This window comes from Nasonia vitripennis, chromosome 4 (assembly GCF_009193385.2).
Source record: "Nasonia vitripennis strain AsymCx chromosome 4, Nvit_psr_1.1, whole genome shotgun sequence".
NCBI classification, from domain to species: domain Eukaryota; kingdom Metazoa; phylum Arthropoda; class Insecta; order Hymenoptera; family Pteromalidae; genus Nasonia; species Nasonia vitripennis.
In genome coordinates, this window is record NC_045760.1 from 10,364,595 (window position 1) to 10,496,857 (window position 132,263).

Genomic DNA, 132,263 nt, shown 5'->3' on the forward strand with positions numbered 1-132,263 from the left:
AATAAATGCACGCGCCAAATTCAAAAATCGAAGTTTCTAAGGTGCTGGATTTTGATTTTAACTAATTGTATTATTTTTCATGGTTTAATTTTCAACTAATTTTAATTTTTAAATGAGCAAACCACAAGCATTGATTTGACGTTTTAAAAGTTTCTTAAAAATCATTATTTGCATAATGAGATAACGAATCAAAAATTTATTTTGAAACAAACAGTATATTTTTGTGATACTTGGAAAATAATATACGAACAAACTTAAGTCATTAATATTCGTAACAAGCATTGGATTCTCCATCGATAGGTAGGAAAAATTGTTGGCGAGTCTTCGCGCCGCTTGCCGTCTATAGTAAACTACAGGGCTAATCTAGCGCCACCATGCGGGCAGCACTAGGTATTCACGCGTGCTCTGCAAAGTACTCACTCTCCTGCCGACCGCTCTCGAAGCAACAGCTCCGTCGCCCGAGTTATATATATAAGAAGAAAATAAAGAGAGTTATAACAGAATATTAGAGTTGTAGAATATAGCCTTGTTTAATTACGAGTTCTCCTCACCAACCATCCAACTCGGATTACTCTAACAGGTTGTGGGCCAGCTCGCTGGAATAGAGGAAGAACCGAGAAGAAGACGACTCAGAAGTTTTTATTTTTATCTTTGTTCAGAGGAAAATAAATCAGACGTATCAGAGGTCTAGAGGACAAATTTCAGAAGAAAACGTAAGTACAAGCTTTTGTAAGGTGTAGTCAGAGTAGTAATCAGATATAGCAAAAGAAAGTTTAATTTTTGATCGGTTTCGGGAGTGTGTTGTGTTACCGCATCGACAAGAAAAATGAGAGTTGCGTAAAGAATAGTAGGAAAAGACAGTGCGGTGTCTTAATAATTACAGAATAGATCAGAAGGTTATAGAAAATCAAAAGTCTTAACACGAGACAAAAGCGCGCGACAACGAAACGCACGAGAGCTCGCCGGCAAAAGTCTGCACGAGCCGATTCCGGGAATCGGGGGGAGGTGAGCCGCGACTAGCGACGCTGTCAGAGTCGAGCGCACGGTTTGTTGTGCTCTCTTTCTCTCTCTCTCTCTCTCTCTCTCTCTCTCTCTCTCTCTCTCTCTCTCTCTCTCTCTCTCTCTCTCTCTCTCTCTCGGAATCAAAACAAATTTTTCACGCAAACAACACGCACGGATTTTTCTCGTAAATTTTTTTTTTTCTCCTTTTTGAGTTTCAAAATATATGGTCTAATCAGAATCAGACGTAACGGATTAGATTGGCTATCGGTGTATATATGTAATAAATAAAATCAGAGAAAAATAATTCCAGTTATATCGTTCTCACTCCTATTCAGAATGTCAGAGTTATTCGAGTAAATCAAAAAGCTTCAATTTTTTTGTTGGCTTATTAGTGTTCAGATGCACTCGAATAAATTTTAAAAACACGCCTTGATAGAAATTTCAATGAAACGGCGGTGCAGTGAATTTGAATTTCTATAAAATTTAAAATTATCAAAAGATAATTACACTTTCTTTCGTGATTTCTTGGACGACATACGCGTGTGCGATCGCCCCCTCGCAGATTATTAAGTGAATTGCGTTCGTTTACTTAGACTGGGAGGGAGCACGTGTGTGGCGTCCGGGAGGCACGGTGCTAGTGCTTGATTTTCAAGCTTGGTTTGACTTGCAGTGCGGTCTAACTTGGCAGAAATCAAAGAAAACTGTCAGAGTGAGCATTCTAACTTTATTTCAGAGGAAAAGAACATCAGAAGCGTTATGTCTGATTGGAGTCTTTCAGACCCATTACCATCAAATGAGAAAGAGGTGGCCAACGAAGGCAACGAAAATCAAGTGGACGATCATTTGAATATCCACCAAGGTACAAAGTGTTTTTAAATCAGAATATAAACAATTAATTCAGAATCAGAAGTTAGGCCTAAAATTCAGAGTTCAAATAATAAATAAAAATTGAATGCTAATCAGAGAAATTGTTTATAATACAGATTCAGATATAGAAGGGTATACACCCCCGGGTACACCCCCAAAAAGAGATATGGAGGGAAAGTCTCAACCTACTGACTCACAAATGGAGTGGAGAATGGATAATCTGGAGAATGCTCTCGAGAGACACTCCGATATACTCGACAATCATGCTGAAATAATCAGAGATCAAACAGTAGCCATACTCGATATGAAGGAAAATATTGACAACCTAAACACCGTCATACAGAAACTCACAGAACAAATAGGAAAATTAACTTCAGAGGTAATTATCCACCCTGCCAGTTCCACACTCAGAGACATAAGTGAGACAGAGTTTAGTAACAATATCAATTCAACAAACTTATCAGACGGAACAAGCGCATTAGGCGACCTCAGCAGAGCTTGTAATGAACTCAGACGATCTATTGCCCTAAACGCAACTAATTCAAAAATAAACATAAAGAGAAATTATAAATTAACAAAAAAAGTACCACTTAACATTTGGTTAGACAATATAAATGCTGAATTAAAAGCTAATAATCTTGCAGACATACTTGACGATTCTCAACAATCAGACGTTTCAGAGACAGTAATAGAAAGACAAAACAGAAAAGACCAAGTCAGAGACATTCTAATAAGTCGCGTAGATGATTATTACCATAATAAGATTTTACAAATAAAAGACCCATTAGAAATAGTGATTAAAATCAAAGAGTTCAGACGAGCAGAGGCCAATGTTACCGATTCTTCAGTCAGAGAAAAATTATATAGTCTCAAAATGAACAATAGAGAATCAGTAAACGAATTTTGCGATCGTTTTGACTCTATTATCAGAGATTTTGAAAATTGTATTACCAAAACACCTCTGACGGAGGAAGAGATAAGATCGGCCTTCTTTCAAGCTGTTAGTATAAAATTTAAAGAAATCAGATCGGCCAATATTATCAGACTTCAAGCAACCAAATCAGAGATGAGCCTTGATGACATAAAAACTTTGATACTACAGCTGGAATCAGACAGACGCAAATCAGACGGTCAGCCTTCAGACGACAGGCAAAAAAATTGCAGCTAAACAGGCGATAATCACAGACAAGTGTTATCGCTGCAATAAGGTGGGACACAGAGCAGCCTTTTGTCCTCTTAAAGAGTACAATCTATGGTACTGCTTTTATTGCCAGGCTGTAGCTCCACACAAAGGGGATAATTGTCCAAATAAGGACAATCCCAAAGATGGGTATGTAAAATCTTATACATATAACAACACAAACACACAACACAAACACAACAGTAATAACTTCAGAGGTAGAGGTAAGAGGAAGGGGTGGTTATAATAATGTCAGAGGTAGTGGAAATAATGTAAGAAGGGGATCTTTCAAACGCAAGGTCGATATACAAACACCAGGCCGAAATCAGAAGAAGGGATACAAGGTCAAAGCGATGCTAACAGGTAACAACACACATATAATTAATAAAACACCTACAAAACTAGTACTTATTGCGGACTCTGGCGCAACAGAGCATATAGTAAATAAGAGCATAATTTTAAGTAACTTCAGAAAAAGTTCAGGCGAATATATCAGAAGTGCAAATAAAAAATAAATCTGCAAACATCTCTATAGACGGCAAAGGAGATTTAATTTTAAAATCAGAATCAAATGAAAATAACAAAATAATTTTGACAAATGTAATTTCTGCCAAAAATATTTCAGACAATCTGATCTCTCTCAGACGTTTTGCAGACGTAGGTTTGAGTATTTATTTGGATAATAAAATACTTAAAATCTACGATAAAAATTCAGACGAAGAGTATTTAGCTGAGACGTATGAAAAGCCAAACTGGATAATTTCTTTAAACGTAGCAAAACATGAACAATCAGATGAGCAACAAGAAGTCTACGATAAGTATTCATGCACGGCTAACATAGTCTCGGTAGACGAGTTCTTGCAGCAATCTCAGTCAGATATCAAGGATCTTGAGGATCAAAACGAATCAGATGAAACTAACGCATCAGAGGGAACTCAGATGAATCCGACTGAGATTGGGAGGGAGAAGCAGCAAGAACGAACTGTACAAGAATCAAATTCATCTAGTCAGAGAGAAGTTTGTGATACAAACTTAGATGAACAAATTCTGAACAGGAAAATCCTAAACATAGACGACTCGTCAGACGAAATGCTGAAATATCTACAAAACAATGTGAACAACAAATCAGATAGACAAGAAAAGAAGCTGAACGAAGAAATGCTGTGGCATATCAAATTAGGTCACGCTTCTCTGCAATATTTACTATTGCTACAAAAGTCAGAAGATAAACTCAGAAAGGTAAAATTCGACAAGTCCATTACAGACTGCGAAGTTTGCGTCCTAGCAAAAATGGAAAACCTGTCGTTCTCAGAAGTCAGAGTCAGAGCAACAAGGCCATTAGAAAGGATACACACAGACACAATGGGACCAATTAAACCAGTCTCGTATCCTGGGGAAAATAAATTCATAATAGGATTTATAGATGATTACACCAGATTTGCCAAAGCATACTCTACTAAACACAAAAGTGAAGCTGGAGATTGCTTAGAAAAATTCTTGGTAACTACAAGAAATTTACTGGGCAAAGAAGAAAAAGTGTGTTTCATCCGAACGGACAATGGCACTGAATTTACTGGAGGTAAATTTTCAGAAGTTATGGAAAAGGAGAAAATTGAAGGAGAGTTCGCACCTCCTTACACTCCACAACATAATGGAACCGCTGAAAGGTTTAACAAAACCATACAGTGGAAAATCAGAGCGCTCATGATAGACTCTGGTCTACCCAAGAGCATGTGGATACTAGCTTTGGAAGTGGCGGTCCATATCTATAATAGAACTCCACACAAAGGAATCGATTCAGAGATACCAATCAAGAAAATGGTTCCAAATGGAAACATGCATCTAGACAAAATCAGACGTTTCGGATGTTTGGCCTATGCCAAAATACCGAATGCGACGAACAAGTTTTCAGACAGAGCAATCCGTACAATCATGGTTGGATATTCTCAAACCGGTTATGTTTTGTGGCACTCTGAATCTCAGAGATTCATTACATCCAGACACGTGAGATTTAATGAAAAACTGGTGTATAGGGATGTGTATAAAACTGACCTAAGAGAAAAATCAGAGACACTAGAAATATCAACAGATGTTGTCAAAACACAACCAGATATACCAAAAGATTCAAAATCAGAGAAAGAGAAAAATCAGAAGAGAAAAGCAGAAGACAAAAATTCAGAAGATTCAAAGGCTAAGAAACCTGAACCAGAAAAGCGACCTTGTCTAGAAAGAAAAGCCAAGACAAACAGACGAACTTGGACACATCTCAGAGAAGCAGTAGTCGAAGTAGAAAATACCAATCACGATCTGCCACAAGTATCTACTCCAACTGGAGAAGCCAGAGATACACACTCAGAAGAAGATGAACTTGGACATATTTTTATAGCACGAACGAACAGAGATCCTGTCAGTTATAAAGAAGCTATTGAATCAGACGACAAACATAAATGGTCAGAAGCAATAAAACAAGAGTTAAAGTCTATGGAAGACAACAATGTGTGGACAATAGTAGACAGACCCTCTCTAGACAAAGATGGCAAAAAGGCACACATCATCATGATTCCAAATGGGTATTCAAAAGGAAAATCTCAGAAGACGGTCAGACGACTTACAAAGGAAGATTAGTTATCAGAGGATTCAAGGATAGAAAAGAATATGAACTCAGAGAAACTTACGCACCAGTCTCAAGATTGCCAATCGTTAGAGCGACTTTTGCAATCATTAATAAGTTAAATTTAACTGCTTATCAGATGGACGTCAAGACAGCATTTCTGAATGGAACGCTTGAAGACGACATATTCATGGAAATACCAGATGGTATACAAATATACCCATCCATTAAGAAAAATAAAGTATGTAAACTCCAAAAATCCTTGTATGGCCTCAGAATAAGTCCCAAGCGATGGAACAAACGCTTCTCAGAAGTTGCTTTGGAACTTGGACTAGAAAAGGACATAAATGAACCATGTCTGTTCACGTGGAGATTACAAAATCAGATGGTAGTATTACTGCTATATGTAGACGACATCATTCTAGCAGGCAACAATCAGACGAAACTAAAACAGATAAAAGAAAAATTATGTTCTATCTTTCAGATTAAAGACTTAGGAGAACCTAAATTATTTTTAGGCATGAAAATAACCAGAGACAGAGATCAGAAAATATTAAAACTGTCACAATCAGAGTACATAGAGAAATGTCTTGAACGTTTCAATATGAAAGATAGTAAGCCACAGAAAACACCTATGGTTACAAGACAGGTTCGAAAAAGAGAACTCATAAATTCAGAAGAAGCTCAGATAGCAACTCATGCACCTTATAGGGAAGCTATAGGAAGCTTACTATATCTGGCAGGTGCCACCAGACCTGATATTGCATTTGCAGTAAACTTTCTATCAAGAAAACAGCTGTCACCCACTAAAAGTGACTGGAAGGAAGTAAAAAGGATTTTCAGATACCTCAGAGGAACCTCATAAATAGGTTTGATTTTCAGAGCAGAAAATGAGTATATGGAAGCAATGACAGACGCTAGCTTTAGAGATTGTGAAGATTCATCTTCAACTGGAGGATATGTAATAAAATTGTATGGCGACTCAATTATGTGGAGAAGCTATAAACAAGTTTACGTATCACTCTCTACCTGCCAAGCTGAGTACTTGGTAATGAGCAATGCTTGCCAAGAAATTGTATCGTTAGATAAAGCTATTAGAGATATAACAGGGAAAACTATGTATCCTGTTACCCTGTGGTGCGATAACAAATCTGCAGGGGACTGCACTCAGATGGAAGGAAATCACAAGTTGAAAAACTTTGATGATGATCTGGAAACAATTCAGAGAAAACTACCAATCAGAGAAAAGACAGGTAGTAAAAGTCACATGGCAGAAACACACGGAGACTACATAAAACAGTGTGTCCTAAAGGGACAAATCAGAGTTAAATGGATATCTACTACCGACAATGTGGCAGACATTATGACTAAACCTCTGCCTAATGATACTCATAAATACCTCAGAGATAAAATATTGAACATAGAAATTCACACTTAATTATAATTTTCAGAGTTTTATTTATACATATATATATATATATATATATCAGACGAATAAGAATTTTTGTACATATTTTAGATACAGGAAACCAAGGAGAAACTAATTCAGAGTAAAGTTCAGAGAATAAAAAACGCAGACGTACAGGAGGACAAGCGCCCCGAAGGGAGGGAGTGTTGGCGAGTCTTCGCGCCGCTTGCCGTCTATAGTAAACTACAGGGCTAATCTAGCGCCACCATGCGGGCAGCACTAGGTATTCACGCGTGCTCTGCAAAGTACTCACTCTCCTGCCGACCGCTCTCGAAGCAACAGCTCCGTCGCCCGAGTTATATATATAAGAAGAAAATAAAGAGAGTTATAACAGAATATTAGAGCCTTGTTTAATTACGAGTTCTCCTCACCAACCATCCAACTCGGATTACTCTAACAAAAATATTAAAATCATCTATACACGATGCTCAGCCATCACAATAAAAATAAAAACTTGGTGCGTGGACTAACCTCACCCTACCTTCAGCACATAAATGTGTAAACAAAGAAAATAATACGACGCAGAGTGCACGAATATTAGTTCCTCGTGCAAAAATGAAAGAAGTGCTTCAAAACAATATTATTACATATCGCTCGAAAGACAATTGTCTTTCCGATTGTGCTCAAGTATAGTCAGTAGGTATTGCCAAGCATGTTGTTTTATGTTCAAAAGTGAAAGTCGGGATTTTTCGAGTGAAATTTATCTATATGCTTGCCAACACTATGATTGCGACTGCCATTTTTTGGTCAATATATAGGTTATAATATAAAGAACGAAAAGAGAATATATTAAAGAAATTATTACATTTATATATTTTGTAGTTTCTGTGCCTGTGACGCATGCTGATCATATGAACGATGAAGCTTGTACAAGGTTAATAAAAGAAATTTACGAATAATATTGCTTGATCAGGTAAAATATAATAGCTGTTTTATTGTGATATTGAAAGTCTGAATTCTGAAAATATTTACATTTGTTACAGCAGTTTCAAACAAATGAGAATGCCAGCATCATGGATTTAAATATGATGAATTCTGATAGAAATGCAGCCTTACTAGTAGCCATAAGAAAATCTGACTCATTCAGTGTAAAGTCCATACTGAAATCCCTAAAATCGAATAAATTAGGAACAGATCCTAACTGGACAGATTATACACTGTTGGTGATAGCACTGCATAAGGGTCGAATCACGATAGCCCACATACTTATTGACAATGGTTGCAGAACTCAATCGCCTAAGAAAACAAATTTTTTCTATACACCTTTGTTTTATGCTGTAAGACTTGGAAGGATTGATCTAGTGAAAAAGTTATTAGTGAAAGGTGCTTCAATTCTGGATAAAGATCAAAATAATGAAACAGCCCTTTCCTATGCTGTGAGGACAAAAAGATTTCAAATTGTTAATCTGATGTTTGCTATGTATGATTTTAAAACTGTAAATCCCAACAACAAAGACCATATTGCACATTTTCACATAGCTTGCGAAAGAAACATGATGAAAGTAGTTAAGAAGTTCATAGCACATGGCATGCCTGTCAATGGTCCTGCTACCCACGATATAAATAAATCACCTGGTTTTACACCACTGCATTTTGCTGCAGATAATTTGTCAGTAGATGCCGTAAAATTTTTACTTAGAAATGGTGCAGATGTTGCTGCTCAAGATGCCAGGGGACTGTCTCCACTCCACATAGCTTACTTCAAAGATGTAAATAAGAGCAGATGCACGAGAGATGGCAGCTGCTTCTACACTATGAAATTAGAATTTTTGGAGTCAAAGCTTATGAAACTTAAGAAAGAATCAATTGTTGGCAGAATTTTGATTGCACATGTCAATGATAGCCCTAATCCTGTAGATGAAAATGGAGTCTCTCATTTTCACATCGCCTGTGCAAATGAAACCTGCATTGTTGAGAGATTTTTGGAGCATGGAAAAATCAATGTTAACGCTTCTGTGTCCCTAGATTCCAAACAATTGAGTGGTTATACACCACTGCATGTTGCTGTTCAGTATCAACGTGCAAAAACAATACAAGTTCTCTTGGATGCAGGAGCTCACATAAATGCCAAAGCTCGTGAGGGTATGACACCATTACACTTGGCAGTGAAAAATAGTACAACAAAAATCATTGAGTTGCTCTTAAAAAACAATGCAGATGTCAGAATTAAGAATGATGATGGATTTACACCCCTTCATTTTGCATTCTATCACTTTGCTTCAGATGATGTCATAAATTTACTCTTACAGTATTGTTCCAAAACTGAAAATAGTATCGATGGTCGAGGTGTATCGCATTTTCACATTGCATGCACAAAAGATAACGTTGAACTGGTTGAATATTTCTTAAAAAATAACGTGTCGGTAGACTCTGTTGTTAATTCTAATGAGAGCAGATGGGCCAAATTCACTGGGTTACACTTTGCTGTATACTATAATAAAAGAGCCAATGTTGAGTTGCTACTCAAATACAAAGCCAACGCTAGTCTAACAGAAGAACAAGGCTTATCTGCTCTGCACTTGGCTTGCAATCAGAATCTAGAAAAATTTTCCAGCCTGGTTAAAAGATTCGAACAAGAGTGTGGTAAAAACAAGCCCTCTAAATCTATTGACTGGACCAAGAACCGTGAAGATCATATTGCCATAATAAAGTTACTATTGGAGCATGGGGCAGATATCAATGCCAAGGAAAAAGATGCTAGGACACCCATGTTCTATGCAATTGACTTTACTGAGGTGATTATAGGAACAGAATGGCACCTGGGGAGTGCAAGAAAGTCGCTTTTTGATTTCCAAGAGGATATAAAGAGAGAGCTTTGTGCAAGGAGACTTGAAATCATCCAAATTCTCTTATCTCACAAAGCAGATGTCAACGTACGCGCGAAATGTAGTAAAACGATCCTACATTCCATCTGCTCCAATGTTGATCTTGTGAACGAAGACACAGATAAGATGGTTTCACTCTTTTTAAGCGAAGGAGCTGAAGTTGATGCAGTGGATGAGTATGGTCTCACTCCCCTTCATATGGCCACCCAGAATAGGTGGGTAAATCCTGTATAACCAAATTTTTTTCTATAATTTATATTTTCATTTCTTTAATACTCAAAGTAACGCTTCTAATTTTCTACACAGGGACGTGAAGGTGATTAATCTTCTATTGCAACATAAAGCAGACGTCAATTATAAGCAGACAATCCGGCAGCTGACGGCTCTCCATATGGCGACCAACGGCGATTACGAAAGCTGTGACGTTGCGACCATTAAGGCTTTGATATCTCACGGAGCAGAGCTCAATGCCAGGGACACCGATGGCAGGACACCGTTGCACTATCTGGGGTTAATCGACCCGTCCAACGGTGATGATCCGAGCCTGTTCCGCTGCCTTCTGGAGGCTGAGTGCGACGTCGATGCCCGCGACAAAAACGGTCAGACTCCTTTGTATCTGGCCTGCAGCAGCAACAACTACGTGGCTGTGGAACAATTCCTCAAGTACGGAGCGAATCTGAATATTGAAGACAACAATGGTCACATTATACTCGATCCGATCATCAACAGACTGAAGGACCCCTTGGGTCTTGTCGGCATCGGCGACTGGCTGGCCAGAATCGAGATCATCCTGCATTATATGACCACGATGATTGCCGCTGGCCTATTCTTCAACAAAAAGCTCAGAAAAGCCAAAGCTGTTCTGTACACCTACTACAAGAAGCTGAACCTGCACATATTTTACAACACTGGCTGGGATCGCATCGACAAGCTGGACAACTTCTTTGTCAAATGCAGAGCTGAGCTCGCCAAGATGAAAGGCATCTTTGTGGACAGCTACTCGTCGCTTAACAGCATTATCTACAAGGACCAGCAGGGGATGTCAAAGCACGTGAAGAACACGCGCTTCACCAAAATCCTCAATTCAGAGAGCTTCGAGAAAGACTATCCTTTATATGGATTTATCCTCAAATTGCAATACAAGAAAGGTCTCAGAAGAGCATCACTTTTGAAGCCGGCACAAGAGGCCTGGAATACATTTTGTCCAGCCAACTGTCCAGTCGAGCATATATTTAGATACCTGAGCGATGGGGATCTAAAAAATTTAATAAAAGCTAAAGTAGAGAATTCCTTTTTGAAAAGGAAACTGATAGAAAGCAGAGACAGGGGAGAACCTTCCGAGAAGATGCAACGAACTCAATGAGCAGGAAAAGCTTTCGCGGCAAGACAAAAGTGCCTGTTACATAAAATTTAAGATAACGTTAAAGATTTAAATAAAATTTATTTATTTTTATTGTTGATAAACGCGCGTGCGCGCGATTTTATTCGTACGAATACGTTTGAGACGAAGTGTATTAGATACACTTTTTTAGAATCGTGTTGACGTAGATAAAGACATACGAGTTGCGAGGTAAATTTTGTGTAAATTATTAACAGAAGCTTCCTGTCTCGTTATCACGGCTAATTACCACTAATAATGAGCTTGTATATACTAATATATATATTTACAACAATGCTGTTGCTAAGACTTATAGAAAAGGATTGCATTTTTCACTAATACATGCAAAAATTATTGTAAAACCGATAAATCTATTAGGTATCTACAAAATGTATACGATGGTACACAGTCTGATACTTTCGTGAGAATTTAATAAAGATGTATTTTTTAATTAAATTACATAAATGATGTCACAGTATGCAAAGAAATAAGCTATTTATTTTAGTTTAAAAAACAATGCAAAAAAAGAGTACCTAATTAAGGACAAGCAAGCAAGAGACGCGTTTGCAGCTTACCAACCAAGTTGGAATATGTTGATGATACTGCATTTATTTCATCAAAATTTCTTATTAAAGTGGATGTAACATACCAAGTTGACAGGTATAAAAATCAAAACTCATAATTTTTTTTTAGCACTTAATTCTAATAATTATTTTTATTCTACATTGTATGTAATTATATAATGTATTGTACCGCGACGTAATCGTTTGAAATGTTCCCGCTTTAGGAATAATGACGTCGCCTAAAAAAATCGCGACGCGTATATAATATAGTTGACCGTTTATGACTGTTAATTTCTTAGCCCACGTGATCACTATCACACCGGTTGGCCGGTTGCGCTATTCTGCCTGTCAGTTTATCAAAAACGTAAACGATTGTACTTTTAGAAATTTGACATTTAAGAGGTTGTCAAATCTGTGTTGAATGAAGGGTTAACAGTAACTGAGATATGGAAACACCATCAGATTTTCCTTTTCCATTTCCACCCTATTCAATTCAAGCAGATTTTATGAAGAATTTATACATGTGCTTAGAAAATGGAAATTTAGGAATATTTGAAAGTCCCACAGGAACTGGAAAGACATTGTCCATCATCTGTGGAGCATTAAAGTGGCTGATAGATAACGAAGCAAGGCAAAAAAGTAGACTGCTTGAGAAACAGGCAGAGCTTGATGCCAAAATCAAAGAAATCGAAGCCAAAAACGTGAATGATTGGTTTTCAGTTCAAACAGAACAGATAGAGTTGAACCAAGACAAACAATTTCTTCAAAAAAAATTAGATGCTCTTGCAAAACAGGAAGAGAAAAAGATCAAGTACAAAGAGAGGGTCAAACAATATAATGAACAATGTAAGAAGAATAAACAGTATTCTTATGACAAGTGGAGGAACAGAAAGAATGATGAAAAAAAAGAATCTCAAAACGGAGAAATCGATGGTACAAAGTCCAGAGATAATTTAATAGATGAAGATCTCATTTTGAAAGATATTGACTGTCGATCCGACAGCTCAGAAGATGAAGAAACAGCAGAGGAATCTCCTGCTAATTGCAAAATATTCTTTTGCTCAAGAACTCATTCACAACTATCTCAATTTGTTGGAGAACTCAAAAAGAGCCCATATTTTGACAAAGTTTCTTTAGTATCACTAGCATCAAGGTAAGACTGCAAAATTATTATTAATACAGTTCACCTCTAATTTTAAACATTTTTAGGAACAATTATTGCATCAATTCTAAGGTGAAAGCTCTAAAAAGTATTAATCTAATAAATGATCAGTGTCAGCAATTGCAAAAGAAGAAAGCCACCTCTAAGCAAGAAAAAGATTTGAAACGTTCAAAAACTTCCACATCCTGTCCATTTATGCCTGGTGATCAATCCCTGCTTATGGCAGAAATATTAACCAGTATCCGTGACATTGAAGAGACGGTCAAATTAAGTGAAGAAATAAAAACCTGTCCTTATTACTCTACGAGAAAGTCTGTGGAAGATGGGCAAGTAATTTTGGTCCCCTACAACTCTATTTTACACAAGAACACCAGAGTCAGTTCAGGAATTAATCTAAAAAACAATATATTGATTGTTGACGAAGCTCACAACTTATTGGAGGCCATTGAAAGGATGCACTGTGTGACCTTGACTGGCAAACACATTTTGCATTGTCTTAATCAACTCACTCAGTATAAGAAAAGGTAATTTTTTCAAATTTTTACTCAGTTTTGGTTTTAGTTTTACTTATCAATCTCTCTATTCCAGATTTGAAAATGTACTAACAGCAAAAAACGTTCTGTTCCTGAGCCAGATAAGCTTTTGCATGAAAAAACTTCTCAAACTATTGGGTGGAACATTCAGGTCTCGGCCAGATGATAAACCAACTAACACAGCAGTTACAAAATTATACAGCCTTGAGGAATTTGAGATAACAGCTGAGATAGATACCGTGAACATGTTTGATCTCATTGGCTTTATTCAAAAGTCTAAATTAGTACATAAGCTGAGGGGCTATGTCGAGAAGTACGAGGATGATCTTGTTCCCAAGGAGGTGATTAAAGAGAAAAAAGGGGTTACTGCATTCCTTGAGTCCCTACAGAAGAAAGAAGTCGTAGAGATGAAAGAAAATGTCACGGTACCAAGGGAAACTGAAAAAGAGCCTATCACAAGTCCAATGATGGTTATAACAAGTTTTTTAGAGACTCTCAGAAGTAGCTGCAGTGATGGAAGAATATTTGTGCTGCCTGGTACAACAGTTGGCGAAGGTTGTTTGAAATTCCTCTTGTTGAACCCAGCAGCACATTTTGCAGACATTGGTAATAGACTTGTCTTTACTAATTGATAAGAATATTTTTATAGTTAAATGTAAAATTAAGTAAAGATATATTTTTTGATGACACAATGTATATTATAGTACAAGAAGCAAGAGCTGTAGTTTTGGCTGGTGGCACAATGGAACCGATGTCCGAGTTTAAAGAGCAGCTGTTCATTAGTGCTGGTGCAAAATCAGAAAGGATTGTCACCTTTTCCTGTGATCACGTTATTCCTAAAGAGAATATCCTAACATGCATTCTGAAGACGGGTCCTACTGGCATCGATTTTGAGTTCAATTTTCAAAATAGGCAGAATACGAAAATGGTATTTGTAATGATTTTCAATTATTCATTTATTTGGCAAAGTTGAATGATTAAACTTTGTTTTGCAGCTGGATGAATTGGGAAGGACGCTGGTGAATTTATGTAACATCGTGCCAGCTGGTTTAGTGGTTTTCCTGCCATCCTATAGTTACGAGGATCTGCTATTCAAGCACTTGGAATCGAACGGAGTTTTGACAAAGATTCGAACCAAAAAGACAGTTTTTCGAGAACCAAAGTCCACAACTCAAGTGCTTATACTATTTTATATTTTTACATTGTTATTTCAAATTAAATCTTTAATCAGATTCATTCTCTCTACTGCAGGTTAATCAAATTTTGGAAAAATACGCCAGCGCCGCAAAAACGCCGCAAAAACCACAAAACGGAGCAATCTTATTTAGTGTAGTAGGTATGTTTCTTATTATATATTTTTTCCCTAATAGAAATAAGTATTCGTTGCTAAGATGTATTAATTAATTTATTTGCACTAATTTATAAGGCGGAAAACTAAGCGAAGGCTTGAATTTCTCGGACGACTTGGGACGATGTGTTATTGTAGTTGGTATGCCATATCCAAACGTAAAATCCCCGGAGTTGCAAGAAAAAATGAAATATTTAAACGAGAATGTTGTAAGTTATACTTTTATTGAGTATGCGATCTTATTATGCAAATATTTTTAAATTCTTAAATTTTGGAATGACAGAATCCAAACGCAGGGAGCGTCTTTTATGAGAACTCTTGCATGAAAGCTGTTAACCAGTGCATTGGTAGGGCGGTTCGCCACATCGCTGACTATTCGACCGTAGTCTTACTAGATCGTCGGTACTCCAACAAGACCAAGTCGCTGCCCGGCTGGATCCAGCGCACGCTAACAATACAGCCAAATTTCGGAAGCTGCGTTCAGGCCCTTGCAAGATTCTTTGCTGCTAAAAGAAAGTCTGCTACTGCAGCGAGCTAGTTCTTTCGTGATACTAAACAAATTAATTCGATGATTGAGAAATCGTAGCATTTCTTTTAAAGTACGGTATGTAGTCTAATAGGCCGCAGTCGTCATATAATTTATTTGAGAAGCACAAGATACCAGATTAAACTATTTTCGACTGATTTCTTTTTATGAAATCTTGAAACCCGACAAAGACCAACATGAAATACGGAAAAAGTAATTTAGTTTTACAAATAAAATCGCTCTAAGAATATTTTTTAACAGTTATAATAGATATCAGTATTGCAATATATTTAACATAACTGAGCTTCATCATTCACAAAAAAAGTTCAGCGCACGGAAATCCCCGGACTCCGATTCACAGGCCATGCCAATTGCTTCTGTTGCTCATACTCTTAAATGGTTAAGTGCCTAGCACTGTACACCGATGCAATAAGTTATGTCGATACGGATAAGATTCTCTGAATTTCTATTTGTATAACTCGCCTTATGCAACATCGCACCGTGCGGTGCTTGGTTAGAATAAGACTGCGGTCAAGTGTGAGCTGGTATCACAAATTGAATTTGACGCGTCGCGCTTGCGTGTTCATAATCGATATATTGAGCACGTTTTTTATACTTTTTTATCCAGTTCAACTTTGTATACGAGAATAAAAAAAGTTTGAAAAATGTTTTGGAAGGTTCTGGTAGTTTTTCTTGGCGTCCTTACAGTTCATCTTTGGTATGTGAATTAGCGTTTTTTTTTGCTTTGCGCGAAAGTATTGTAATTGATAGGTCAACAAAATATTTAACAATATCATTTTCATAACTCAAGAACATGTAGTCAACTTAAGATAACAATTTCAAAGTATTAAACAAATAATTTCATAAAGTGAATCATCTTATCTGTAATATGCTGTAAGCAACTAAGTTCTCAAGTTCACTCAGATTGTACTAGGTACCGCAATCTCGATCTCTGTCTTTCTCTCAACGCAAAATTCTGTGCAAAACAAATCTTTTGTTACCCGAACTAATAATAACTCCACTCGGTGCTCAGCCGTTTCGTCAAACATTATGAATCAACACGAGCGCGTGTCAAGTCATAATATTTTAGCATAATTTACGTTGTCCTTAGTCAAGAAACGAGTACTAGAGCAGCACGTCCGATGAAGTTGATAATAGACACCGACGCGGGCGGAGACGATGCCGTCGCTATACTCCTGGCGTTGGCCTCCAAGGAGGTGCAAGTCATCGCTATCACATGCGTTTACGGGAACACAGACGAGGCGAACGTCGAGACTAACGTACTCAAGATTCTGACTGTGGCTGGTCGATCCGATGTGAGTTATTAAGATTTTTATTCTTGTGCTTTAGAAATAAACGCTCTTATAATTTTGCTCAAGCATCGACTCGATCATTTTGTTTTGTTATTTCAGATTCCTGTATATGGTGGAGCGAAGAAACCTTTGTTGCAGAATTACACAGCAGGCGATTACTTTGGCAAAGATGGACTTGGCGATTTCGAGTTTGGCAGAGATATCGTCGGCAGAGTTGACAGTTCTAAACACGCTGCATTGGCAATGGTTGAACTGGTTAGGCAATATTCAGGTATAATAATAATAATTCGATCTCATTGTTAGAAAAATTTTTTATAACCATTTTTACGTAAATCGAAACCTATCGTATTTTTTAGGTAACATAAGCATCTTAACTCTTGGTCCACTGACAAACGTGGCTCTGGCAGCGTCACTCGATCCCAGTTTCACTCACAGCGTCAACCGAATTTACGTTATGGGTTCAGCCGTCCAAGATCCGAAACCTGGAATCGAAAGCGAAAATCGAGAAATAGAATTCAATTTCAGCTTGGACTCGGAAAGTAATGCAATCGTTCTTAATTCATCCACGAAGGTCAAGAGTTTTATAGCCCCGTGGGATGTCGTTGTCAAAAATAGTATCAGTAAGGTAATATTAATTGTCAGAAGCTATAAAATATCACGATCATGATAGCTCGAACAAATTAACAAAATAAAAAATACTAAATTAATTCTTGTATACAGGAGTGGCGAATGAACGTTCTGGGGAGCTTGAGCTCCGAGGCCATGATCTTCTTGAACAAGGTGGAGCACATGATTTTAAAAAGACTGACGGAGTGGCTACCGGCCGATTCGATTGCCGTTGCGACCATGATTTGGCCGGACCTCATAACGAGCTCGATAGAAGCGCGAATGTCCTCGGTGACCTATGGCCCGCTCAAGGGCTCCGTTTTGGTAGAAACCGAGGGTGTAAGGAATGAGGATAAAAACGTGGAGATCGTCAGAGATTTTAACGTGGCAGCCTTCAAGGATAAGCTTCTAGAAAACTTGGCATGAGCGATGACAACGGTATTTTGCATAAATGCAAATAACGCTTGTTGCACGTGAAATAAATTGGCCACGAGAAGTGTACGTGTGAGCTGGCCTCACGCCAAGATTCAAGTAAATTATATATTTTTGTACGAAAGCATTTTATACTCGACTCAATAGTTAGAAACTCAATAAAAAAAATTGTTTATATCTTACAGACTGAATATTAATCATCAGAAACTTTCACGTTTGAAAAACATTTGCAGTAAAAGAAGAATCTCCCCATGCCAGTCACAGTAAAAAGCCAACAATGCACTCGTCAACCGTAAACCTAATCTTATCACTCGCACGAGATAATTCGTCACAAGTTAGCCTCCTCGCGTTACGATACACCAAAACCGCGCCTAATCAATCTACACACGGACGCATAATGTACATCAGCTATACTTGTATCAACGAATATAGACTTCCTATAGAAGAACGGTTCTGTGTTAAGATGGGGGGACGAAAGCTTGGGTAACAGGCCGTTAGTTCTGTTACCCAACCGCTCAGCGGCGCCACCTATGAGTTTCCTTCAGCTTGTCGCGCATATGAGCACGCACCAGCAGACGATTCATCATTCACGCAGTATATTATGTAAAATATACTTTTTAACAATAATGAAAATAAATAAATGATAAGAAAATGATTAATGAGTGTGTAAGGAGGCTCTACAAAAGTATTGCTTGTGACAACCATATTTTTCTGATTAGGAAAAAAGCCGCGTAAACAGCGCGAAGAGAGCTTTGCCGCAGTCTCTGTGTTTGTTAGTCATTCTTGTTCACAGTCTACAGAGTTCTTTTGCAACAAATAGCGTTAAATAATAGTAGTAAATAGGGAAGTACATCGTTCTAGTTTCGTGAGATTTTTCAGATAGGTTTATTGTGTTTAGCGAAGAAGATTTCGTGGTCAGCATGTCGTCTCCACGTGCACTTTGTGTCTACACCGATTGTGGAACATCAAAGGCAAAAAATCCTGATTTGACCTTTCACAGATTTCCGCGTGATGAGATACGATAAATCTGTTTGTCATGGGTGTTGTTAGAGTTAATAAATGTGAAAATTCAGTAATCGGAGGTTATAAAAACATCCCAAATTCATGAAAATCTTTATACACCCTGGTAAAAATAACTCATTAAATCCGATTTAGAAGAATATAATCAGTTCTAATTGTAAATCTTAATCGGAAATTTATCTATATAAAACGATTGATCCTATTAAATCCTATATATCCTATATACCAGGGCATCAGTAAAAGTTTCAGATGTAGCTAAATTAAAAGAAAATTGCGGAAATAAACAAATAATTTGAGTTCCTTCAAGGTAAAAAGTCGATAAAATCTTTGTAAACATTTATAACGACAAATTTTTTTTTACCAAAAATAGTGATGGTTTTGGATTTTTATTTTTAACTTATTAATTTTTGGTTTTGATGAGCAAGTGAGATTTTATTTAGATGTAATTTTTTTAAATTCATTATCACGTTTGATTAAGCAGGTAATTAAGATTGCATTGAATTGATTTTTACGTTTTGTATGATGCATGTGACGATGACTTTTGTAAGAATATTTTGTTTCTTCATCAATAGTTCATACTCGTTTGTCTTTTCACGTTTTACTGAATTATTTATTGTATTTTTATTATAATAATCATTTATAATTTCTAATCATTAAAAAATTGCACAGTCGGCTTATTTTAATTATTCATGATCTCTGCAAATATTGAGCAACATACTATATTTAAAATCTTATTCTACAACTGTTCATACACAAAGTTGTACGAGCAATTGTTTATTGATATATACATAAATATCTATATATTCATGTATTCTCTTTTTATATTAGTATTTTTTGGAAAATATTCAAGTACAAACAAAATTTATTTTGTATCCCATACAACCCTTTTGTAAATTTAAACTAAATAAATTACACAACTATTTTTCAACCCTGGCAGTAATTTCACAATTTTCGTTGGCGAATATGTTAATAAAATGGGGTTGTTTTACTGAACAGGAGCAATCTAATTTAATTTAATATTAACTTGTGATTATGCTAACTTATGCAAAATATAGATGCTTACATACTTAGTTTTTTTTTTTTTTTGTCAATAATTAAATAAGCAGTCTTACGTTTCAACTTTGAAAATTCCCCATGTATTGCTCAACTAATGCGGAGCATTTCTACCAAGGAATTGATTTTATCCAATATATAATATATAATTTGTTAATTTTTTGAAGAAAAAGTAATTAAATAAATGGTTAGTGAAACAACTTCTATTATTTTTTTCTACAGTCGCGATTATTTTATAATCTAACATAAAATAACGTAGAGATTATGTACCCAATGTGAATTGCCGTCTAGCATGGATTATTTTTAGCTTGTAGCTCTGTATATCTAGTTTTTAACCAGCCGAAATTTATAGACGTTCCGAATGGATTCTACGAAAAAGCAACGCAAGTTTGGTAGATTTGACTAAGCAGCAGTTAGACAACAAGCGTATCTGTTCATCACATTTCGCAGATGATAATGTGATGAATACTAATAAAGCAGGTACGAGAAAACTTAAGACTTCTGCAACCCCAAAAGCATTTGTGTTATGTACAGTTCCAGAAGGCTCTCAAAACATAAATGAACATGTTACTCATGAAATCGATGAACCAATTGATGATAGTTTACTTGATGATACTTTATTAAATTCAGATTTGTCACAATTAGTTAATGGAGAGCCAAGATTGATCGATTTAAATGTTCGTTCAACTATACGCGCTTCTTCTTCGACAAATGCACGCGAAGTATAATTCAAGTATAATTAATAACAGCAAACTGTTCCAAAATCAAACTTCAACTCATGCTTATATGAATTCAAAACAAAAGTTAGAAGAAGAAGTCACTAACTTAAAAAAAACAATTACTTCAAATAGACGAAAACTGCAAGAAATCTGTAAAATTAGTACAAATAGCCGCTAAAGCTCAACTAAAAAACATAAATATAAAATCGTAAATTACCAAAAAGTTTTGAAAAGTAAAAACAAAAAAATCGTTAATTTAAGTAAAACAATCGAAAAAAATAATGAAACTTTAGATTTTATTGAACAATTTGAAAAATTAAATGAAAAACAATTAAACCTTTTTAAAATGCAGACTAATCATATCAAAAAACGTAAATGGACAGACAAGGAAAAACAATTTGCTTTACAGTTGTTTTATACATCTCCTAAAGCTTATTGTTTTTTACGTAAATAATAGAATTTTGCTCTCCCTTGCGTAACAAATATTAGGAAATGGGTTAATGAAATAGATTTAGCTACGGGAAAATCTGAAAATTTATCTAAATTGTTAAAAGCTGACGCGATGTCTTCAAAAGAACGCGAATGTGATTTAATGTGGGATGAGATGAGCATCAAAAAACGCTTAGATTACAATTCTAAAAAAGTTTATGTTGAGGGATTTACATATTTAGCTGAACACGGCCGAAGCGTGCAGGCGGGTAATCATGTTTTAGTTTTCATGTTTTCATGCAGTATAATTGGAGACAACCTGTCGCTTACTATGTTTCACATAACGCCGTTTGTGGTACTCAACTCAGTAAAATTATTTTGGATATTTTAGATTATGTAGAAGAAACCGGTTTTAAAGTAAAATCCATGGTTTGCGATGGGGGTTCTCCAAATCGAACTGCAGATAATACTTTAAAAATTAAGAAAGATAAACCTTACATTGAGCGATATGAACGTAAAATTTTCTTTAACTACGATGCTCCTCACCTACTTAAATGCCTCCGTAATAATTTTAGGCTTCATCAAATGACCATTGCGAGTAACAAAGTATCTTGGGACGTTTTAAAAGAATTGTACGCTAAAGAAGAAAATTGAATTTCTAAATCGGCACCTAAATTAACTATGAAACATCTCGAACGTAGTGCTTTGAAGTAATGAATGTTAGCTTAGCGGCTCAAATTTTCACTAACATAGTTTCATCTGCTATATTAACTGCTTCTTTTGTAACTAGGGACAAATTAAATAATCCACACAGTATAGCCACGGGTGATTTTATTAAAAAAGTTAATGATCTTTTCAATTGCTTAAACAATAGAAGCCCTAAAGACAAAAATCCTTTGCGCCGACCTTTATCCGATCACAATCCACAGGTTGTAGATTATTTAAAAAATAGTTTAGAGTGGATCAAAAGTACTTTAATATTGATGGGACATGCAAATCGCATTGACAACGTATAGTAGCTTTTTTTGTGAGAGTGCACATTTTTTATGAATTAAAATGGATTAATTGGCGTGCACGTGATGCAAAATGTCAAAAACGTGCTGTTGCTGGTGAGAAACCGAATGCCAAATTACAGAAATTAAGCCATCGATAAGCACAGTTCGAGTATATAAAAATAAATTTTTCAATCAAATTCTACAGTCATTTTTAGCAACAAATTTTATGTCTCGAAGATAATCAAAGTGCTTATTTGCTTATTGTGTCGTCTCAGCCAATTATTACTTTATACTTTATATTTTATTTTATTCACCGAGGAATTCTTATAAATTGTCGATAAACGGTAGTAATTTTTTAAATAGAATAAGCACTGGTTTTTATTTAAAATTATTTTTGTTTACAACTTTTAATCACTCATCAATATAAAATCATTTGTATTTAATTGCATGCACATAATAAATATTTTAACTCATTAATTAAATAATAGTATGTTTTGATTTTTCATATTCTTTTCTTTTCTTTAATTAATTAAATATTTGTAAATACCTTCATTAACAGCAGTTGCATGAGTGTTGATCGATAGTTGCATGAAATGTAAATAATTTATGCGTATCATCATCGCTATTCTTACACCTATGCTTTCCTTTTATCCTAACCTGTTCCTAATGGAAGAAAACTTAGCCACCTTCCTGATTTGTTTCCATCGAATAATATTAGTTTGATTGTTTTTAATTACATAAACAAACTAATATTAACTAAGAACAAGTATCCCGATTTATTATTTTTACGCACATTGTAGCGAAAATTAAATTCTAAGTATTACGTAAAAATTAAAGTATCACGATTTTTATAGTGCGTCATATATAATATTTATTTATTATTTACATCTAAGCTGCTATTATTTAATTTTATAACATTCATATAGCAAGGACATTGATATTCGGCTGAGTTGACCGCAAGCTTAAAATTTGAATGGCGCCGTGAAAGTTAGAGAGACAGCACGATAGAAATTGATGGCTGTCGCCATCTCGCGGAGCGTACCGAACTACCGCTTTCTGCCCCCTCGCCGCTATACGAACCGTTCTTCTATAGGAAGTCTATATTCGTTGCTTGTATGTTCTATACGTAATTCAAACTCGCGCAAAAAGCGCGAAAGGCGCCACCTCGAGGCGCCGAGTATCAGCGCTGCATACTCATATATAGCTCTATATATATATATATATATATATATATATATATATATATATATACATATAATACACTTATCGCATACGTATAGGTATAAGTATACAACACTGCGATTCCGCGGAAATAATCGCTATGTATATATATATATACACATCAGTGCGTAGACACCCACACAGTCAGTTTTCACCGTAGTTTCTAACCACATCGACGTCGCCGAGTGGATTGGAGTGGAGACTGTACCGTTCGCTAGTAGCCGCTCACACAGACAGACGCACGTACCGCTACTGCTGGTACTCGTTCTCTTCTCCGGTTGATCGACCCGAGTACTTACGATACTTACACTTACACCGGAGAGACGCGCAGACGAGGCGGACAGACAGGACAAGGGCACCATCTTCTTCGCGGTGTATACGTCGTGTGCATAGAGAGACGGACTCTGATAGCGGCGCAGGACGACGCGCGTGGGCGAGTGTCTCTCTCTCTCTTTCTTTCTCTTCATCGCAGTAAAATTATTATTCCCGAGGACGGTCCGCGCAATCACACACATAGTGCAGTGCGAGTAGTATACAGAGATAATTGGTGCTGAGGTTATGTCAACTGGAGCACTGCGGTGCAGCAGCCGTAGTTCCCGGGTCGCAGCCTAGCACACAATAACTACGAAGACGACATACGTCTTCCACTGCGCCGCCGGCGTCCGTATCGTCGTTGTTTCTCTGTGCGAAGGAGGAGGAAGTGTTTCGCGCGGAGACTCGGGGAAGGACTTTGTATGATTTTCCATGCTACGGAATGCAGCGGATGAAAGGGCAATCCAACAGTCAAGGTGAGTAGTAGTCTTGCCCTTTGTTAGATAGTTTTCCCTTGATTGCTATATATGGAAGCAGCTACTTAGTACTCTGAAGATTCAGTGAGAATTTTTCTGACTTGGAGCTGGAGTTATAGTTACAAGCAAGATATCATGGGACTGAGAGATGTAGCAATGTTTATATTGCTTATGTAAACAATAGAGTGAACAGCTGTTCAGGAAAACAACTTGACATTTTAGATAAGAATTGTCAAAAATTCTCATTGAATGCTACATTGTCTACCATTACTTACAGAGTGTACTTTTCTGTGTGCAGTGAGCAATGGTCCAAAGGAACATCAGCAGCCTGGCGATCACTCGACTGGGGAAGACATTGGCTTTGAGTCTTGGCGAGGCGGCAACAGCACTCAGCACCACTCTAGCTATCCCATTGGCAGCAGTGGCAATGACCACTATAGCCCGTATTACGCAGGCACCTCATTCCAGTATCAGACCTTTGGTGCTGGAGATGGCACCTGGTCCAATGGTACTGATCCTGTAACTTTTCTACCTGGTTATGGAGGACAGATGAGCCATGATGCCTATGGCATGGAAGGGGTATTTTCCACCAATGCAGGAGGTAGCTTTGGAAACTTTGGTCAGCCCACTTTCCCCAACTATTTTCATGGAAACGGTGACTTCAGTGCCTGGGGCACTCCTAATAGAAAGGCCAGATACGAGGACTATTACCAGCATCGCAGTGGGGACAGCTATGGCGCCTCTAGCATCGGGGATAACAAGGCAATAGAGCAGGGAGTTCAGGGGCTATCTATTGGCAGTAAGGTGAGTATTGGTTGGAAAGACTGAATGTAATAGTCATTATCACAATTGGTTCTCTTGAAGAAAACATTTTTCTATTCAACATTTCAAGCCCACTGAAACGTTTATATAAATCTATCTGCTACTAAGCTTTTTATCTCCAGAGAAAATAACTCATCCATTTTTTAAATACAGAGATACATCAATATTTCAGTCGAAAAAGTCGGAATGAAAATAGCACTGAAACAATGGGCTACAAAGTGCATGAAAATCAATACTTCCAGAATACCTAATACATTCCCAATAATGAGCGCCATGTTCTTTCAGGTTCAGAGGCAAGATCAGCCACCACCGCAGCAACAGCAACCGCAGCTACCACCTCCTCCACAGCAGCAGCAGCAGCAGGTTGCACCGGTGTCGAGCCAAACCGTCCCGGCCAAGCTCGAACCCAAGGAGCCGCGCAAGATAACATGGGCGAGCGTAGCGAGCCAACCGGCCAAGCCGGTGCCACCGCTCTCATCGACCCAGGGCACCAAGAAAAAGACGGGCATCGCTCCACCACCCATCATCCCGGGCAAGCACAACATGGACATCGGTACCTGGGGCGAAGGTAAGGCCTCGATGCCGCCGCCCAAGGCGCCACCGCCACCTTCGCCGCCGACAGTTCAGCCGGGCCTACCGTCACCCCAGCCAACCCCAGCTGCAGCAGCAGCTATGCAGAGGCAACAGCAGCAGCAGAGAGGACCACCGGCCACGGTTGGAGGAACACCGGTCGGCACCTGCTGGAACAGGCAACCCCAGAGCCCGCCCTCACCCTCGGCACAGTTGCAGATGCACCATCAGCAGTTCCCGCCGCAGCAGCCGCCTAATCAGAATGTACGCCACCAGTTGTACTGTAGAAATAATCAATCTTCAGTTCATTAGGCTTAGAAATTAATGTAACTTTGATCCTTACAACCTTAAATACTTCAGGAGTAATTTGCTTGTATAGTTACAAAAGCCATTGGTAGATGAAAAAGAAAATAATACTGGATTTACCCGTAACAATAAACGTTTCTTGCAGAATCAGCATCCACTGCAAAGCCAGCCTCAGCATCAGCATCAACAGCAGCAGCAACAGCAGCAGCAACAGCAGATGCAGCTCCAGACTTCTCAAAACATGTCACACCCGGTTCTAGACGAACTAAAGGTGAAGAACGACTACAATCCGGTGGAGTTTGACCAGACGGCGCCAGGTGCTCGGTTCTTCGTGATCAAGTCCTACTCAGAAGATGACATCCACAGATCGATAAAGTACGAGATCTGGTGCAGTACAGAGCATGGCAACAAGCGACTGGATCAAGCATACCGCGAGGCCTCACGTGACTCTGCGCCTCTTTATCTTTTCTTCTCGGTCAACGGCTCAGGACACTTTTGTGGTATGGCTCAGATGGTCTCCTCGGTCGACTACAAGAGCAATAGCTCGGTCTGGTCGCAGGACAAGTGGAAGGGCCAATTTCGCGTACGCTGGATCTATGTCAAAGACGTACCTAATGTCCAGTTACGCCACATCAAGCTTGAAAACAACGAGAACAAGCCAGTGACGAACTCGCGCGATGCCCAGGAGGTGCCGCACGCCAAGGGAGTGCAGGTTCTGCGCATTCTCCATAGCTATCGACACTCGACGAGTATTTTCGATGATTTTGGTCATTATGAAAGACGCCAAGCGGAGGAGGATCAGCGTAAGGGACCACCGCCAAACATGCAGCACATACCGCCATCTAACAACAGAGTCGGTGCCGGCAGGGGACCCCATCCAGGCGACATGCCGCCCAGGGACCATAATCATGGACCGCCCAGTCACCATCATCCGCATTATCAACGCAGAGTAAGTTCATCCTTTTTCTATCTTAAATATTCATGAAAAGATAAGTGTTAATGTTTTGGTTTTATTTACTCAAGGATCGAGATCACCGTGGTAGAGGAAGAGGAGGCTCACGTCAGTAGCAGCGACTGGTTGAGAAACTCGTTACTACATACGCTAGTATTCGACGAAAGGGAATGAGCTATACTATCTCTTCGCTTTTTCCGAGTAATGGACTACTTCAACTTGACGCCACAATCAGAAAAAGACCGGTCCTGACAAAGTCGCTACTGACGATGATGACAATGATAATAATTAGCGTCGCGCTGAGCCTTGCAAGTAATCCTGTATTTTATTTAAAAATAATTGCTAGATGGACCAGAAGCAGCAGCCGGAGGGTACCATTGAAAGATGATAAGAGTTTAATAGTGCGGTGGTGTCGTCATTATGTGCTTTGACTCTATTGCTAAATGGTGTTTATTAAAATGCAAACGATTTGAACTTGATTATAGATAAAAGAACAAAAAAAAATCGCAAAAAAAGATATATGTATATGAATAAATATAAATAAGTTAAAATGCATAACACAAGGCAAACAGGACACCGATTGATTAATTTACGAAGATAAGCGGAATGAAGAAAATCGCATAAGGGCGAACTGTAATACTACGACACGATGTGGACACTAACTCTTGTATGATGCTTGATGAACGTACTTTTGTTGAAAATGTTTGAAGAAATTATATATATAAGCGCAGCGAGCGATTATTGTAAAAGAGTGTCGTTTGACTTTATTATCAATTTATACTTTGAAACTTCTACGGACACGAGATTTGAAATAAACGAAGAAGAAAAATTAACGAATACAGAAATGTACACATATACACAAACGTAAACATAAATGACGGTGCCGGCGTATGAATAGAATGCAAGTATAGGTATATATTTAACGAGTATACCTAAATGGAAATGATTATTGTACTGAGAGTAATGTAAAACACAGAGAAACACATATTACTGAAGTATAAAATAAATTTATAAAAAAAGATAGAACACAGCAAAGCAAAGAAAACTACCAAGTCGTGTTATCTGTACTTCTGCGAGGCGATCGATGATGATGATAATAACAATGATGGTGATTGATTATAATCATTGTAACTTTTTGTGAACAAACCTCACGCGACACAATTCTTATTGTTAACGATATCTGTTATTATTTTTCTCTTAAAACTGTGTAGAAAAATGTAACTTCTTAAGCAAGTTTACGTTTTTAAAAAAGGGATTAAAAAAAGATGAAGTAAAAAGTAGTGAAGCTTTCCAGCGACGAATGATATCTTTTTATACTAAACTTGTGCGTCTCTGTCTCTCAGTCTCTTCCTCATGCTTCGCACGTTCGGAGCAGACTTTTACATGTTTTGATAATAAGTTTAAGAATTTCTTCAATTCTGCGCAAGCGATCAAGGTAACTTTTTGTGATTGTTCTTTTTTCTTTAATCTCCATACATCTCTAACAAAAAGGAAAGAAAGAAAAAATTCAAGCTAATGAAGATGAGAAAAAAAACGAAAATAAATGAGTGAATTATATCGTCGTTCCTAGCAGTTGTAAAGTTTTTTCGCGTTTGATAAATGACGAAAAACTAAAAAAAAACAATTACGTGAGTGACACGCTAGATACTATGTTGTTTAAAATTAAAAAGCTATTGTTTCTGAGGAAAAAATCTTCTGTATTTCGCCTTTATCTTACAATGTTTAGAGTAGAAAAATCGATGATAAATGTTAATTTTATTCGATTACTTGTAGCGGTTTCCCAGCATGTAGCAGTTTGATTGTTGATTGTAAAAAAAGTTGAAAAGAAAAGACGAGTGTGTGCACGAGAGGAGAGACTAACTCCGATGGCGAACAGCGGTGTGAAATTCCGTTGTGCCGTTTCTGATTTGCGTGAAATAAAGGAAAAATTCTTACGTTGACAGATTTATCTTATACAGTATATTCAAATTAACGTCATACTTTTGTCATTTCTTATTTGTTATGTTAAAGGTTATCCATACTGATTTTTTAATTATTTTTATAATTTCTACGAGCCTCTTGCTTGGCTGAAGTCTTTATAAGCGACACGTATTTAAGTAAAATTTTTAGCTTTTTTTCTAAAGGAGTCAAATTGAAAAGCCAAATTTCATATCGCACTCACGAGTTATTATGAAAGAAAAATAATACATTTTTCTGATAATATTATTTATTTTGTTTTTTTTTCTTCACTTTTACTTCAAATTTTGTTCAATCATTGTGAAATCGTGACTATAAAATTATTTGTATGTTTTCTTTACTTATTTAAAACAAGAAATTTTGTTAGAATTTCTGCACAAAACGAAACAATAGTATATTGTGTACCAAGGGCGTAAAGTGGGCTTTTTTAGGCCGAGTGTGGATTTTGCAGTACGAGTCAAGGCGAGGGCGTTTACGAGCCGCAGACGAGTACTGCAAAATCCACGAGGCCAAAAAGCCCACTTAGCCCTTGGTGCACACCATATTTTATGTAACGCGCGGACGTATTTTCGCGTTTTTTCGTACGTGTTAAGAGGGACTGATGTGACTATTTTTTGACACGGCAACCGTGCTCTTGTCTTGTTCAAACATTATATAAAATAAATAAATAATGCAAATTTATCAAAATCAACTTTTTTTTTAAAATTACAAAAAAAAATTTTGCGGGCAATAAAGACTTTTTAGCAGGCAATAAAGGCCATTATTGCCCGCTGTTTGAATATGCGGGCAATAAAGGTTTTTATTACCCGCTAAAATAACTTTTTTGCCCGCCGGTCAAAAAAGAGTCACTTTAGTCCCTATTAATAGGTACGAAAAACGCAAAAATCGTTCGCGTGTTACATAAAATCTTTTAGATTTATTCTGCGCGCACTAATCAATCATTTTATCAAACTAAACTTAAGTTATACTTATTAAGAAATATCAAAAATTTGTTTGACAATACCTGCCGATCGAAATTACATTGGGCATTAGTATACTTAATTGTTAATACACAAAAAGCTACTCAGGGTTGTATGCAAATTAAAAAACCGTTGTTTTACAATGTATAGTGGGTATGCAAACTGTAAATTTTATCATTCAAAGCAGGCAAATCTCTTTCAATGTATACTCGAGCATTACGAGAATCTCGTAACAAATCATAAACAATCCTTGGCCCCTGTAATCTCCTTAGCCTTTTCGACCCCGCAAACATGTTCCTCCTCTTTCTTCTGCTCTACGTCGACTTTTTCGCACGTTACCTGTCCCTCTTCAGCGTCGATCCAGCCCTTCTCCTTCAGATACTCCCTCACACCCCTTCTTAGCTCTTCGTTGAACTTCTGCGGATTTGCTCTCATGTACTTGTACACGAACGGCTCCGTTCCCGTGACTATGAACCAGTGTCCAAATACATTCAATCTACTCCCGATAGCAAAGTCCTCCGGGGTGTAGTACTCCTCAGTCCCAGGCTTGGGGACTCTAATCCAGCCCAGGAAGCATCCACCTTTTCTCCCGGAGTTTCTCAGCGCGAATTCGCATATGCGAATGGTACCGTCGGCCAGACTGTACTCCAGGACGAACTGGCGTCCTTCGTCCTCGCGACGAACTGCGTCCAAACACAGGCTGTAACGAAGTTTCTTCGGAAAGTTGTAGAGACGACGGATCAGGTCCTTCTTCGGTTCTTCGTCCGGATCCAATTTCGCTGTTGAAGGTTTTGGAGCATAATCGGACGGAGTCGACTCGTTGGGCAGAGGAATACGAGGTGGCTGATTAAACCGAAGCATCGAGGAGTAATAACGACGAGTGAAAGGGTCGCAGCCGTGCAGCAGAAATTTACGGCCGAAGATGAAGACGGTCTCGCCCACCTGTTGAGTCGTTGGCGATAAGCCATTAATTTGTTTGCTTCGATTTTGGTGAGCGTGTGTAAGTAATAAATATATGTAGGGGAATCGATATGATTCTGACTTGTGGCTAGGCGTGGCTGACCACACTGGGAATATATCTACTGATGTTTACAAGTTTTCCCTTCGGATATAGAGTTTGATACTCGGAGATGTATTTATTACATTTAAGACTATAATCTGAATATATCGTCAGATCAAGTCCGTTTATCATCAAATTTTAAAATAAAAAAAACGCCTACACACCTTCAAATCGCACGGCGAGTAAAACTCTCTGATCTCCTCATCGCTCTTTTCCAGATACGCACTCGGATAGTTGGTCGGAAGGACTTTCCAGTTCTTCGGCACCTTCGTCCTCTTCAACAGCAGACAGCCTCTCTCACTGTCTTTTCCATCATTCGGTCTTCTGACCTCGCAAACGGCAATGGTATCATCAGCCAGGAAGTACCTCAGTTTGAAGATGTCGTCGTTCCAGCTGGCGTCGAACGAAAGAATCATGCCGTCGTACTCGAGGAATCGGTAACGTCTGCCATCGGCTAGAGATCGGCTGATATCTTTGGTGCTGTTGAGGGCAGATTGTTGCTCTTGAAGAAAACGGTTTTGAAGGTAGGGATCCGGGGGAACGTCTTCCGGATCGGAAACGTCGATGCCCTGGCTCATCAGGAACTCGCGGGTGAAGGCATCGCAGTCGTAGATGCGGTAAACCACGCCGTAAATTGCTGGAATGTTTATTTGTATGAAAACTATACCATGAGATTTCTTTGATTTGTCACCGCGAAAATCAACAATCAAATTCCTGTAAAATTTACTGATATTCATTCCAACATTAAAGTCCTTCCAATGGTAGCATCTGCCCTCGGGGTCCTGCCACTTAGGAACCTTATCTCTTCTAATGAGTTTCCCTTGTTTGAAACCAGCGTTTTCCAGCTTTGGCTCCGTCACGGTCATCGTGTCATCCTCCAGATAATAAACGATTTTGACTCGTCTGACTCTCCACTGTTCAGCCGGGGAGCCGAAGATACCCTGGCGGGAGTAGGCATCGAAGCTCAGACACTTGCGAGAGAACAGGGCGTAATGAGGGACGAAACGCTGGTGCTCGTAATGGTTGAATGGCTTGCGACGACCGTAGGTCAGCGATGGATCGAACCTTTTTATGAGAAATTCAAAATTTTTTTTTATGTAATGGAGTTTAAAAGTTTGCCTTACTAACTTATTTTATAATACTTTATTAATGTTATAAAATAACGAAAAGCACATAAGATAGTATATGCCAGCAAAATAAAAGAAAAGAAACAATTTTTATACAGCTTTATTGCTAAAAGAAGATAAGAAGTCTAAGAATAATACCTCACAAGCTATTTTAAGGTAGACTACACTGGACAAATAAATATTCAACGATAAGATAAAACCCCTATTTTGCTATCGTTTACACAACGCGCGACAAAAGAAAATCCAATCGATCCTGCACACATCTAATTAACACACTCCGTTAGGTACACACACACAGTGTGTAATAATACACGTGCTTGCATTCGGAAGGGCACGTGTAGCGCGACCTTGACCCTCCAGTAATCACACGCGGTGTAACCCTTGCGCGATATTCCATTAGAGCTCGGCTCAACGCAGCATCCGGCGTATAGAATAAACGTAGGCAGACACAGCACGGTTTTCGAAAAAGTTGAAATTGGCACGATTTTATTATTCAAAATGTGGTTTTACAAAAATTATGCGATACAATTTGTATTGTTTCCTTTTATTCCACTCTTCTCGTTCTTCCTTTTTCAACAAAATATATACTTATATACTCGTATGAGCTTCATCTCGTGTATATTGATCTATTATGTTATTATATCAAAATAAACGACATATTATGCACTTCTGCTCTCGTGTATGTACTTATAGCTGCTGTGTATGTAATAAAAATATCGATGTGTGTTCATTAAAATGTTATACATCATCGTGGCTCCGTATGGCGTGTGTGTATTTAAAAAAATATATGTGTGGTACATATTTTGATTCGAAAGTCTGAGACTAATTTTTAGACACTGACACTGGTTGTTTGTTTTATTCTATCTTTGAGCGTTTGTCTTCGTCTAGAGAGCGAATAGTAGATAGAATTACAATATTTATCAATGCACTGACGCAGTGTATTACTTCTGTGTTATTTTAAGTTCCACATAAATGTCTCACACGTAGGTAGGACTGCACACACATTTACATCGCTATTTTTTGTATTTTATAAGTAATTCATCATATTATTCTTTTCAACTGCTTATAATTTCGAAACTAGTTATTCGTACGCTTGAGATTTTATCTAATACTGCTGTGTAATTATATAATAACTGTGTACCTCTGTAACATTTTTTTTTTTAAGATAATGTAGAGAACATTTCAGTGTAGTCTACCGTTTCTGTTCTTCGCGTAACTTCATCGTTTACTTACTCGACGTCATGCTTAGTGCTGCTTGAAAAATCGTTCGGGTCGTGGCCATCGTGTATCACACGAAATCCATTCATGAATTTCAGTTTCTGCTTCAGCTTGTTATCTTTGGACTGACCGTAATATGTAACCATTACAAATAACACCTCGATTTTTATTACATCTTTACGCGGTATGCGTTGTAATTCAAAGTTCCAAATTACCCTACTAATTAAACAAGTATTAGGTATATCTGTCTGACCTAAGCATTACTCGAGTCACTTAATCACGCACTGACTCGGCTCACTCGATCTCACGGGGTTATGTCGTTATCTTATAGAAAAAGTATAAGTACTGCAGCCTCTGGTACTTTGAATTACAACTAAATCTCTACATACCATAGACTCAGAGCCGGAGAAACTGAATCCGGGCAACAGTGGCAGACTCTCCATGACTGTCCTTTCCTCTCAAATCCAAAATCAGATACTTGTATCAGAAATAACACATCACGACTTCAAATGAAAGCACTTTATTTTAAAAAATAATATATCTCATCGTTGAATCGCTCTTAGGTTTAGAGTCGTTAGTATATCAATCAAGCAACGCTTGTTTCAATTCACGTCGGCTCATTATCACTCGCACCATATCATCTCTATAGCAACGGGCGTTTCTCTCTCTCTCTCTCTCTCTCTCTCTCTCTCTCTCTCTCTCTCTCTCTCTCTCTCTCTCTCTCTCTCTCTCTCTCTCTCTCTTTCTCACTCACTCATACTCACAATCGATTCCCGAAAAACCAATCTCCCTTATCCCCTCCCATCTTGTACTTACGCGCAAGAGAGAAGCTACGGACACGCGCGCGCGTTGTTATGACAGCGCGACATAACAGCAACAACAGTTAATTTTACAGTAAACGTTATATAATAATTAGTTAATAATATAACGGTGTACAGCCGGGTAGATGCATCGTTTATTGACACTGACTTTGTTTAGTTTTCTCATTTTAGAGCGTAATTTGTATAGGTGTATATGAGTATGCATACTTTCATACGGTGCTTGTGTAGAAAAAATATCGGGAAATCAGCATTGTATTTCATCTATTTACACACGTCTATGCTATATAAATAGAAATGATAAAACTTAAACTAAGAGGAAATTTTATATATATATATATATATATATATATATATATATATATATATATATATATATATATATATAAGTATATAAAGTCGTATATCGCATCGTAACTTTAAGTTTGACTAAATCGTCTATCCTCCTCTGTCAATGTAAATTATAAACTATTGATTATAAGCTCGTCTTCAACACACACACACACACACACACACACACACACACACACACGCGCGCGCGCGCGCCCACGCACACACACACTTAAGTCACGTTTGATTTATTAATTTTAAGTTTTTTTTGTTCACACTTATATAACTATTGTAATACTTTTTCCCTCGTAAATTATTAATCTGGTATCTCAATAACTAATAATTTATACTTCGACAGAGACAGATCTGGTACTCAGCACCAGCTCAATGAATCAAACTATGCATTACGTAGTATTCACGTCGAAAAATTCAGTTGTCTAACTATGAAGCATATTCTTCGATCAACTACTTGCTTCTGGTAATCGCTATATTAACAGCTCTTTGCTAATTTTATTTTTCTTGACGACCATATTAACATAAGACATTATCTTGCATAAGCAGAGAGACGGCAAGATCGTATACCACTTAGAACGAGCTCGCACTGCCAAGTAGAAAAAGAAGAATAATAAATTGGATTGATGATCGTAGTAGGTATAGCTTAGATTTTATGCAAATTAGGCAGGTAACCTTAGACATATCAATTAAACGTACTTTATATGTATATCGTTACAAGTTTTGCGTGTCGTATAAAAAAGTGTAAAAATAAACCTTATAGAAATTCATCACACTTCAACACCGCGCGCATCATCCTATTGTAATCTCGCATTCTTTCCATCACAGAAGAATTTACAGATGAACCAAAGTACGTATGTGTAAAAAATACCTTACATGGAATAATGCAGAAAACGTACATATACATATATGTTGTATGTTTCGCAAATTGTACTCTAATTTCGTGTCTGAAGCAGTGCCTCTGTAGTAACTTCTCTGACAACCAGTGCAGTATAGGAAAGAAAACTTAAAATCACTAAACCTATTTTGCCAACCAGCTGTGCTAATAAAAAGTGTAATATATTACGAGTAAATAAATAGATGAAATAGAACGAAAAAATTCGGAGTTATAAGAAAAGCAAACAAGATACTAAACTAAAAAAAGGTCGTTCGTACGGCCTGATCGTCAATAAGCGGATGCACCTAGCCCGCCCTTCGCTTTTGCTATCGCGATAACGCATACGAAAACTGCATGTCAACGTCATCGTTAGTTTTTTTCTCTCGTTTTCTTCTTTATTGTAGTCGTAGTTATCTCCTACTGCTTCTGTGTAGTATGTGCTCCTTTTTTCAATAATCAATTATTATTCTTATCCTTCGGATATTGACAACAGTAGTGTATATTTGTATTTTGTGTGTGTGTGTGTGTGTGTGTGTGTGTTTGCGCGCATACCAATTTCAACGATAAGTATGTCTTCCTTCAAAGTCAAAATCGGCAAGCCTCGACGGTTCTCCTTCAAACAATCAAACGAAAAATTCAACCGCCAAGTGCACAGCCACAAGTAGTTGCGAAGCGCATACGTGTAACAAGTGTGTGCTGCTGTGTAAACGATACATAATATAGTGTGTGTGTGTGTGTGTGTGTGTGTGTGTGTGTGTGTGTAATACAATCGAGCGAATGTGTTTTTGGCTCAGACGTCGATGAAGTGTCGGAAGACGAACATGCAGCCGGCGGAAAGAGCCCCGGCGATCGGCACAGTTATGAGCCAGGCGAAGGCGATGTTCCGGAAGAGGCTCCAGCTGACGCCTTTGCCACCTTGGGAGGCCCAGCCAACGCAGACGACCGAGCCGACCTTGCAGTGGGTCGTCGAGACCGGCAGCCCTGCTTTGCTGGCCAGCAGCACCGTCACTGCCGCTCCAACCTGCTCTCACAAGATTCAAACATGAAGAATTATTTTCTGGCGAGGAATCTGAGTTTACTAGTCTGACTATAATCGCTCATCTCCACTCGTTCGTGATCTTTCATCTCAATACAACCCACCTCTATCGTGAATCCCGTGGTGGGCGTGATCTTGGCGAGATCCTGTCCCAGCGTCTCGATGACCCTGCGTCCCCAGATCCACAACCCCGTCGATATGCCCAGACCACCATACAAGAGAATCAACAACGGTGTCTCGGCCTCCTGCTTGGCCGAGCCTTCGGCGTAGATGGCCCAGAGGGCAATGAGCGGCCCGATGGCGTTGCTGACGTCGTTGCCGCCGTGAGCGAAGCTGCCGAAGGCCGCCGTCAGGACTTGAAGGAAGGCGAACAGCTTCGATACGTCGGGGTGCTCCGAATCCAGCACCGCGTCCTCGTCCAGGGCGTGCCCTCCAGACGCCTCCGCGTCACCGCCTGCGGCTGATAGGAGCAGCGGACTCGCGCTGTTGTTGCCGCGGAGCTGACCCTTCGATGGCTCTTCAAGGCCTCTGGAAAAGGAATTTTTTCCGATTTGAGATCTGTTTTTTTTAAAGGCGAATTTTACTGTTTGCGGAGACTATACATGGATATGCTACTGTGGCAATAGATATAAACTTCGAAACGAGAGCTATTGCAAATCTGGAGAAATTCATCTTTGGTACACTGCTCGTGTCTCGAGTTTTGCTGACCTAGAATCTAGAATGATCGATTCGGCCAGTAAAAAAATATCACCATTGTGCGAGATTACGTCAGTGTTTTATCAGTTTTTACTGCAGAGGACGCGTGCGCCAGCCAAGAAAAAAATACACTCTTACATTCAACAGAGAAAACTAATAATCTAGATCTATTTATGGACTGGAGTAGTTCTCTATTCAGGAATAGGCATACAGAGGAAGGTAAGGAGCAAACAAAATTGTTCTACATTTCACTGGTAATTTAAAGTGGCCCCGGATAAGATCAGTACTTCGCGAACACACAGTCAATAAGTGAAGCGACAATTTTCTCGAAAGACACGTGGATAATTTTTTTTTATTTCTCAGACTGTTGAAAAATTCTCAATGAGCTTATTTCAACCTTGGCCTTGATCATAAAGATATACACTCGCTTACGAAAGTATGCCGAGTAGATTCCACTTTACAGCAGCACTAAACTAGCAAAGTAAGGAACGTAAAACATCTAGTATATTCAAATTTTATGCGCGGAAACGCGATGGAAAGCTGCATTATACAAGATAATATGCTACTGTCTACTAAAAGTTTACTGGGAATTGGGGGGAACGAAAGTCTAATTAAATGGGTGCACAGAAAAGAAAAGGAGCATAATAAGTACTCTACAACGTCAATAAATAAATCTCAAGTTACAATGACGTGGTCCAGTGGTTTTCCTAAAAAGAGAAAACCGTCGATTCTCACCTGGGCGGCTCGCCACCGGGTTGAGCCCGTTGCGATATGACCGAGAGAGCAGTGGTCTCCTTATTGTCGGCTGCTGCATCGATGTCGGCCAGACGTCCGTTGTTCGCCTGGCTGTGCGACAGGATAATGCGTTTGCGCTGCCAGGGCACCACGATCAGGTAGACCACGCCCGCGGAGACGATGCCGACAACCAGGGCCGCCGTTACGCTGCCCCACCATGGGACTTTGTCCAGCATCAGCACTATTGGATGTTTTTATTCGTTCAGTGTTAAAACGATTTAATTGGACGTTCAAGCGCTATTCTATTTGTCTACCGTGTAACACGAAGATTTACAAAGACAATTATGGTTACACTAAATTCTAATGGACGTCAGACCGCCGGAGAAGCGCAATTATTCGATATTTGTGTCTACAATACTTCTAGGCATTCCGGCTACGGATCTCTATGAAAAAACTGGATACAACTGGATTGCACAACACAAAAGCTTCTCGGAACAATAAATACTCCTGCATCTAATCACAGGATACGGTGAAATGTTGGTCACTACATCGGAATAACTATATAAAATATCTAAGAACTTTAGAAAGGTAAACTCACGCTTCGGCCCATCGTGCGCTATGGACAACACGTTGACGGCGATGGTGAGACTGTAAGCCAAAGGCAGCATTTTGAGGCCCTGCTCGAGGGGTTTGGTAGAGCGCAGTATGGACTTTCTTATCAGCCAGAAAATCGACGAGGACACAAGGCCGCTTAGTATCGGACTGGCGAACCACGAGGCCGCTATGTTCAGGAGGGCCATCCATCTCACCTGGTTTCCGGAGGACAGATGCAAAAGTGCGTTAAGGACAAGTTGTCGTCGTCGTCAAAGAGACTCGAATCGCTCGAAAAGAAATGGAATAAGAAACTCACTCCCGCGGTGCCCCTGCAGACGAGAGAGAAGCCGACGGTCGCCCCGACGATGGAGTGGGTACCGGAGATGGGCAACTTGAGAGCAGTGGCCAGCATCAGCCAGATGGCCGAGCCAGTGAGGCTCGCCAACGCGCCGAACATCAGCTCCTTCTCGTGGCCTTCGTACAGCGAGACGTCCAGGATTCCTTTCCTCATCGTGTCGGAGACCTGCGAAGATTTCGAAATACGCGTGTCAAAACGAGAGGCACTCAAAGGAGCCGCATCGACGGGAAAATCGTACCTTGTATCCGATGAGGACGGCGCCGGCGACCTCGAAGAAAGTGGCGAGGATGCAAGCCTGGACGATTGTGAGGACACCGGCCCCGACACTGGTGCCGAAGCTGTTGGCCACATCGTTCGCGCCTATGCCGAAGGCCAGGACGAACGCCACGATGAAGCCCACGACCACCAGCCAGACGAGATTGGTGTCGTACGGCACCGCAGTCATGATGCCGACACTCTTTCCGTCTCAATGGAAGATCGCTTATTCTCTCCTCGCACAGCAGCAGCAGCAGCAGCGGTATAGCACCTCCTCCTCCTCCTCTTGTATCTCAGGCTATAATGTACAGGAAAAACGATGCCTCGTCGACGAGCGCGCTAAGTACACGTATACACATGGATCTAGCACTCGAGCCCTCGCGGTTTGTCTCACTCTTGCATCAGGTCGGACTCGAGCCTTTGTACATGTAGGGGTAGAGGTAGTAGCTTTGTGTGTGTGTGTATGTGTGTGTGTGTGTGTGTGTGTGTGTGTGTATGTATGTGTGAGAGACGTCGAAAAATAGAGCTGAGAGGGGGAGAGAGGTAGAAGGTGTATGCGTGTGTGTATTATTGACAGCCGGCCGGACTGGCCGCCGGGAGGACGAGACGAGGCTCCAGCCGGCGGACTACAAGGTGCTGCTCACGCGGCTGATGACTGCTGCTGCTGCTGCTACTCGTCCTCAGGAGACGAGACGACGATTTTAGAGGCTCCGATAGAGCCGATATTCGTGGTTTCCGCATCTGTGGGAGAATTGACGGAATTAATGCGCTAATTGCCGTGGCACAATTGAGCCGGCCAGTTACGTCTGCCGCGCATTCGCGGATTGACGAGAGGTGAGCTCATCTACAGCGATGAATTATTTAGATGTTTGTGGAGCGCGACGACGCGTGGGCTTAATTGGGAGACGCGCCTCTTTGTGCGGAAAATTGAGTCTATCCGTGCCGTGACATTGGCGCGGCTGCGGGATGCGGAGAAATCGTTAATTACGGCCGGTCGATCGTGAAACCATTTTTCCCTCGGTACGCTCGGAAAATTGAAATTTCGAACTTCCGCCGCGTCACGATCGGACCATTCGTCATCGCGAGCAGTTTACTCTGTTATATATACCTATAGCATAGAAGGAAGGAATGAGGCTCCCGCGCCGATACCTGCGAAATTGGCTATCGATTCTGTATACGTTCTACTCCGCACTGCTCGATTTATGCCACCGCGGAGAGAGGCGCGACTAGCGCGATGACTCAAAAGTGTAAGGTATACGCACTGAAAAAAAACACAGTCGTATCTGCTGTAAAGTCCGGTAGTTTTAACCGTTCTGCCACCGTAACGACTGTTCAGTAAGAAGAACGGTGTGCCACTGGTAGTTTTGGCGAGTCGCGACTCGTAAAATTGGTCGCTTACGCGGGACACCAGCAAAAACGACCAAACTGATTCTTTAAAACTGCTGAACTCTTCGTACAATGACGGATTACTGGTGCGAGTTCAGTTAACATGGCTGTGTTTTTCTTTTCAGTGTGATTCTAGACCTTGACACTCGCACCAGCAGTTCAGCAAGCATATGACTCAACCTTCACTTGCTTGTAATTTCGTCGCATTGCATATATTCGCACGTCGCCTCCCCTAAAAGATCGACCCCTTTGACAGGGAGTACACAAGAGTCTGCCCCCGGCAATTCGAAAGCTGATCGAGTTAGACTAGGGCGTTGTGCGTATGTGTAACTATTTATCAAATCTCTTTCGGGTTTTCGGATTGTTCAGTCGATCGGGCGTGTGATCGACTGCACAGCACGCGATACGATGAGCCTTTTCTTTTGCACAAGTACACGTACACGAATGGGTGTCATGCTCCAGATTGAGCTCCTCCAGCTCTCTCGGAGGAATTTAAAAATCAATCGTCTACACTCGACGCGGCTCTGTTTATGTATAGACGTACGCGCAGCGAAAGGGTTAATTAGCTGCTTGTCACCTCCGTGCGCGGGGCTATTTAATTGAAAGTTGCGCCCCGCCGAAGCTGCGATTGCGTAAACGCGTCAGCTCGCTGCGATTGCGAAATGCCTCACTCGCGATTATTCGCGTTATATTGGACGAAAGTTTAATCGATGCGTTAATCCGACGTATACGTACGGTGAAATACGAATAAATCGTCTCGGGCATAAGCCTTGGCCAAACGCTTCGAAATCCCGATCGATTCGCCGCACTTCGGCAGAAGCCAGCACCTGCGATCCGACTCACGGCGCACACGTGTTCGACCTCGCGATAAACACAATCATCCGCGAACTAACTTCGACCCCCCGCGATATAGAAGCTAATAACTCGTCCGCGGAAGCAATAAGAAGCTCGAGTGATCACCCACGGCATGTGTGTAAGTATATAAGCTCGTCGCCGCAGTGCAGCGAACAATCGTCGCGCACAACGTGTCCGCCACCTCCTTCTTCGTTCCTTCCCCGCGCCGCGTCGCCCTCCTCGATCGATCCGCGCGTGTTATACCCACACCTGTATATATATATATATATATATATATATATATATATATAGGAACAACGAGCCACGATCCGTATGCTCGAGGCGTGTGTACTTGTACCCGATCGTCGCCGAAAGCAAGAAACGAGCGTTAATCCGCCGAGCCGGTGATATAGTGTGCGCGCATGTACGTCTGGATTATCGCAGGGCAAATGGGGCGGAGAGAGAAAGAGGAAGTTTGCTGGCCGATCGATAGCTGCGCGCGGAGAGTTGCAGCTGATGTGCATGCACATGACATTTTTACATTTTCAGCCTATACTTGCGGCACTCTCGCTTCTGTCGATCGCTCAAATACACGAATGCACACGCACGCGTTGTGTCTATTTTTCGCGAAGAAGATGTATATATTGTAAAGCAGAGTAGAGAAGAGCCAGAGGCTGTCGTACCTTGACATCCGCCGAAAAATCCACGCGATTCTCTACGCTCCGATGCCGCAGCCCTCGCCGTCCATCAATATCGCAGGGCTTATCTTCTCGCGTCGCACTTTTTTCTACGAGAAAATCCTGTTCCAATGGATGCCTCGACTGTTCCCGGACACACTGCTCTCTCTCACACTCTCTCTCTCTCTCTCTCTCTCTCTCTCTCTCTCTCTCTCTCTAGTACACCGGCGCAGTCTCGAGTGGAAAACGTGGTTCAGTCAAAAGGTGCGGAGAGAGAGAGAGAGAGAGAGAGAGAGAGAGAGAGAGAGAGAGAGAGAGAGAGAAAACGCGAGCGAACGGAAGCCGGAGCCGCGCGCAGACGCAGCTGCGGGGCTGCACGGAGCGAACACGTGAACGCATGCCGCCGGTCAAGGGGGTGCGCGCGCGCGCAGAATTCCGAGGGGATATAGGGGCGAGAGGGAGAGATTCGCTGGATCGAAATGTGCCTGCGGTTGAGCTGGCTTTTTCGCTGGGATTTTTTCGGGACTTGTTGGTCCTGCTACTGTCTTTTTTTGTTCGTTTCGAGAGCGTGGACGGTTTTTTGATTGTAGAGGAAAGCTTTATAAATGTTGTAAGTATATTGCACTGCACACGCGCGTAAGAAACTTTTTCAGCGAGTTCAAGAGCCACTACATCAGAGAGGGTGCAGTAATTTTTACCCCCTCGAAGTTTAACGCGTTTTTAAAACGCTCCCGAGAAGTCGCTGCGACCCTTGAATTTGAGCTTCGCAGACGAAAGAAATGCAGAGTATTTATATTATACTTTGGAATCGTAAAATGCAAAATACCCGCTATAAATTTGTAATTGCGCGCACACTCTCTGGCGAATTGTTCATGCTTATTCTCATAGCACATGTATCCGGCGCGCGTATAAATAGAACATAAATTCGCAAAGTTTTCCCACGTATATTTTTGATTTCCCGGAATGATATACATTCGCGCCGAAACAACCGACGTCATTGCAGAAAGAAAAACTTTTTGGAAGCCTGCGTGTAATTAAACTTTTTCTCGCCCACGCATCGTATATAGATTCATGAAAAGAACTGGTGTCCGTGCGCGGAATAACGAGGAGTACAGCCGAAAATATTCTGTTTTTTTTTTAATTGGAGCTCACGACCAATCGCGTTCGGGTCTGTGAGAAATATTTTCGAGGCGGTCATATATTTTTATCTCCGTTCGCGGGATTCGATGTGAAGCCGTAGGCTTTCATTCGAAGAAGAGGCGATTCGTCGCTTCAAATTTACAGAATAGCTAAATTTAGACTTCTTGCATGCTTACGCGTTCGGATCTCTCTCGACAATTGGGAGTGTTACACACTGTGAAAAATAAATATACTCAGTGCGAATTCGCCGATTACTTCCAATCGTATTGTAAATCTATATACGGACTCATCTCAATCGATGCACGTGTAGTTTTATGCACACATGCGAGTTTGTTTCAGCCAGCAACTTTCGACAAGCGGAATAACTTGCAAATGAACAACGTTGCAGGGCGCAACGCATGGTGTATTATAATCACGCGCCGTGTTCCGTTAATCCTTGACCCCGATCCGATTATTAAACTTATACCATATGTATTATGATATTACCGAGATTATCCGAGCTCATTATTCTGCTCTTATTGTTAGTTGAAACTATGTAGCAGCAGATATTAATGTGCTCGAATTCGAAAAACAAAAAAATCGAATTCGTCAAAACTTGTACCTCTCGCATAGTTCGCATATGAAAAACGACATATTATATACAACATTTCCGTATAGGTACATTTTTATGTGACGGAGAGCAACGGGGAGCAGCCGCAAAGGCATTATTCCGTCATTGAATCCGCCGTGAGCGCGCGCGTGTGCAGCTGGACCGCTTTGATGTGTCACGGCTTTATGTGTGTGCGCGCACGTGTTATATATATTCGCATTGTTTAATCATCGCGGTCACGCTCCGTTTTGCAACTATAAAAGCTCTGCGCAATTGCGTAATTTTATTTTTCGAATCCACGCGCCAGTATATCCAGTATACTGTTTTCTCGTATTGTATAACATAAAGGATCGAGGTGCGGGCTTGTTTGCTACGTGGAATTTCGTTGATTACGCGTCGACGAGTCTTTTTGTTTTAAAATTTGAGATTGAGAGCGAAATGAAATGAATCTTTTGTGCAGCGTTTGGTGTTGCAAAAAATATCGCAACCCGGGAAGAATAGTCGATCTCCGCGTCAAATTATACCTATTATTCTCGTATCCTCGTTATTATTTGGCGAATAATGAGAAAGAAACGACGTTCGTGCGATCGAGCGTTTATAATTAGAATTTTTATTAAGGGTTGATTGCTCAACTCATCGCTGTATTGCCTTCTTAACGCAAATGATCGATTAAATATATAAACACGCGATAGAAAAATAATAAATTATGACCTGCGCATGACAACGTGATTTATATGGTTTAATAAATGGTCAAACGCACGTACGTAGAAAATCACGCGATGCGTCTAATTATCCATTCGAAATGTTTTATCCTTAGGACCTGAATTCGATATGCGACATTGCTCTTCGAATCGAATGTGCAAATCGTCGAGAATTCGGCTGATAATAGATTATTTACACGCGATGGAATTCAAGTATTAGGACTTTTTGTTGAACATTTCGCACACTTCATTTGAATAAAGATGTATGCGAATTCTTTTAGAGCCGTTCCTGCACGCACATGAGCGTCGAGTGAATTTAAAAACACAATATGCTATATATATACCATAAGTTCAATGGAATTAGTTTTAAGATTAAACATATTGACTAATGCAACGAACTGCGAGTTATGAGTAAATTTGAACTAGAGTCACAAAGTGTATGTTTTATTTGCTTAGGCGCAAAAAGCGGTCAACAAAAAAAAAACGCGTGACATAAACATAAAAATAATCAATACATAAAATAAAATAGTTAATATTTTGGGATAAATGTAGTCATAGTCTTCGAGTAATAATCTATAATGTTTAAAAATAGTATTGATACACAGAAAAACGTATAATTGATTAAGAATTGTTACTGCGAAATTATATACTCTTGCGAAAAAATAGCAAATTAATATACGTTTAAAAATTTTCAAGTCACCCTGTTACATCATACCCACCCTAAATTTCACCGGAAAACACACATGTATACGACCCAATCGGTAACCCCAAAACTATACTAGCTTTATCTTTTCTCAAGTGATACAGTGTGCTAAATTCCATAAGACATCTGATATACTGATTCAGTTCTATATCGGAATGCCCACAGTTGCTGGGACGTATCGATTTTTTAAACTTGTTTTTCCGCGAAAAATTGTCGGCGAAAAACTAACTGCAGGCTGCCGCATGCGCCGAGCTTTTCGCGCAAGCTCTCCGCCGACCAGTTATGTCACCCCTCGACTTTGGCTCATTTTTATCTGACGTTTTCTTCTATATTGGCCTCTAGCGTATCAGCTATTGCTTCGGATGAAAACAGGTTTTCATTTTCAAGCTCCAATTCAAGCTCTGTAGCTTGTGATTCTATAATCAGCTCGAAGCAATAACATACCTACGTATGCATGGTGCATAAACAATTTTGCGAAATTCCATAAAACAAACGCAAATGAGAAAATTGCAATTTCGCATCATAATAAAAAACTTCACCGGTAAATCCATCCGCCACATTTCACCCAACCAAAAAAAGCTCACCCCTCGCCAACATACCGCACATGACGAAAGGCTTGATAAAAATCGCGCAAGTATGTCTCAGCCAGACCGACTCGTATACAGAAAAATGAATTCCAACATACCCCTGATATCGACATCTTGTAAGTACGGCAGGTTGACGTTGGTTTCTTGGTCGATCCCAGACAGAATCTCTTCAACACGGTTTATACTCCTACTAAACTACTATGCTCACAGGCAAATCGTAACCCACGAGTCTCTCTGTTTCTGCTCGAAAGCTCGTCTCGCTAGGACGCCACTTCGCCAACTGAGCTTTACTGGACGATATGGAGTCGGCCGCAGTTGCGCGGCTGCAGATTTATTGATCGTCGATGCTCGAGAGGAGGTGGAGGTTCGAGAGTGCCCGCGAGTATTTGGATTCAAGAGAGCTTTGAGCTTTTGCAAAGGAAGCTTTTGGAGGATTGGGATTTAGAGGGGATTGATTCCTTTTTTCCCTCTTTTTTGGTGATTGATTAGTGAAAAGAGCGGGTGAATAGCGTCGAAAGGATGTTAAATTTGAAATAACGTAAATACGATCGACAAAAGATGATAACGTCAATTTTCAAGCGAAAATTGCCATAAAAGCGTTTTTTCACGACGTTATATTCTGAATAATTTTAACTGGCAACGATTTGAAGATTTATTACAATACTGAGATTACCACACTGTGACAGTTTTTGCCTATAGAAGATGATTTATCCCCTTTTTACGTTTAATTGTGCTAGTGCTAAAATCCAATTTTTCAATTAGAAAGGGGATTCGATTTTCTGCAGATAACGCATTGAGTCTGCAGCTGAATGAATCTTTTTTCATCATATTGAGAAATACAATGAAATATTTTGCAATATTGAGAAAATAAAAACGTTAATGAATTTCTAAGTGAAAATTAATAAATTCTTTCAGATAAAAAAATAATGAATCAACAATGAAAAAATTAAAAAAAAAACAACAATATTTAAGGATATAATTAATGACGTTTTCAAGGCTAATGCGAGAACAAGCAAAGTGATAAGAGCACAGACACAGGCTTGTGCAATATAGCAGAGCTACTAGTCACTCCTCAATTTGCTTCAATTATGTTTCATAAACATGGTGCAGACACTCTGAGCTGATTCAGTTTTAATGAGACATTTTATTCATTTTCTTCAACATTTCTATAATATTATTATATTTTATGTACAAGAATCGCCCTGAAAAGGAAGGTAATGCGATATTTAGATGAATAGAATAGATTGCAAATGACTCTTAGCTAGATGTTGCACTCATCAGATGAGGTGTACTAGAGCTGCTCATTCCTTCTCCCACTCCTTTTTCTCAGCGATCTCTGCTTCAACTTCTTTGATGTATGGCTGGAGGTACATGACATCCTGTCAAACAAAGAAAAGTTTTCATTATTGAGGGGAATACATTAAATGAAAAGCTTTGCTTAATGCTTCTTAATAACAATTAGATTGTTGAAGAGTAAAGATTAAACACAATCAATTCATGTACTAACAATAGCGCGAGATATGTAAAACCAAAATTTCTTATCAAATAAAAATTGCCAAAGAATTTAAATATAAGCAGTCTACTATTACACATTTATAAATCTTAGCATCAAAAATACAGCTTCACTCACTTCTTCCAACTTTGTCCACTGCTCCTTGGGAAGAACGTCCTTCCTCAAGCAGAGGTAACCAGCTCTGACAATCCGGAAGTTCCTTGCATCCAAGACATCTTCGGGCAAACGACGCAGAGCTTCCTTAACAACTGGTGTCTCATGGATCATGTCATCTCGCATCAGACCTGATATTCATCATTGAGGTTAAGTCACTCATGCAACATTTCTCACTAACTTCTGACACAAAGAAACTTGATAAAGTCCAACTTACCATATTGGTTGAATCCAGCTTTGTTGTACACCCATTGCTGCAGGGTTGGGCCTGAAAATCAAACAGATAGGAGTATGTTTGTGTTATATAAGGCTGGCAGAGGATCTTTCAGTTTTTTGTTCAGAGAAATGACGCAAAAGGAGTCGACGAATTTAAGTGACGTGTATGGACTCACCGATGATCTTAGTTTGATCTTCTGGTTTGGTGCCCACCCGACGGATGAACTGAAGCGATGCTCGCATCATTTTTAGGCGGATAAATTGATTATCAGCTCGCTGAATAATCTACCCTCTTCGTGCTGCTTCTGCTCAGCTGTGCGATTCGCTCTGCGACGACGACGGCGACACTCGGATGACCTTGGCGCACCTCTACAGACCTTTCGACGCGCGAAATTCGAACTCTGCTTTTTGGGTAATCTGATTTTTTCAACAGAAAAAATGATCTGTATAACCATAAATATGTATCTATGTTTTGTTTACTTTTTGTTTCAGATAAATTTATATTCTTTTGTTTGTTATGAAACCTTTATGTATCCAATAATAAATAGAATATTTTTGTAGGCTTATTGCGAGAATGAGTTTGTGCAAATCGATCTATAAATATTTCAAATAAGTTGTTTTTTTTAGTACTAAGGTATATTTTCATATAGGATAATCAAATAAAGCTTTTTCAGTTACAAGACTATCGAAAAAAAATACATTTACTGCAAATCACTAGAAATTTTTTTTCCAATTGTGCATTCATAGTTATAAAAGTAAATCCTAAAAAATAACAAGCAGTGGAAAAAACAAGAATGCGTTGTTAGGTTTACTCGTTGCTGTTTAAATTTTCGCGGGGTTCAACGGTAATGGCGTTACGCACGCGCATTATGGCAAGAACTACCAACGCTGTGGCAGCGCATTTCCGTTTCACGTGTGCGTGCCCCCGACGTTTCGAAATCCTGATAGAAATTTTTAAAAACCCATAACTCTAAAAAATTCTGTAGTTCTAGCACATTCGAAAGTTGTCGCTGCACAGATAAAAAATCGTCTAAAAACTGGTGAAAGTCTCGATAAACCAGGCGTCTTTTGGGACTATTTCGGCCTAGATGGCGATACCTGCCTACTCCGCGCGTAGGAATAAGCGTCGCGCGACCAGAGGCTATAAATACGAGGTGCGGCACTACTTCCATCGCCTCTTCCTCATTAAGAGTAGAGTTGTGTTCACGTGAGGTTGTGTCTCCTTTTTCCACAAAAATAGGTCACACAACCCACCTCCATTATCGTGAATTAACTCTCCTATAAAAACCACTAAAAAAACAAAAAAAAAATATAAAAACACATAAAAAAACTAACCAAAAAAATCGCAAAATCGTAGCCGAGAAAATCCGCGAGAGAAAGTGAGAGAAGAAGAACGAGTAAGTAACTTGGACGTGAGAAAAAAATCATCATTGCATATCTTCGCTCGAAGTGCAAGCGAGGATATTGAGGATACACACACAAGCAGCTCTCAACGACGACGACGACGACAACGACGACGCAGTCTACAGCAGCGGAAAGTATACAAGGCCCAGCATTCAATAACTCGTCTCGCATCGAGGGATTGTGTGAGCAGCTGTTGTTGAAGAGCGAAGAACGAGAGGCAACTCAAAAAAAAGTAACGCAGTAACGTTTCATTTTTTTCTCCCCCCCTTACCGACCCCCATCTACACACATACACACAACACGCACACAGAGAGAGAGACACACACACACGTTTAAAAAACAAAAAAAGGAAGGAAACGAGGCAAAAAAAACCATAAGAAAATCTTCAAAAGCATAAAAAAAAGGGAAAAAGCGAGAAAAAAGTACACCGGAGTCAACCCCATTGTTGGACTTCCTCTCCGAGAGTATAACCTATACAAGAAGACACGAGTAGAAGAGGATAAATCAAGATGAATCCCGGAGCTCCGAACTACCCGATGGCCTCGCTCTACGTGGGTGACCTGCACTCGGACATCACCGAGGCGATGCTGTTCGAGAAATTCTCGTCGGCCGGACCTGTACTGTCCATCCGCGTCTGTCGTGACGCCGTCACCCGCCGTTCCCTCGGCTATGCCTACGTCAACTTCCAGCAGCCCGCTGACGGTTAGTACAGCCTAAATATCATATTTTCATCATAATTCTCAACCATCACGCGTCTCATTTCCCACGAGAATCGCTAATTTCATCCGTCTACTTATTCGCGACACGTGCTCCGCGCACCATATTGGAGCTAGCAGGCCCTGCTCTCTTCCGTCTACTCTCTCGTCATGTGCGTGCGACTTTTCTCCTCTCCTCTCCTCGCTGCTTCTTTTTCCGCCGACGCACACTTTCGAGGTTAGGTCCTAGCCAAAAATGTGCTTCGCTTCTATGCCCCCCCCCTTTTCGGCTTTCGCGAGTACTCATCCATGTTAACGAGGGGATGTGCGCTTAATATGCATCACGTGTATATGCCTACAGCCTGCGGCATAGCTCTGTCTCGCCGATTCACGTTTCGCTAACGTCATCGAGACAGGAAATCGCTCTCTAGGCCCCGATTTTTCCGCTATGCGCGCCCGCAGGACTTTTTCTCTATATAGCTAACTATCATAATGCACAAACTGACGGTATTATCGATTTCTCAAACGGGGAAGGGGGGAGGGGATTTCGTATTAGAGCGAATCCGCGTTGCATCAGGCACAGATGGACAGGTTCCTTTGTTGCATTCTGCTGTGTGCTCGTGCGACTGTGCACGTCATGATGGAGGAAAATCCAGCGCGCGTGAATCACCGATTGGAAATCGATAACCCGCCGCGAATTTTCTGCTTATCGAACTTTCCATCGCACCATATTGAACTGTCCTTTCTCCTCTCTTAGCCTATCTCTGGAGCAGGGATTATTTCACTTTCCGAAAAATAAAATAATCTTATCGGTCGACGATTTCGCTCAGTGAAAAAACATTGTTCGACGATTTCTCCTCTGATGCTTGCAATGTACATAGATACAAGTAGTTCCGTCCCTCTCTCACATTAGGATGGCGCGTGCGAGGACGTATTGTATATATATAGGTATAGCTGTATATAGGTATAGCGGCGATGATAACGCGACCGCTGCGCAGCTGCTGGCTTTTTCCGCTGTTCCTTTCACTCGACGTGCAGCGGAGTGAGTCACGCGCACACACATGCATTGCACATGTACACACTTTGATCGTACTTCAAGTGCACGTCTTTTTGGAGCGAAAGACGTCTTTATGATCATGCTGACCTTGCTTTTGCTGCGGATTCGCGGATTCCCTTACTGTTATTGTTATTATTAGTTATGTTGTCGATGACGTTTGTTGAGTTGGGATGCGATTATTTGCTGGACGGGATTTCAAGGTTACGGCAAGTCCGTGACATATGGCAGGTTCTGGATTTCAGAATTTCTCGAATCTTTACACGAGAGAAAGAGAGGACTTTGTTATTTCGATTTATTGACGCTATGCGAGTTTTAGCGTTTTGCGAAATGGATAATTATGCTATAAATAACTTGTTCTTGCTTACTGCGATAAGGAGTGGCCTTTTCTTTTATTGTAGCATATGTTACTGTTTTATTTAAATTAATTAGAAAGTTCCATTTCATTCAAAGCACTCCTTTGATGTTTGTTCTTTTCATCATGATGCATATAGAAATACTTTAGGGAAAATGCAGTCTCGGTTATTAGTTGAACGGAACGTCATTCAAAATTAACATATATAATAAGTTCGTGTCATTTTTAAAGCATTTTTTCTGCCAGAACAAGATTTAAAAAGAAAAACTAAGACTGAATTTCTATCACCTTTTACAGCGGAAAGAGCTCTTGACACCATGAACTTCGACATAATTAAGGGACGTCCGATCCGTATTATGTGGTCTCAACGTGATCCATCTCTCAGGCGATCCGGCGTCGGAAATGTCTTTATTAAAAACTTGGATAAAAACATTGACAATAAGGCCATGTACGATACGTTCTCGGCTTTTGGAAACATCCTTAGCTGCAGGGTTGCCCAGGACGAGTCAGGCTCGTCCAAGGGTTACGGTTTCGTGCATTTCGAGACCGAGGAAGCCGCTAACAAGTCTATCGACAGGGTCAACGGAATGTTGCTGAACGGCAAGAAGGTACGTATCGCTTGTAAAAAAAGCAACAAATTCCCAAATTTCTCGACGTAAAGAACTCAATCGTCTAATCTAACTGTTTTTACGTAGGTCTACGTCGGCAAGTTCATCTCCCGCAAGGAGCGCGAAAAGGAGCTCGGCGAGAAGGCCAAGCTCTTCACCAACGTCTACGTCAAGAACTTCGGCGAGGACATGACCGACGACAAGCTCAAAGAAATGTTTGAGAAGTACGGTACGATCACCAGCCACAAGGTAATGAGCAAAGACGATGGCAAATCGCGCGGCTTTGGTTTCGTCGCGTTCGAAGATCCGAATGCAGCTGATCGAGCTGTCGCCGACTTGAACGGCAAAGAGATAGCCGAGGGCAAGATCATGTACGTCGGCAGAGCCCAGAAGAAGGCCGAGAGACAGCAGGAGCTCAAGCGCAAGTTTGAGCAACTTAAGATCGAGCGGCTCAACAGATACCAGGGCGTTAATCTGTACGTCAAGAATTTGGACGACACCATCGATGATGAGAGGCTCAGGAAAGAGTTTGCTCCATTCGGCACCATCACTTCCGTGAAGGTAAGAACCCCGTAGAAATTGCGACTTCGATGCAAATTCAGTTTTAATATTTTTCTTGTTGCAATATTCTTATACGTAGTAGTTTAATACTATCGTTTATTTGCTGAATATCCGGATTAAAAACTGTCGTTAGATAAAAAAGAAAATTTTGTTCATTAGAAAATTTAATGTTCTTCGTAATTCAAAGTAAAGTCATTAAGATTACTTAATACGCAATCTCATTAACGAAATTTCTATTTCAGGTAATGATGGAGGACGGTCGTAGCAAGGGCTTCGGTTTCGTGTGCTTCTCGCTCGCGGAGGAGGCCACCAAAGCCGTGACAGAGATGAACGGCCGCATCGTCGGCTCGAAGCCTTTGTACGTGGCTCTGGCCCAACGCAAGGAGGACCGCAAGGCCCATCTTGCTTCGCAATATCTGCAGCGCGTGGCTAACATCCGTATGCAGCACATGGGCCAGGTGTTCCAGGCCGGCGGTGCCGGCAGCTACTTCGTGCCGACGCTGCCGCAGCCTCAGCGCTTCTACGGACCGGCTCAGATGGCACAAATACGCACCACCCCGCGCTGGCCCGCTCAGCCGGTCAGGCCCAACGCCCAGGCCGCTGGTTCCAACTTCGCAACTATGCAGACACCCTTCAGGGCTGCCCCGAGGGCACCCACTGCCCAGTCCAGCATGGCGCGCAACGCGCTTTCTGCAAGACCCATCACAGGTACTTTTAAAAATTGCAGACAAACATATGTTTTTTAATTTTATTTGCAAAAAAAAAAGTTTAAGAATCGAAAACCAATAAGTTACCAATAACCATGTTTTAAATCGACAGGCCAACAAGCAGTCCCTGGAGCTGCCAACATGCAGAACCGCTCTATGGCTGGACCAGCGGTCGGCGTCTCACCACAGTCGCGAACCTCCAACTACAAGTACACCGCGAACATGCGCAACCCGCCGCAGACCATGGCAATGCCAGCCCAGACTCCAGCTCAGCAAGCTGTGCACATCCAAGGCCAGGAGCCGCTCACTGCTTCTATGCTTGCCGATGCCCCGCCGCAGGAACAGAAACAGATGCTTGGCGAGCGTCTCTTCCCGCTCATTCAGTGCATGTACCCCCACCTTACTGGCAAGATTACCGGTATGTTATTGGAGATCGACAACTCCGAGCTGCTTCACATGCTCGAGCACGGAGAGTCGCTCAAGGCCAAGGTCGAGGAGGCCGTTGCTGTACTGCAGGCTCACCAGGCCAAGCAAGCCGTCAAGAAGGAGTAAGCAGGATGAAGAACATTAACGCCAGCAGCCCTTCTACTTTATTATTTTTTAATTCTTTCTTCTGTACGCGGGCGGTCTCGCGCCGCTCCACTTTATTTGGTTATTTTCTCATTACTTTTTTTTCTATACTTTGGTGCATCGATTATGCTACTCGTGCGTTTTACCACCTTATATACGTATCGTTCTTTTGGTTTTCTTTTCTTTTTGTATGTACTACGTTATCACATTATGTGCGTGCCGTCACACGCACGGTTGGTTCGGGCGTCACGAAATTTCGTTGTACAGGGGCTTTTCTTTTTACACAAGTTGTTGCGAAGGCTCGAGAGTACTTATAACACGCTCGAGTCAGAGATAAAGAGAGACGCAGAGAGAAGAAAGACATGCCGAGAGATTTTTCGTACGATTATTGGATTTGTATAACTATACTTTTGACAAAAGACGGAAATGTAACGCTATCGACCACCCCTTGTTTACTTTCCTTAAATTCTTTTCCAAAAAATGATTAGCTCTATTCTGTGAATTGGAGAGAGAGAATAAAATTTTCTTTTCAAACTATAATGTGTTTTCTTTTTCTGCCTTTTCCCTTAGAAAGATTTTTTGCAATTAAAAAAGCATTTTTTTTATAAAAATACAAATCTTTATATTTGATAAATTAAGTACAAAAATAATTACGAAATTTATTAACTCGAAACAATTTAATTTTCTGCTTTGCGTTTGACACCTTTGTTTGTTCCGGTTTTTAGCCAATTTGACATTAAGCCTTTGGATGCCAAAACTTTCCTAAAAATATGAATTCAATGCATAAAATTACAATTGAAGTATTGATTAGAAATTTATTCTGTAAAATTATAAGGAGTATAGGTATACTTAGCAGTTGCTGGCTCCTTAGAACCAATCTTTGATGTTTTATGAAACTGAAGGTCAATCTGCTTATTAGCTTTTATCTTGGAAACTGCATCAGCAGAGGAGACACTTTGGAAGTTAAGCCAAGTCTAAAGTATAAGAAATGTACTAAATTAAGTGATACCGCTTATCGTACTTTATATTATTTGCACAATTCATTGACCTCTACATCTGCATCTTGGTGGAGTAACAAAGGACTTCTATGATGCACTTGTTTTACATTACTTTCTGATTCTGTGGTTATCACAGTGCAACTGTACAATGTTTCTCCCTGCAAACAAGAAACTGATAATTTTTTGTTATCATCACAAAGTATTATTAAATATATGAATTTAGATCTTACATTTTCTCTCTTTATTTTATTAAACAGTCCAGCAGCTTTTAATAAATGGTTTTCCAAGGATTGGAGATAATAAACTTCAGCTGGCTGAGAGCCAGGCTTTTTATATTCAAAAAAGCCTTCCATTACTACAACACAACGCTTTCCTTCGCTTAAAGATGCAGAATAAATTTTGCTTTCCTTTAAATTTTCAACTCTCGCATTATGTGTCAAAGCATTCCAATCTTTCAAATCACCCTACAAAGGTGAAAAGACAAGCATTACCATAGTGATTCAAAAATACTATAATAAATATTGTGTAAGTAATTAAAAAAAATCTTCTTAAACCTTGTACCAGGGTGGAATAAGGCTCCAATACATAGGACAAAAGATTCTACTGTCAGTACTTTGCAAATGTTTTCCATTGATAATAACTGGCAAACCAGTATTCTTTGGCTGTTGCATAGTAGAAGGATGATAATCGACAAAGTTGCTGTTCTTGCTCCAAGATACTTCATGATCCAAATTGTCTTTCTTGTAGGCACATTGTTTACTCAGTTCCTCCTTTGACAGTTCACTGTAAGTAAAAGTAAATTAATAGAAGCATTTCTTATATTTTTTTTTTATTTGTTTTGATATTGTTTAACTTACCAAGCACAAAATCTGCACATTATTGAAATAATTTGTTGTAAAATAAATTATTTCACTTGAAATGTAACCTCAGTTCTAAAAGAAGTTCTAAGGAACGCTTTATTTCGAAGCTATAAGTACTATAATTTAAAATATTTTAACTGAATTTAGTTAATTTTTTACCTTTTACATCTTTATTACTATTTCTCTATTAAATAATTATGACCATCAACAATTAAAGTCCGTTCTGTTTTATGTTTATAGAACCGGCACAATTTCTGGAATTTTTGTATGGCGGGAACATAGCTATCTATATATAGGTTACACGTACTATATATATATATATAGCATATAGACATAAGAGAGATCTTATGTCTATGATATATAGCACGTGTACTTGTCGGTTTTTCCCAGTGAAAAGTAGTTTAAACTTTATAAGTATAAATAAATATAAAGTTTAAATATTAATTGTTATTTTTTTCATTTTTAACTTTTCGAAATATTTTATGAAAAAAGAGTTACTTATTATGCATACCTATATAGACTTGTTGACAAAACAAGAGTGACACGCGTTGAAATATAATTCTTCTACTTGCAGGTGCGAGGGTGTTTAAAATTTCGTACTTTCTTTCTTAGTGATTTTTATTATTTTATAAAGACTACTATATATAAGTTATGCAGGAGTACGAAAAATTCATTTGCAAAATCTCGTTCGATATACCTCTTATGTTTCAAAGTATTCTGCAAAAATATGCCCATAATTATCGGTTATTTGAAAATCAACAATAAATATTTAAATGCATTAAAAAGGCTATTTACTTAAAGCAATTCATAAATAATGAATTTTATTACAGAAAATAATACGAAATTAAGATGAGATAAACTGGACGACGTAACCTCATACAATAATGCAATTTGCTCCAAAAAGGATTTTGGATCAAACAAGAAGAATTTGAATAATCGCTCTAATCATGGAGAAAAAAAATATTCCAATAAATTATGGACATAATATTTCTACTGCATTATCTACTATGATGGAATTTTCAGTTAAAATTTTGTCATATATAAGTGCATTGTTTCTGCTACTATTGCCATTATTATTTTTATATTTGAATTCTGTACAGTTCCATTTCTTCATCGATGAAAAATTTCACATTCCACAAACTATTAAATACTGTGAAGGAAAGTTCTTCGAGTGGGATCCAAAAATCACAACACTGCCAGGACTGTACTTATTGTCAGCATTACTACTTGGTCCACTGAAATTATGCTCTATTACATATTTGAGGCTTGTCAATCTAGGGCTCACTTATATGAATTTAATTTTAACTTTAAAATTACTTGCTACTTTGAGCAACAAGAATAGAACAAACAAGAATAATAAGAGTAAAAGGAAATTGAAAAGCTATCATTTGTACTTGACAGCTTGGAATATCGCTTTCTTTCCACCTCTCTTCTTCTACTTTTTTTTGTACTACACAGACACTCTATCAAACACTTTGATACTATCTATGTTCCTGCTGCATTTGAAAAATAACAATACAGCAGCAGCTCTGATGGGTACACTATCGATATGTGTGAGACAGACTAATGTAATATGGGTTTTCTTTCTGGGTATTGAAAAGGGTCTAACTGTAATTGAGAATATAACAAGAAAGCCTCATCTAACTGATACGTTAAATCTACTTCCATGTATAAAATCTTTGTATTGCATTTTTAAAGCAAAAGCTGGACAAGGATTCTTGACTTTTATGAAATATGTGATGTTAGTAACTGCACCAATTTTACCATACTTGGTGGTTCTGGTTTCATTTGTTGCTTTCGTCATTTACAATGGAGGAATAGTAGTAGGTGACAAAACTGCTCATATACCAACTATTCACTTTGCACAAATTTTGTACTATTCAACATTTATCCTTGCTTTTTCCTGGCCGTACCTTTTGCCATATTTTGTAAAATATCTACAATTTATTCGTAAGAATACAATGGCTTCAATTTTTGCTGTAGCTTTAATTACATTAGTAGTTCATTACAATACTTTAGTTCATCCTTACATTTTAGCAGATAATAGGCATTACTCATTTTATATTTGGAAAAATTTTATGAACCGCTATGTATTTTTTAGGTACTTACTAATTCCTGTCTATGCTTTTGCTATCTATGCTGCTTTAAAATCATTGAGTCACTTGAGATTATTATCAGTGGTAGCTTACGTCTTATGTGTCTTTATTGTAATGGTACCTCAATTATTACTAGAACCACGATATTTTATAATACCCTATATTTTATTTAGAATTTATCAAAAAGAGCCAAAAAACTGGCAGCTTGTTGCAGAAACTCTAACGACTTCTTTTGTAAGCATTGTACAGTTTTTGTTATTTGTAAATAAGACATTCTACTGGGAAGATGAAAAGTACCCTCAGAGAATTGGATGGTAAATAAAATGGGATAAATCTCTACATACAACTATGTGATAAGTGAAAGGGTTGTAAATATTTTTAAGAGAAAGTCTGTACAAATAATGAATGAATGCACATATGATTTACATGTCATGTATTATTTCTTATAAATGTTATAAGATGATACAAATTGTACATAATAATAAAAATGAGTTTTGTATAAAATTTTGGGAAGAAGTGTTTTTTATTAACATATAAATTTCTGAGCATTTACTTATTTCAAAATATACAAGTTACAAAAATGCATGTATTTGCTCTTAATAAAAATTCATCTCATTCAAGTCTTTTGAGTGTATAGCTTTACACTAAAGTGAAGATCTATCCGCTAACTCAGCTGCTTTAGTCAATACAATCTGTACATCGGTAGACGGAAAGTTCTGTAGCAATTTAACATTGGCTGCAAAGTCACCACTAAGTATTTGATCCTTACAGAGGAGAATCATTGCACAGCAAATGTGAATCAAGAAGTCAAAGCGATTTTCATCAGAAAACAGAGAGTCCCATATCCTCATAACATCGGGAAGAGGAAACTCCTGGGACAACAGCAGAGTCAACCATCGAAAACTGTAATATTGCGGACACAGCTCCTGCTGATTGAGTCGCATCCAAATCTCATAACAGCTTGACTTTACCTCCTGCATGAGTTTGCTCATCATGGCATTGATCCCAAACTCGGCTTCATCCAGGGACTTGATGAAAAAATCTCTGATCTCTGCCATGAGATTTGTGAAGCAAAAGAAAGTGTCAGCTTCTGCATGCTCCCGCCACTTCTGGTCAGGATCGCAAGCAAAGGCATAGTAAATAGGTCCAACAATCTCATTCATACCCTGAACATATCCCTGGCCGGGATTCAACTTAGCATAAAGAAACAAGATCCTTTCTAACACTTCCCAGTGGGCCTCGCCACCCTCGAGTGGTGCATAATCCTCTGCAGCCTTTCTTGCGGAAACAGCGATCTTAGTCACTCCCAGACCCTTCCTCTCCACACTGGCACTCTTTAACACAGTGTGGTGAACTCTCTGGTGCAGTCTCTTCTGACCATTGCTGTGCACAATGGCTTCGCAAGGATACTCACTGCCCTGCTGAAAGAAAGATATATCAGGGCACAGCCTTCTGACATCCTTATCGATTTGCAGCAGCACTTCGTTGTCTTTGAAAAACGTCTGCCACTTACTGTCCGGATCAAGATTCAATGGATGATCATCAGTGGTCACATCCACTCTGCCAGTCTCCAGATTTGACTCTCCAGGAATGACAATGAGATCATCGATGAAGGACTTGTAAAGCTCTCTCTTCCTGGCTAGAGTCTCATCCCACTTTTCCCTGGTGTAAGGTATATAGTTGAGCAGCAGCTTCCAGCATAGCGGCCTGAGGCTGCCCTCGTCCGGGATACCGTTGAAACATAGCCGGCGAAGTTGATACGCGTCCACTTCACTCGCCGACAACATGTCCTCGAACTCCTGAATCTTCCTCTTCAAAATACTCATTTCTAGGTTTTCTCTTTTTATTGCTTCGTAAGCTCGTTACATTACATTCGTCTCAATGACTGCATGGCGTGATTGCGGGTATAGACACTGGCTAAATTATCATCGCACAGCTGTGGTTACTCCCTCGAGCTGTGGCTTTATCAACATTTCATTTGACGAATGGACGATGAGCGAACGCCTCATGGACGAGATGCTCGTGGGTATATTGTAAACATCGGCGGATAGAAGAGTGAACAGCTGATGAGAAATTTTATTTTTTGGAGTAGTGACATTCCTTGCAGATATGGCACTGCGTGTGCCGAAGCGCGGGCTTTTCGAATATTCACCTTTCAAGCCTTTCAGCCCATACTCTGCCTTAATTTGTGGTACATAAATATTTAATTTTTTTTTTTTTCATTAAAATTGGCGAAAAATTTTCAAGAGATGTTTTATAAGTATTTGAATTTTAATATAAAATTTTATTGGAAAAATTATGTTTGGTATACAAATTTTAACACGGATATTATATTTTTTGAAGATGCTATCAAATATTTATATTCGTTGTTATAGTTATAAAAGTATGCATTACAATTTGTAAAAAAATAACGAAATGTTATCGCAGCATTATCTCAGATCAATACATTATTTATAAACATGCTGAAATTTTAGCATTCTTTATTACTATAAATATCATTGAATAGGGGGGCAAGATGATTGGTTCATTTTCATTTATTTCTTTTGGTTTAAATTTTGGTAATTTTCCATCATCTTGTAATTTTAAAATTTGATTGTTCAAATAAATGTTTCTTGATTGTAACTCATCTGATGTGAGAATATAAGATAAAATTTTTGCTCCCTGTGAGAGATGTGATAAGTAAATTTTTGTTTGCATTTTACTCAAGTTCACTCCATAAATAGTAGCAGTAGATAAGCTCTTTGCAGAGTTCGATTTTGCACCACAATGTGCATACAAACGTAAATCATCTCTACTGTTTGGCATTTTCAATTCCAGCACCTTTTCTGAAACAAATTTTTTATACAACACTGCTACCCACCAATCAGGATTAGGTTCAAGATCTGGTCCAATCATTGCATAATAGCCACCATAAAAGGATTGTCTTATTACAGTTTGAACACCCATTTTAGCACTGATGCCCAATTTGTCAAGCCATAAAAATCCTGCCACAAATCGATCAGATAACTCTGGAGCACCTCCACCAAATGCAGAACTTGTTTCTGAGATCCACATAGATAGATCTTGACTACTTGACTTTATTGATTCTGACACAGTCTTAATTTGAACAGGCAAGCGTTCAAATACTTTTGGATCTATAAAATCTTTTACTTTAGCTACGTGACCATTGAGATAATATTGATGCCAAGTGGCATAATCAATGCAATCTTTAACATTCTCCAAAAAGTTCTTGAGATAGACTTGTCCAGGATGCTGATCATCTCCCATGTGATTTGCTTCAGGGCCAACTAGAATGCTGTCTTTATAACCCAAATTATTGAGCATACTTCGTAGTTCACAGTAATCTTGAGCAAGTTGTTCTGCTGAAACCGTGATATTGAATACATGAAAAAATGAATTCGGTTCATTTCCCATTTGCCAATCAAGTTCCATTCCATGACCTTTGGCAAAAAGTATAATTTCTCTAGCATTGTCACTGTTCCAAGTACCATCTTCATTCCTCAATAAAGTATTCAAATCAAATACCATTCTTATCCGAGCTTTCTGTGTGAATTTGTACAGTGAAAGAAAGTCATCACTTGCTAATGTAAAATAAGTTATATCCTGTCCATCTACACATTTGTTTTTTGATAAATTTGATTTTTCAGTTGTTGTTTCTGTTATGGAACTGATTTTAACAAAATAGAGATAGTCTGCAGCGGTGCCTCCAACTCTAACATAAGCTGGACTAAGGTGACGAGCAAGATTTACAAATTTTTCTTGATTAATTGGCAACTTATTCATATTTCTCAAAAGAGAAGAATCCAATCCAAATGATAGAAACTTGTTAGATACTGTATGAAATAATGGTTGACTTTGCTCCAATGCAACAACATGATAATCAGAATAGAGATATTTTTGTGTTATTAACACTGTATTAATGCCAGTAAGCATCAAAACCACTAATATTAACAATTTTAGTATAACTTTATGATTACTTGTCCCAATAACATCAGAAACTTCCTGTTTATTTTTATTATGCGCACTTGTTTTCAATCTTGAATACATTGTTACTATCAACTTATTACTTGCAAAATTTATATTGCTTTATCATGAAAGAATCTATCTCAACTCACATAACATTAAAGCTATGGCCTATTGTAGAACAAAAGACTATAATATAAGTTCTATACAAAATAATACAATACGTTTTTGCAATTTAACTTTTTCTTTTCCCAACAGCTGATTTAAGCATCTATCGCAGCGATCCTATAGTTTATCCCAAAAAGCTGTCTGCCCGCTCTGCGCCCCCCGCCAGCCGTGCCGGTGAATGTGATGTATATATGTATACATATATGGATAGATATATAGATATACTGATGTCTGATGCTTCACATCTTTCAAAAATGTAAATTGTAACGTCCCTGTCCACGTCTGTCGAAAAGAAAACGTGAAACTTGAAAACGCCGTCGGTATTTGTTTACACTATTCTCATTTCTGATTTCTCAAAATAAAGAATTTAGTGCGAGTTTGCGCCACTTCGCGGGTTCGCGCAGTGGTCAGTTGATCTTGCTTATGCCTTGCAGGTTATAGGGTTTGCGTGCTTTTGTAATTAAAATCATAGAAAACTGCTGTACTTATATCCCCATCGATCTCAGTTAATTTTGATATTGGCTACATTGTTCTAAAATTGATTGATAAAATACCACAATAGGTAATGTAAGAACTGTTTATTTTCACGTTTTTTTTTTTTTACAATCACGATGATTTCCAATTGTTTTGAAACAAGGATGCCCTTTGCAAGTTATGCAAGAAATATCTCATGTTGCGAAAAGTGAACTATAAATTCACTGTGGATCTTATTGTTTCTGCAAGTATTAACTAGTTTAGTGACTTCTTTCTGCATTTTCTTCCCATTATTAGTTCGCTAGTTGCCCAGATGCATTTATCAAGTTACTATTACTTTAATTAAAACCATACAATTTAGATGATGCTAAAAAAAAGCAAGAATTGTTTTTGTAATGGTATTTTTCACAACTACTGGACATTTTGATTGAACATTACAATATTTTACCATTAATTTATATTAAAATAAATTTTAATTGTTTTTATTTCACAGCATTACTTTTTCGTGTCATGTTATACCAATGGAGTGTTCACCATACTATAAATAAAAAAGCTAAAATTCAGGTAAATTTTGAAATCAAACATGTTCTTTCTGCTTATTTACATCAGATTTACATCAGACTAAAGATTTGTAACCCTTATATTTATATATTTTTGTAGGTATCATTTGTTTAAGTAACTTGTGCTATAGTATTTCTGATGAAAATGTCTTTGATGGCATCATATGAGACTCTGTTTCAAGCAACTGTACAAGGCCAAGCAGATTTGGTTCAGAGTATATTGGAGGCTAATAAATATTTATTAAGAGATGAAAAGTGGACAGATTATAACCTTCTGATATTGGCTCTACAGAGGGATCAAAAAAGTGTTGCTACTGCTCTTTTACGGATGGGCTGCAGAGTAAATCAAATACCATATGACAACCTTCATCATTCACCATTGTATTATGCTGTAGCACTTAATGATATCTTATTTGTAAACATATTGTTGGAAAAAGGTGCTTTCATCAATACCAAGAAAAATGGTGAAGAAACTGCGCTTGCTATAGCCATGAAACATAAGCAATATGAAATTGTTGACTTGATCCTATCGAAGTACCATTTTAACAATATAGACCCCAGCAGTAGCAATGATATCAATCACTTCCTAATAGCATGTGAGAGAAACCAAGTTGATATTGTAAAGTCCTTTATCAGTGGTGGTATATCTGTTAATAGCTATGCAACCAGTGTTCAAGCAAGGTGTCTTGGTTATACACCATTGCATTATGCTGTTAAGAATTTGAACACAGTCCTAGTAGATTTTCTTCTCAGTAAAGGAGCTGACTTTTTGGTGAAAGATGGAAATGGCTGGACTCCGCTTCAACTTGCTAGTCAAATCAGAGAAAATGTGCTCCAAACTAAGGTTCACAGTATAGGTCCCATAGATTCAATCATAGATAAGCTACTATTTTGTCAATGTGAAGCAATTCGTTCAGTTCAAGATGAATCTATTGCATTATCTCACTTTCATATTGCTTGTACAAGAGACAATCCTCATATAGTGAATACATTTCTTCAGAATGGAGTAGAAGTCAATGGCTGCATTCCGTTTAATCAATCTGGATTAGGTGGTTTTACAGCTTTACATTATGCTGCACACAACAATTGTTACCAAGTTACTGAGTTGCTTTTGAACAATGGTGCTAATGTAAATGCAATAACTAGAGAAAATTGGACTCCACTGATGTTTGCAGTTACTTTTGGGTTCATTGATACAGTTGAATTGCTCTTAGCACGAGGTGCAGATGTTTCTATTAGGAGTTCTCAAGGTTTAACAGCTATTCATTATGCATTTAACTCAAAGAGAAGGATTGATGCTCTTATAGATTTGCTCTTATCATATGCCCCGAAACTCATTAATCCCACTACTCCTTGGGGTCTTTCACATTTTCATATTGCTTGTGCTAGAGGAAATCTCAGTGTGATTGAGGCTTTTATAGAAAACAAAGTCGACATTAATGCTAAAGTAGATTTTAAATCATCTAAGTATCCCGGTTACAGTCCTCTGCACTTTGCTATCGAATTTACTCGATTGCATGTTGTTGACGTTCTTATTAAAAATCGCGCTATTGTTAATCAAAAAGATATGCGTGGTATGACACCACTTCATCTGGCATGTTTGCAAAACTATAGAACATTGATAGTAATGTTGAATGAACAAATTATGTGTATCTCCGAAGAAGCTATAAGAATTTGGCGACACTCTTGTGACGATGTGGTACGAATCGTTGAATTGCTGTTGTTTTACAACGCTGATGTAAACATAAAAGATGATGTTAAAGCAACACCGCTTTACTATGCATTTGGCACAGAAAAATTGAAGGATTCTATCATAATGATGACTGCAGGAGGTTACGCGGCGATCGAAAAATCGATCATGATCCCACTTAACACTAGTCAAGAAAAAATTGCAGAAATGATCATAAAGGAAGGAGCTGACGTCAATTCCTTGCAAATGAAAGCCAGGACTCCTCTACATAACGCTTGCATATTTACAAGTGCCTGCAAGTGTCTTTTAAAAGCTGACTGTCAAATCAATGCTCTAGACAGTGATGGTAATAGTCCATTATTCTTAGCTTGTCGAGCTCAAAATTTATTCGCGATTCGCGAGTTATTAAAATTTGGTGCTGATATGAGCATCGTTAATTCTTCAAACCAAAGCATATTTTGCATTTTACACAGAGATGACAGATACAATCACCCTGTATTTAGGGTATTACGAATTCATTACAAAAAAATGCTCGCACTCGGAGTTAATTTCCAAACGTGTTTCGAAGAGTCGTACCTCAATTGCTGTAAACGTTACGATAGAAGATGTCAGCAAGATTTTCTAGACTCCGATAGCGACAGTGATTACGAAGACAGCGAAGATTCTTTCTTTGATAACGAAGCCGAAGCTATTTTCAGAAAATGCAAATTTGAACTGCAAGTAATGAAGACTGTAAGAATAAGTAATTTCTCCACGCTTTACGATGTCATGTACAAAAATGCAGTTGACATGGCCAAAATTTCGAAAAACGAAGATTTTAGAAAGTTTCTTCTATCAAACGAATTGGATATGAGATTCCCGCAGTACCGCGACTTCCTGCTATTGCAATTCAGACGAGGGACAGTGAGAGATAGTTTGATGGCACCTGCAACCCAATCGCTGACCTTTTTATCTCGCGTAGCTTTTCCTGAAGCGTGCGTGGATCAAATTTTTAAAAATCTAGACAACTATTCTCTCAGAAACGTGATAAAATCTGTCCACACGGTTGAAGCGAAAAAAAGGAAGTCGCGAGTCCTCGTTGACGACTCTGAACCTACATTTAAACACCTTCGGATAAGGGATCAATGATACACGGTTTAATTTGTACACAGAAGTAGCTGTAACTTAATTTTAACGTTTGTATCGAGTATGACGTTAGTAAGTTGATATATAGATGTATAGGAAATGTATAAAACTGTAAATAGATTATTCAGCAAGTACCGAACATATTCTAAACAATGTTTTTTACCCATTAATCTTCCATACAATTTTATTGCAAAATTCTGCACTAAAAAAAAATTGTTATGTCAAATGTTGACAAAATGGTTCGTAATAATGCGTATGTTTTGCCAGCAAATAAATGTGAAAAAGAATGTCTATGTGTAAAGTTTTTTTGATAGAATATGTTCGGTCTCATTCAGCGGCCATTCGCACTTTCGACTAAGAAAGATCTGTTTAAAAATGCGTAAATCGCGCTTTGCGTAAAATTTTTGCCAATCTTTATTCGTATGAAGTTATTTAATGAAGTTTGGTATACGAAGCAATATGCTGAAAAGTTTAAACTCTAAGATTACAATCTAAGCTTTTGTCGTGTGAAAAACATTTAAAGCAAATTCACGAAGTTTATGACGAAAAATGAATGTGCCAGTATTATGATTTATATGAATGTTCTATAACAAGACTTATTTTTCTCTGATTTATTAATGATTATATTTCGAATGACGAGAATCGTGCACTCATAAAAATTGTTATTTTATAACAAATAAATATATTTCGAAATCTTGAACAACTTATTTCCTTTTGTTGATTATATTATATACCTACCCTATCAAAAGGTAATTCTACAAGTGTTCAACGCATTAATTTCTATTATTGTTACGATTTTCTTATTCGCTCTATATGTTTTTATTGTAATTATTTATCATTCTTACCGAAATAGCAGGCTTTGTAAGAAAATGGCATTGTTTTTATTAAATATATACATGAGTAAGCAATACGCACGTCATAAGAATTAGTCAACATAAATCGTCATCGCTATTTACACGTTTCTTCTTTTCTCGCATAATTCACGCCAAATACCTCAAGAGCTTTTCCTGAAAGCCTATCATATTCAGCCCTCTGATAATCTCTACGTTATTCCTCTTGGCGCTGTATCCATTTGCCTCGACTATCACCGAACCGGACCCCAAAGGACTGTGGAGATCCGCTGACATGTGAGCTTCGAGGGATTCGGTAACAAGTTCCGGCCAGATCATCGTTGCAACGGTTATCGAATCCGCGACGGACCACTTGTCGGGAATGTTTTTGAGGACTACCGATTCAGCTTTGTTCAGGAACTGCGCGACCGCCGAATCTGATGTTCCCAGTATCTTCATTCGCCATTTCTTTTTTGAGAAATAGAGAAAAAACAACTTCATTTGTATTAAAATTGTATACACTTATTATAACTTGGCCGTTATTTAAAATCATTACCATATCGATGGTGTTACTGTGTACAACGTCGTAAGGCGTGACGAGTGTTGTTAAGTTCGTGGGCTCTTTCAAAAAAATCGCGTTGCCTTCTGGATCCAAACCGAAGTTGAACTCCAGCGAGGCGTTTTTTGCGTTCTTCAGCTCGTCCACCCTCGAGCCCATAACGTAAAATCTCTGTACGTTCTGCGTGAAAGTTGGATCTAGCGAAGCTGCCAGTGCAATGTTCGTCAGTGGGCCTAACGCCACCACACTTATTTCACCTGGAAAGTTAGTGATCGCTGTAATTACTATTTTATACTGGTGATTATTGATGCAATTAGCGCTGAATGTCTGTGTTTACCTCGGTATGTTTTAGCCAATTCTATAAGTGCGATAGCGGCGTGTTTTGATCTGTCGATACTACCGATCAGTCGCCCATCGAATTGGAAATCGCCGAAGCCGTCTTTACCGAAGTATTCCGAAGCTTTGTACTTCTTGAGCAGAGGCCTTTTTGCTCCGCCGTACACTGGAATCTGCAACACGTATACATATATTTGTACGTATAATTTTAATAGCTTTATCCTAATTTTATAATTATACGCTAATTATTTTCAAATTAAAAAAAAAATTAATTTCATGCGGGAATTTTAAAATACATACGTCAGATCTTCCGGCAACAGTGAGAATCTTGAGCACATTAGTCTCCACCTTATCTTCATCGGTATTTCCGTACGAGCAGGTGATGGCAACGACCTGGACTTCGTCGACGGCCAATGCCAAGAGTATAGCGACGGCGTCGTCGCCTCCTGCATCGGTATCTATAACCACGAGTCTGGAATTGCCCATGGAATCTCGAACCGTCGTCGTCGTGGCCGGAAGCAAGAAGATCAGACTGAAATTCGCAAGCGTCGTCTTACACGTTTCTTTTTTCAACTTACGCGACTCTTTAGCGATCTTGCATTTTTATTCTTTTTTGTAGCTACTAATTTAAGTGGATCTTATGGATTTTGATTTCGCGACCGATCGTATTATAATGTTTAACGCTCTTCAATATTGTATTATTTGTGTGTACAGAATCGTTTATCAAGAACGTGAATCCCGAGTTTGTTTCCCCTCGAGATAAAGTTTTTGTATATTGCACGATTAAAACTGAGCAAGTAAAGTATAATTAAGTGGGACTCGAGTGTTATTAACACTGCGCTGAAAGATCTTTTAATAAGACAGCTTAAGTTTTATCGGTCGCTATTTGCTCTATCGCGAAGATTAATCTAAATCTTCACTATTTTGAAAGCGTATTATTTCGTATGTATTATAGCGAAAGAGATAATAGGAACTGGAAGGAAAACGTTTCTCTTTTCTCTTACACAAATATTTCCAAATTATATAGATAACGAATAAAAGTATTATTTTAAAAATGAAATATTTCTACGCGATTCGATACGATGTAGTACCCCGCGCTTACACAGCAATTTGAATAACGAAAAAACTTCTATTTTACATCTAAAAACGCAATACGCGCTGCAAATTATTAATCGCAGATATTCAAAAATCAAAGTCACAAAATCCACTCAAACAGCTCTCGCACCAAAGATGGACTGACAGAACGGAGACGATTATCACCGAAATTTTGCACAGCATGTTATATTGAAAAAAATGCCCAATATATGACAAAGCGCTATAACGAAATCGCGCCGCACGTACATGGGCGCACGAGTGTGCCGCAAAGCACGAGGTGATTCGAGCGACTAGCTGCTCAATTATATATATTTAAGTATAGACGTGGTGCATCGCACCGACACATAGACACAATTACGTAAACCAAAGAGGGGACAGTGTGTGCCGTGTGGTCGCACGATCTCGAGGCTTATCTCGATCGCGGAGTGTTTCGCACCTGTAAACGCGCGAGAGCGTACGAAATATCTGTGTACATTATATTCTCTGAGATTATTGTGATTGACAGTTGTTATTAGTCTGTACGCGCGTATAATACTATAATTAGTGGCGGATTCGAAGCTATATGTACATATATAATGACCGATTGTTTTGTGGCTTTTACCTAGAATATATGCGTTATTGACTCGATAATGATCGTTGTGGTCGAGTTCCTGATGGAAGATTTTTTGGCTACTGTGAGATATGCTATTTCTATTACTTTTTTACTCGTTCGCGCCTGTTTAAATATACTGTACTGATTCTGAAGCCACTTTAGAATTATATATTTCTTAATTTTCCTTCCATATTATGCTTTTTATGCAATGAAAACATTTCTTTGCATAATCTAAGATGAGGATGAAATGAACCAACTTTGCAGCATTAAACATTTGATTTTTTTTTAACATGCAGGTAATTACATAGTCCACAGTTTTGGATACTTAGCTACATACATCTAAAAATCTCAATTAGCCTGATCAGCGATCAATGACATTTAAAAATCTACGGAGACATATACGGAGCTACCAACAATGAAGGCTTCGAATTTTCGCCCTGCAACTGACAACCTAACCAACGAAAACGTTCCAAGATGACCCCCTCGTGTTTGTGTTACAGCATTTCGCTTCATATCCGTATTTTTCGCATTTAGATTAAGTTCAAAACAGGGAGTCGATAGGAATCTGACCTCATCATGTTCTCGCGGACGTTTCTAAGCGTCAGCTATAGAGTCTCGTCCAAATCAACGTTTATTGTACAAGTAAGAGATTATCCGATTCGGCGCCTTTGCTTTTGAGGTTATGCTGCTGACTCCAAAATACAGCCTTTCTACATTTTTATCTGTGTTAATTCTTTGCAGAATGTCACATGCCACAGATCTTTACATGTGGCCTGTCGGAACCTCAGGAGGGACCTTGTCATAGGTTCACGACAGAGTCTCAAACATAGGAGTCCTGTACTGACAGCAACGTTTGTTCGGTACATCGGGGAGTCCTCTACAGCAAATGCCACTCTAAAGACTGAAAATGTAGCTGCTATGAGTACATGTGAGTTTGTGTTACTGTTGCGGTGATTCCTTTTAATTCAAGGGAGTTTTAATTCAAAATTTACCTTTCTTTGACTTCAGCGGAAGGAGCTGCTGTTCAGGCTACAGGTACAATTCTCATTTCCATTGCAGAAACATGATTATTTGTATAGAATGTAGAATATTTTCATGCTGATCTGTTCTTTTCTCATCTAGATGCATCACAAGTGGATAACCTTATTGCACAAATTCCTGGTAAGTTCTGTGAACAACTATCTTTAATATTAGGTTTAAATTAAAAACTGATATCTTAATGTAGGCAATAAACAATTTTGTAGAGCCTCCCACACCGATTGTACAGGAAGTCATTGAAGCCGTGACAGGAGAACCAACTCTCCAAAGTCTAGGCCTTGGAGGCTGGTCACCAGCAGGACTAGTTCAACAATACTTGGATTTCTTACACGTATCTGTTGATTTACCTTGGTGGGCTACAATTCTCATCAGTAAGTAGAATTCACTTTGTCAGATTCTTAACTATAACTTGATTTTGGTTTATAAGAAATATATTAAATTGTACAAATAATCTGATTTTAGCTACTATGTGTGTTAGGACACTATTGCTTCCAGTAGTCATAAAAATCCAGAGATTCGCAGCAAGAATGCACAATATACAGCCACAAATACAATATTTGCAAAGTCAGTTGTCTGAAGCACGTAAGATGGGCGATCGCTTAGAAGGTGAATGTAATTAAATAATGCAGTTTTAACTTGAGGCATAAAAAAATTTAATAAAACTTTTTATAGCTGCTAGATTAAGTCATGAACTCTATGAATTCATGAAGCAGAAAGGAGTAAGTCCTATAAAAAATGCTGCTTTGCCATTATTGCAGGTACGTCAAAACTTCAAACTTGACCAATGAGTAAATAAACATTCAGTACTTTTCTTTACACTTACTCAATCAACGTTTCGATTTTAGGCACCAGTTTTCTTATCATTCTTCTGGGCCCTGAAAGGAATGGTACAAGCACCAGTTGAAAGCATGAAAGAAGGCGGTCTATGGTGGTTTACTGACCTAACAGTTCCAGATCCTTACTACCTGTTACCTATTATTACAAGTATGACATTAGCTGCTACTATTGAAATGGGTACAGATGCAGTAAGGGTTCAATCATTAGGTCTTATGAGATATGTCATTCGGGCATCACCTTATATTATGTTTCCATTCATTATGAAATTTGAAGGGGTAAGTATCAATGCTTACAAAAAATCAGTAGTTCAAAAATCTTAACTCAAAGAAGTAATCCATTCACTTTTTTTCATAGGCCATTCTTTGTTATTGGGTTTCAACAAACATGTTTTCATTGGTTCAAGTTAGCATACTGAGAATACCCAAAGTTAGGGAATTCTTCAAAATACCGGCAACGATAAATCACGATCCGAAAAAATTGCCGGTTTCAAAGAAGAACTTTGTAGAAGGATTCAAGGATTGTAAGTTATTTAAATTAATTTATTCTTCAAATATTTCAGATTCAATATGTTCCAATAATACTAATCACATATTTTCTAATTTTTTTTTAGCGTGGACGAACTTGAAAGTAGCGAGAGAACTAAATGCGCGCGACATGTATGACGAAAACATGTTTGAAAAAGCTGGAAAAGGAGCAGTGCCAAAAACGTTTAAATATGACCCAACGAAAAGGCATCCAGTGACAAATACCATTCTTTCAAAGAAAAGGGACTAGTACTAGACTATTTAATATTTTATTAGAAATAATTTTTGATTGTTATATAAAACGAAATAAATGTAATTATAAATATGTTAATTACTTATTTTGTACATACATAACTTTTTAATGTTCCAAAATCAGATGTTTGCATGAGTAACTTCAATCAGTAGTTCAAGTCATAACAATATTTTTAAAATTTCTCGAGTTTCTATATTTATTACCATACAAAAATATTTTGCAAAAATTATATACTAAATATCAATATGTTTCTCCATCTAGAATAATGTTAACAGGAGAACTGATATAAATATTTAATATGCAGTCCAGAATCTGCATTTTTTAAGGATTAAAAATAAGCTTCATATTTGATCATTTTAAACTTTAAGCGACTCACAAATTGATTATTCTTCTTATGCAAACCCTCAATTTGTTGAGCTTAACAGTAGCAGATTTTACAATAAATATAACATTACGTCTGTACAGCATTTTCTAGACACTGGTCAATAACAGTCAACAGAAATTGGTTCTCTAACGCAGCAGCTACTCTTTCTTTGTCAGCCAATTGCTTATTTACAGCAGTTTCTGCTGTATGTGTTCCTGGGGTAATGGTAACACTAACTTTAAACCTAGGAGGAATAGTCCGCAATAGTTGTGTTCTTATCGACAAACCTATCAATGTGGCCATGCTACAGTGTGGTATTGTTGGAGTGAATTGGACATTGATTTCATTGCTTTCATTGTCGACCTATATCACAAAAAAGAAGAATCACAGTTATTGTTAAACTCTTTGCTTATTATTTGATGTTACAGAATTTTTGTGAAAAATATTGAAATCCAAATCTACCTACTTCTATTAAATTCTGCTGGACAACATTTAACTGCTCGAGCGTCAATGGATGCTCGGGATCGTTTATATTTCGTAATAGTTCTGTAAAATAGGAAAGTAAACTACATTACGAAACAATTCAAACAATTGTAAACAACGTTATGAAAAAAGTCGTACTAACCAAAGATTCCACGAGCATCGAATTCGTCGGGATTACGGGTCACTTTTTCTTCACATTCTCCGTCGGCGATTTTTTCTTCCAACGTCGGGTAGATTTTTGGAGTAGGATTTTCCAAAACCTTACTCATTTAGAATTAGGTTCGAAATTCAATACGGAAAGAAACAAAACACACGATCACACGTCCGAAAACATGCGCGCGATGTCAACTTTTGAGGGTTACGTTATTTATATATAGGTATAAGTATATATAGGTATAGGTATATAAGGAATTACGATTACGATATCATCACCCATCAGTTGAAGTTAATTAGGTGGCTACGTGCATATATATTTGACGTCATAATTATTTAAAATTTTTAGAAGATATGTATATAGTTCTTTGATAAAAGATAATTTCAATAACGATAAACCTCATGTAGTATTTCTAATTTCTGGATGCGGAATGTTAATTTGACTTATGTACATATATACATACTTATACAATTATTTTACATAGATTTTTATTTTATCAACTTTCTTCTTTTTACAAAACACACTAAGTATAATTATTAGTAAATTTCTCGGTAATATTAAATTATTAACATGATGATTGAATATAATAATAATAATAGTAATAATAATTTATTACAATTTTTAATAAATAAATGATTATTATCTTTAGAAATTTTGTAAAATTAATGCAATTTCAAAGAAACCATTCTTGGATTGGAAATGCAGATCATATGTTGATATGTATGCCAGTATATACGTATATGTATGTGTCAGTATACATATATGCAGCAGTGTCGCTACTCGCGAGACTATAGAGTAGAGAGTAGAGTTCTCTCATATACATGGTGGACATGCGCATATTCATGTCAATAGCGTGAGAAGAAAATATTTTGGCTTTCGGGGGCCTGAAACACCTTTTTTTTTTAAAAATGGTAAGTCCGAGCCGCTATCCAATACTTACCTCGTCCACTGAGACAACGTTCAACGCGAAATATTCTCGAGGACTATCCCCTTGAAAACGGCGTTGCATTTTCTCGGCCACTGTGTGTTGATCCTTCGTCCGCTGATTAACCTATATTATTCGCGGATGCGCCAGAATTTTTACCCCTGTTGTGCAAAATTTCGATTCTGTCGCTTCATATTCGTGAAAAATGTTCTTAGCTTTTCCTGACGAATTTTTTGAAGCCAAAGTAGCAAGTATATGGTGTGTTATTGATGAGATGATATTTGGTTGTTGCAGCATAAGTTAAAATTTTCTCAGCGAGATAAGGTTAAGAGATTCATCACTTTTACACAGACCGGAGAGCAGACTGCCATTTATTGTTTGGCACAGAACGACTGGAAGTTAGACCTGGCTAGCGACAACTACTTTCAAAACCCTGAGGCTTACTACAAAGAGCCTAAAAACGCTGTAGACAAGAAGAAGTTAGAAATACTCTACAGCCGATATCAAGGTAGTTATCGCTTTGATTTTGTAGTTTTATACTGACACACGTTAAGCTTCATACTTAATCAAGCATAAAAGTCACTGATTGAGGAACTATTTTTGTTTAAACACAAAGTTGGTACAACAAATGTTTATTTTTGAACAACCCATAAATTGAATACAGCAGACTCAATGTTTTGGGTTCTTTATCACGCCAATTTGTGTTACTTGTAAATTTGCAAAGCGTTTGTGTAAGAAATTAAGTAAATAAATTAAAAATAGAAAGGCACAATTTGAATGAATTGTGCGATTGCAGAGTATGTTTATTCAGTCAACTGTTCTATTAATTTTATATTTATTTTAGATCCAAGTGAACCAGAAAAAATCACTGCAGATGGAATTATGAAATTTTTAGATGATTTGGGTCTTACTCCAGAGAGTAAATTAGTTTTGATCATAGCATGGAAATTCAAGGCAGAAACGCAATGTGAATTTACTAAAGATGAATTTATAAATGGCATGACAGACTTAGGGTAAATAAACTAATTCTGACTATTGAAATAATCATAGTGTTTTAAAATTTAACATTTTAATCAATTTGTAAAATTGAAAATTTATAGTGTAGACAGTATAGACAAACTTAAGGCAAGACTAGGTAGCTTAGAAGGTGAATTAAGAGATTCTCTAAAATTTAAAGATTTTTACCAGTTTACATTCAACTATGCCAAAAATCCTGGACAAAAAGGACTTGATCTAGACATGGCTATTGCCTATTGGAATATTGTACTAAGTGAGAAGTTTCAATTTCTACAATTATGGTGCCAGTTCTTACAGGTAAAAAGCTTTACTTTTTCAAGGTATCAATAAATCTTAACAGAAATTTAATCTCTTGATCTTCTTACAGGAACACCACAAAAGGTCAATCCCAAAAGACACATGGAATCTACTTTTGGATTTTGCTCTGATGATAAATCCGTCAATGACCAATTATGATGAGGAGGGTGCCTGGCCTGTTCTAATTGATGATTTCGTTGAGTGGGCACAGCCACTGGTTCGTCAGTCCCTTTAACGTATCACTGGGCGATCCAACGCCTGTTTTAACTTAAACCCATTATTTATTCAGTTGCCAGCTGAGCCTGCAGCCACCGAATGACCGGGACTCTTCGAATTCAGTTGTTTGGGTCCGCTCGACGCGAACGAGCGCACTCGACAAATGAAATATTTTTTCACGCGAAATACAGTCTAACACAGACAAAGGAGTAAAAAAAAGCAAACAAACCTATGGAAAAATGTCAAGGAAAAAAGAAGAAAAAAATTGTTGCTTGATGACTACTGGTATGAGTCCTTTTTTGTGATAGGTCACAAATTACAGATTCAAATTCACGTTTCTCACTAACTCTTTCTCTATATCACACATGCATATAAGGTACACTCTACTTGACACATAATTATCGCGAGACAACAGAGGTGTGCAGAGACAGGTTCACGTGTGTAGATAGCCATTGGTGAACATTTTTCTTTTTACTAAAGAACAAAAATTCATTAACCTAATGGAAGCGAACTATTCCTGCACGAGCGGTGCAGTCTCTTGTAAAAAATATATACGTGCGAAAGTTATAAGAAAGTGAGATGAAATGTGTTTTTCGAAACTTTATTACCACTCAATTCTATGCTGTTCTGCTTGATATCGCAATAGCCAGTAAAAACTATTTGCTTATTTTTTCGACGTTAAATCATATACATACCAAGTTTTTGTCAAAAATTCAAAAAAGCTATATCAGAGAAATCTATATTAAGATATTCATTTTTTATTTATGAAAATCGATTTGTTTTAATATTAAGATAATATAATATTGCGAACATCTTCTAATAGTATGCGTTAAATAATATCTAACAGTATTTTCAGGAGCAAAGAACATAAATTCAAAAAAATTACTAAGAACAATGTTTGCGATTTTATGGTAGAAATTCTTTTTTGTATCTTCAATAATTTAATCTAAGTAAATCCAAAATTTTACATGTCAATATAACAAACAGCATACATACACACTGGCTGTGATTAAAACAATTTGTAGAGAAAGATAAAAAAGTTAGAATTTTTTTTCATCTTTGCATTTGTGACTTTAATCTACAGAATGTCAGATACTGTATATGTATAAACATGCAATGTTCTTCGTGTAATTTCCTAGTGTATGGTATTTTCGTGTTTTATGATAAATATTTGCATTTTCTGTGAAATCGTCTGTTTGCTACTCTGAATATAACATGAAATGAAAACAAATATGAAAGAGAAAGAGAAAGAGCAACACAGTTTAACAATTTCAAACAAACATTTCAATTTGAATCACTGACTATTTAAAAGGTTAAAAGGAATGATTACTCAGTTGATATTCAATTTAAAACTAAGAAAACGGAATGCTGCTTTAGATTAAGTTTAGATATTACAAGCTACTTATTATCAAGAAGAAAAGAATTAAGAGGTTTTGGTTATAATGGGCAAAAATGTTGAAGCAAATTTATAAGAGGAAAGAGTGTTTGTTTTATTCAGTTATAAGAAGGCTTCTTGAAACAAATTTTGTTTTGACATTGTTTTTAATACAAGTAAGGTTTCTAAAGCCGTGATGGTTGTAAATAATGTAAATAGTCGTGTCGTTACATTAATCTGAAATAAATAGTTCAGTATAACTGGTTCTAATAAAGTACTACATTTCAGTGATATTTGTGTGATCATTACTTAGACTAATTATTTACGTTTTTTATAGACAAAATTAATTTCTATTATTTTAATCTTAAAAGAGAAAGAAACGTTTAGAAGTTTCACATTTATTTACAATTTTTTATTATACTTTAAATGAAATTCGATTTTTTTGTATTTTTGGTATAATATAATAAAAATAGTTCTAAACATCAAATGATTAATTTCTGAATGCACGGCAAAGGGCTATCTATTGTTGGATGCACTACATTTGCACTCATAACAACTACTAATGGATCTTCGAGATTGCTGATGATACAAACAAGCCAGTTCATACTGATCAGCTTCTAGTTCATAACAATTATGTATTACCTCCCTTACATACCATCTGCAGAGCTCCTCCAAACTTGTAATAGGTGACTGCAAATAACAGTTTATTATCTACAATTTTTTATTAGTCAATGTCTTAACTTACTTGAGCCACCACCAATCCTTTGTTTGAGTATCTTGCACTATTGTGTCCATGAGAATCAAACAAAATCACCTGTATTCAAAACTGTTTAGAATGTGAAATGACAAGTGTTTTAGTACAACAATCAACTGCTTATACCTTTTTAGTTTTCTGTTGGAATATGAAAAGTATTGTTCTGCCGCAAGTTATGAGAAGCATAAACAAATTGGGTGACTCAGGATTGATATACCACTCACACAAGAAAGACTTGATGTTTCTGTACAAAGTGGTATCAAGATTCTCACGGAAAACTTGGAAATTCTTTAAACATAAATAATTATATACTTTAAAAAATATCATATTTCCAGCATGTTTTCTAATAATCCTACCTACCCATTCCTTCAGCATACTAAGTTTTTTGCCCCCAAAAGTCAGTGCCTCTTCTGTATTCAGATAAGGATGAGGAATAAGTTTATTTTTAACAATGTAAGAATGAATGTCATTGCCTTCTATTATAGCTTCAGCTATGACAACATTGAATTCTGGAGTGGAATCAACATCCAAAACTTGTAATCCCAATTGACTTATACGTTGAGCCACCAACAGACAAATCAATGTACATGCTTCACTAACTAAATTAAAACATGCATTAAATATCGATATTATTACAATCCCTATATTAGTACAATTTACCTTCTTGACCAGGTGGATAACGGCTCTGTGTAAATTCTGCTTGGTACCAAAACACATCAACATTGCCATAGGTCTCTTTGATGTAGTTGGGGAAGCCTTTATCAAAAAGCGGTGGTAGTGACATTGTATTAATATTTTAATTTTTGCGTTGTTCAAATACATCAAAATTTAGCGGCCAGAACAATATTATCATTTTTGTTAACTTTTATTTCAAGACATTTTGAATTTGTGCGCCGAAACGTTGTGTACTTTAAAATTTTGATGAGCGAAATTTGTTTATCCGTCCATGTTTTTTATGGAGCTAATTGACAATCCGATTGTCAATTATATAAAAATTATTCTCATCGAAAAATTCGAATTTGGCGCGATCAGAGTCAATGAAGTATTTTTTTTTATTTTGCAATGTTCGAACAACATTTTTACTAGTGACTATATACTTATTTAATTAAGAAAGTTTTATTAAAAACAATGATAAACGTAAATTATTAATTAGATGTTTATATATATTTCATATCCGCATAGGATAAAAAATTAGTCATGACTAAAGTAGTAAGTAGTAGCAGACGCAATCTTTATATCGGGCAAGATGGCAGCAGCTAGGCTAAGTTCGAAGATCAAAGAATTGCGAATTTTATTGTGCCAAACGTCGAAATCGAGTGAAGGAGTCAGGTAAATAAAACTTAACGATCATACTAACGATAATCAATCGAAAGTCACTGTGGTTTACTCAAAAATTCGAGTTCTACTTTGAGATCATCGATTTTTATAGGTTATGTTTGATATTTTTAAAATTATTTATTTTCAGAAATTTTATCGAAAATCATTATGTGAGTTTGAAAAAGGCAAACCCTCAGCTTCCGATTATGATTAGAGAATGTTCGCAAATCGAACCCAGACTTTTCGTTCGCGTAGGTGAGTGTTGCAGCGTTATATCACACAGAATTTATCAGTGATTCATTTACGTCGCTGGTCTTGTAATATTGTAATAAAAATAATAAAAATAACGATTTTCAGAATACGGTAAAGAAAAGTGCTACCCACTATCAAATCTCAAAGTCGACGACGTCTTACAAAAGTTTCAGCAAGCGACGTCTAATCCGTGATTACTGCATTGCTTAACTATACAACAATTCTCTAATGTAAAATGTATGATAAATTATTCTAGTTTTCAAATAAATAAAAATAGCTGGTTCATAGCTATACTGTTGAGTTGGTAAAAGGTATTTTTTTTTATTTCAAAGAAATAGATCGATTTATTCATAACGTTTATTAGAAAAATCTCAGTATTGTAAACATATTTTATTCTCTGCATGTGATCTTTTTTACAAATAATTTCATGGACTTGCCATGTTACTGACTAGTATGTTTATATAGATGGAGGAACGTATTTGTCTTTCTACAAAAATAATATTTGGTGTGTCTAAAAGAGGTAGCTCTTACTTATGCGCAGTGTTTACTAGTTAGCAAGAAGTAGATTTACAGTAGATTAATAAAATAAAATTTTTAATTTCTTTAGATATAATTTAAAATTTTTCCCTAGTCAAATTTAGGTAGACCAAAGTCCTCTGGCTTGAAATGTTCTAGGCTGTCTATCACCAAAGTTGCTTTCTCTGTAAATTGTTTTGGTAAATGTGGGTCAGGCACCATCACAGTTTGCATTCCGGCGCTAATCCCAGCTTGTACTCCATTGGGTGCATCCTCAAAGACAAGACACTGAAAATAATTATTATTTATTTTTGTTCATTTCTATAACACAAAAGTAGTTTACTGAAAATTTACAAACCTTGGCTGCATCAGGCGAATCTGGGAAACGTTTTGCAGCAACAATGAATATATCTGGATTTGGCTTTCCCTGCTTCACTTCTGGATCTGAGCCTCCAAGTACTCTGTGATGGAATAAGTCAAAAATCTCTGTCAAGTGCTTAGTCTTCAGAGCAAAACTCTCTGCACTGGAACTTGTAGCCAAAGCAATAGGGACATTGTGCTTCTTGAGATGACGCAGAAGCCGTTCAGCACCTGTTGCAAACATTTAGTTAAGTGTTATTTATTTTATGTAATATCGTTAGAGTGAATCATTGTCAATGCTATGAAGCTATTAATTGTGTGTGATTAACGAACGGTGAATGATGCCAACTTATATAACTTCAGCTTCCTTGAATGAGTTTTTGTAAAAAGACTTATTTTCTTCGATGATGAACTAGTGGTCTGAATGGTCTGATAGGCTTATGAAACTGTTAAGAAGACTAAAATTACTTTCAGTAGAAAAAAAATATGATGAAGTAAAAAAAGTCTAAATTTGATCTTCAATTAATAGCTTTTCTTTGTATTGAAATAACTTTTTCATTTTATGAATTTGTTGGTTTTCATTAATGTACATTATCAGTGCTAAAGTATTATATTTTTATGAAAAATTTTTGATTCTCATTAATCATTCACAATTATTTAAAAAAAAGAATATGTAAATAAGGGCCAAATTCTAAAGGACCTCAGCCCATTCATAATAAAAGTAAAATAAAATAATTTGATACATCTAACAACAAAAATATCATAAAATAAGAAATTTAAAAATATATTATAATTACAAAATAATAATTTTACTGAAGAATCAAAATCAACCTCATCACAAAAAAGAAAATCAGGAAAAACGATAACCATCCAATGATTAAATGAGTCTAAAAATCTGCAAAACAAAAATAAGTAAGCTGCGACTTTTGGGGAGCAAATAAAACGTCCTTAACCTGGCATCATTTGTACATCAGTAAAATTTTCTTTCTGTAAGCGGTGGTAAAAATCCTGAAACTCATCGATGCTTAGTGGCAACTTGTAATGGTTTATGATAAGTTCAGCTCCAACGCGCTCAGGCCTGCCAAGCACTTGAAAGGCCAGATCTCCTCCATAACTGAAGCCGTACTTTTCACAGATAGTACCATAAATTTTCTTGTACACGGTTTCTGAATCTGCAGGGCACAAAGCGAAAAAACAGCATATTAAACAGTTAGAAAAACTCAGAATCACCTGGTAAAAGTTGAGTGCTTGGAAATATTGCAGCGTAGTCAGTCTGTAGTCGCTTAGTTAACTCCTCTTGTTGCATTGGCAACTCAAATGTGTCTATTATGTAGCGCACAAGCTGATTGGTATGAAATCCCATAGTAACAGCTTTGTTTTCCCATGTGAATTGTTTGCCATAAGGACTAAGAATACGATTAAAAACTGTTGTATACAGCTGCTCTGTATCTGAAAAATTAGCCCAAGATTCGTAGTTCATTTGAGATGTGTTAGTCTACATAAAATTGCATATTAGTTTAATTAGTAAATTTAAAACCATTACTTAAGCCTTATTTGACCAGCCGGATTTCATGAATAAGTGAATTTGTAATGTTAATTTTAAAACAATTGATGTCTTTTTGTACAAAATACAAACTAATAATTCAATGAAGCTGATCAAATAATCCACCAGTTTTAGATGAGAAATCTTGGAAATCAAAGAGAGGAAAAATAGAGATATTAAAAAAAAATTGAAATCACACAATGAAAATGTTTGAGTAGACGTCATGAATCATATAGATTGCATCATTGTTAGATAGTTCTACTATGAAATCCCAATTTTTCCAAAGACTTGAGTATTTTTCAAATGCAAATATTCTGCTGCTTAATAATTTTACAATTGACATACAGAAGTGTCATTACTTTAACTTCAATATTTGAACAACTCGATTGTTTGTATCACATTGTTGCATGTCATACCTCATTTGAACTGGAGTGGCAAATTATTTAATATACACAGTAATAGTAGTTGATAATGTCTCGCTTAATCAAAGAGAGCTTATGTCATACAAATTTAATTCAAGGATAATGACAGGAGGTATCTCAATGAAGAGCTGTAACTTAACAATCAATAGGAAATGAGAAGTTAAATTGACTCTACACTCTCTCCCACAATACATTATTATATACATAATTATTGCGTTAGAATTGAGCATTAGCTAACAGCAGCTTGATATTAAAAAAACCAAGAGCGAAAGTTGCAAAATCAAGGTTCATCACCATTGATGGCAAAATGAAAGTCGCGAAATAAAAACATTCGAGTATTCGCACCTTTCAATTCACAACCGGATTTTCGCGAATAGGAACTGCAAGCGATAAGCTCCCGCTATGATTTCATCAACCAACGCGTCAGTATATCGCTATTATTACATCACATATTAATAATGTCACAGTTCCGGAAACCCAAAACTTTCCGTCGTATACGCACGTGCGTACTTAAGTTGCGAAACTGAATCTCAAGCCTCGATAAATGAGTGCAAAAGTATACGTGTCCAGTAGAGAAATTCGTCCTTACTTATGAGCAAACCGTCCATGTCGAAGATGCAGTGTGTGACAGGTTGGAACTTGGAGTCCGACATCCTGGAGACGATCCTCTTGGCAGTAATAAACGATTGCACAGGAAAATTTCGGCTCTGACTGAACAGACAATATACTGTCAGGGAGTATAAGTCGTTTAATCACGCGGCCGCAGCAAAGGCGCGAATTCGACAGTCGACTGCTAGCAGTGGGCTGTAGCTGTAGCCGGGGAGCCGAAGGTCGCTTGGGGTGGGGAGGTTATAGTTGGACGAGCGAGAGGAAGACACCGAGTGCACTGATGCCGTATGCCGTATGGACGTATTCGGGGTGTGTATATATATATATATATATATATATATATATATATATATATATATATATATATATATATATATATATATGGATCTAGTGAAAGAAAGAGAGGGAGGGGAGGGGGAGGAGAGCATAGGCCGAGCACGTGGGCACGCACGATACGGAGCGGCGCATGCGTTTTCTTATCGCTCTCTTTTCTTTTTCCTTTTGTTTTGCGGTATAGGTGCATTATAGTTAGCCATACAGAATATACAGGATATTTGCTGATGCACAAAGTGGGTAAACAATGTATTGTACGGTGGTACCGCATTGTGTGGATTGATCAATGATTGAGTAGATTTGGTTTATTTTGATGGTTTTATCGTTTATATAGTCTGTATGTACCTATGTATGTATGTACGTCATGAGAAGCTAAGTATACAATGGTTGGTACACCGCTCATGGTCGGCTAACAAAAATAACATGCCAATTCATGGGTTTATATAAGTGTAATTATTATTATTGTTACATCTTCTTTTTCATTTCTCACTTTTGGTACAATATATTATAAATAGTTTAAACTGACATTTATTGAAATTTAGTAAATACGTAATGAAAAGTGTTATTTTTCCATCCCTCGTATAATGTCAGGTAAATTCCGAGGTAAATTCACATTTTCTTTACCGCGGGAAATTAATAAGTAAAATGGCAGGCAGGAATATGTCTATGTAAATAACAATATGCATGTAGCTCAAGGTTTTCTACAAAGAAAGTCCATTGCATGCATGTGCCTATAAGTATTTCACAGTGGCGTTTCACGCTGATGCGAAGTCGCCGGAGTATTATAGTAGAGTCGATATAGCGGGTACATAGTAGGGTATAAGTAGAAATCGATGGCTTTGGTCAGACTCACGCCTCTATTTGTTATACTGTCGTATAACGTCGTACAAAGTCGTTATACAGAGTTGAGCAAATACTGACGAATTTATTTTCGAACTTTGCGTCATGCTGTCGTTGTAAAAGTACAAGCTGGCTTGCGTAAGTATAACTCAGTACTATATGAAAAAAAAATGAACTTCAAATGAAGAAAGACTATAAATTTAAATATTGTTTTTGATTGACAGAAAAAGAATTTTACGCCGTGTGGAGCGGAACATATTGTAGAAAGTTTTCTAGGGATTTATTCAGTATATAATTGAAAATCGGTAAAACACTACTGCGGCTCTGCAAATGTATATATAGGTACAAACGTACAAGGCGAACACCTCCGCAGACCTCCGAGTCATCGATTTTGACGAAATGAACCACCTGTAGTGTCGCTCTAATAGATTCTACTCACGAAAGACATAAGAATTCGATTTTCTGGTACACCTGGTTTTTATTTTTATAAAATTTACGCAGAGAAGGAATCGAGCCCGTGAAAATAAAAATAAGACGTAAAGATTCAGGATTAAAAGAAGCGAACTTTTTTTATTAATTAAAACGACGCTGATTTTATGTGTATGAAGGCAAGTTGTTGCAAGTTTACTAAGAAAGACAATCGAAAAAATAAGTAGATATAGAGAAAATCTTCAATTTCAAATTTTGCGCCCAATAATTTATATGACAGTGCAGGTTTCTACTTTACCATCTCCATACCTAACCTCAAAACCTATATACTCGGCTGATTACACCCTCCCCCAAATGCGTGTTATTCTCGCGAGTAAGAGAGAGAGACAGCCAGAAAATCTGCAACAACCAGTAGTCTATATATGCTGCAACAGCAAGCTAACGTAGGTATAAACCCGTGCTGCAAGTTGACACTTAGTCGTCATCATCATCATCATCATCGTCGTCGCTGAGTCTCTGAGCGTAAATAAACGGTGATCCGCCCAGATGCGACGTCTGTCCGGGAGTCGAGGCCGCACTTGACCTAAGGAATAAGGGATAGGGACAGCCCTCGAGTCTCTCTTTTTCACGCCTGCATCGCGAGCATTGCGCAACGCTGCACGTTTTTCCTGCAGCGAGGAGAACAGCTAGCGAGAAAAGCCGAGAGAGGAAAAACTGGCGAATCGAGAAATGGTTAGTACCTATATGCCGTTTATTACTTGTACACGTACGGATGGCTACGATGTCTCGAGCGCGTAGGAACTGATAAGGCCGCGATTAGGGAGCTTATATTTAGAATTGCGCCTGTGTTTACGCCCAATGCTAGGCTGATAGGAGATAATTAGATATTAGTACCTCCTCCTCTAGGAAGAGGCTGAACTGAATGAAGATTAGCTGCTATGTGGACTATTGATATGGTGAATGGAGTTTTTGGAGCACAATGACTACTTATGATTCATCGATTGTTTTAAATGAATATAGATGCTCTTTCGTTTGGAACCTTAACTTTGGACTTGTTATCAATGTCAGAGTATACAGGAACAAGGAGATTTAGATGAACTTTTAAGAGTGGGAATTCTTTTTGATATGGTGAATGTTATCCAGACGGAGAATGCAGTTGTTATCATTCTGTTTCATTATCATATACATTGTATTGTAATGCCTGATTTGATAAGGCTTTAATGCCACTGTGAATTCAAATTGGAAATTTGCTTTAGAATAGAGAAGTTTTATAACGTGGGTTGTTAAAAGTTTTTAAATAATTTAATAATTTGAGAATATGAATCTGTAATTATGAATGTGCATTCATGTGATTCTTCCTGAAATTTAGGATGACGATGACCAGTACCAGTCTGGCTACGATGTGGGTTCCTTTCCAAAAGATTTTGGATATACGCCTTTCGATGGTGATGGCGATGGCTCTGCAGGTCCACTGACTGGAGATCAAAAACCTAGAATATTGCTGATGGGTCTTAGACGGTATGCAATGATACATTGATTATGCAGCTCTTGTTATTTTAGCACTGACTAATGTAACAGGTTGATTATAATTCATGTCTTTGTTCTTATAGAAGCGGTAAATCGTCAATACAAAAAGTTGTCTTTCACAAAATGTCACCAAATGAGACCTTGTTCCTGGAGAGCACAAATAAAATCATCAAGGATGATATCTGCAACTCAAGCTTTGTACAGTTTCAAATTTGGGACTTTCCTGGACAGATAGACTTTTTTGATCCTACATTTGACAGTGACATGATCTTTGGAGGATGTGGAGCCTTGGTTTTTGTCATTGATGCACAGGATGATTACATGGAAGCTCTAAACAAACTGCACCTGACTGTTACAAAGGCATACAAAGTTAATCAAGCTATAAAGTTTGAAGTTTTTATACACAAAGTTGATGGGCTATCTGATGATTACAAAATGGAAACTCAGAGGGACATCCATACAAGAGCAAATGATGATTTGATTGATTCCGGTACTTAAAAATTTACATTTATAACGAATAAACTATTTTAGTTGTCATAAATTCAATTATTATTGTTATTCATTAGGTTGCGATCAGATACATCTAAGCTTTCACTTAACGTCAATTTATGACCACAGTATATTTGAAGCATTTAGCAAAGTTGTACAGAAATTGATTCCGCAGTTACCAACGTTGGAAAATTTATTGAATATACTTATCTCAGTGAGTATTGCACAGCCCATTCACTAATCATGTAATTGAAGGTATATTGTCACAAATATGTTATTAATTTTACATTTTCATTTTTGTAGAACTCAGCAATAGAAAAGGCCTTTCTTTTCGACGTTGTTTCGAAAATATATATTGCGACGGACAGTTCACCCGTTGATATGCAAAGTTATGAACTCTGCTGTGATATGATTGATGTTGTAATCGACGTGTCTTGTATATATGGGTAAGTAATCTAACCATTTAGTTGGGCGGCAGATAAACCCGTTAAACGTTTTCCTGTGCATACCTTTAAAATTAAGCATGCTATAATTCATAAATACAATTTAATTTTAACTAATTTTTGTCTTTAATTTTTTAATTTTAGATTGAGGGAGGAAGTAGAAGCAGCGGCGTTCGATAGTCAAAGCTCTAGTTTAATTAAGTTAAACAATGGAACGATTTTGTACTTGAGAGAAGTAAACAAATTCCTCGCGCTCGTTTGCATTTTAAGAGAGGATAACTTTGATAGACAAGGTATACATGAGATTATATATCTAAATATATTACAATGTAAACAAATAATAGATAACTAATCCAACGTTTAGAATATAAATAATCAAAGGATTTATCTGTTAAAAAACTGATTCATACAGTGTTTTCAAGTTACAATAATTTCCAGGCGTCATCGACTACAACTTCCTATGCTTCCGGAACGCGATCCAGCAGGTGTTCGAGTTGCGTAATAAAGCTTTGGCCGCAGCGACCAGCAACAACACTACCGGTATCAGCTCTAACAACCATTCGACTTCACCCGTGAGCAACAACCTTTCCGAACCTAGGCCAAGCAGCTCGCTAGCTGGTGGTTCTCAACCATTAATGCCGACGACGCAGCCGACGACCAGTGCGGCGGGCAACAGCAGCGGCTCTCTCACTCAGAATGGCACCGCCGTGCTGGCGCAGAGCTAACCAAGCGAGCATTGCGCTGCTGAGTTTGCCCAGTTCGATTTTTTGGGCAGAGAGACTTTCTGAAGAATCGTATATTTTTCTAAACAAAGCTGAGCGATAAAATTGCTGGTTTGGTTCCGGTAGGGATATTAGATTTGAAATTGATAAGGATGTTTAATTTTTGTTTTTTTTTAGAAAAATTTGGGACTCGTACAAACGATCAAAATCATAATTTGGGTTACATTTTCACTTGTAAATATAAACTAAGAATACTTGCGATGATTGATGCAAATTTGATTGTTAATAAGGATGTGAACCAACTGAGAAATCATGGCATATTAATATCTTCGCTCTGTGAGAATTGACTTACATCTCTGAGCCTACAAAATGCTAGAATTGCAGACGCAGTCGTTGATAAGACTTTTAATCTCTGTCGGCCTAAGACGCTTTAATGCTTCAAGGCCAGTAAGAAGAAAGGAATTCGACGAATAGTCATCACAGGTCACTTTTGTTTGAGGCATTTTCCTTTCCCGGTATAAATGCGACGTAGAGAATCTCTTGCCCTATAGAGACGTGTAGAAAGAAAAGGATGAAAATTTACGATATGTGCTATATATGTGTACACTACTTGTAACGATATCAAATGTAACTAATATGAAGATAAAAGAAAAAAAATTGTATATATATAACTATAACATAGTGTGTTGAGCTATTTTAGTTTGTGCAGAAAACGAGAAAGAAATCTTGACGACGAGTTTTTACTTCAAAAGTCGTTGTCGTCGTCGAGTCTCGATTCCTCCACGACCTCGGACAGGACTTCGTTGACGATCGACGATGAAGAGTCGTAAGCATCGAGCAGCTCCTTACGCCGGTACCAATGCAAGTATGCAAAGGCTCGCTCGTACTCGTTTTGGGTTCGAGGATCAAGACTGAAATCGCGGCGAATTGAATTATTTTTGTGTAGATTATTTATACGCCTGGAGCTTCGATTGGTAATTAGAACGATATGGTTAACTTTCATTCGCGGATTGAATTGTGTTAGCAATGATATGATTGAACATTTATGTAGATACCAGCAAGCCTAAGGATTTTACAATTAAATCAAAATTATTACAGCTCGACAAACTCGTTGAGTAATTTATGAGTAGATTAGTTTACAATTTGTAATTACGTTTACATTGTTAATTTTTACTAATACAAAGATGCAGGAGTAAACATCAAATTATTGAGCATTTGTACAATTCCTTTATAGAAAAAAACTTAAATTTTTATATTTGTTTGTCTGAGAAAAAAACTTAATAAAAAAATATTCGACTAAAATTGCATTTCTGCGCGTACTTTCTGTCTCTGCGCCTGGGGCTTCTGTTTGGAAGTTGCAAAGGAATTCCCGAAGGTGGTAAGCTCTGGTACGCTATCTCATTGAGGATATTACGACCAAGATCCGTGATGTTATCTCTCATAGAACGAAATTTGCAGTGCATTGCGGGAAAGACAGGGAGAAGAAGTTTGTCTACAAATTAAGTAAGAAAGTATTTGCATTTAATGGGATTTGTAAGAAGATTTGTTTTTATTGTAAAATTGTATTTTTTTACATTTATAAAATTGAAAATCATATTTATGTCTATATAATAGAGTACTGTACTGCAAAAAAAGTTGCCCACAAACAACATTCGAATTATATGAAGGTTCTTTTTAGTTTCTTTTTAATCTAAATAGAAGTATGTACATGATTTGCACGTTCTGTGACTTATAAATTGTGGGTATCTTTTTATAGACTGATATCCTTATAAATTATATTATTTTAAAAAACATATTGTATTAGTTCTATTAGTAAACGTATTTGTGTCATATTTGTGCAGGTAAAAAATTGTTGGTAAACTAAAAATTAAAAAAAGAATTATTAGAAAAAATTATTTATTTTACAAAAAGGGTATACAAATGAAATTAGCAATGAAACATTTTTACATAATGAGCATAATAAGATGTACATCGAATGAAACGGCGATGAGATTATTTAGTGGCTCATTCAATGAATGTTATGTACAAAAAAATCAAAATATCACAAATGTGTTAACTGATTGAAACAGTTAAACTAAAAAGAAAAATAATTTACTTTAGAGATTGTTATTCGTATTCCATCTCTATTTAAATTTTTTATCGTTATAGTGCCTGATGATGCTGTTTAAGGCGATGTAAAAAAGTCTAGTCTATAGAATAAGCCAAGGGATGTTATTTGTGTGTATCACTGTATTAAGTCGCTGGCATACTGCAGTTAAAGGCAGAACTCAAACCAGTCACTGCAAACAAGGTAATAAGAAAAGTTTGATTAGTATTGTTGTTTAAATTCTAGAAACAAACTGACTTGAGCAATGAATTTCCTTTGCTATTCAAAAGTTTATACAAAAAAGAAAACGAAAAAAGAAGGAAAATTGATGCAATACATGCAGTTATAAGTCTAAACTATAAAATTTTAGTAATTAAAAAACTCAATTTTTTTCTAATTCATTGCACAAAACATGATTACTCTTATAATAGTTAATAACAAAAGTAAATAACCATGCAAAATTATAAAATCAAACATTAATCAGTATCCGTAGCTATACAAAAAAAAATATTATTTCCTATTTATTCGTATCTTTTGCTCTAAAATAACTATTTTTAACTATTCTTAAGCTCATCTTTGGTATGTGTAGATCTTACTGATATATAATTATTTATATATAAATATAAGCCATTTATAATGTATAATATATGTAACTAATTTTGTAGGTAAACAAATTTTTGTCATAAAAAACTTATTTGTCTTTATGCGCTTCGCCGGCAAGTTTCTCAAAATTTTCGGCGTTGATACGCGAGTCTGTTGCATTGACAACTTGTGGTTTGATCTGTACGACATATTGTAACAGTTCGCTACAGATCTCGGACTTACGGTAATCGGCATCCTTGTGTTGGACAGCATTATGGAGTCCCAGAGCCAGGTATGTATGGTATTTAACGTAGTCGTTCTCAAGTTCGTCCAGAGCTTTGCCGATGAAGGCTAGAGAGGTAGGCTGCCATCTATCGCGAATATCCTCGCACATCTCCAGCAGCTAAAACAAGATTAAGAGAGTTGACAGATTTTGTAGCGAATAAAATAGTCTTGCATAGAAAAGAGAAGTAGATGAACCTTGTATATTGTTCGCGTCAAGTCATCAAATTTTTCTGTTTGGAGACAATGCTCATGCACGTTATCCAAATATTCACTGTGAACTGCGAAAAAAAAAACAAATTGAATGGTAAAATATGAGTGAATTTGTAATGTATTAGAGCGATAAAATGGGAAGTTTGCAATCGGTTACTTGTAATAATGGCTTCGAAATTGTCAGCTTGGGTAAGAGCTTTTTCAAGAGTACTACCCAAGCTTTGCAATACTTGGCCTGATAAGTATGCATGTATAGATCCAACAGCGTGAAGCAACCAGAATCTTAGACTCTCAAGTCTCCTGATGTGAAAATGTTGTACAATATCTGGTTCTACGGATTCAACCTGACTTTCCAAGTCTAAAGAAAATGAAAAACTTTGTTTACATTTTTATGTAATAAAAAAAATTTTAATATTCTATTGTGAATACCTGCAAATCGCAAATTATTAAGAGTCCATAGAGCCCACTTAAGCTTCAGTTCAAACCTGAATATTTTATTGTACTTATCAAGGGCTTCCTCATTTAGAAGCATATTGATTGGCCATCCAGCTGCATAGTGCAACTTGATACCGTTGACTGCTTCGAGAACCTTTGTGGTCCTGATGTTTGACACAGTTATAGACCATCTGGAGCTTGTATCTGGCCACTGCTGTGATAGCACTTCTTCTAATAAACACGTGACAAAATAAGCGTTGTTCCACATACCATTGGATTCAATCTAAAAGAATATTCCAAATTAGGATATGCAAAAAATAAATAAATAAATAAATAAACACCAACCTCAGTAAAAATAAGCTTGGTGAATTTATTCATGATATGACTAGTCTCCATCATGTAAACCGACCTCATTAACTTCAGCTGCTCTTCTAATTTGTACTCTCTAATTAATATATCTTTCACTAGTTTGCTAGCTCCACTGAATTTCAATTCAAGCACCTTAGAAACTGCACATTCAAAAATTTTCCTCCAGGGCAAGACCATCTCTAACTTGGACAAAAACTCTAACGATTGTTTGCATTTCATTTCATCCTGTTTCCACTCTACCAACTGATTGCAGCTTGAACTCTTTGCATCAACGTTATCGCTGCTCGCATCCGATAGTATAAAATTTTCCAAGGCTTTGGCGTAAAACGGATTGTTCGAAGCAGACACTTGTTGCATAATGTTATGTTCCACGTCGGTATCGAAAGACTGAGACGTTGAAAATTCGACTATTCTTAGAAGACCTGAGTCTGTGTAATCGCTAGAGTTTGTATCATCGTACTTGGAGCACTGGGAAAGGATTTCATTCAGACATTCTTCGTGTAACGTTTTCTTTGCAACTGTAGGAACAAATATAGAAATTATTGTTTAGTACTTCGTAAAGGATTTTCGTCTAGTTTTGCTCACCATTTTCTTGATCCATCATATCCCAAAGATCCGAGATACGATCTAACGTGACGAGAAGCTCAATACTGCGACCCATTTGGTACACTTTGTGAAGCAGAACCTTCATTACTGGGTCCTTCAAACACAGTGGGTCGAGCTCTCTAGAAGCAAAACCTTCTAAAGGTCTGCTGTCCTCGCGGGAAACACTTTCAGTACTTCTAAAAGAGAATTTTATTTTTAATCTTTTGATCACATAAAACGAGTTTTTAGAAAATTCTTCCACTTACTCAGTACATCTAGCAATAATAAATTCTTCTCTCCAGTCTTCCAATCTACCTTCACTCAACCAAACATCGACAATATTCAGATATACAGAGAGACTAGCTAAGTATAACGTGGCACATAGATTGACCGTTTCATAACTGCTTGAATTTTGCATTTTGAAATATAAGCACGAAAGTAATTTTGAAGCTGCCTGCCAATTGGTCATCTTTTTCCAGTCCTCAACGACGCTTTTATGAATCTCAAAAATCATCTTCACCCTATCTAAATACCTCTTCAAGTTTTTTGATATAGAGAGAAATGTCTTTTGATCTTCTGTAAAGTTACCATGATTACTTAGTGTAATAATTCTTTGTAATACACACCATGAATTAATTAGTTTTACCTTGCTTCATCATTGCTATTTCGAAATCAACTAGTCCACTCTTTATTCTTAAAAGTTGTTGTTGCAGAGTAATTGCGTATGCTTCATAAGTTAATGGAGGCTTACGATTCTCAACTGAAGTATCAACATGATTGAATATATTTTCAAGAAAAGTCACCATTTCTCGAATCATTGTGAAATATTGATAGTATGAAAGTAGCATACTTTTAAAAGCAACCTGAATAAATTGAAAATTGTTAACTGATGTTGTTATTTTTATAGTCATAAATAATTGAAAAACATACTGTAGTTAAACTAGGAATTGAAACATCTCGTATGGAAAATTCACTTCCTGTTTCCTCTTGGAATAGAGCCATGGAAGATTGAATGTGAAACATCCACAATATTTCTCTGCAAGCTTGATACTCACTCAGTGTTCCAATTATTTTGTTACTCTTTAAGGTATTTTTTCTCCAGTGTTCATAAAGATGAGCCGCTTCAAACTCGCTCTTAACTTTGTACTGATGCCAATCCAGTTCATTCCACCAGCTGTTCTGAATATTTGTTTTTAACCAATTTTTAGATATAATTTCTTGTGGCAAACTTTTAGGAACATCGTGTATTGAGGACTGATATATGTTTGTACCCGAATTTGTGGCATCTTGAATGTTACCAGAAGTTTTTTGATTACCTGGTATGGACAAACTTAACTGACCATTGTTCTCATCTTCTGACCACTCCTAAAATTAAACAATAATGTAATTGTATTGTTATTACTTTGGATTATAAAAATAAGCAAAATACTTACGCTATCACTATCGCTGTCATAGTTACAAAAAAAATCTTCCTGCCCCTCCTTCAAATATTGTCCCCAATCAATCTCTTCAGACTTGTCATCCTCAGCAGTGATAGTAATATTCTGGCTACGGTCTCTGTATGGCTGTGAGCTACTGTTCAACTCTGACTTGTTAGTCTCATTGGCTAGATTCAAGAGTAGCGATAGCAAAGACCACTGTACATCGTACTGTGGATGCCTCTCGAAATCAAAGTTTGTCAAGAAGGATTTGACAAGCTCCTGAAACTCCTTGGCAACATCATATTTACCATGGATCAGAAATTTTTGTGTTATCTCCTCGATTTCCTTTTTAACAGCATGACTGTTGACGGAAAGGTATCGGTGGTGTTTTATTTGAGATAAGGCAAATCGCTCGCAGATTTGAAAACCTTCTTCACCTTCCTATTAAATGCATAATGTAAAAGCGAAAATATTTACTTTTTATTCATAAGATTATAAAGAAAGTTTTGAAAATCGTAAAACTCATTAGAATCGAGGTTAGTTTTTGGATTTTGAGGAAACTGTACCTCGAAACCGCTGATTGCCGTGATCAGAAGCTTTAGATCATTGTGAATATCCGTCAAAGTCTTCGTACCCATATTTGCATTATCGGTGTTAAATATTATATATTAATAAAATAGTTGTTTATTTACAAATAATGAACAGTGTATATATGTACAGTCCATGACGAATATGTATATATATATATATATATAGGTCAATCTAACTTGTATCTAACCTTACCTGATGTAAAAGATCACAGATATTGTTAGCAGACGATTTTTGGGATATCCTGTTTTGAATCGCAATAAGTAATAATATCCGCAAAATAAAAATTAAGATTAGGGTTTGAATTTAATAATTTTTTATACAGATATACTATATATATTTTTATGGAAATCATTGGGTCTATTAAATTTATAGAAAATGGAAAGTTTTGTATTATTTTGTATGATTCTTTCAAATATTTGTTGGATAACAAAATAATACGTATTACTTATAAATGAATATACCTACACCTTTTTGACGTCAGTATATAAAAAGATTGTTCGAAAGTTCTTGTAACTAATTCTTGCGCGCAAATTGAAAGCGCCTAAAAGCAAACTTTGATATAAATAAGGCCGAAAAAATTCGACATGAAATTTCACTGTTCCTCTCTTTATCTCTCCATACGAATTGTAAAATTTACGTCACCGTATTATCACTTCGTATAAAACTATAAAATTATATTTACTGTGCATGTAACCATTTGTAACGAAAATGTTTTGTCAAAATAAAAATATGCTGAACAATTGTTTAATAGATTGCAACGTTTATTACGTCAATATATATGAAAAAATACATATTTTTTTTCAAAAGCGCTGAAAAGTTAAAAATTTAAAAAAGCATGTAAATAACACAAGGCACATTAGTATATCCAAAACTAAATAATGTATAACATTTTTCCTTTTATGAATTTTCGAGGACTACACGTTACAATCTTTAATAAATAGGTATTATTCCAACAAAGTAGCTCTGTAACTTATTCTTTTATAAAAAAATAATCATTTTTCTGATCGACATTATTAGAGAGCACATATATTCAAACATTTAACTGGAACAAACAAAAAACTACTATACTATTTAAAATCTGATAATTTCAGCAACTCGTAGTGGGTATTTCATTTCTTCTTATCTGCAGCAAAGACAGAACAAACTTCGCATATAACGTTAGCAGGCAACTGTTGAAATTCCGGATTGTCGACGATGTCACAGGCGCTTTCGACCACGAATTCGATGACTTTGGCTCTCAGCACATCGACGCGATGTAGAACAGCGAATTTAAGTCTGTCCATTGCATTGCTCTTGTTAACGTCATTAGCCAGAACTTCCCCGCACATTCCCTTGAGACCGTCGAGCGAGTATTTGTCGGCAGCGATCAAGAGCTCATCAGTCATGGTTTCGATTCCGTTCACCTTGCCGGTGTACATGTAGCGCAGCATTTCCTGTAAAACCTCATGCCTGACGTCTACGATCTTCACCTTATTCTCGCGCTTTTCGCACATGTCGTTCCGAAACATCGCGGCGAAGACGCGGCTCCTTTTGCCGAGTATGCTCTTGTGGGCCCGCAGCGTCTTATCTTCGACCGTCAACTCGATGTCGCTGAACTCTTGCTCGTCCATCATTTGCTCTAAATCAGCAAGTAATTGTTTACTCTCAGTATATTTTCTCTGTATCATTAATGATGCTGGGTAGATCTTCGGCCTATAAACCTTAGTCGAAGTTTCTTTCTTCTCGGTTTCTTCGTTTGCAATGTGCTCGTTAGGCGTAATTAGGGAGATTTTACAAACAATCGCTAACTTATCATCGCAAAGCATATTCCAGTCTTTGTCTTCGATACATTCGCGTTTGACGAATGTCGAAAAACCAGAATACGTATTATGATTAAATACATGGTTTGGCAGAAATTCATAGAATGTCTCTAATCCTTTATTATCGAGTATTGAAAAATAAGCATCTGCTTTCAAATCGACATTATTTAAATTGCACAGGAAGATTGAGACATAGTCTTTACATTCATCCTTGTTGCCTTTTGGAAATAAACGAAGTCGCCATTTACGAAGATAGCCTGAATCCAATTTTGTAAACACTGGGGATTTCATAACCTCTCCTACACTCTTGCAGCCAGCACAAAAGTTCTTGATTACCCATTTGTATGTACATTTAATAGAGCTGATTTCTCCGACGCTATTGCTGGGCATCATGTCTTACGATAATAAGTTTTTCAATCAAGCACTGATTCGTATACGATGGACGTCGCGCACAGAGCTGCGATGCAGTCTTCTTCTCCGTATGTGAAGCCCTTATTTCAGCATCGATGAACCAACTGTAAGTACACAAGCATATAATAAGTACTGGTTAACAATTATTTAAAACATTTACCCGTACCGGTGTAACATACAGGCACACATATACCTTGCTTTGTTCCGACAGGACATTATATTAGGACCTGCAGTGTTAGCGCGCCATTTTTCATCAAAATGACTTACGTAGTATATGTAGCCCTCTGTTGACGTATAGCGCAAAGGTAGCGTTGGGCGCGAAAATGTTTTGAAATAAGCGTTGATACTTGATCTTGATTTATACAAATTGAGCATTGCATCGCGGTGATAGAGACGCAATCTAACGAGCAGGATTATTATTATATAACCCTATATCTGAAAATAGGGATTTTCGAAAATTTGATAAAGTAAAAAATAATGTTTATCCGTGTAAGTAAATATGCGCAATCATTACGTATTGATATTTCAAGAGAGGGAAGCCATGCATCTCTTTCGAAGTGTATTATTATATTGCTTCGGTGGTTTTCTCTGCACATTATTATTCGTATCTATATCAAGTATTATAAGAGATAAAAATTACACACATGTGCCCAACCGATTATACTTACAATGCAAGTATATAACATCCGTGTTAGAGGGTATGCGTATAGTTACGACGACTTTTTTTCAGATTCCGATAACCCACATAATTATATAGATATTAAGTGAGAAAGGGCATAATATTCGACAGTCGAGCAGTGTCGGGCTTCGCGGCAAGACCTAATATCGATATCAGCTTCAAAGTGTAAATTTGATCATGCCAACTCTGAAAAGATTGATACTGCTTGCAGTTCTCTGTTTGGCTTTGACATTCACCAACGGACAGCTGATAAAGGTCGCGCGTGACACCCATTACGAGGCTTCGCACAAAAGCGACCTGTTCGTCGACCGCAAGACCTTTTCACTCGGCGAGAACAAAGGCAATTTAACCTTTAAGCTCGAGAAGAACTGCACAATCGCTCTGGACACTCAACCCGGAAGATCGTGTCCCGTGACTTTGAAGACCAGCAAGTTACTGTATTTCACCGAGTACCTCGAAGTCTTCCCGTTGGGTCCCGCCAATAAGGCTGTCATCGTGTGGGGCGAATTCAATCAGACGAGGCCTGATGGACCGAACTATCAGTCCGCCAAGATTCTCATCAGGTACACTGTCGTCGACGTGAATATCTGCAAGAACAGACAGCTGGAGCTGCAGCCGGCCCTGAATTACACGACTTACCTATCTCAGGTGGCCAATGCAAAGTACGCGGTTTACGACGACTCTTTTGAGATTATAATTGAAAACGCAGAGATTCCGAAATATCTGAACAAGTGCAAGATCGACGTCGAGGGCAACATTGTTCTCAAGTCTGTACCGTGGATTACCAAACCTGCGTCCGAAGTTTTTCTTCCAGTTGTGGTTGGCTCGAAACCCAAGGCTTATCTACACAACGGTAACGGGCCAGAAGGAGAAAGCCGATTGTATATGTTAAACGCCGATAGTACGGTATAAACGGTAAGTACGAGCAATTAGTTTTTGAAATTTTGTTGATTTTATTGTACAAAACAAAGCACATACATTCGAAAATCTGATGATTTTTTAATCACTGCGCAGGATCGGAAAAATTGCTGTTAAAATTCCGCCAAGGCTTGATTTATCAGGACATATCGACTGCCCACAACACGATTGGAGTAGCAGCAGCGGTCACCTTTTCAACGTTGAAACTAATTCCTCCAATAGCCGTGTCGATGTCGTTCAATTCGACCAAGATGGCAAACTCAAGTTAAACACGACTTTTAACACATGGATTCATGTACAGTATTTGGAACTTGATAATCTACCGGCTGTTGGATTCATCTTAGTGATCGGGGGCTGTAAAGACGAAGCAAATTGCGATCGACCTGAATTCGGCATACAAAAATTTGTTCGAGATGGAACAGTCGTTGGATCTTCGAAATTTCCAGGAATCGATTCTTGCAAGGGTCGCTTGACTTTGCAAGTTTTCGAGAGCGAGCCGAAGAAGTACTGCGTAGCTTATTTGTGTAGCAATGCTTTCAAGTTTGATAATCTTAGTATCATTCAAGGGAAGCAGTTTGTGGATCTCTTGATTAATTGCTACACTGATGATAGTTAATAGATATAAATTTATCTTTTCTTTCATACTATGCGCAGTGTAGACAATAAGAAAAACGCGTAAATAAAGTAAAAAAGAGTTAGCGATGAAATAAATTTTACATTTATATTACTGTTTATTTATGCATATTGTACTAGCGAAAAACCTTAATTTTTTACTTTACTAGGAATGAAGGCGCGCTTTGCGCGCTCCTTATTCTATCTATGTCTAATAACCCTGGTAGAAAAAACAACATAAGTTTTGGGTACACTAATTTCTGCTAATATTTTTACCATATTACCTACCATATGTTACCATATTCTGTAATACTTTTAATATAAATATATTAACAACGCCCAAAGTCGTTGTCGTTAAGGTCTGAGAAGTGAATTTGAAGAAAAGTTCAGTAGAAGAGTCAGTGAGTATAAGCCTATTATTACAACCCTATTCATTTGCATTGTAAAAAAGCTAGGCAATTGAAATTTTACACAGATACTTGATATGCTACCTATAAAAACATGTAATCCAGATGATTTTAATTTAACTGTTTTCATTCATATTTTCACATTGAGGCACATGTGAATTTTTTAATTTGGCGGGTCACATTTTGCTTATAGGCAATTACGCAGTAAATACTATCTCTAGCACATTGTATTTTTGGTTTTCAGTCTATTTTTACATGAAGAAAGTGATAAATATTTTGCCTTTCTTGTCAAGACATTAATAAGAATTTTAACTCTTAACAGTCGTGAGAGATTTTGAGATCGATGCCTATTTCTCTATTTTTGCATTTGCTCTCATTCGAAAACTAACGGGTCTAGAGAGCGCATATTTTACATATAGATTTATTTTGTGTCAATGAAACAATATACAAAGTTCAATTAACCTTAACTGAAATACTTTTTATTTCGATTCCGACACTGATGTGAATAACTTATACGACTAAATAATTATCATGGGTGTTGAAGTCGAAATCAAAAGTATTTCAGTTAAGGTCAATTCAACTTTAAATATTTTCACAACCAAAACAGAAATATATATGCAAAAAATGAGCTCTCTAGAAATTAGTTTTTAAATGAGAGCAAATGCAATGCAATGGAAAAATCTCAAAATCTCTCACAACTATTAAAAGTAAATATTCTCATTAATGCCTTAACAAAAAAGCCAAAATATTTATCATTTTCTCCAGGTAAAAATACACTGGAAACCGGAAATACAATGTGCTAGAGATAGTAGTTACTGCGTGACTGTCTATAAGCAAAATGTGAGCCGCTAAATTAAAAAATTCACATTGCCGTTGGTGTGAAAATATGAATGAAAACAGTTCAATTATCTAGATTACATATTTTAAAATTTAAAGGGCATTGTAGTGATAAACTCAAATTCACTGACTCGGATACTGAACTTTTCTTTAAATTCACTTCTTAAACCTCACCGTGGGCGACTTTGGGCACGGAGACACAATATATCTTTATACTTTTTATTCTTTTAATTGCACTTCTCACTTATATTTAAAAAAAAACTAAATAACATACACACACACACACACATTATTACCTACTTCAAATAGGGTTAGGGTGACACTTTTCAATGCACATGTTTCAATACTACACTTTTGGTAATGATTAATTTATCAAGATTTCTTGTTGGTAATATTGCATATAGTTTTTTCTGAATCCGCTATTCAGATTTCATACTATTTAACCTCATTTCATTTTATTTTAAACACCTGAAAAATTTCTACCAGGGTTATGACTGTTATGAGGGTTATGAATTTAAAGCGTGCGGGTTCTCATCTGTTACCTAGGCAACCGACCATAGCAACCAATCAGAATCACGTATTAAAGGCTTCACAACCAAGTCCATCATTTTTTTAAGAGAGGATAATTCATTATAATATAGACCAATGTTGCAGTACTTTTTAAATGCAATAAGAACATTCTTCAACACACGTACCCCACCCTCTTACATGCAAAGAATCACCATATTTCACAAGGTTAGAACATTTTAAATTTAACTCAGTAGTACTTGACTGCTTCTGCGTCAGCAAGAGTAGAACAAACTTCGCATAATATGATTCCGCAGACTATCGGTTCGTTCGGAATTTCCAAGATTGACGAAGACTACGAAGTTTTGCACTCTTGGGTTTTACCAATGTTCTTATTAGCAAATGTTGGTATAATACTTACGATAATATATAAAATAACATAAAGCAAAATATATAATTCCTTCTTTATCGCAGCAACTGACCTATACAAATGATTTCGTCATATTTTGCTTAACAGCAACTTTTTTCTCCCAATTTCAGATAACTTAATTAAGGTCAGTCAGATTTAATGCGAGAGACGATCTATTCGAAATGTTTGCTTTACCGATCGATAATCTATGCATCAAGTTTATATCTATTATTATATCTTCATTAATCTATGTAATAAAAGTGCTGTATTTGTTTCAATTATATAATAAACTATCATTAATCACAGTGAAAAACGAATAAAAAAACTTTGAGAATAATATATAATTTATTTTTAAATTTAATTCATTAACAAGCATATATTTTATCAAACAGTGTAGCTATATAACTAGTAGTTTTTATATTCCGAAATTCGCAGCAATATTTCTGAGGTTACCTAAGGGTGAAGTAAAAAGTCTTACTCCTCTCTCGGCAATATTCATACCATCTTCTATGCCATTCTCGGCTATCCTTCGGAAGAAATTAACTGGTTCGCCTACATTATCTTGCGCTTCCTTGTAAGTATCGGAAATTCCTTTGCTTACACTTCCAAGGCCACTTTGTGCACTACAAAATGAAACCAATTGTATGTTAGATTCTTGTACAAAAAATAAAAGATATATATTAAACTATATTTACGCATTTAGGCCAGGAATGTTTGAAGCAAATAAATCCATGGGATTATCAGCAGGTTTGGACTGAAAAAAAAATTGTTGTCAATACACTGCCACATCGCTAGTAAACCTTATTTTTGCAATGTGCGTATTGAAATAATCGTTGTATTTATATAATATATAATATATATATAATATTTATATAATATTTATATAATATTATAATATATAATATTTATTTACCAGAGTAATACAAGTAATACATAAGTTATACATGTAATACATGTTTGCTAACCTCCGGACATACTTGATATGTCCGAGGCAGCCAAAACATCCTATAGAGGTAGACACAGCTACCTGAACATAGGTCCAGTATGATACATACTACTTAGAACTACTTAAGAACTACTTAAAACTAGATTCCAAGATCTTCAGAAAATCTTGAACAGAATCAAACAATTTTAACAAAACCCAAAACCATAACAGATTCTAATTATGTTATTCAAATATTGCTTGTAATATACTATTAATTTTATAATATATTTTTCTTAATCCATTTTTTAATTTTGTTCTTATTATATTTTTTGCTAATATCTAAGACTTTAAGATTAATTTTGTTCTTTGGAAGACAATTGTATACTTGTATCGCTCTTATGTAGTTATTTTTACCACTAACTGCTTTAGAGCTCTTAGGCGGTATTATAAGTTTGTTTCTAGTTACACTGCTGGACATTACATATAATTTCTCGAGATCAATATAGTGGTATATTACGCACTCATATGCAAAAATTTGTTTCATATTCAAAGGACTTTCTTCATCGAATTTATTCTTGTTTACAAGTTTTAAAATACTTTTTTTTGCCCTTTGTAGTAGGTCGAGCTTATTTTTATAAGCACCACCCCATGCTATGTTTCCATAGCTTATAATGCTATGGAAGAATGCATAATATATCATTTTGAGTGTATCTGTTGCATATATTTCGACATTTTATACATTATATATATATATTTGGTTTTCTTTATTATATACTCAATATGTTTATCCCATTTTAAATTATAGTCAAATATAATACCCAGATATTTACACGATTCAACCCTGCTTAATCTATTACCCTGTATATAAATGTCCAGATCAACTGGAACACTATCTTTATAATTACCAAAACTTATATACACAGTTTTTGTTACATTCAAGGATAATTTATTTAGTTCTAGCCAAGTACTTACATCCTCTAAGTACTTATTCATTTTACTTTCAACCTTCTCCCAAGTGTCATCAGTTGCAATAATAGCTGTATCATCAGCATATGAGATAGTATTTTCATTCCGATCAGTTAACAAGTCATTTACATAGATAATGAACAGGAGTGGTCCCAAAATAGTGCCTTGAGGTACACCCTTACAACTTAACATTCTATAGTTACCCTTACAACTTAACATTTTATAGTTAAGTTTTTGTAGTTAAATGACAAATTATATTTGTAAACTACGTACCAAAGCGACGGCTAAATAGGTGAAGAAAACGATAATAGCAATCTTGAAGACCATATTGCCAGAAAATGGATTTGCAGTGTTAATATTAAAATTTTATAAGAGACATTTGCACTTAAACTTGATCTTCGAAGGCTCAGATCCTCATTTATATACTGTCTACATTGTCACCTTTCGCATAAATTTCATGTCATCGATTATTTTTAAAGATAATATAAGGTCCAGTGAGAATAAAATCGAACGATAATATTATGCAGTTCTTTTGCGTTAAGTTTTCAAGGTAAATTTGTTCATTATAATAATGAATCATTTAACAACGTATTATTTTCCAACTAATATATAAATTTTAATTAACTTTAGAAGCTGTATACTTCTTTCGCATGAAAGCGTTTTTGATCGAAACATTTTGAAGGCAGCGATGAATAAATAAAAAGTGATACCATATATTCCATTTTTTGAAATTATTTTATGCAAAACATACGAGAGATCGTCGTTAGACTCTTCAAAACAGTTAGTCAAGTTAACGCATAATCTAATAACATCGTTATGATTAATACTTTCCAATATTTCCAGCAATGTTGCTGATTAATTCGACAGGCTTGGTGAAAGTTCTAACAATGTTCTTGCCGATGTTGAAACCAGTCTCGATGCCCTTCTGGCCCAAGTCTTTGGTGGACTCGACGGTGTTGTCTACACTCTGCTTCGTGCCTTCATAGGTGTCAGAGAAACCCTTGCTCACGACTTTGACTCCATTTCGCACTCTGAACAGATCGTAATTGTCGATTACGCTGTCATAATTTTAGCATATATAAATAAATGGAGTATTTATATAGTATATATATATATATATTTATTTATATTTATTTATATAAATTTGACTCACGCATTGATGCCGGATGAATCTATCGAACCTAAAGGATTTTCAGCGGGCTTAGCCTGAAAAAAATATATCTCTGTAATTGTTGTCACGTAGTATATCGAAAAAATACTAAAAAGTTTAAAACATACCAGAGCAACAGCCAGGAAGGCGAAAAGAACGATAATAGCGGTTTTGGAGACCATTTTTCGAGATAGTTGGTTTGCGGTGTTTCTATGAAACCTGTAAGAGACAAATGAACTCGAACTTAATTTCCGAAGTCGCCAGTTTTTCTTATACACTGTCAAAAACGTTGGCTTTTGCATCAAGGTCGATGTTATAATTAAGTCACTATTAAATAAAATTGTAAATTAACTTTGTACGAAAAAATTCTCCCTACTCTGATCCACTAAAAAAAATCAATGTTTTCTCTCTTTTGTTTACATAAAAATGATATCATAAGTCGGTTTTATTCTTATGATATGTTGGATATAGAGCTCTAAATGTTATAACCTTGCAATGAAACTAAAAAAATAAACAGTATTTAGATTAATATATTGCCAAGTTTGTTTTGTCCTATGATATACATAGTTTTTCCATTATAATTATGCTTAGCAGTTTAAAAAGGCAAAATAATAATCCTTATACAATATATCTTATAACATATGGACGGAAATTCCGTTCACGCAGTACTCCCAAGGAGATCTTATGTTTGAGCAAATAACGAAATGAATAGTAGTCTCTCTGATTAAGTGAGTGGAAAAAAATTGAAAAACTCTAAACATGAATATAGTTTGGTATTTAATAATGGATTTAAATGTCGACTTCGATATGAAAGTTGACAATTTCGATGGGTATAAAAGAAGAGCCTAAAATTTGGAAGAGCCGCACCTCCGAGTTCATTCGCTTTTTACAGATTCTCAGAGATACTATACTAGTTCACTATCTGACAAAATGGTCTCTAAGATCTCTATCATCGCTCTTTTTGCCTGTTTAGCTGTTGCTCTAGTAAGTTGGGAAATTTGCAATCATTTTTGGCTACTACATTCTGTCTATCTTGATGAAGACTTTATTTTTGCAGTCAAGAAAGTATAATAAACTGTCTGTTGCTATTTTTTGTCATTTTAAAATTGTTATACACTATTAAGAAAATTACAATTTTTGATATCATCATAGCAACTATTACTAAAATATTCATTTATTCCAGGCTAAACCTGCCCATAACCCTCTAGGTTCAATAGCTTCATCGGGCATTAACGCGTGAGTACAACACTTAAAAATATTAATTTTATGCAAAAATTGAATGTATATAATTGAAATCACGACCTATTCACAGTGCGCGAAATGGAGTCAAAAGAGTGAGCAAATGTTTCTCCGTCACCTATGAAGGCACAAAGCAAAGTATAGGCAACACCGCCGAGTCCACCAAAGACTTAGGCCAGAAGGACAGCGAGACTGGTTTCAACATCGGCAAGAACATTGTCAGAACTTTCACTAAGCCTGCTGAATTAATCAGCAACATTGCCGGAAATATTGGAAAATGAGATTAGTAACCGAAGAGACCTATGTAATGCTAAAATACTCCTTATTGTAGATTGAGTATATTGGGTGTTTACGAGTGATACTATAAAGCACGGTCGAACATAATTGTTGAACATTTTTTTTTTTAATAAATGGAGATTTTTATAAACATCAATAAAAAATGTACTAGTTTTTAATCATCAATTTTTTAATATTCATTTATACATATATAACTCTGAGTTAAATAATACACTAAATTAAAAATGATTTAAAGACAAAGTTGTCAGAAAAAAATATGATTTTCATATTTTGCACATTACTTCTGCTATTATACATTTTAGAATTTTCATATATTTATACGTTCATTTATGTGATTGTAAAAGTACCATTTTTTTGGGAACGTTTCTTTTATTAATATGTGTAAAATTTAGACTTTATAAATAATTTGTAAAATGAATAAAGTCGCACTAATACATATGTGTACACAAAACCAGGATTTTTTAATTTCATCCTAAATCCAATTATTAATTTTAATACAGCAATAAATTGAAAATTGCTTGCAGTTTTTTTAAATAAGCGGATATACACATCCCAATAAGTTTGGAACTCAGATTCTTATATATGCTAGTACTTGTTTGTACCATTTCAATTATTTAAATACCTATTATCAATGATATTTTTGGAATAAATTGAATAATTTATGTAAAATGTCCAAAAAACTAATTTACCAATATCTCGCGATGTCTATTTTGTTAAGAAGTATCAAAAAATTCAAACTTCAAGCAGCCATTGAAAAACATTATAAATTCCTAGCATGTAACGTCACATAAAATAAACAGCTGATATCACCATAAAATATTAAACTCATTGACTAATCATCAAAGAATTCGAATTCCCCACAATCTCTCAAACAATTCGGCAGTTATTTCGTCATATCATTGAAAATCAGTGTAGATTCCTTGAACCGCAAGATCGTGATTCGCGTAAAAAAGGAAACTTATCATACTCCCGTATAGTCATAATTCAGAGGAATGTCAAGCCATACACTTAACGGCCTATTTTAGCCACCATGTACGTTCAAGAGCCACAATAAATTTGTTCACCGCTACGTCACAGCCAAAAACTTACAACTACTATGTACCTTCCGATGTTTGCGCATCTCCATCACCGTGTGACGATTTTATACACACGCGGAGATTGTAAAGAGATTATGAAAAGTTAAACAAAGATATATTCATTCGGTCCCTGTGACGTGTACGGGACCTACAGTGCGTGACAGTTTTTCGGAGGTATATAAGTCGAGTTGAAACTTTGGATCGGCATAATTCAGTCCAAACGTGATTTGATTTTTGAAAGCTCTTTCGAGAGTTATCAAACTCTTTTTGGATAGACAGTGAAAAAGTGTAGAGTCATAAACAACATGTTTGCCAAAATTGCTGTTCTTCTTTTCGCCAGCTTCGCTGTGACTATGGTAAGTTGTTGTCAAAATTTAATAAATTATATAACTTTAACGAAAATTATTTCCTACTAAACAATCATGCTCATGGGGTAACATTCCTGTGAAGCCACCAGTAGGATGGTGTACTGAAAATTATTAAGTAATTAATTACTTTTTAGGCTCACCCAGCATTCTCGCCCAATGATCTCGCCAATCAATTGCAAAACACGCTGCAAAATGGACCGATGCAGGTAAGGATCCGTTTATTTAAAAAACGCTCTTATTTTCACGTAAAAAAGAACAAAAATTGTATAATATAGAAATTTAACTTTCTGTTGAAATTTCGAGGTAAAAGTCCACTATATAAAATTATTTGCTAAATAAAAAGTTTTCGAAAGTTTTTAACCAGTGAAAAAATCTTTATTTACAGCCTTTTAGTTATTTGCAACAAGCAGTTGGCGACGTAGCCGAACGGGCTAGTAACGCCTACGTTACCACCTACGACCAGCAGAAGAACTCCATAGACCAGACCTTCGAGAACGTTAAGACCACAGGTCAGAAGGGCATCGAGTCCACACTGGGCTTACTCAAAAACGGACTCGAGTTCATCTTCATCCTGCCCAGGTTCGGCAGAAACGCCCTTGCCAACGCACAGCAGCCGTCCCCACAGCAGCAAATCCAGCAGCTCCAGCAATTACAACTCCTCCAGCAACAGCTTCAGCAGCAGCAGCAACAACAACTTCCACAGCAAAAGTTCCAGACGAAATATTAGATCTCGTGATAAGAATTTTATTTTGTTTATTTATAAGTAGTCATTTAGCATATTTTTATTCAAATAAATTATGATCGTTGTTACTAATTGTGTCGCGATTAATTTTATAATGCCTTGGTTTGACTATGGATTTATGGATATATAATATTAAGATGCAAACTATTCGCGTTGTTTGTACTATATACGAAATAATAATATTGCATGACTTGATATTACTTAGTGGCATATCCGTATAATAAATGATGCATTGGTATTTTTACGACAAACAATTAGTTTTCAACTTATCTGCAAATCACAATATTCCAGACATTTCTACGGCATAAAATACGAAGTATATTTACATTCTTCATGCACACGTCGTAATAGAACGAGATGACATTAATTGCGAAATAGTTGGTACGATCGTCACCGAAAAACTTGGCCACAAAGACAATCGTGAAACAGCGAGAAAACAAAAAGCCAATAATTAGAAATTAATTGCCAGATACCATGTCAACAGGTATAAATAACGTCGACGCCACATGGGAAAATCAGTTTCGATCTAGGAAAAGTAACCGAAGATGTCCAAGCCAGTCTTTTTTCTGTTCGCCGTCTTCGCTGTGGCTCTCGTACGTTAACATTAATTATTTAAACAATACATCCAGGAATTCTAACAATTTTGCGTGATTTTGTAACAATTTTTTACGATGTTTGTGTGACCCGATTATGTTCCGCGCTCGCAACCTCGGTGTATGTTGGTAATAAAGTCGGCAGATAAAACTGTTTAATATGCAATCCCGGTTGTTTGTTTATCATGAATAGTATCGTAAATTATTACACATGAAGCATAAGCAGATTCACGGGAGTGTACACGGTCGTGCTCAACTAATACCGACGTTTTAACTGTCCCTCACGAAATACTTTTCTCTTTATCATAAAATAATTCATTTTCATTTAATATTTAAATCGATAATTCTTTGCAGGCCCAGCCGATTACCAATGGCCCGCCTGCGGAAGAGGCAAAGGTAAATTAAAATTTGTTACTAATGCATACGTCCCCACAAAAATAACATTAGACCAGGAAACTTTGTACCGATTGCCGATCAAAACAATCTCGCCTTTCCTCTTACATATGAATTCAAAATTCATATGTAAGAGGAACCACCGCAAATACTCGCTTTTTCCTTGATATACTCCATTCGCCTCGTGTTCGCCAAACTCTAATCAACGTTTTGTCATCGTCCAACAGGCATCCATTCAAGTGCAAGCGGAGCCCACTCTGACTTTGCAGAATAAGAAACCAACCGTCGGTCAGATAGTCGACCGTCTGGCCGAAGCCGTCCGTCTAACGATCATAGAAGAACGCGAGTCTATCGCCAAAGCTTTGAACTCAATACGCGAAGCTGGAGGCAAAGGTGTGAAAGCTGGACTAGATGCAGCTGCAACTGGTTTCGACATCTTCCTCGTCGTGCCCAAGTTTGGAAGAAACGTATTGGTCAGTTCGGCCAACGCCGCTTCATCTGGGCAGACCGAAATCAAAGGTCAGGCCAGTGCCAGTGTTAGCATTAAGGCTTGATTGAAATTCAACCATTTGAGCTGATAAATTGTTTTCTATGATTTGTGCTCTTACATATTATATTGTCTCTTATTACGTCATTATTATTGCGGTTGTGATAATTTACTGCGAATAAATATTGTGGATTGAAAAGTAAATTTTTTCTTATGTTTTTCTTCTCTGAATGATACAATATTATTATAAGATTATTATTTATTCTTTATGTAACAATGTTACATACCTTGGCCGACATGCAGGTTCAGCTTGTGGGATACTTAATATATATATATATATATATATATATATATATATATATATATATATATATATATATGTGTGTGTGTGTCATTTGTAAGAATAAGGTGCATACAACACATATATGCATTTGAAAATGCAATTAGGAAATATTCTCACTTGATTTCAAATTTCCGGGAATTTCTTTATGAGTTTTTAGAATGAATAACCTATCTCAAATGCATTTTTAATGATCAATATGTGAAAAAAAAACCACCTGATGACTGACATAATTAAAATATAACGAATTTTCATGAAAGCGTCAGGTCTCGAAAATAACATAGGGAAAAAATGTCTATTTTTAGCCTATACTTAGGGAAAAACTGAACACCGCGGACACCTGTTTAACATGCTTATCGATCCTCAAAACAATACATTTTGTCAGGTACACCGCAACATCGCCACTGACGTTCGAAATTCCATCCCAAATACCGCAAAAATTCCTAAAATCTGACGTTACATAACGCTTCTTCGGCATCGATGCACAAAATTTACGAAAAATACAGACGCGACGCAGCCTTGGTTTGTCTTCTGGTTACATGTTTGCACAGTTGTGATTATTAAGCTGCGCGATCGTATAAATAGTGATTACTGACTAGAAATCGATTCAGTTGGCCAATTTATTTTGGGCAAAAAGAGAACGCCAGTTATTGAACATGATCGCGAAGACGGCCTTCTGCGGCCTTCTCGTCGCTGCGCTCGCTTTGGTATGAGAATTTTATTTTGATTAAATATTGTATTATTATTTAACTTTAAATACAAATCCAAAATTCCCTTTTGAATTATTTTTACGAAAAGTTTTCAAATGTCATTTTATCAGATTAGTATATGGCTCCAAAATTACTAATAGTCGCGTTTTATATGCAATTAATAATTTTTAGTTTACAGTTAATTTTTTTAATTGACCTTCAAACTATATACGTATACCAAATCACACGAAATAATCTATATACTGATAAAACTTGTAGATATACATAAATATTTTTGAATTAATAACCGATCATCGATTTTTATTTGTTACAATAAATATATTAAATATCACCATATAATGCTATATGATGATGAATTGATTAAGAATTCCACCTAATAGGTATACGCTTGAGCGTGCATTCGTGCGTACGTTTAATTAATCTGCATACTAATTTGAGAATTATACATCCTTTTGAGATAATATTCGTCTCTGTTATAAAACATAGAATTTCATCGCAGGAATAAAATCATTAATAACTTATAAAAAAATTATTTATTTAGAACATCGACGCCGCAACATTCCGCGGTTTAATCGAGGTTGGCTCAGATGGGGCAGCTGTAAGTATACAAATCACTGAAATTATTCAAAAATAATAAAAAAAATAATAGTTATTTATAGCTATATTATGGATTGTAATTTTTTTAGACTGACAACAGGAAGGGAAACAAAGGATTTGGTGATGCATTGGTAATCACATTTATGATTAATTAATTATGAAACGTTTGAAATTGATTTTTATTAATAGTAACCATGAACGTATAAATGATAAAATTTATAGCCATTTGGACAATCCAACCCCGGCAAAAATATTCATGATCTTATTGGACAGGTGCAAATTCATAAATTTTGAAACTTTGAAACTCAAAAATGTTTATACGTTACATAAATTTTTAGGTATTTGGTGGAGACGATGGCGATGGCGATGGCATTAAAATCGATGGACCAAAAGTAATTGCTGCTTTATAAGTAGTTTAACACGAACAATTGATAATAATTTTAAACTACATATGATTATTCGTTTGTTTCTCAAGATTTCTGGCTCTGTTGGGAAAGGGACCGCAGAGATAGAGGCAAAAGTGCGTATAAATATTATTATTTACTAGGTATTCCTATTTCTAAATTTGATAAATTAGAATCAATATTCTTATTATATCTGTTATTTTCAGCAAGATACTGAGGACAAAGTCATCGACGAGAAGTGGAGGGTTAATATTAAATATAAATTATAAATAAATGATTAACATCAAAATCAACAAACGATTTTCTTGCAATTTCAGCCATTCTACGATCCCGATAACAAGAACATATTCGGGCAAACAGTAATTAATAATGATGATTTTTTATTTTTACTTGATTAATTGACGACAATAGCATGAAATCGAAACTACCTGAAAATCTTAAAGATAATTATATAAAAAACTTAATATGCTTCTTTCCTCAATTTTGTCAACAATAATAAATACCTTACACATTACAAAAGTTTAATTAGAACATTTTCAAAATTACGTTCCATGGCTGTTATTTAACGTTTTTCATATTTTTTGTTCTATGTAGTTTCCGGCACCTGAGGAAGTTCCGAAGATCCCAAAACGTCCTGGAATGAACGTAATTAATTTTTTTAATGTTGACTATAAATTTAACATTATTTAAATAGTGATACGTACATTTCGGGCTGAAAAATGAAAACATTTGTAATTTGTTTTTACTTTTGCTTTCACTTACATTAAACTCATTAGTTCCCAGAACCAGAACCCGAAAGACCAATAACTGGTGGACACGGTGGACATGGAAGCAATGGTGGATTCGAGGTATCTTGAATTATAATTTAACTACAAAGTAATGAAGATCTTCATATAACTAATTTGCTGTATCTTATTTTTAGTTTCCGTCTGTAAAGACAGATGCCCCCGTCAACGGAGGACATGGTGGAAACGGTGGATTCGAGCAGCAAACACAGGGACACGGTGGCCACTCCGGAAACGGTGGATTCGAGCAGCAAACTCAAGGACATGGCGGACATGCTGGAAACGGTGGCTTCGAGCAGCAAACTCAAGGATACGCTGGAAACGGCGGGTTTGAGGTCACTGAGAGCTGGATCAACGGTGGACACTCCGGAAACGGTGGATTTGAACAGCAAACTCAAGGCCATGGCGGACACGCTGGAAACGGCGGATTTGAAGTGACTGAGAGCTGGAACGACGGTGGACACTCCGGAAATGGTGGATTCGAGCAGCAAACTCAAGGCCATGGCGGACACGCTGGAAACGATGGATTCGAGCAGCAAACTCAAGGACACGCTGGAAACGGCGGATTTGAAGTGACTGAGAGCTGGAACAACGGTGGACACTCCGGAAACGGTGGCTTCGAGCAACAAACTCAAGGACACGGTGGACATGCTGGAAACGGCGGATTTGAAGTGACTGAGAGCTGGAACAACGGTGGATACGCTGGAAACGGTGGATTTGAAGTAACTGAAAGCTGGAACAACGGTGGACACTTAGGAAACGGAGGATTTGTACAGGTCTGCATTAAAGTAGCGATACTACTTGATAGAATATTTTGCTTTTAATATTTGTAATAGGAAAAGCAAGTCTTATCAATGTACTCCTCCATATTAAATTCATGTATTCGTTTGTTAGGGTGGAGACAAAGACAACAGTTATGAGCAGACAGAGACCTCAAACGGACACGGTGGACACGGTGGACATGGTGGATTTGATACAACCTATGTAAGATCTTTTGCAGTTTCTACCTACTTTTATGTTTTTTACTGACTAAAATAATGTCACTTTTGTTAAGTCTATTTCCAAATTTTAAGTAGATCTATACGTAATAATTTTTTAATATATACGATACAATGTATGATGATATAATTTTCATTCTACGACACAGAAGCCAACGACTCAAAAATACAACGTACGTATGATTATTGCATGTTTCGCTATATTAGAATAACCTTGTTTCTGAATCTAACCCTGATTGTATGGAAATTCTAGCCCTGCAATGGCAACAAACACGGCGGAATCATTGGCGGAATTCTCGGCGGCTGGAAAGACAAGCTCCACGGCTGCACGGTGGGCCTACTCAACAATAACTTTAACAATCACTATAAACGTATGTACAATAATTTAACAATATACATTTATCTAAATTTCACAGGAAACCAACAACGGTTACGAAGACAAGACAGAGAGCTCGAACGGACACGGTGGACACAATGGACACAGTGGATTTGAAACCACCTACGTAAGAATCCAGGCTTAAATATAATAATTTTTTCTCGTATAAACCATTTTTCAAAAATTTCAGCTTTGACCTGATTGTAGTCGTTTTTTATTATTTCTTACTCAAATAGACATATCTTTTTTTTAATTGTATATCAATAAAAAATACGCATCTTATAATATAACGTCACTTTTAATTCACAACGCAGAAGCCAACGACTCAAAAATACAACGTACGTATGAATCTAACTTGCTTTTTGTCATCTTTGAACATTGTCATTCTTAAGAGTAATTTTTAATCATTATTTTAATGAAAATTTTAGCCCTGCAACGGCAACAAGCACGGTGGAATCATTGTTGGAATTCTCGGCGGCTGGAAGGACAAGCTTCACGGTTGCACGGTGAGTCCACTTATTTACAATGCTTCGACTATAACATTTTCACTAACTTCATTTACAAAACGAATTTATTTGAATTTTGCAGGAAAGCAACAACGGTTATGAGGACAAGACCGAGAACTCGAATGGCCACAAGGTAAGAACGCTTCCGCTATATATTATTCATTAATATGACTTTGGTAAACACGGAGTCATCATACGTCCGTATTTGCAGTTGCCCGGACATGGTGGATTCCAACAGCAGACCGAAAGCTCGAATGGCCATTACGTAAGAATAACTTAATTTTCTCTAGTAAATAGTGTCCCTTTGATTTTATAGTTCGTAACTATGAGTGCTATATGTATTGTTTGTTATCGTCTCGGCACTGGGGTTTTTTAATCCTTATTTCATAAAATACAATGCATTTCAAAATTTTTCGATGCATTATACGTACGCAGTACCCAACAACGGAAAAATACAACGTACGTATTATAACTCTGTTACAATGCCGCTACCCTAAGCGGGTCTTGGGCCTTGTCGTCCAGATCGGACGGGTGGGTGCCTATCACCACTACACAGCGCGTCCTTAGGTTGCGGATAGAGGAACAGCCCCTGAGAAAGAGGTTAGCTGCGAATAAATTGAATAAGCAGCCGCGGACAGCCGATAGGAACAGGCGTGGGTGTGATGAGCCCACACTGTCGAACGCATTCATCTAGAAACACTACGTAACTAATTAACAAGCACCACAACAACAAAAACACTTCACATTATTTCTTATCTCTCAATCTATCTCTTTCATCACACATTACAAAAATGGGCAAAAATCCTGCTGCCGAGGAGGATGCGGGAGCGATGACAACTGCCCCGAAAGGGGATGTGTAGAATGATTCGTCACCTGGTCTTACGCGGTAACGATGCCAGCGAAGGCGCGCTGCCTTTCAGGGGGGCGTTAGGATGCGAGAATGAAACCGTAGTGTGTCTGACGACGAATTGACACTGTCCTCGTCAAAGTCGGAAAGCTCTCATACTTAGTTCTAGAGAGGTATGGGGGTTATCACCTCTAGAACGGTGGACTCACCTGCGATCGGAACAGGATCCGAAGCGCGCGGGTTTAACATAACATCATGGCTCAAAAAAATCAAATCCGAACCAAAAGGGACTTAAGGGTCGGAACTTGGAATGTTCGCAGTCTATACAGAGCAGGTGTGTTTAAAGAACTCGTAAAGGAAGCTGATAGGTACAATCTAGATTTGGTAGCAATACAGGAATCGCGGTGGCCAGATGGCGGAGTACTAGCATCGGGTAACTTCACGTACCTGTATGGGGCCGGGAGTGGGGGATCTCTAGGCACCGGATTTCTCGTAAGCAAAAGCATCATACATTCGGTTAAAAGTTTCAAATCCGTCAATGATAGGCTCTCGTACATCATTATCGAAGGTGAATGGTATAGATGTGTATTTATTAATGTACACTGTCCTACGGAGGACAAAGAAGAAGAAGCTAAGGATCTCTATTACGAAACTTTAGAGCAGGTAATCGACCAGTTCGCGTCTTACGGCACAAGAATAGTATTAGGCGATTTCAATGCTAAAATAGGTAGGGAGGAAATGTTTAGGCCTACTATAGGTAAGGAAAGCCTGCACGAAGCCAGCAATGATAACGGTATTAGGGTCATAAATTTCGCGGCGGCAAAAGATCTTATAATCAAAACTACGTGTTTTAAGCACAAGAACATACACAAGGCAACGTGGACATCGCCGGACGGGGCCACACAGAACCAAATTGATCATTTCCTCATTGAAAAAAGACGTCATACTAATGTTCTTGACGTAAGGGCTTACAGAGGGGCAGATAGCGACTCGGACCACTTACTAATAGTAGCCAAATTAAGAGCTAGACTAGCAGCGAATCAAAATAGTAAGCGAGCAAACAAGGTAGAAAGCTTCGATATTGAGAAACTACGAGATAGAACAGAGCGAATTAGGTACCAGATAGAAATTAATAAGAGGTTTCAGGCACTTGAAGAAGCAAACACATCGCCGGAGGGGAATGACGAACCGAATAGCTTATGGGGGGACATCGAAAAAACGGTAAAAGAGGCTGCGAACAAAGTACTGGGTAAAAAGAAAAAGCCAAAGAGCAAACCATGGTTTGACGAAGAGTGCGAACTCTGGTTTGAAAGGCGCAAAAGGGCTAAATTAGATAGCTTACAAAATAGAAGCGATAGGACCGTAGAAGAGTATTCTAACATAAGGAAACAGACGAGCGCGATCTACAGAAATAAGAAGCGGGAGTATCAAAAGAATCTTATTAGGAGAATAGAAACTAACAGTAAGGAAAATAACCCCCGCGAAATGTACAGAAGGATTAACGCCATCAGAAAGGGTTTTAGGAGTAGAGCGCAATTGATGAAGGACGAAAACGGGGACCTCGTAACAAATGACAACGAATTACTGTCGCTGTGGAAAAATTATTTCGATAAATTATTAAACGTACACGAAAATAGCGAAGAATTAGGGGACGAAATTCACACTGCTGAACCCCACGTGGAGGAACCGAGCTACCAAGAAGTAGAGGCCGTGATTATAAAACTAAAAAACAACAAAGCCGCGGGAAATGACTCTATACCAGCTGAGTTACTCAAATATGGGGGCGTCGAGCTCACTTTCAAAATCTATAAACTAGTATGTGCCATCTGGAAAAATGAAACAATACCCGAAAATTGGAAGGAATCTATCATTATACCGATTTTTAAAAAGGGGGATAAGACAGAGTACAATAACTATAGGGGTATTTCACTTTTAGCAACGTGTTACAAAGTTCTGTCAAACGTAATAAAAGCTAGACTCACTCCATTCGCGGAAGATATAGTAGGAGATTATCAGTGCGGATTTCGGCGCAACAGATCGACGAGCGATCAAATGTTTACCATAAGACAGTTGTTAGAGAAAAAGTGGGAATTTTGCGAAACCATACACCAACTATTTATAGATTTTAAAAAAGCGTACGACTCTATCAAGCGAAGCAAAATGTATCAAATTCTAGTACTTCTCGGTGTACCGAAAAAACTCGTGAGATTAATTCGAATATGTCTGAACGGAAGCACGGGTAAGGTCCGAGTAGGCGGTAATGTATCAGAACCCTTCATGATACGCGATGGTTTAAAACAAGGGGATGGGCTCTCTACGGTGCTGTTCAACTTAACGTTGAGTATGCCGTTAGAAAAATGCAGGTTAGCCAGCTGGGCGCAACGCTTAATGGAACAACGTAGATACTAGGCTACGCAGATGATTTGGATATACTGGGGGATTGTAGGGAAACGGTAGCAAGAAACGCGGAAATCCTCATAAAAGCGGTGGAGTATACAGGGTTAGAAGTGAGTGAATCAAAAACAAAGTACATGATTGTGGATAAGCTAGGCATCTGCAGAGGGGAGGAAGATCTCAGAGTTGGGAATTTTACTTTTGAAAAGGTTAGCGAATTCAGGTATCTGGGTACGACCATAAATGATAGAAACGAGATTAATGTCGAAATAAATAAGAGACTCCATTCGGGTAATGCTTGCTTCTACGCCGTGAGTAATTTACTTAAGTCGAGGCTGTTGTCTAAAAACGTTAAAATAAGAATATACAGGACGATAATACTGCCGGTGGTTCTGTACGGGTGCGAAACGTGGGCTCTCACTAAGCAGGCGGACAACCGTTTTAGGGTATTTGAAAATAAAGTCTTGCGAAAAATATACGGGCCGAAGAAAGATGAGGAAACCGGGGAATGGAGGAGACTACACAATGATGAGTTACACAATCTGTACGCGTCACCAAATATTAACAGAATAATAAAATCGCGCAGATTGGGATGGGCAGGGCACGTAGCGAGAATGGGAGACAACCGTACGGCAGCGCGTGTCATGAAGGGCAGGCCGATGGTAACGCGACCTCTAGGTAGATCTAGACGTAAATGGGAGGACAACGTAAAAGCGGATCTAGTAGAAATAGGACGGGTGGGTGTCGATCGGAGAGGTGCATCTTGGGTGGGGTTGACACAAGATAGGGCAGCGTGGAAGGCTTGCGTAGATGAGGCGATGAACTTTCGAGTTCCAAATGCCATGTAAAAAAAAAACGTATTATTACTATATATGCTCTTAATATTTTAATATTTTGAATTAATATTGTGGATGAAACAATTTTTCAACCTTGCGCTAGCAGTGGAAGCGGCGGAATTTTCGGCGGAATTCTCGGTGGCCTGAAGGAAAAACTTTACGGCTGCAAGAACCAGGTAAATTTCTGCTCATACTTCCGGAAGTTCGCAAGCTCTTTTGGTTCCGATACACAAAATATTAAAAACTGATGCGGAGAAATATTGAATCTGAATTTTTTCAGGTGCATGCCGTCAAAATCCATTGCTCTAGTGAAAATATCCTTACGTGATATGTTTGCTAGTTTGCTCTGAACAATAAAAAAAAACTTCACTTAATTATTAATTATAAGTAATCATATAACATACAATGATCTGTTAAACGAGAGGTAATACAAGCACGAGTATTACATCAAGGCGAAATGATCACAAACAATACGGCACTTAATTCTCAGTATAGTCCCCAAAACCACAATAAATAAAATACCCACCCACGTCAACACACCCCCTGTCAATTAAACAATCGAACCTTTCGACTTGACAGCCGAACAACGGCGGAAACAACGGACACGACGCCATCAAGGATTCAGTGGACAAGGCCGTGAATTCTGTCAAGGAGGCCGGCGAGAAAGTAGTCGAGGCTGGCAAGGACGTCGTCGAGGCCGGATGGAAGATCGGACAGAGTCTTCCTGGAATCGGCAAACACCTCAGCAAGGACCAGGACAGCAAGAAGCATGGATCACTGTTCCCATCACTCTGGGGCCACAAGTACTAGGAAAACTATCAAATATACATATACGAGCAAGCGGACTTGCGCTGTATGTCGTGGTGCATATGAAACTGCGCTGTGAGCGCGATTTCAATGTTGTATGATTTTTCGAATAATTTTGAATAAAGTGATCAAATTCTGATAAATGAGGTGTTTTATTTTCTTGTATATTTTGTACCCTAACTTCGTTAATCAAATTTACAGGAGAGAAATTTAATTTTCAAAACTTGATGCAATATCATAAGAATTTTTAAAACAGTATAATAACGGACATAATAGATGATAGGCTATTTAATAGTTTCCTTCAAATTTTTAGAAGGAGAAACAACATTATAATTTTTATCTATTAATTCGATCACTTTTAATTTTCATTAGTCAGATGCGAAAACTGTACGTTCAATATATAACTTAAAAGGTATTCAAATTTCATGAATTGCGTGAAGTTACTTATTACCGAATCATACTTCGATACTTCAAAACGCTTGCATTATAATATCACACCTACATACAATTAAAAAAACGAAATTACGAAACGACAAAGTACATCAGTTTGAATTTCATACCTCCGCAGCGCTGTTGGTCACGTGAGCGGCGGATTCGACGAGAAATTTGAAAGCGACGCCTCTGATTGGTCGCCGCCATGGCGGCCTTTATCTTTCCGGTGTCGCCCTCTTTGTTCTCTTTTCCGGTTCCTCCCGCGGCGAAATCCCACGAATTACAAAGCACAAGTTCGCGCTCGTATCATCGCCGCTAAGGATTTCCTGGACATACGCACATCAGTTGTCGAGGGACGAGACCGCCAGACGCTCGTGTATGCTGCGACGCGGTTATCCTTGGAGAATACGGCCGTCGGTCCCAAGAAAAAACACAAGGTAAGCACACTTCATCGAGATTACCAAGTTCTTTCGTACACAGCGAAGAAGTATCTCGAGATTGTTTACAAATACCTATTCCTTTCCTCTGGCGTTTCCTTTGTGTATGGCGTGTGCGTGTCTTACTGGGATTCTCTACTCGTTCTCGTTGTTATTGTCGAACTATATACTATGCGCGACGTCTTGACGTTGTCTCTTTGTTTAGTAAAAACGCAAATCATCGTTCTTTTGAATTAAATCTATGTATGCATGGCGGTCTATAATATAATAATATATAATTATGTTGCGTTTTTGAATATTCGACAGAAATGGCGACCAACACAGTGATTGTCCATCCAAACACCACAAACACCAGCACTACCCCAGTCATCAGGCTGACTATCACGAAACTGCTGGCTGCAGTGAAGCAGGGCAATCTAGAGGCAGTGAGCAACTCTCTAAAGACATATGGTCTGCCAGCCAATGGCCCCAAGACAACAGACTACACAGTGCTGCAGGCAGCCCTTCAACGGAAGCACCGAGAAATAGCTAAGCTCCTCATCGAGCATAATTGCAACGTAAACAACCCCACAGAGAACGCAGACTACCAGTCGACTCCTCTCTACTATGCTGTGAGTTTGCAAGATGATGAATTGGTTTATATGCTACTCCAGAAGGGTGCAATCATCGACATAAGGGACTATCGCTCAGGCCAGAGTCCGGCACACTTGGCAGCTGTCAACCGCTCAGTCAACATCCTTTGGAAGCTCTTGCATTTTAATATCAATGTCAATTTTGGTGACAGCACTGGCAAAAGCATCCTTCAAATTGTATTGGAACAAGCTGTGTATCATCATAGGACCCCTATGGAAACAGTAAACACACATTTGGTACGCAAGATCATGGAGTGTAAAGCCTCCCTAAACTTCCGTGCTGGTCCTCATGGTCAAACACCTCTTCACTTGGCAGCTCTCCTACCACAGAGGGATATCTTGCAGACCTTTTTGTCACATGTTGCCGATCTGAATCACACTGACTCAGAGTTCAATAGCGTGATGCACTCACTGCTGTCAACAAAATATGCCTGCTTTGCAACAGCCCAGGAGCAGGCTAACTTGGACATTGTTACTGCAATGTTACATCGTGGTGCAAGACCCGATGGAGTCAACAAGTGTGGCCAGGTGCCGGCACATCTTGCTGCCAAGAATAGACATCTACGTGTGCTACTGCTCCTGTTGCAGTACGAGAGATGCATCAACAGGGTAGACCACGAGGGTAAAACTATTCTGCACAGACTACTGGAGGACTTTGTAGCTATTGACAATAAACTACTCGAGCAATACAGGATGGTGATAAAGCAAATCATGTCAAAGGGTGGCAGAGGAGACTTCCTTAGCACTCAAGGTACTACAGCATTGCATTTAGCAGCGCAGAGAAGTGCCAAGGATGCAAATGTTCTCTGGCTTTTGGTTCAAGGTTTGTAAATTCCTGTCTAAAGATTTTCTTATACAAAAGAAAACATTAATATTTTTGCTAAACTAGATGATTAAATTCAAAAATTAGGTGTGACATTTTTTATGGTCATGTGATAATTATCATTTTTTACAGGCCCCTCAGTTGATGTAAACGTCAAAGACAAAACCGGCAAGACGATCCTACATATAATCGCCAAAGAGTCTAATCCCAACATAAAACTTGTAAAACTCCTGATGAACAAAGGTCTCCGAGCTGACGTTAAGGACGAGGAGTTCGGTATATCACCAATCCAGATAGCTGTAAGGAACAAGAACATGGCTCTTTCATTGGAGCTTTTGCCTCACATTAGCGACTTAAACGTAGTTGACGACTCGAACGGCAATACTCTGCTCCACCATTTGGTTCAAAGCTCTGGTAACGAGAAACTTGTCGAGATACTTCTTCAAAAAGGTGCCTCTGTCGACATAATGAACAAACGCGGCCTCGCACCCACTTTCTATGCAGCGGAGACTATGCAGATTAGTATATTGCTGTCACTGCTACGCCACAGCCAGGATCTAGCTGGACAGGCTTTGATGAAAGACAATCAGACGAGCCGCACGCTGTTACATTTGGTGCTCGACGCGTCGATTCTCGGAGCAGAAGGTCTAGAAGTGCTGCGCATCCTGCTGTTAAATGGCGCGATTATTGATCAGCTTGATTCCAGGAAAATCATGCCTCTGCACCATAAAGTACTTTACAGCCAACCCGATCTAGTGGATTTGCTGGTTGCGAACGTCAGCAAGAAGAATCTTTGCGGCAACGAGGGTAGAACATTAATGCACTACTTGGATAAACTTCCATTAGAGCGAATTCAGAACGCCGAGGCCCTAGTTATCGAGCTAACAAAGATGTTACTAAACTGCGGTGCTTTGCTTGAAGGTACCAATGCACAGGGCAAAGGCATACTAGACCTGGCTTGTAGGAACAAGGAGTTACTCAAAATCATAATAGAGTATGGACAAGACGTGACGACGATTGTGGATACCAAGAACAATTCTGTCCTCCACACGCATCTTATGGAAAAAGTCGAGAATAGGAATTTACAGACTGTAACTGTACTAGTCCAGAAAGGTGTGTCGGTGGAGGCGCAGAACAAGGACGGTGAGGCGCCCTTACATTTAGCAGCGCAGAACGGCGAGTTGGAGATACTTGAATTACTTATAGAGAAAGCCGAAAATGTGAACTTGAGAGATAAGCGCGGGAATAATGTTTTGCACACTTTGTTGAGGTTTCATATCGTACACTTAATTGTTTTTTTTAAATAATCATTAATATAAAATTAACATGAAATTTGTATTAAAAATGTTTGCAGCACAAAACTAACACCTCCTCTACCAAAAACAACGAGCGTAGACGAAACAACAGCAGTAGAAGAAAACGCTATCAAGTCGATTACGTCCGAAAAAGAAAAAAAGATTTTACAAATTATCGAGAAACTCGTGCAGAAAGGCCTCACGATCAATGCAATAAATAACGCCGGCGAGACACATTTACACCTGGCCTGTCGCAGCTTCCGTATGGACGCTTGCAGATATCTACTGCAGAGCGGTGCTGAGCCACAAATTCGCGATAAGCTTGGAAACGGCAGTCTTCACTTCATAGCTCAGGCCAATTCGGATGATTTAACAGACGTACTCGCTACCTACGAACAGGAGATGGTTTGGTACCTTATGAGTCGTGGCTGCGGTGCTAATGATAAAAACCACCTTGGTCAGACAGCTCTGCACATTGCAGCGAAACATGGCAGTATCCATGTTGTTGAAGCACTTGTTAGTAGCGGTGCCGATATCAATTGCATAGATTCAGTGTCTAGAGCTACGCCTCTGCATCTAGCCGCAGCTAGTCGGCGAGCTGACGTCATTGGGATTCTTGTAATGGTAAGTTTTCTGCGCGAACTTTCTGAAAGTATTAAGGACAATTTTTTAATTATTTCAGTTTAATTCAAATAGCACTGCAAATTAGCAAAGTTTTTAAAATTTCAGTGTGGTGCAGACATAAACTCTCGTCAGACTGATGGCAGCTCTGTCCTTCAGGTAGTTCTTCGAAGCCCTTTGAAAGAAGACGACCTCGATGATGGTTTAGTATTTCATCTACTAGAACTTGGTGCCGATCCAGAACAGCAAGATAACTACGGTAAAACGGCCTTGCATTGGGCTTGCTGGAACGATAGACATGGACTTAAAACTTTACTCGATCACGGAGCCTCGCTTGATACTGAGGATAATTGGGGATTCCCGCCCCTGCACTATGCAACCGATGACAAGATCAGAGTAGACGCTGTACTTCATCTTACTAAGTTAAAAACCGCTCGTATCCCAATCAGTAAGAAAAATGATAAGTTTCTAAATGAGCTCGTCGAAATGTTTGATCTAAGTGAGGTGAGAATGCTAATCTTAATACTTATACAGAAATTATTTTTTTGAAATTAATATTTAGTAAATAAATAGTATAAATACTTTATTTATATAATTTATTTTAATAAAGTAGAAAGAATTGACATAAATATTTGTCTTTCACAGGGTATACAATCCATGCACTACGAAGCAGAAGTTAATTTACTGGATCAAGTACTTATAGACAGTAAAACTACGTTACACGATTTTTTGCGAATGGACATCAATACTCTTTCTTTCTTCGCGGATAACATAGTGCTAGAGAACCTAATAAGCTCAGAAGAATATGATACAAACTTCACACACTACGGCGTTATAATCAAAAGTCGCTTCAATATGGGCAAGGTTCGGAAAGAACTGCTGACCGCAGCTCACGACAACCTGAGTCACTTGACAGGAACTCCCGTACCATTAACATGCAGTATGAAGATCTTCGATCCAAGCTTCAGTAATGCGAGTCTGAGGTGCTTGATAAAAGCCGGAACCAACGCCAGGCCATCTCGAAAAAGAAGGTCAAGCTGCAACGAAGATGAGGAAAGACCTGCGAAACAACCCAGAAGACCCAGTGTGTAGAATGTGAGTTTTGCGCGCGTCAAAGGAGTAAGTTGTATCTTTTTTAATTATAAGCGTTACGATAATTATCGTAGAAGTAGCTATGTTATTCTTATACGTCTAAAACTGATGTAAATTTATTTTGTGGTGATGTGCGTCTAATTATTTAAAAATATATGTATAACGGTGGGGTAGTTATCGGAAGCCTAGGACATATTGCCGGTGAAAAAATATGAAATTTTTGCAGTAATAGTAAAACGAATCTAACTTCAACCTTATTTTAAATATGTAATTAGATTAATCGTTAAGAATGATTAAACCTATAATTTTGACGCATTTTATGTGCAAAGAACAAAGTGTCAAACTAAAAAGGAGATTGAATACTATCCAAAATATATGTTTCAAATTTAAGACGATTACTCGCTTAAAGCGATCGAATATGTGATGTTAAATTTAAAACATACAAAAAATGAATCGTTAAAAGAATACAGTTTTTCACCAGTCTAAATGTTTTAGACTTTTCTTGTGACAGATTAACGATTTAATTATCGCTTGAAGTTATTAAATGTATACAATACCAACGTTTATGTATAAACGTGACGCCAAAAGTTTTTCCAATATTGTTTTACATGCATTTAATGGCTAAAAGTATAAGTATACTAACAATAAGTGAAACTAATTGTTTAAAGCATAGAGAGAAGACGCGACGTATAACAGTTAGAAAATAACACGATTAAAACGCCAAATGTTCAAATAAGTATAATGTTATGTGTACATAAAATGGCAAATATGATAGCTTTATAGAACGTGGAAAATAGCTATTTAAAGCTTGAAAAGCAGTTTATTTGTTTTTATTATTTTTTTTTTTAACTTGTGACGGTTAATGTGAAAATCATATTTGATGGCGTATATATCTCCTCCAAATGTGTACATTTCCTAATATAAATCAAGTTTATTAATTTTAATTATTTATTTCATTTATTGTAAACATGTAACGAGAGGTTTTTCGTCAAACGTCATATTTTTCGTAAATAAATGTGTTAAAACTTTTTGAGATTTGTCAGCATGCAGCATTATTAGTTTATGCATTATGAAAACTAAACTTAGTAAAATAATTTGCATTCATTTCTTTCATGTCATATGTACATTCATAATCAGAAGTTAAGTTTGTTTCATGTAAAAATTATTCCGTTGAAACAAATTTTGTTTTTCATCAACCCTGGCCAGGTTAAAATATGCTATTTTCACACAAAGTTGTTTGAAACGTACTCATATTTGTAACAAATGTGCTCTAGCAAAACATCAACAAGTCTTTTCATAATTTACGTAGTCGAAGGGTCAGTCACTCCTAGAAAAATCCGTCTCGATCACATGGGTCCATTCATCGTAACGGCGGCTTTTAGGGCTTCGGCGCACGCGCCCGCAGCAGTTCGTTTATGCGGGAGGATGACGCGCATTAATATGTGAGTCTGTATGTGTGTGTGTGAGACAGAGAGAAAAACTTTATATGCTGGATTCTCACGAAATATGTGGGCCGTCCACAAGTCGATTTTTTATATATGACTTAGACTGCAACGATGCCGTTTTTGTTGAAAGGGGTTTGCGATTTAAGGGATCGTTTGCTACGACGAATTGCGACTAAATATTTTCTGGGCAGTATTTACCTGTATAATATGGATAATATTATCATATATAAGTAGTCGATATTGATCATATACTTGTACATCATTCATTGCATCAATCTGTTATTTGAGACTATTTATTAACATAACTTCTTTAAGCCGTAGTCTACGCTTTTTTATATTTACATTATTTTATGTACCCACGGCTGCGACATTCATTAATTTGAAACTTGACATGAAACACCGTAGAATGTCTTAAAAACAGTGCAACAGTAAAACCCATCCGTAAATTTCTGCCGAGCCGTAATCGGTAATTGTGTTTTCGAGAGCGGCAGCGCACGCTCCGATGACTGTACCTATACGGACTCAGCACAGACCGGATGCGATTCCGCGCGCGCGTCGTTGTCACGTACGTTAATGAGGATGCAGAGTATCCAACTCGAGACTTTCTTTCTTTCTAGTTTTTTTTAGCATGTAACTGAAATTCGAGTTTTATAGGCTCTAATGTGATGAACGGGAGGTTTTATTTGTTATCGTATTAAAATTTAATTGTAGAATATTGGCTCTATATCACAGCAATTACTTTTTGCGTGCACGATTTTATTGTAATAATTGATATCATTGAATTCTCTTTATTTGCGGTTTAGATTGCAGTAAATGTAATGGATAAATGACGTATGTACAATCGTCAGCTATTGTTATCCTGCATTTGAGTCAATAAGTTACTGTATGAAAATCGAATTTTGCATTTTGAAGATACCATCTAAACATTAGAGTAATGACAAACCTCGAAGTCGGGCGTCAAAATCCTCATACGTCGAATTCAAAGAACCTTGATTTCAGAAATCGCGGATTGAACTGTCAAATAATCATAATGTAATTATTTATATTACGTTCTTTAATACACGCAGAGTCAACGCGTTCAAAGCAATGCCTGTAATTATTAGTTCGTTAAAAAATAGCGCGCGCTGCACGATTTAATCCAGAAAAATTGTGCAGCTTTTTAACTTGAGTTCAGATTCTATACTAATTTCTTAACCTTAATCAATTAACTTTTTAACTTTTAACCTGAAACAAAGTGAGTAAAGAAAAGTTGTATTTGAGATATTGTATTTTTCAAAATAAACCTTAATTTGTAAAAGTCTCAGGAATAGCAAGCAGTAATTCTTCTAACTTTTGAAAATTCCAAATCAAGTACAACTCCAAAGAATACGAACCACGTAGAAATAGACTTATCTGAAGAGACTATCGTCTCAGAAAATCTTCCACTCGCAAAAACCATTTAGATGGAAAATCTCGCAAAAAAACATGTAGCATAAGTGCACGCGCGTTCTTCTCTCCTATCCGGTTACATCAGAGAGCGACGACGGCGACGCGTGGGTCGTTGAGACCGAAATTCCGTGGAAGACTATGCGTACGTCGAGAGATGGAGAGAGAGAGAGAGAGGGGGGGGGGGTGTTTCACTGGTAATCGTTTCCCATTCCCAAAGCGAGCAGTGCCGGCCGGCTGATATGTGGGATGCGTGTGTAACTTGTACTGGGTGTTCAGAAACTATACGAAATGAGTGATTATTGTCGAGGGTTGTTTAATTTTTAGATGCGTATAAAGTATCTTGATTTTCTTCTTGCAGTTTGTCGAGCGTTTTTTCTTCAACAAGTTTGAACTGTTTATTCATGGATTTTAAAATATGCGTATCAAAATCTGAGATGATTGGTAAAACGACAATTTCAAATTAATTTGCAACAGTATTTTCTAAGTTGTTGAATCTTCGTTATAAATAATACATAGACTCGGTATTACTGCATAATACCTATTGCGTGTAATGAATAGGCCTTTATATTTTCAATAATCAAAGTTACTCGTATCTATCTCGGCTTTATCCTATAGCGTTAACAAGCCGGCATAGAGTCCTTAAGTGCAAAGTGACGATTAAATTTATCAGTAAAAGAGGATAAATACTTGAACGATTTGCTCGTTTCCCAAAACAAATCAGGGTTGGTTAATTGTACACTGTTATGGCAATTTAGGAATTGATCAAGTTAGTCAACGCGCAATGCTTGAATTAACTAATGGCATTTGGTCGAGTGAACGAGCCAATTACTGATTACCATTATATATCTTAAATTGAAACGCATGCATTAGCTCTTACCCCGTGTAAATAGCGAATTTACCTTTTGACATGTTCTCTTAATGTTAATTATAAATATACGTTTCAATTGATTACACCTACGAAGAAACTTATTTATAAAAAAAAAATTATTTTCCTAACGAGAAATTTTCTACGTGAATTCGTTACTTCTGTCTATATTATCTAATTGTTACTACGTCGATTCCCAAATCGAAAATTGATTGTAAATGATTAATCGGCAAATCTCAGTACAGAGGTGATCTTCAAATACCGCTTTTACACTGAATAGTACAGAAAAATGTTCCCTTATTCGACAAACGTGATCTCCAAACATAAAAATCATCGCATCGAAAATTCTCCCCGACAGCCTTCATGCGTGAATTTTCGAACACCCAGTAAATGTCCATCGCATCACATCTAAAAAGCCCGTCTCCCTCACAGACATAAGTATGTACAGCACTGGAACGTCTCATCGCACATAAAATTTAGCATCGCAGTGACATACCGAGCGAGTAGTGCGTGCGTCTAGCGTATAGAGCTGCCGGAGTTGCTCTCCCTCTCTATCTCTATCTCTCTCTCTCTCTCTCTCTCTCTCTCTCTCTCTCTCACTCACTTTCTCTCTCTGGTCGCGTAAAATAAAAACGCGCCGGCGGCCGCCTTCGCGCAATTACGGGCAATTGAAGCCGATTAGGATCAATTGGTTGGAGCGAGGGGAGGTAGAGCGGCGAGCTTAACTCGCTCAATTGGCTCGGTCGAGACGACGACGACGTCGAGCCCCGATGATGTCGGCGCATGGCGGAGAGATTCTCAGGCGGCTCGAGTGCCGATATATGCGCGTATGCGATGCGTGTACGCGAGCGGGGAATTTTTTTATAACGAGTTTTATATAGTCGGATGAGAGATAGCTGTGTACACGATGGATTATTTTTTGTATAGGGATTATGCACTTTTTGGGGAGGATTTGGTTTTCGTTATTTAATATGGTAAAAATGTTCTACACGACTTTTTCATAAAATTGTAGTTGATCTCTGTATTGCAGTAAATAGAACTTTAGGCTCCATGTACATACGCAATCACAAAAAGCATGTATATTCTGATAATGAGACACACGAGCTATTTTCACGTAAATAGATCCTTGTAGTCTTAAACGAGCTTGTACGGGTTTTAGGGAAGGTATCTGAATTTTACCTGGTTGTCGTATTGTGCTATTTAACATACACATTTTTTGAGATGAGATTTTTATATGTGATAGCAAATGTTAAATTCCTTGTTCTTCCCTATTATTTAACTGCTATTGCTATTTACAAGCAAGAGCCCTGACGTAGATAATACCATATAATTCGTTGTATCGTATAATATTCTGCTATTATTACTATCAACTTAAAGTAAACAGAATACTTTTTGGATCTGTATAGGTCGATTTATACAGTTGGAGAAAAATTTAACGATGATTAAACACATATTTTCTCTAATCGTACAACCGCATCCTCTTCTACTAAAAAAATTAATTTACCGATGTATCTGATTCATTTCAACAAAAAGCACCTAAAATTGTCATACGCAAAATCTACATTGAATCATCAGGGCTTTTCATCTTCTATTGAAATTTTAAACGACACAACATCGAACAACGATCATCGTTGCAAAATCTTTGATCTTGGCATATCACGTCGCGTATCTTCCACGTGCAGACTCTTCCCTCTTTGTCGCTCAGAGAAGAAGGAAAAAAAATAAATAAAAAGAGGAGCAACTAAGCCAAAAAGAGAACACGCGGCACCGCGTTGAAAACCGATGGCGGCAAGGAAGGCTCTATTGGCTGGTAGGCGGAGCTACTACTTCATTCCCTCTCTCTCTCTCTCTCTCTCTCTCTCTCTCTCTCTCTCTCTCTCTCTCTCTCTCTCTCTCTCTCTCTCTCTCTTGCTGTGTTTCGCAGTCCAGTTGGGGGATCTCGAACACGTGCTTTATCCTGTATAGTGATGTACCCCGTGTGTTTTTGATTTTCCGATGTTTAGTTCAGATTTTCGAGAAAGTGTGAAAATTAAATTTTGGGGAGTATTTGTTCGCACTTAATTCTGCTTCAGCTTCACTTATATATATATATATATATATATATATATATGTGTATGTATGTGTGTGTGTGTGTGTGTGTGTATATATGTGTATGTGTGTGTGTGTATACATCTGAAATGTCTATAATGTGGACACATGGATTTATGGGAAACAATTCAAATTTTGTTAAAACACGTCGCACTGGTGCTTCAGCAATCAACTAATATACGATTAAGCACGAACTTTCGTTATCAACAATTAAGTGACAATACTATATTAATATCAAAAATCAAGGTTTCGATAGAGATAAACAAAGTTTAATGTCACACGTCACTCGCTTCTGTCGCTGCGCCTGTAACTAAACTGCACCTCACCCTCACATTATCATCTCACAGCTGATGTTCTTCTGCACACGTGCATCTTTTAGCCAAAAAAAAAAAAAAAAAAAAAAAAAAAATCTGAAAAAATAAAGAAAAAAACAGCAGCGAAAGGTCAGCGTTACTAAAGCACGGTATTACATAGAAGAAGTTTCGGTGCAGGAGCCGCGCCGATAACTGCAGCTCCGGCATCGGCTTCGCTTCGCTTATATCTCTCGCTCCGCGTTTCTCGTCTCTGTCTCTCTCCGTCTCACCCTTTGTACAAGAGGCATCGTTGCACATCTCTCTCACTTGCTCTCTCGTCAAGCTAATAACCAAGCCCAGTAATGTGATATGATTAGCTTAGTTGAGTTCAGTTTAGGTTCGTATTCGTTCAATTTAGTGGTTCGCCGGCAAAATCACATCGAGTTAAAAGCCATTTAGGCCGCCGCCGCCGCCGACGCTTCTGTGTGTGTATGTATATCTCTCTTTTCTTCGCCGATGCAGCAGCGACGCGCTGTCGAGATATGTACGGGGGTGAGGCTTTACTTTCTCGGAGCAGGTGGGAAGAGGGTTGGATCTAATCTCGATGCCTTCGCTCTTTTATATTACAATTGAATCTTTCGAGTATGCGGGTGTAAAAGAGACGACTAATTTCTTGAGTTGAAAGCGAGTGAAATCTGTGCGACGCTGTTTACTCACTGGTATTAATACACTAATGTTTAAAGTAAAATCTAGAAATTATTGAATCGATCTTTAAAAAAAAACAATTGTAAATAATGATTTGCATTTTATTAACTTATGCTATACTTTCAACGATCAAAGATTCAACAATATATTAGTTGTAAATAAGAGTCAGATAAGATTCATCGATAACGTTAATAACAAGTTTCAAGACCCTCGACTCTTTGTAGCTACAAGTGCAGCTTCCCGCAGCAACTCGTTCAGAGCTAAAACTCCCCATAGTCACTCGTATCCAACAATACGTATGTAGACTTTTCACATGCTGGTCAGAGACCGCGTGTATAAGCACTGTAGCTCAGTCGCGGCTTCTTCTTCCGTGTGAACGTTTTTCCGTCGCCCACATGAGGGTGGTTTTGTTGTCAGTAGCGTCGTGGGAGACGTGTATGCGCCTATACGTACCTATACGCTCGATTGATTGTTTGGCCTTTCGAGGATCCGGTTTACGGGTTGGGTTAGATAATATATATAGCTGAGGGTCGGCTTATGGCTTTGTGATTTGAGGATATCGGGTAATTGGGCGCAGGAAGGATCGAGTGAGAATTTTTTTAATTGATTTTTATATCCTTATTTCCTCGAAGTTGTGTTGCACGCGTTTTAATCGAAACGCAGTTTAATAGCGATCGATTGTATGAAAAATGATAACGATTAGATTTTTTCGACAAGGTCAAATTTGCGCGCAACTCGTATCGATTTCAAACAACTAAGCAGGCATTAGTAACGAAAAGTCAGACTTATTTGGATAATTGTATACTGTAAAGTACCACCCACGCAATAAACACAATTTCTAATGTACCACGCGATTCGGTCAAGTAATCCTCCTAATTTTCCCAATGTAGCCGCACACGGATCGGCGCATCCTCTCAATACAAATCAAATTAAAGCCATCATCGTCATCATCATTATCCCACAAAAATCCCAGTGTCAAGCAAGAACACGCCATTTTGACACCGTTGATTCTCATATCGCACTTGCACCCTCGCCAATCCATATTATACCTGCAGCTGTACACTGCAGAGTCTGCAGAAATATCGTCCAACCCCAGATGAGAAGAGACGATTCCATCGACGGCATATCCACGCAGATGAAAGATACAACACATCCCAGTCGATTTACAAGCTACTGGTGTATAGCCGCGAGTGCGCGCTAATTAACGAGGCAGTAGCGGCTGCGGCGGCAAGAACGCACGATGAAATTAGCCGTTAATACGCGCGTGTACACACGCATAGAATGGGGGTAGTTTGATTGGGCCAATTCGAGGCAATTCCTGGCGATTGCTGGTTTCATTGAGCCCGTGAGCGAACGAACGACGCGGCTCTGCTGCTGCTGCTCTCGACAAGCAGTAGTAGCGCGAGAGAGACCGGACTTGGTAGTTGTGCGATGCTCTCGACGACGACGTCCTACTCGAGACCGACGAGAATGACGTTCCTGCGCCGGGGGAGGATTCACCCTTCTCCTTCTTTTCCCGGGGCTAGATTCGTCGCCATTTTGTTGGGAGACGATGGCACAGGTGCGCGAAATGGCGGCGGCGGCAGTGCGGACTCTTTTGGCGAGGAGAGGGTTGCATTTTCATGCGATTGGCTGAGGTGACGGTGCTCGTGCTTGAGTTTGGTGATGTGCAGTCGCGTCGTTTTGTGTGTGTTAGTGTGCGTGAATTGCGTTATCTCAAATGTGCATTTTTGCCAATCGGTTTTCATGAGTGAATAGATTATTTTTCAAAAAGTGTCGCATAGTCTTGAAGTGCAGTTCGAACGAATGTTGCAACATCACACGTTAATCCAAATTTTCTTCCGGAATAAATGTTTCTTTGCGAAAAAAAAGTTTGAGAGTTAATGTTCTACTTCATTGTCCATATTCAATTTTGGCTCGAGCTGGAAGTCGTTCCGCGCGTTGTCACGGGCCAATTTTCCCAAACAAATTCATCGACCACTTTTTGAATTCTCGCGAAAGCCGTGTACACAGTTCCGAATATATAAACAATGTGTAAAAAGGTCGCATCTCCAGCAGAAGAAAATCCAACCAAGCCCACGACGAGAATACCTCACTCCCCATTCGTCAGCACGTCTGAACTCTCGTCCCACCCACCCGCATCTGCGCGATTGGCCGACTGCTCTGCCGGAGGCGGCCTCGTCGAAATTATATAAACGCTCGCGTGCGCCCGAAGTCCCAGAGCGAATTAACTCGAGGGGAGGTGGACAACACTAGACTCATCTCTCCGTCAGTCTGCTCGCGCTTCTCGTCTCTGTCGCATCTATCCACTCCGTTTTACATACCTACACGCAAACGTTAGCATTCGTACACTCGCATACACCGCAAGAGTTAAAAAAGGAGTGAGAGAGAGAGAGAGAGAGAGAGAGAGAGAGAGAGAGAGAGAGAGAGAGTCTAATCAGCGTTAATTCGCGCGGAAACACCCATTGCCGCAATTGATCGCAATTGCGACGCCGCGGTGAGAGCCACGTGTGTGTGCGTGTGCAGTGCCGATTTAGCGCCGATTTTTCGGGACAGTGCGCTCTATAGCT

General features: G+C 37.7%; 28 protein-coding genes and 2 long non-coding RNA genes across 60 annotated transcripts in view; 16 read left to right on the forward strand and 14 right to left on the reverse strand.

Moving 5' to 3' along the window:
• The first annotated feature begins 459 nt into the window (after positions 1–459).
• LOC116417154 lies at positions 460–7,347 on the forward strand. Of its 3 annotated transcripts, XR_004227427.1 has the most exons (5): positions 461–713; positions 1,736–1,861; positions 1,986–2,248; positions 2,972–3,199; positions 7,180–7,347. XR_004227427.1 is itself a non-coding variant. In XM_031928709.1 (4 exons), the coding sequence occupies exons 2-4, from the start codon at positions 1,759–1,761 to the stop codon at positions 2,349–2,351; spliced, it is 384 nt and encodes a 127-aa protein (XP_031784569.1). In that variant the 5' UTR covers positions 460–713; positions 1,736–1,758; the 3' UTR covers positions 2,352–2,421. The 3 variants fall into 3 exon arrangements, 2 of the variants coding, with proteins under 2 accessions (XP_031784569.1, XP_031784568.1); XM_031928709.1 differs by lacking the exons at positions 2,972–3,199; positions 7,180–7,347 and adding an exon at positions 2,334–2,421 and having other exon boundaries at positions 460–713; XM_031928708.1 differs by lacking the exon at positions 7,180–7,347 and having other exon boundaries at positions 2,972–3,261.
• A 28-nt stretch (positions 7,348–7,375) lies between these two features.
• Positions 7,376–11,815, forward strand: LOC100118115 (ankyrin-2). Of its 6 annotated transcripts, none has more exons than XM_008210539.4 (4): positions 7,376–7,874; positions 7,951–8,041; positions 8,112–10,168; positions 10,260–11,815. In XM_008210539.4, exons 3-4 carry the CDS (start codon positions 8,142–8,144, stop codon positions 11,314–11,316), a joined length of 3,084 nt encoding a protein of 1,027 aa, XP_008208761.1. In that variant the 5' UTR covers positions 7,376–7,874; positions 7,951–8,041; positions 8,112–8,141; the 3' UTR covers positions 11,317–11,815. The 6 variants fall into 6 exon arrangements, with proteins under 6 accessions (XP_008208761.1, XP_031784562.1, XP_008208762.1 ...); XM_031928702.2 differs by having other exon boundaries at positions 8,115–10,168; XM_008210540.4 differs by having other exon boundaries at positions 7,376–7,768.
• Positions 10,999–16,131, forward strand: LOC100118069 (ATP-dependent DNA helicase DDX11). Its single transcript, XM_001602089.6, has 8 exons — positions 10,999–13,047; positions 13,104–13,580; positions 13,645–14,195; positions 14,294–14,517; positions 14,585–14,764; positions 14,841–14,925; positions 15,016–15,146; positions 15,221–16,131. Exons 1-8 carry the CDS (start codon positions 12,341–12,343, stop codon positions 15,473–15,475), a joined length of 2,610 nt encoding a protein of 869 aa, XP_001602139.2. The 5' UTR covers positions 10,999–12,340; the 3' UTR covers positions 15,476–16,131.
• On the reverse strand, positions 15,143–18,274 carry LOC103316516. The gene is made up of 3 exons (XR_512439.4): positions 17,998–18,274; positions 17,096–17,258; positions 15,143–17,008 (listed from the first exon to the last, which is right to left on the reverse strand). It is a non-coding gene; the product is annotated as an uncharacterized LOC103316516 (long non-coding RNA).
• On the forward strand, positions 15,933–18,473 carry LOC100678445 (inosine-uridine preferring nucleoside hydrolase). Of its 3 annotated transcripts, none has more exons than XR_004344941.1 (6): positions 15,933–16,181; positions 16,575–16,779; positions 16,876–17,047; positions 17,133–17,401; positions 17,497–17,930; positions 18,000–18,473. XR_004344941.1 is itself a non-coding variant. In XM_003426904.3 (5 exons), the coding sequence occupies exons 1-5, from the start codon at positions 16,129–16,131 to the stop codon at positions 17,806–17,808; spliced, it is 1,011 nt and encodes a 336-aa protein (XP_003426952.1). In that variant the 5' UTR covers positions 15,933–16,128; the 3' UTR covers positions 17,809–17,996. The 3 variants fall into 3 exon arrangements, 1 of the variants encoding a protein (XP_003426952.1); XR_004227426.2 differs by having other exon boundaries at positions 17,497–17,913; XM_003426904.3 differs by lacking the exon at positions 18,000–18,473 and having other exon boundaries at positions 17,497–17,996.
• Positions 18,474–23,378: 4,905 nt separating this feature from the next.
• On the forward strand, positions 23,379–28,629 carry LOC100118033 (YTH domain-containing family protein 3). Of its 2 annotated transcripts, none has more exons than XM_008210536.4 (5): positions 23,379–24,039; positions 24,317–24,843; positions 25,147–25,695; positions 25,883–26,686; positions 26,761–28,629. In XM_008210536.4, the coding sequence occupies exons 1-5, from the start codon at positions 24,006–24,008 to the stop codon at positions 26,803–26,805; spliced, it is 1,959 nt and encodes a 652-aa protein (XP_008208758.1). In that variant the 5' UTR covers positions 23,379–24,005; the 3' UTR covers positions 26,806–28,629. The 2 variants fall into 2 exon arrangements, with proteins under 2 accessions (XP_008208758.1, XP_008208759.1); XM_008210537.4 differs by having other exon boundaries at positions 23,381–24,039; positions 24,338–24,843.
• Positions 28,630–28,713: 84 nt separating this feature from the next.
• On the reverse strand, positions 28,714–34,165 carry LOC100118000 (EF-hand domain-containing protein 1). The gene is made up of 5 exons (XM_008210534.4): positions 33,399–34,165; positions 33,025–33,134; positions 31,392–31,729; positions 30,829–31,301; positions 28,714–30,546 (listed from the first exon to the last, which is right to left on the reverse strand). Exons 1-5 carry the CDS (start codon positions 33,450–33,452, stop codon positions 29,842–29,844), a joined length of 1,680 nt encoding a protein of 559 aa, XP_008208756.1. The 5' UTR covers positions 33,453–34,165; the 3' UTR covers positions 28,714–29,841.
• On the forward strand, positions 31,074–33,519 carry LOC116417155. The gene is made up of 2 exons (XR_004227428.1): positions 31,074–31,188; positions 31,500–33,519. It is a non-coding gene; the product is annotated as an uncharacterized LOC116417155 (long non-coding RNA).
• A 679-nt stretch (positions 34,166–34,844) lies between the features above and the next one.
• LOC100117964 (sodium-dependent phosphate transporter 2) lies at positions 34,845–45,633 on the reverse strand. Of its 2 annotated transcripts, none has more exons than XM_001602016.5 (7): positions 45,436–45,633; positions 38,704–39,461; positions 38,424–38,630; positions 38,112–38,322; positions 37,514–37,754; positions 36,187–36,610; positions 34,845–36,067 (listed from the first exon to the last, which is right to left on the reverse strand). In XM_001602016.5, exons 2-7 carry the CDS (start codon positions 38,908–38,910, stop codon positions 35,837–35,839), a joined length of 1,521 nt encoding a protein of 506 aa, XP_001602066.1. In that variant the 5' UTR covers positions 38,911–39,461; positions 45,436–45,633; the 3' UTR covers positions 34,845–35,836. The 2 variants fall into 2 exon arrangements, with proteins under 2 accessions (XP_001602066.1, XP_008208754.1); XM_008210532.3 differs by lacking the exon at positions 45,436–45,633 and adding an exon at positions 41,624–41,814.
• An 828-nt stretch (positions 45,634–46,461) lies between these two features.
• On the reverse strand, positions 46,462–48,258 carry Uqcrb (ubiquinol-cytochrome c reductase binding protein). Of its 3 annotated transcripts, none has more exons than XM_032598767.1 (5): positions 48,032–48,258; positions 47,396–47,636; positions 47,221–47,271; positions 46,968–47,134; positions 46,462–46,716 (listed from the first exon to the last, which is right to left on the reverse strand). In XM_032598767.1, the coding sequence occupies exons 2-5, from the start codon at positions 47,463–47,465 to the stop codon at positions 46,639–46,641; spliced, it is 366 nt and encodes a 121-aa protein (XP_032454658.1). In that variant the 5' UTR covers positions 47,466–47,636; positions 48,032–48,258; the 3' UTR covers positions 46,462–46,638. The 3 variants fall into 3 exon arrangements, with proteins under 3 accessions (XP_032454658.1, XP_032454657.1, NP_001165807.1); XM_032598766.1 differs by lacking the exon at positions 48,032–48,258 and adding an exon at positions 47,744–47,993; NM_001172336.1 differs by lacking the exon at positions 48,032–48,258 and having other exon boundaries at positions 47,396–47,516.
• Positions 48,259–48,370: 112 nt separating this feature from the next.
• On the forward strand, positions 48,371–53,710 carry LOC100113726 (polyadenylate-binding protein 4-like). The gene is made up of 5 exons (XM_016988062.3): positions 48,371–49,325; positions 51,025–51,335; positions 51,423–51,896; positions 52,139–52,604; positions 52,716–53,710. The coding sequence occupies exons 1-5, from the start codon at positions 49,133–49,135 to the stop codon at positions 53,153–53,155; spliced, it is 1,884 nt and encodes a 627-aa protein (XP_016843551.1). The 5' UTR covers positions 48,371–49,132; the 3' UTR covers positions 53,156–53,710.
• A 64-nt stretch (positions 53,711–53,774) lies between these two features.
• Positions 53,775–55,325, reverse strand: LOC100678175 (abasic site processing protein HMCES). Of its 3 annotated transcripts, none has more exons than XM_008210529.3 (7): positions 55,191–55,325; positions 55,029–55,115; positions 54,726–54,954; positions 54,402–54,635; positions 54,222–54,329; positions 54,023–54,147; positions 53,775–53,935 (listed from the first exon to the last, which is right to left on the reverse strand). In XM_008210529.3, exons 2-7 carry the CDS (start codon positions 55,046–55,048, stop codon positions 53,851–53,853), a joined length of 801 nt encoding a protein of 266 aa, XP_008208751.1. In that variant the 5' UTR covers positions 55,049–55,115; positions 55,191–55,325; the 3' UTR covers positions 53,775–53,850. The 3 variants fall into 3 exon arrangements, with proteins under 3 accessions (XP_008208751.1, XP_003426947.1, XP_031784571.1); XM_003426899.4 differs by having other exon boundaries at positions 55,029–55,103; positions 55,191–55,314; XM_031928711.1 differs by having other exon boundaries at positions 55,029–55,125; positions 55,191–55,309.
• Positions 55,326–55,349: 24 nt separating this feature from the next.
• On the forward strand, positions 55,350–57,631 carry LOC103316515 (putative Dol-P-Glc:Glc(2)Man(9)GlcNAc(2)-PP-Dol alpha-1,2-glucosyltransferase). 3 transcript variants are annotated; one of them, XM_008210525.2, is made up of 2 exons: positions 55,350–55,427; positions 55,862–57,631. In XM_008210525.2, exon 2 carries the CDS (start codon positions 55,979–55,981, stop codon positions 57,443–57,445), a length of 1,467 nt encoding a protein of 488 aa, XP_008208747.1. In that variant the 5' UTR covers positions 55,350–55,427; positions 55,862–55,978; the 3' UTR covers positions 57,446–57,631. The 3 variants fall into 3 exon arrangements, with proteins under 3 accessions (XP_008208747.1, XP_008208748.1, XP_008208749.1); XM_008210526.2 differs by having other exon boundaries at positions 55,374–55,605; XM_008210527.4 differs by lacking the exon at positions 55,350–55,427 and adding an exon at positions 55,444–55,774.
• Positions 57,546–61,373, reverse strand: LOC103315283 (TBC1 domain family member 13). Its single transcript, XM_008210528.4, has one exon. The coding sequence runs from the start codon at positions 58,951–58,953 to the stop codon at positions 57,772–57,774; it is 1,182 nt and encodes a 393-aa protein (XP_008208750.1). The 5' UTR covers positions 58,954–61,373; the 3' UTR covers positions 57,546–57,771.
• On the reverse strand, positions 57,632–61,578 carry LOC100113700 (heparanase-like). Its single transcript, XM_032599926.1, has 2 exons — positions 58,641–61,578; positions 57,632–58,548 (listed from the first exon to the last, which is right to left on the reverse strand). Exon 1 carries the CDS (start codon positions 61,172–61,174, stop codon positions 59,579–59,581), a length of 1,596 nt encoding a protein of 531 aa, XP_032455817.1. The 5' UTR covers positions 61,175–61,578; the 3' UTR covers positions 57,632–58,548; positions 58,641–59,578.
• On the forward strand, positions 61,472–65,814 carry LOC100678256 (putative ankyrin repeat protein RF_0381). Of its 4 annotated transcripts, none has more exons than XM_008210522.4 (3): positions 61,472–61,578; positions 62,226–62,296; positions 62,393–65,814. In XM_008210522.4, exon 3 carries the CDS (start codon positions 62,432–62,434, stop codon positions 65,108–65,110), a length of 2,679 nt encoding a protein of 892 aa, XP_008208744.1. In that variant the 5' UTR covers positions 61,472–61,578; positions 62,226–62,296; positions 62,393–62,431; the 3' UTR covers positions 65,111–65,814. The 4 variants fall into 4 exon arrangements, with proteins under 4 accessions (XP_008208744.1, XP_008208743.1, XP_008208742.1 ...); XM_008210521.4 differs by having other exon boundaries at positions 61,485–61,825; XM_008210520.4 differs by having other exon boundaries at positions 61,485–61,820.
• A 151-nt stretch (positions 65,815–65,965) lies between these two features.
• On the reverse strand, positions 65,966–68,231 carry LOC100117769 (pyrimidine-specific ribonucleoside hydrolase RihA). Of its 3 annotated transcripts, none has more exons than XM_016988059.3 (5): positions 68,093–68,231; positions 67,133–67,364; positions 66,834–67,005; positions 66,494–66,753; positions 65,966–66,405 (listed from the first exon to the last, which is right to left on the reverse strand). In XM_016988059.3, exons 1-5 carry the CDS (start codon positions 68,173–68,175, stop codon positions 66,088–66,090), a joined length of 1,065 nt encoding a protein of 354 aa, XP_016843548.1. In that variant the 5' UTR covers positions 68,176–68,231; the 3' UTR covers positions 65,966–66,087. The 3 variants fall into 3 exon arrangements, with proteins under 3 accessions (XP_016843548.1, XP_008208734.1, XP_016843549.1); XM_008210512.4 differs by having other exon boundaries at positions 68,073–68,226; XM_016988060.3 differs by having other exon boundaries at positions 68,058–68,226.
• A 52-nt stretch (positions 68,232–68,283) lies between these two features.
• Positions 68,284–71,249, forward strand: LOC100117732 (mitochondrial inner membrane protein OXA1L). Its single transcript, XM_008210514.4, has 11 exons — positions 68,284–68,601; positions 68,816–69,161; positions 69,261–69,447; positions 69,528–69,554; positions 69,642–69,680; positions 69,764–69,928; positions 70,020–70,163; positions 70,230–70,315; positions 70,403–70,669; positions 70,749–70,914; positions 71,005–71,249. Exons 2-11 carry the CDS (start codon positions 69,096–69,098, stop codon positions 71,166–71,168), a joined length of 1,311 nt encoding a protein of 436 aa, XP_008208736.1. The 5' UTR covers positions 68,284–68,601; positions 68,816–69,095; the 3' UTR covers positions 71,169–71,249.
• Positions 71,169–73,152, reverse strand: LOC100113668 (MIP18 family protein galla-2). The gene is made up of 3 exons (XM_001603769.5): positions 72,161–73,152; positions 72,002–72,081; positions 71,169–71,898 (listed from the first exon to the last, which is right to left on the reverse strand). Exons 1-3 carry the CDS (start codon positions 72,285–72,287, stop codon positions 71,623–71,625), a joined length of 483 nt encoding a protein of 160 aa, XP_001603819.1. The 5' UTR covers positions 72,288–73,152; the 3' UTR covers positions 71,169–71,622.
• On the forward strand, positions 72,926–76,293 carry LOC100117691 (DCN1-like protein 1). Its single transcript, XM_001601805.6, has 6 exons — positions 72,926–73,083; positions 73,392–73,605; positions 73,942–74,110; positions 74,198–74,411; positions 74,482–74,628; positions 74,701–76,293. The coding sequence occupies exons 1-6, from the start codon at positions 73,081–73,083 to the stop codon at positions 74,728–74,730; spliced, it is 777 nt and encodes a 258-aa protein (XP_001601855.2). The 5' UTR covers positions 72,926–73,080; the 3' UTR covers positions 74,731–76,293.
• LOC103316514 lies at positions 74,949–77,801 on the reverse strand. Of its 3 annotated transcripts, XM_008210510.4 has the most exons (6): positions 77,417–77,757; positions 77,230–77,355; positions 77,117–77,166; positions 76,883–77,044; positions 76,748–76,816; positions 74,949–76,692 (listed from the first exon to the last, which is right to left on the reverse strand). In XM_008210510.4, exons 1-6 carry the CDS (start codon positions 77,538–77,540, stop codon positions 76,519–76,521), a joined length of 705 nt encoding a protein of 234 aa, XP_008208732.1. In that variant the 5' UTR covers positions 77,541–77,757; the 3' UTR covers positions 74,949–76,518. The 3 variants fall into 3 exon arrangements, with proteins under 3 accessions (XP_008208732.1, XP_031784572.1, XP_031784573.1); XM_031928712.2 differs by having other exon boundaries at positions 77,117–77,355; positions 77,417–77,801; XM_031928713.2 differs by lacking the exon at positions 77,230–77,355 and having other exon boundaries at positions 77,417–77,741.
• Positions 77,802–77,977: 176 nt separating this feature from the next.
• Ndufa2 (NADH dehydrogenase (ubiquinone) 1 alpha subcomplex, 2, 8kDa) lies at positions 77,978–78,635 on the forward strand. Its single transcript, NM_001172322.1, has 3 exons — positions 77,978–78,085; positions 78,222–78,328; positions 78,431–78,635. The coding sequence occupies exons 1-3, from the start codon at positions 78,003–78,005 to the stop codon at positions 78,517–78,519; spliced, it is 279 nt and encodes a 92-aa protein (NP_001165793.1). The 5' UTR covers positions 77,978–78,002; the 3' UTR covers positions 78,520–78,635.
• A 29-nt stretch (positions 78,636–78,664) lies between these two features.
• LOC100113625 (pseudouridine-5'-phosphatase) lies at positions 78,665–82,069 on the reverse strand. Of its 2 annotated transcripts, none has more exons than XM_003426900.3 (4): positions 81,756–82,069; positions 80,432–80,650; positions 79,200–79,432; positions 78,665–79,129 (listed from the first exon to the last, which is right to left on the reverse strand). In XM_003426900.3, exons 1-4 carry the CDS (start codon positions 81,817–81,819, stop codon positions 78,953–78,955), a joined length of 693 nt encoding a protein of 230 aa, XP_003426948.1. In that variant the 5' UTR covers positions 81,820–82,069; the 3' UTR covers positions 78,665–78,952. The 2 variants fall into 2 exon arrangements, with proteins under 2 accessions (XP_003426948.1, XP_001603676.1); XM_001603626.6 differs by lacking the exon at positions 80,432–80,650 and adding an exon at positions 80,155–80,373 and having other exon boundaries at positions 81,756–82,064.
• A 1,627-nt stretch (positions 82,070–83,696) lies between these two features.
• Positions 83,697–87,834, forward strand: LOC100117567 (ras-related GTP-binding protein C). 2 transcript variants are annotated; one of them, XM_031928692.2, is made up of 7 exons: positions 83,697–84,652; positions 84,747–84,895; positions 84,988–85,394; positions 85,471–85,607; positions 85,697–85,839; positions 85,981–86,129; positions 86,275–87,834. In XM_031928692.2, the coding sequence occupies exons 2-7, from the start codon at positions 84,882–84,884 to the stop codon at positions 86,559–86,561; spliced, it is 1,137 nt and encodes a 378-aa protein (XP_031784552.1). In that variant the 5' UTR covers positions 83,697–84,652; positions 84,747–84,881; the 3' UTR covers positions 86,562–87,834. The 2 variants fall into 2 exon arrangements, with proteins under 2 accessions (XP_031784552.1, XP_001601765.2); XM_001601715.5 differs by having other exon boundaries at positions 83,697–84,109.
• On the reverse strand, positions 86,725–93,285 carry LOC100117492 (gamma-tubulin complex component 5). 2 transcript variants are annotated; one of them, XM_016988107.3, is made up of 12 exons: positions 93,098–93,285; positions 92,544–92,972; positions 92,041–92,475; positions 91,757–91,973; positions 91,377–91,686; positions 91,111–91,307; positions 90,502–91,043; positions 90,151–90,439; positions 89,879–90,079; positions 89,707–89,789; positions 89,470–89,629; positions 86,725–88,050 (listed from the first exon to the last, which is right to left on the reverse strand). In XM_016988107.3, the coding sequence occupies exons 1-12, from the start codon at positions 93,167–93,169 to the stop codon at positions 87,836–87,838; spliced, it is 3,150 nt and encodes a 1,049-aa protein (XP_016843596.1). In that variant the 5' UTR covers positions 93,170–93,285; the 3' UTR covers positions 86,725–87,835. The 2 variants fall into 2 exon arrangements, with proteins under 2 accessions (XP_016843596.1, XP_001601715.2); XM_001601665.6 differs by lacking the exon at positions 86,725–88,050 and adding an exon at positions 88,438–88,837 and having other exon boundaries at positions 93,098–93,277.
• A 584-nt stretch (positions 93,286–93,869) lies between these two features.
• On the reverse strand, positions 93,870–95,612 carry LOC100117444 (protein roadkill). Of its 3 annotated transcripts, none has more exons than XM_008210500.3 (2): positions 95,526–95,612; positions 93,870–95,436 (listed from the first exon to the last, which is right to left on the reverse strand). In XM_008210500.3, exon 2 carries the CDS (start codon positions 95,312–95,314, stop codon positions 94,232–94,234), a length of 1,083 nt encoding a protein of 360 aa, XP_008208722.1. In that variant the 5' UTR covers positions 95,315–95,436; positions 95,526–95,612; the 3' UTR covers positions 93,870–94,231. The 3 variants fall into 3 exon arrangements, with proteins under 3 accessions (XP_008208722.1, XP_008208723.1, XP_001601681.2); XM_008210501.3 differs by having other exon boundaries at positions 95,512–95,607; XM_001601631.6 differs by having other exon boundaries at positions 95,499–95,587.
• Positions 95,613–100,076: 4,464 nt separating this feature from the next.
• Positions 100,077–103,579, reverse strand: LOC103316512. The gene is made up of 3 exons (XM_008210504.3): positions 100,615–103,579; positions 100,397–100,455; positions 100,077–100,324 (listed from the first exon to the last, which is right to left on the reverse strand). The coding sequence occupies exons 1-3, from the start codon at positions 100,654–100,656 to the stop codon at positions 100,117–100,119; spliced, it is 309 nt and encodes a 102-aa protein (XP_008208726.1). The 5' UTR covers positions 100,657–103,579; the 3' UTR covers positions 100,077–100,116.
• A 4,198-nt stretch (positions 103,580–107,777) lies between these two features.
• LOC100679681 (PE-PGRS family protein PE_PGRS47-like) lies at positions 107,778–117,680 on the forward strand. Its single transcript, XM_031929377.1, has 19 exons — positions 107,778–107,969; positions 109,529–109,585; positions 109,674–109,715; positions 109,923–109,976; positions 110,060–110,104; positions 110,195–110,233; positions 110,306–110,347; positions 110,583–110,633; positions 110,765–110,836; positions 110,911–111,549; positions 111,668–111,757; positions 111,921–111,944; positions 112,025–112,102; positions 112,188–112,274; positions 112,462–112,485; positions 112,576–112,653; positions 112,736–112,786; positions 112,865–112,918; positions 117,310–117,680. The coding sequence occupies exons 1-19, from the start codon at positions 107,862–107,864 to the stop codon at positions 117,538–117,540; spliced, it is 1,866 nt and encodes a 621-aa protein (XP_031785237.1). The 5' UTR covers positions 107,778–107,861; the 3' UTR covers positions 117,541–117,680.
• Positions 117,681–118,256: 576 nt separating this feature from the next.
• LOC100117227 (serine/threonine-protein phosphatase 6 regulatory ankyrin repeat subunit A) lies at positions 118,257–125,077 on the forward strand. Its single transcript, XM_001601480.5, has 6 exons — positions 118,257–118,406; positions 118,713–119,861; positions 119,994–121,131; positions 121,216–121,780; positions 121,886–122,281; positions 122,423–125,077. Exons 2-6 carry the CDS (start codon positions 118,715–118,717, stop codon positions 122,867–122,869), a joined length of 3,693 nt encoding a protein of 1,230 aa, XP_001601530.1. The 5' UTR covers positions 118,257–118,406; positions 118,713–118,714; the 3' UTR covers positions 122,870–125,077.
• Positions 125,078–130,910: 5,833 nt separating this feature from the next.
• Positions 130,911–132,263, forward strand: part of LOC100117188 (retinal homeobox protein Rx2) — a 5,506-nt gene continuing 4,153 nt past the window's right edge. Inside the window, exon 1 of one of the 2 annotated variants that reach the window (XM_001601449.5) lies at positions 130,911–132,263. This exon is cut by the window's right edge and continues 280 nt beyond it. The gene's annotated coding sequence lies outside the window, so the exon portion shown is untranslated. The other variant, XM_016988097.3, reaches the window with a different exon arrangement.

Excerpts from the sequence above, each read along its gene's own strand:
- LOC116417154 (XM_031928708.1), top strand. The coding sequence starts at position 1,759 with ATGTCTGATTGGAGTCTTTCAGACCCATTACCATCAAATGAGAAAGAG. Across the intron at positions 1,862-1,985 it reads TCATTTGAATATCCACCAAG|ATTCAGATATAGAAGGGTAT; the intron begins GTACAAAGTGTT and ends TTTATAATACAG. Across the intron at positions 2,249-2,971 it reads TAGGAAAATTAACTTCAGAG|CTGGAATCAGACAGACGCAA; the intron begins GTAATTATCCAC and ends TTGATACTACAG.
- LOC100117227 (XM_001601480.5), top strand. The coding sequence starts at position 118,715 with ATGGCGACCAACACAGTGATTGTCCATCCAAACACCACAAACACCAGC. Across the intron at positions 121,132-121,215 it reads GTTTTGCACACTTTGTTGAG|CACAAAACTAACACCTCCTC; the intron begins GTTTCATATCGT and ends AAATGTTTGCAG. Across the intron at positions 122,282-122,422 it reads AAATGTTTGATCTAAGTGAG|GGTATACAATCCATGCACTA; the intron begins GTGAGAATGCTA and ends TGTCTTTCACAG.
- LOC100113668 (XM_001603769.5), bottom strand. The coding sequence starts at position 72,287 with ATGAGTAAGGTTTTGGAAAATCCTACTCCAAAAATCTACCCGACGTTG. Across the intron at positions 72,082-72,160 it reads CGATGCTCGTGGAATCTTTG|AACTATTACGAAATATAAAC; the intron begins GTTAGTACGACT and ends CCTATTTTACAG. Across the intron at positions 71,899-72,001 it reads TCCAGCAGAATTTAATAGAA|GTCGACAATGAAAGCAATGA; the intron begins GTAGGTAGATTT and ends TTTGTGATATAG.
- LOC100118033 (XM_008210536.4), top strand. The coding sequence starts at position 24,006 with ATGCAGCGGATGAAAGGGCAATCCAACAGTCAAG. Across the intron at positions 24,844-25,146 it reads GGCTATCTATTGGCAGTAAG|GTTCAGAGGCAAGATCAGCC; the intron begins GTGAGTATTGGT and ends ATGTTCTTTCAG. Across the intron at positions 25,696-25,882 it reads AGCAGCCGCCTAATCAGAAT|AATCAGCATCCACTGCAAAG; the intron begins GTACGCCACCAG and ends CGTTTCTTGCAG.
- LOC100113700 (XM_032599926.1), bottom strand. The coding sequence starts at position 61,174 with ATGTATTCAAGATTGAAAACAAGTGCGCATAATAAAAATAAACAGGAA.
- LOC100678175 (XM_008210529.3), bottom strand. The coding sequence starts at position 55,048 with ATGTGCAGATTTTGTGCTTG. Across the intron at positions 54,955-55,028 it reads ATGTGCAGATTTTGTGCTTG|TGAACTGTCAAAGGAGGAAC; the intron begins GTAAGTTAAACA and ends TTTTACTTACAG. Across the intron at positions 54,636-54,725 it reads TTATTCCACCCTGGTACAAG|GGTGATTTGAAAGATTGGAA; the intron begins GTTTAAGAAGAT and ends TCACCTTTGTAG.
- LOC103316512 (XM_008210504.3), bottom strand. The coding sequence starts at position 100,656 with ATGTATTACATGTATAACTTATGTATTACTTGTATTACTCTG. Across the intron at positions 100,456-100,614 it reads GTATTACTTGTATTACTCTG|TCCAAACCTGCTGATAATCC; the intron begins GTAAATAAATAT and ends TTTTTTTTTCAG. Across the intron at positions 100,325-100,396 it reads AACATTCCTGGCCTAAATGC|TGCACAAAGTGGCCTTGGAA; the intron begins GTAAATATAGTT and ends TTCATTTTGTAG.
- LOC103316514 (XM_031928712.2), bottom strand. The coding sequence starts at position 77,540 with ATGTCACTACCACCGCTTTTTGATAAAGGCTTCCCCAACTACATCAAA. Across the intron at positions 77,356-77,416 it reads TTATCCACCTGGTCAAGAAG|TTAGTGAAGCATGTACATTG; the intron begins GTAAATTGTACT and ends GTTTTAATTTAG. Across the intron at positions 76,817-76,882 it reads TCCAACAGAAAACTAAAAAG|GTGATTTTGTTTGATTCTCA; the intron begins GTATAAGCAGTT and ends TTTTGAATACAG.
- LOC100117567 (XM_001601715.5), top strand. Across the intron at positions 85,608-85,696 it reads TATTGAATATACTTATCTCA|AACTCAGCAATAGAAAAGGC; the intron begins GTGAGTATTGCA and ends TCATTTTTGTAG. Across the intron at positions 85,840-85,980 it reads GACGTGTCTTGTATATATGG|ATTGAGGGAGGAAGTAGAAG; the intron begins GTAAGTAATCTA and ends TTTTAATTTTAG.
- LOC100678445 (XM_003426904.3), top strand. The coding sequence starts at position 16,129 with ATGTTTTGGAAGGTTCTGGTAGTTTTTCTTGGCGTCCTTACAGTTCAT. Across the intron at positions 16,182-16,574 it reads GTCCTTACAGTTCATCTTTG|TCAAGAAACGAGTACTAGAG; the intron begins GTATGTGAATTA and ends CGTTGTCCTTAG. Across the intron at positions 17,402-17,496 it reads TCAAAAATAGTATCAGTAAG|GAGTGGCGAATGAACGTTCT; the intron begins GTAATATTAATT and ends TCTTGTATACAG.
- LOC100679681 (XM_031929377.1), top strand. The coding sequence starts at position 107,862 with ATGCAGCTGCAACTGGTTTCGACATCTTCCTCGTCGTGCCCAAGTTTG. Across the intron at positions 112,103-112,187 it reads ACAAGCTCCACGGCTGCACG|GAAACCAACAACGGTTACGA; the intron begins GTGGGCCTACTC and ends TAAATTTCACAG. Across the intron at positions 112,787-112,864 it reads AGAACTCGAATGGCCACAAG|TTGCCCGGACATGGTGGATT; the intron begins GTAAGAACGCTT and ends CCGTATTTGCAG.
- LOC100117492 (XM_016988107.3), bottom strand. The coding sequence starts at position 93,169 with ATGGGTACGAAGACTTTGACGGATATTCACAATGATCTAAAGCTTCTG. Across the intron at positions 91,044-91,110 it reads TATGATGGATCAAGAAAATG|TTGCAAAGAAAACGTTACAC; the intron begins GTGAGCAAAACT and ends TTGTTCCTACAG. Across the intron at positions 89,790-89,878 it reads TTTCGAAGCCATTATTACAA|TTCACAGTGAATATTTGGAT; the intron begins GTAACCGATTGC and ends TTTTTTTCGCAG.
- LOC100117691 (XM_001601805.6), top strand. Across the intron at positions 74,111-74,197 it reads AATGGCATGACAGACTTAGG|TGTAGACAGTATAGACAAAC; the intron begins GTAAATAAACTA and ends GAAAATTTATAG. Across the intron at positions 74,629-74,700 it reads TTGAGTGGGCACAGCCACTG|TTGCCAGCTGAGCCTGCAGC; the intron begins GTTCGTCAGTCC and ends TTATTTATTCAG.
- LOC103315283 (XM_008210528.4), bottom strand. The coding sequence starts at position 58,953 with ATGAGTATTTTGAAGAGGAAGATTCAGGAGTTCGAGGACATGTTGTCG.
- LOC100117444 (XM_008210500.3), bottom strand. The coding sequence starts at position 95,314 with ATGATGCCCAGCAATAGCGTCGGAGAAATCAGCTCTATTAAATGTACA.
- Uqcrb (XM_032598767.1), bottom strand. The coding sequence starts at position 47,465 with ATGATGCGAGCATCGCTTCAGTTCATCCGTCGGGTGGGCACCAAACCA. Across the intron at positions 47,135-47,220 it reads AGCTGGATTCAACCAATATG|GTCTGATGCGAGATGACATG; the intron begins GTAAGTTGGACT and ends GATGAATATCAG. Across the intron at positions 46,717-46,967 it reads AGTGGACAAAGTTGGAAGAA|GATGTCATGTACCTCCAGCC; the intron begins GTGAGTGAAGCT and ends TTTGTTTGACAG.
- LOC100118115 (XM_008210539.4), top strand. The coding sequence starts at position 8,142 with ATGGATTTAAATATGATGAATTCTGATAGAAATGCAGCCTTACTAGTA. Across the intron at positions 10,169-10,259 it reads CATATGGCCACCCAGAATAG|GGACGTGAAGGTGATTAATC; the intron begins GTGGGTAAATCC and ends TTTTCTACACAG.
- LOC100117964 (XM_001602016.5), bottom strand. The coding sequence starts at position 38,910 with ATGACTGCGGTGCCGTACGACACCAATCTCGTCTGGCTGGTGGTCGTG. Across the intron at positions 38,631-38,703 it reads CCGTCCTCATCGGATACAAG|GTCTCCGACACGATGAGGAA; the intron begins GTACGATTTTCC and ends AAATCTTCGCAG. Across the intron at positions 36,068-36,186 it reads CCACGGGATTCACGATAGAG|GTTGGAGCGGCAGTGACGGT; the intron begins GTGGGTTGTATT and ends TTGTGAGAGCAG.
- LOC100113625 (XM_003426900.3), bottom strand. The coding sequence starts at position 81,819 with ATGTCGGACTCCAAGTTCCAACCTGTCACACACTGCATCTTCGACATG. Across the intron at positions 80,651-81,755 it reads CATGGACGGTTTGCTCATAA|ATACAGAGCAGCTGTATACA; the intron begins GTAAGGACGAAT and ends CTAATTTTTCAG. Across the intron at positions 79,433-80,431 it reads AAGCACTCAACTTTTACCAG|GTGCTGAACGGCTTCTGCGT; the intron begins GTGATTCTGAGT and ends TGTTTGCAACAG.
- LOC100678256 (XM_008210522.4), top strand. The coding sequence starts at position 62,432 with ATGAAAATGTCTTTGATGGCATCATATGAGACTCTGTTTCAAGCAACT.
- LOC100118069 (XM_001602089.6), top strand. The coding sequence starts at position 12,341 with ATGGAAACACCATCAGATTTTCCTTTTCCATTTCCACCCTATTCAATT. Across the intron at positions 13,048-13,103 it reads TTAGTATCACTAGCATCAAG|GAACAATTATTGCATCAATT; the intron begins GTAAGACTGCAA and ends AAACATTTTTAG. Across the intron at positions 13,581-13,644 it reads CTCACTCAGTATAAGAAAAG|ATTTGAAAATGTACTAACAG; the intron begins GTAATTTTTTCA and ends TCTCTATTCCAG.
- Ndufa2 (NM_001172322.1), top strand. The coding sequence starts at position 78,003 with ATGGCAGCAGCTAGGCTAAGTTCGAAGATCAAAGAATTGCGAATTTTA. Across the intron at positions 78,086-78,221 it reads AAATCGAGTGAAGGAGTCAG|AAATTTTATCGAAAATCATT; the intron begins GTAAATAAAACT and ends ATTTATTTTCAG. Across the intron at positions 78,329-78,430 it reads CAGACTTTTCGTTCGCGTAG|AATACGGTAAAGAAAAGTGC; the intron begins GTGAGTGTTGCA and ends AACGATTTTCAG.
- LOC100118000 (XM_008210534.4), bottom strand. The coding sequence starts at position 33,452 with ATGGAGAGTCTGCCACTGTTGCCCGGATTCAGTTTCTCCGGCTCTGAG. Across the intron at positions 33,135-33,398 it reads TCTCCGGCTCTGAGTCTATG|TCCAAAGATAACAAGCTGAA; the intron begins GTATGTAGAGAT and ends TATTACGGTCAG. Across the intron at positions 31,730-33,024 it reads AGCACTAAGCATGACGTCGA|GTTCGATCCATCGCTGACCT; the intron begins GTAAGTAAACGA and ends TCTCATAAAAAG.
- LOC100117769 (XM_016988059.3), bottom strand. The coding sequence starts at position 68,175 with ATGTACGTGCGGCGCGATTTCGTTATAGCGCTTTGTCATATATTGGGC. Across the intron at positions 67,365-68,092 it reads ACATGCTGTGCAAAATTTCG|TCTGATCTTCTTGCTTCCGG; the intron begins GTGATAATCGTC and ends TGCGAATTTCAG. Across the intron at positions 66,754-66,833 it reads ATTGGCTAAAACATACCGAG|GTGAAATAAGTGTGGTGGCG; the intron begins GTAAACACAGAC and ends CTAACTTTCCAG.
- LOC100113726 (XM_016988062.3), top strand. The coding sequence starts at position 49,133 with ATGAATCCCGGAGCTCCGAACTACCCGATGGCCTCGCTCTACGTGGGT. Across the intron at positions 51,897-52,138 it reads GCACCATCACTTCCGTGAAG|GTAATGATGGAGGACGGTCG; the intron begins GTAAGAACCCCG and ends TTTCTATTTCAG. Across the intron at positions 52,605-52,715 it reads TTCTGCAAGACCCATCACAG|GCCAACAAGCAGTCCCTGGA; the intron begins GTACTTTTAAAA and ends TTAAATCGACAG.
- LOC103316515 (XM_008210525.2), top strand. The coding sequence starts at position 55,979 with ATGGAGAAAAAAAATATTCCAATAAATTATGGACATAATATTTCTACT.
- LOC100117732 (XM_008210514.4), top strand. The coding sequence starts at position 69,096 with ATGTTCTCGCGGACGTTTCTAAGCGTCAGCTATAGAGTCTCGTCCAAA. Across the intron at positions 69,162-69,260 it reads AATCAACGTTTATTGTACAA|AATGTCACATGCCACAGATC; the intron begins GTAAGAGATTAT and ends AATTCTTTGCAG. Across the intron at positions 69,448-69,527 it reads TGTAGCTGCTATGAGTACAT|CGGAAGGAGCTGCTGTTCAG; the intron begins GTGAGTTTGTGT and ends CTTTGACTTCAG.